This window comes from Lynx canadensis, chromosome C2, assembly GCF_007474595.2.
Source record: "Lynx canadensis isolate LIC74 chromosome C2, mLynCan4.pri.v2, whole genome shotgun sequence".
Taxonomy (NCBI): domain Eukaryota; kingdom Metazoa; phylum Chordata; class Mammalia; order Carnivora; family Felidae; genus Lynx; species Lynx canadensis.
In genome coordinates, this window is record NC_044311.2 from 132,425,596 (window position 1) to 132,569,774 (window position 144,179).

The window sequence follows — 144,179 nt, forward strand, 5'->3', positions numbered from 1 at the left end:
CTGGAAGAATTTACACAAAAGGTTTAATATTATTAGATTTGCAGACTAGCCTGCATCACAGAAAACTAGGTAAATGAGAGAGATAAGATCCATGTTGGATGGAATTAAAATGCATGAGATGATACCCAACTTTAAATTGAGATATAAACTGGAGGCTGTGTGTGTGGTGATTTACTTTGCATTGAGTATATAATGCCTTTACAATAATAACTTTAAAAAATATCTAATAAAACATAAGATCATTTTCCAAACCAAGTGGGAATAACTGCAGAAGTAAAGTATAAAGTAAATATATGAATCTTGGAGTTGACTAAATTTCACTGGGTTCGTAGTAAACACTAAAATCCCTACAATAATCACCAACTGAATATAATTTGGACTCAATTTACACTTGGATTTAATGTTAAACTAAGATAGCGTATGAGCAAAATGCAACCATTTTTCTAAAATATGAGTAAGTATATTGAACCTTGAAAGTTGTGAAAGATGCTTTGTGGAGATGTGGCTACATATCCTTCCAACCCATATAAAATAGCAAACCAAATGTCTGATCAAAATATAGGACTTTTGAAGTTTCATCATGCAAAGAAAGAGCCTCTATTCCTTTGGTCTACATATTTCCTTTCTCTTTGTACATAGCTACATAAATTGCTAGTGTGACCCTGACATCACTTCTCAAACTCCTATTGCAAGTCTGAATTCCCCTGTTGTGCCCTTTGTGTTATACTACTAATAGGCCTAACTACAAGAATGAAAGTGGGTTAGGTTTCTTTACAATTGGTACTCATCTACAGATTCCATCATTGTCCCAGCTGTAGAGCCAAGTGAAGGACTAGGCCAACCCTATCTAAAGGCATAGAAATTTTATCAAAAGTAGCATGGCAGCTGAGGTCAGTGAAGAATAAAGTTGTAGTGGAAACTGTGTGGGCTTTGAAGTACAACTGCAAATTAGGCAATGAAAAATGTTTTGTTGATTCCTTAGAAGGCAAAAGAAGGAGAAAAGAAGGAAAAGGAAGGGGAAGGGGAAGGGGAAGGGGAAGGGGAGGGGGAAGGGGAAGGGGAAGGGGAGGGGAGGGGAGGGGAAGGGAAGGGAAGGGAAGGGAAGGGAAGGGAAGGGAAGGGAAGGGAAGACACTTCAGCTGTTATCATTGAGATATAAAAATTCTACACTAGGATTTCTACATAAGATAATGATTTGCTTGGAATTCAAAAACATTCAGAAAAACCTAGACTCTAGGTTACATTTGGCCACGTTAGCTTTGTGACCTCTTTGATTGTTATTTTCGGAGGGAAGATGATACACTTTATGGAGATTTTGTGTAACTTAAATAAGTAAAATTTGAATAATGAATCCTGCTTATAGTAGGCACTCCATGAGCACTAGTTCTGTTGCCTGTTATAAAAGACTGGTTGGATGCATTTTATTTATGTCCACTTCTTTAGATCACTGGATAATGAAAGGAAATTTATAACGCCTAGCTGGGAATCCATACAAATTTTAAACAGAAAATGGATTTAGGTAGTGTGATAAAGATCTTATGTTTAAAAATGAATAGAGTACTAATGCACATATATTAAATTTATGCTATTAAAACCTAAACTTCTCTCTTATTTTCTAACAACAATGTTTGTATCTGACATTATAAAATCTTCATCCTATGTACAAAGAAACGAGGAGTTTTCATTTAAGCACAGGCATTTATTTCCTACGTAAAATAAAGTGAACATTTACAGGAGAGGAGGAAAAAGGTGTTATTTTTCTAAGGAAAACATGTCAGTCTAAGAAAAAATTATTATCAGGACCATCCTTAGAACATATAAAAGTAAAGAGATTAGTGCTGGCTCCATTCTTCAGCGGTCCTTTGCTAGTGCTAGGCGGTAACTCAGAGGATAAAAGTGGAGAAGGAAAGAGTAGCTTCACCAAATGTGCAAAAAGAATGAAGAAGCTCTCATAGACATCCGCATAGGCCATAGTCTCCTAGAACATTTTTTAAAAATCTCTCAGAAAAGCACCAATAAGAAACAATTGAAAACTAGTAAGTGACAGTACAGCAGGAAACAAATTAGATAAGAAATTGTTATTATAATTGAAATTTCTAAATTTTATGGAGAAGAATAAAATAGTGGGAGTCTCCATCCGTGAGTCATATATACTCAGTGAGTCTCTAAGCTACTCTGACATTCCTTCCTCATATATAGGAGATACAGATATCTATTGTTTTACTAGGTGACAATTCTATGAGTTTCAAAGGAGATAATAGGTGCGAGTACTTGATAAATCATGATATTGTTTGTTTTCACATTGTTTCTGTACCTTCACCTCCTCCTCTGTTTTCTGTAAAGTAGAACACTGAGATTCTCTGGTCTTACCTTCTTTTCATATTTGACTTAGAAAAATTTTACATTAATCAAGAAGCCAGGGCTCCCTATTCACTTACTCTGTGCTAAGAATTTTTCTGCTACTTACATGAAGCATTTAGTTTCAGACATTCTAAAGGTCTTCAGGGAGGTCATAGAGCTCAACCTTTCCATGGCTCTAAGTCTGAGACTATTCACAAATGTCAACATCAGTTTGAGGGGCATTTCAGACAGGTCAGCTATGAGCATAATTTGACATTATTTGGCACTGTGGGATCAATTGCAATTAGATCCTACAAGACTGTAATTCTACCCACTGCTACGTGCTGCCAGTGACAGGCACCAGATATTCATATCAGATAACAAAACCTGGAGTAGCCATAAGGAAAGGAAATGGAATAAAAAGCTCAAAATTCCTGAGAGCATTCTTTGGAATAGTCTCTAGGAGAAGTCTTTAAGCTAAGTACCTCATCTTTTTTTTTTAAATTTTTTTTAACGTTTATTTATTTTTGAGACAGAGAGAGACAGAGCATGAACGGGGGGAGGGGCAGAGAGAGAGGGAGACACAGAATCAGAAACAGGCTCCAGGCTCTGAGCCATCAGCCCAGAGCCTGACGCGGGGCTCGAACTCACGGACCGCGAGATCGTGACCTGGCTGAAGTCGGACGCTTAACCGACTGCGCCACCCAGGCGCCCCCTAAGTACCTCATCTTACAACCATTGCATGAAGTACACATTCTAATCTCTCCCTATTACTAAAGGTAAAATCATGACTAAAAAAGGTAAAATAATTTGCCCAAAGTTGGCAAAGATAGTGAACAGGAAAGGGAGAATTTGAACCTATGTATAAAGCTGTCTTAATTAAATTTATCTAGATTGAAAAATGTAAATATATATAAAACTGAATTTTATAAATTGCATGATATTTCCCATTAAAAATAGAGATTTAGATATACCTCAACTGAGAAAAGATTTTTTATCATATATTTACACTTAGGAAAAACTGGTAACTTTTAAAATCACATATGAAAAGGTTCTAATAGCTAATTAGCAATATTTAACTGAATAACATGTTATGAAGAAAATACCTACTATAAATACTAGAAATTATGGTGATTATTTGCAACATTCAGGAAGAAAGAAGACATTAAATCAAGACATTTTACCTGGGTTTCATAAGCTTTGTCACATGTATAAAAATATTAAAATTTTCTAAAAAACTTTGTGTTTACATAACTTTGGTTCTAGAGGAAGAGTTTGTAGCTTTAGTCTTATAATGTCCATTATCCAAGGAGGGGCAATAATCATTTCTACAAAGGCAAAAGATAAAATTGCCTTTTTTAAATGTTTATTTCTATTTTGAGACAGAGAGAGAGAGAGAGAGAGTGCAAAGGAGGGGCAGAAAGAGAGGGAGACACAGAATCTGAAGCAGCCTCCAGGCTCTGAGCTGTTAGCACAGAGCCCACACTGGGCTTGAACCCATGACCCATGAGATCATGACCTGAGCTGAAGTTGGACACCCAACTGAATGAGCCACCCAGGTGTCCCCAAAATAAAACTGCTTTAAACAAAACACTCAGCAATCCCTTTTTCCTTTTCTGATTTCCTCCTAAGTAATTTAAGGTAAGCAATCATGTCATAGGGATAATATGATTTGTATGCTTTTTAATAAAATAATTAAGTATGTAGGCCACTGAGGATTAGGCCTGATTTTCGCCCATGGGGTGGAAAGCATACTTAACAACAGAATCCAATGGAAACTCATTCAACAATGCAAAAAATGTGTTTTGATGGTTTCAAATATGGGCCTGATACGAAAATTCAGAAACTCATTCAACAATGCAAAAAAGTCTGTTTTGGTGGTTTCAAATATGGGCCTGATACGAAAATTCAGACATGATTATATCCAGGGAGTAAAATAAAATCTTGATTTCCTGTCTGACATATAAGGAACTTAGAGTTTGTCATTTCATCCTAATGAAAACTAAAATGCTAAATAAAATAAAAAATGAACAACTCTTCTTAGATCCATCAGAGTGAGGTCACAGGGCTAACTGCTATCCACAAAATTGGATAGACAGACAGATACAATCACAATTTATCTGAGCAGAAACCTACCAGCAGAAACATCTATGGGAACCAGAACTAATGTAGGAAACCTGAACTGCCATAAAATTGCTGGAGGCCCAGTGTATACAAGTCTGAAAGTTAAGAACTCCAGGGGACTCAGTCTTGGGGTGGGGGGGTGGAAGGATATCACACTTTTATGAGTTTTACCTCCAGAAGATCTACCAGATCCTTACAGTGAATATCTGAGAAAATCTCCTCATATTTCAGGCAGGGGAGGGGAAAAGTAATCATTTTAATAAGCCAGAGCATTCTGGTTTTTATAACAAGCCCTATTCTCAGGAGAAACTATTTCACCACAGCCTAACCCACTGGAGTTTTATCAGAGCTTTACCAACCTGGCAGAAGGGAAACATCCAACTCTAGCCCCTTCTAGCCATCCTGTCCCACCAGAGGGGTGGAGGATGGGGAGAAACCAAGAAGCACTTGTGAAGTTCACAGCCCATAAACACATGCTCAGCATACGATTGAGACCTACTCACAGTACAATAGAACACTTCCCCTCCTTCCCCCCCTTACCACCTTACTGAAGGCTTTTTTACCAGAGTTCTTTTTACCAAATATACCATGTCTGGCTTTCAACGAAAAATTGTAAGGCATACTAAAAAGAAAAAAAAAGTTAGAAGAGATTGAGCAAGTATTAGAAACAGACTCAGATATAGATATAACAGAGATGTTGAATTATTGAGCCAGAATTTAAAATAATTATGATTATTATGTTAATGGCGCTAACAGAGAGTAGACAACATGCCAGAACAGATGAGTAATGTAAGAAAAGAGATAAACATTCTAAAACAGAATCAAAAATGGGGTGCCTGGGTGGCTCAGTTGGTTGAACATCCGACTTCAGCTCAGGTCATGATCTCACGGTCCATGAGTTCGAGCCCCATGTCGGGGCTGTGTGCTGACAGCTCAGAGCCTGGAGCCTGCTTTGGATTCTGTGTCTCCTTCTCTCTCTGCACCTCCCCCACTCACACTCTGTCTCTCTGTCTCTCTCAAAAATAAACATTAAAACAAAATTTTAAAACAGAATCAAAAAGAAATGCTATAGATCAAAAACACTGTAACAGAAATGAAGAATCCCTTTGAAAGTGTTCATTAATAGTCTAGGATACAGCTTTGGAAAAAAATCTCTGATCTTGAGAATAGGTCAATAGAGAATTCAAACACAAAACACGAAGAGGAAAAAGACTAAACAAATGGAACAGAATCTAGAACTATGGAACAAGTACAAAAGGTATAACATATGGATAATGGGAATACCAGAGGGAGAAGAGAGAAAGGAAAAGAAAAAAATTTTGAGGCAAAGATTACTGAGAATTTCCCCAAAGTTAATGTCACATACCAAACCACAGATCCAGGAAGCTCAGAGAACACAAAGCAAGAAAAATGCTGAAAAACTCCATGTAGGCATATCATAATCAAATGCCAGAAAATCAAAGGTAAAGAAAAAAACTTGGAAGATACCAGAGGGCAGAAAAAAACCTCACCTACAGAGGAGGAGAGATAAGAATTATATCTAATTTCTCCTCTGAAACCATACAAGCAAGAACAGAGTGAAGTGAAATATTTAAAGTGCTGAGACAAAAATTTCACCAGCCTAGAAAGCTGCATCCTATGAAATTATCTTTCAGAAATGAAGGAGAAATTAAGACTTTCTTAGACACACAAAAATTGAGGGAATTTTTTGCCTGTACACCGGCCTTGTAAGAACTGTTAAAAAAAAAAAAAAAGTTCTTTAGAGAGAAGGAAAATGATACAAGTTGCAAACACAGATCTACATAAAGAAAGGAGGAGCATTAGAGCAGGAATTGATGGAAGTAAATAAAAACTTTTATTTTTCTTATTCTTAATTGATCTAAGAGATAACAGTTTGTTCAAAATAATAACGGTAATAATAGTAACAACGCATTTGCTGACTATAAACTATGTATAAGTGACATGAATAACCACAATAACATAAGCAGGGAGACTTTAGAAATATTTTGTTATTCTAAGGCACATGCCCTACCCAGTAAGTGGCATGGTTTATTTACAAGTAGACTTGGAATAGTTGTGTTTATTATAAACTCTAGGGCTACTACTAAAAAATTTAAAAAAAAATTGTTGTGCTAAGAAAGGGGAAAAATAAAATTAAATAATCAATTAAAATCACAAAAGGAAGAAAATAGAAATAAAAAACAAGGCAAATGAATTGATCCAACTATATCTTTAATCACTTTAAATGTCAATGATCTAGATGTACAAATTAGAAGGCAGAGATTATCAGGGTGAATCAAAAATCAGCCGCAACTATGTTATCTACAGACCCACTTAAAATATAAAGACACATAGATTAAAAGTAAAGAGACGGAGAAAGAAATACTATGAATAACTCTGTGCACACAAATTTGATAACCTACATGAAATGGACCAATTTCTTGAAAAACACAATCTGTCAAAACTCACACGAAAAGAAATAGATAATTTGAATAGGAATATATCTATTAAAGAAATTGAACCAATAATTAACAACCTGACCAAACAAAAAGCATCAGGCCCAAATAAGTGATTCTGAGTTTTGTGAATTCTACCAAACATCTAAGGAAGAAATTACATCAATTCCCTACAATCTCTTCCGGAAAATAGAAGCAGAGAAAACACTCCTGGGCCACCTGAGTGGCTCAATAGGTTAAGCGCCGATTTTGGCTCACGTTGTGATCTCAGTTCATGAGTTCAAGCCCCACGTCAGGCTCTGGGCTGACAGCTCAGCGCCTGGAGCCTGCTTCCGATCCTGTGTCTCCTCTCTTTGCCCCCTCCCAACTCATGCTCTGTCTCTCTAAAAAATAAAAAAAATAAACATTAAAAACAAAATTCTCCCTAACTCATTCTATGAAGCCAGCACTACCTTAATACTAAAACTGATAAAAATTACAAGAAAAGAAAACTAAAAAAAAGAAAAAAAAAGGAAAACTATTGATCAATACCTGTCATAAACATAAATGCAAAAATTCTCAACAAAATATTAACAAATCAAAACCAAAAAATGTATAAAAAGAATTACATACTATGACTAAGCAGTATTTATCCCGGGAATTCAAGTCTGGTTCAACATGTGAAAATCAGTTAATGTCATCCATCACAGCAAGAGACTAAAGGGGAAAAATCATATATCCTCAAAAGATACACAAAAAGCATTTAACAAAATTCAACACTTATTCCGGATAAAAATTCTCAGCAAACTAGGAATTTAAGGAAATATTCTTAACTTGACAAGGAACATGTTTAAAAAATTCACAGCTCACATCCTACTTATTGGTGAGAAACTAGAAGCTTTCCTGCTAAGGTTAGAAACAAGGCAAGGATATCCCATTTCACTACTTCTTTTCAACATTATACTGGAAGTCCTAATTCATGAAATAGGACAAGAAAAGAAAATAAAAGGTATACAGATTTGAAAGGAAGAAATAAAATTGTCTTTGTTTGCAAATGACATAATTGCACAGGTAGAAAAAAAAATCAGACAAATCAAAACAAAAAACTCTTGAAACTAATAAGGAATTAGAGCAAAGTTGCAGGATATAAGGTTGATATACAGGTCAACCACTTTCCTATATACCAGCAATGAAAAGGCTAAATTTGCAATACCATTTGCATTAATACTGCCAAAAATGGAATACTTAGGTACAAATCTAACAAACTATATACAAGATTCACATGAAGAAAACGAAAAAACTCTGATAAAAGAAATTAAAGAACTAAATAAATGGAGGGATATTCCATAGTCATGGAGAAAAAGACTCAATATTGCCAAATGTCAGTTCTTCCCAACTTGATCTTTAGATTCAACAAAATCCCAACCAAAATCTCAGCAAGTTATTTTGTGGATATTGAGAAACTGATTATAAAATTTGTAAGATGAGGCACCTGGGTCAGTCAGTCCATTAAGCATCTGACTTCGGCTCAGATCATGATCTCACAGTTTGTGAGTTGGAGCCCCTGCTGCCAGCAGAGCCCACTTCAGATCCTGTCTCTCTATCTCTCTACCCCTTCCCCTCCCTCTCTCTCAAAAATAAACATTTTCATAAATAAATAAATGATAAAATTTGTAAGGAGAGTCAAAAGACCCAGAATAGTCAGTGCAATACTACAGAAGAACAAAGTTGGAAAATAGACACTATCTGACTTCAGAACTTACTATTAAGCTATAGTAATCAATACAGTATGGTATTGGTGAAAGAAAAGAGATATAGATCAATAGAAGAGAACAGAAATTCACACAAACATGGAAAACTAATCTTTGATAATAAATAATATAGTAGAGCAAAGATGGTCTTTCCCACAAATGGGGCTTGAATAACTAGACATACACATGCAAAAAAAAAAAAAATCCAGATACAGACCTTGCAACCTTCACAAAAATTAGCTCAAAATGGATCACAGACCCCAATATAAAATTCAAAACTGTAAAACTCCTGGAAGATAACCTAAGAGAAAATCTAGATGATCTTGGGTTTTGTGATGACTCTTTAGATACAACACCAAAGGCACAATTCATGAAGGAGGTCATTGATAAGCTGCATTGTATTAAAATCAAAAATTTCTTTCCTGCAAAATACACTTTCATGAGAATTAGAAGGCAAACCACAGTCTAGGAGAAAATATTTGCAAATATTTTCAAATATCTGATAAAGGACTGTTCTTAAAACACACAAAGAACATGGGGCACCGAGGTGGCTCAGTCAGTTAAGCGTCTGACTTTGGCTTAGGTCATGATCTCACAATTCGTGAGTTTGAGCCCTACATCAGGCTCTGTGTGGACAACTCAGAGCATGGAGCCTGCTTCAGATTCTGTATCTCCGTCTTGCTTTCAGCCTCTCCCCCACTCATGCTCTGCCTCTCTCTCTCTCTCTCTCCCAAAAATAAAAAAATAAAAATTATAAAAGTTTAAAAATAAATAAATAAAATATCAAAGAACTATACACAACAAAAAGAAAATGAGCAACCTGATTAAAAGATGAGGAAAAGACTTCAACAGAGACCTCATTATAGAATACAGATGACACATAAGCATATGAAAAAATGTTCAACATCGTATTTCATTAGGAATTGCAATTAAACTAACAATGATATGCCACTACACCTCTATTAGAATGGCAAAAATCCAGAACACTGACAACACCAAATGTCCCTGAATATCTAAATGGATAAATAATAAACTGTGTAATTCCAGACATGCGGTGCTAAAAAGAAATGAGCTAACATATTGATCCATGAAAAGACAGGAAAGAACCTTAAACACATATTACATACTAAGTGAAACAAGCGGTCTAAAAGGCTATGTACTGTATGATTCAAACTATATGATATTCCAAAAAAGGCAAAGCTATAGAGACGGTAAAAGATAAGTAGTTACCAGGGGTAAGTGGGGAGGGAGAAATAAATAGAGCACAGAAAAAATTTAGGGCAGTGAAACTATTCTATATGATACTGTAATGACGCATCTTTAATCATTTGTCAAAACCCATAGAATCTACAAACACCATGAGTAAACCCTAATGTAAACTATGGACTTTGGGTGACAGTAATGTGTCATTGTAGGTTAACTGATTGTCACAAACCAACCATTCTGTGAAAGGTGTAGGTAGTGGTGGAGGTGATGCAGGTTTGGGGGCAGTATGTATACGGTAATTCTCTGTACCTTTCAGTCTTGTCGTAAATCCAAAACTGTTCTAAAAAATAAAGTCTAGGGGCGTCTGGGTGACTCAGTCAGTTAAGTGTCCAACTTCATTCAGATCATGAGCTCACAGTTCAAGAGCTCAAGTCCTGCATCAGGCTCTGTGCTGACAGCTCAGAACCTGGAGCCTGCTTCAGGTTCCGTGTCTCTGTCTCTCTCTGCTCCTCCCCCACTTGTGCTCTCTCTCTCTCTCTCTCTCTCTCTCGCTCACTCGCTCTCTCTCTCAAAAATAAATAAGCATTAAAAATATTTAAAAAATAAAGTCTATTTTTTAAATAAGTCTATTTTTTAAATAATCTGTATAAAACGAGTCTGCTAAATAAGGGAAATTTTGAGTCTAGGGATACATTATGGGGAGATAGTGAAAGCGGAACCTCAGCAGCAGGGTAGCCTTGGGAAGCTGCAAAAAAAGACTCAACTTGATGTGCAGCAAACACAGTAGGAGGGGTTATTCTTGTAAAAACACATGAATATGACAAGACAACCAAGCTCTGTGAATAATTGTAATAGTTACAAACTAAAGGATGGCTTTCCACAGTCTTAGTAAAGAAAAAACAAATCAGTCTTTTAAATTAAAAACATGGAAATTCTAGCAAATTCATAAATGGCATAATGACTACACAGAAAAGCTATCCAGCTACGTATAACACAGAAATCTACATGTGCATGAACATCCCAGGGTTTGGCTTTTATTCATCCTCTGTATGTAATTGTTTCCCTGTTCCTCTGACATCTCTGGCTTTGTTGTCCCTTCCATTCTTAATGATATTTTGGATAAGACTTCATATGGTGGAGATATTTTGAAAATAAGGAAGGATTCTATCATCAAATGATCCCTTTTAAAAATATTTATTTTTTAACTTTATCATATAAAAAAATAAAAATAAAAAATTACTTGTTTTTCAAATAAGTTCTGATACTGCAATAGCATGAAAAGCTATTCAAATATTGAAGATTTAAAATATGGAAGTATTCTCATTATGTTACTTTTTCAATAAGAAGGTAACTATTTATTTATAAGGTGATCTACTCCTATATGGCCCACAGAAGATATATAAAAAGGAAAAAATTTAGTTTAAGTCAAGAAAAGAGAAAAATGTAAATAGGCTTTGTGAAGTTGTAATAAATCATATACAAAAATAACCTTTTTGTATTTCTCTACACACTGTGTTTGTGTGTGCACGTGTGTGTGTATGTGTGTGTGTGTGTGTGTGTGTGTGTGTGTGTTGCATGCATGCATGTTTTGACATCGGTGTTATCCAGATAACTTATCAGAGGATCTATTTCTATCTTATCACCACACCTCCTATAACAGAGCTCCAAGACAAAGGAAAGGCTCAATGAATGTTGCTGAGCCACTGACTGTTGTAACAATGACCTTAATTATTAGAATAAAAACATAATTAGCATTAGTAGATGACATTAGGGCTTAACAAAAGCTTTCAGATACATCAGCTCATACGCCTATTAGTTTATAATATGTAGTTTGCTGTAGTTTATCTATTGATAATTGAAGTGTATTAGTCACAATTTGTATTTAACTTTGAAGTGTGAGGTTTCTTTTACGTTTATGTACGAACTTATTCCGGGAATTCATAACATTTCAAACTGATAATTTATCATTTGGAAGGTTGCTCAGCTCTTCCATTATTCTTCTCTGCTTAAAATATGCCTACTATGTATACCACCTACTCCCATTCTGTTTTCTAGTTTGAGTCTTTTTTGTCTTCCATCCTTGGGTAACTATAATTAAAGATTTCAATTTTTAAAAGCCCAAACTGGAACTATGCTATAAATCCTCACACTCCTTCTCTTTTACTCCTACTAGGCTTCAGATGGTAAGTAGAAGAGTCAGTGGAGAAGGTAGGAAAATCACATTTGTGTAGGACTCAACAGTGTTCACCTAAATGCAACACTAATGATAGGATTACCTAATGGCAAGAGTTGGCATTTGATGAAGAAAAAAAAAGAACAGATTGGTACAGTTGGAGAAAATATTTTCTAAAATTAACCTAAATGTATTCTGTAATTACTAATCAATGTTACGGAATCCAGAACTAGAAGTAATATAACAGGAACATTTTTTAAATGGCCCTCTGTTAAATGGGATAGAAAATTCTTAAAATGCAATTATTTGGCCCACATTTGGAATGATAATTTTTAAAACTCTTCTTTAAAAATACTAAGAGAGATAAAAGGAGTAATGTTTATACACAGTTTAATACATCACCTTAATAAATGTTTTACTGAGGTTCAAAGTTAGATCCAAAGGCTACTCTGTAATATAGATTTAGAGTTGAATGCCTTATTGTAAAAAAGTAACAGAAGTGGTGTGTCATGCCACATTTTTTAACCCCAGACCACTCAGACAGTAAAGACTGCATATTTGGAAGAGAAAGGAGGACGGAGCAGGAAGTTGGGTCTCAGAAGAAGAAAGTTTCAACTATTTTAAAGAATAGCAATATCTAGGGGCGCCTGGGTGGCTCAGTAGGTTAAGCGTCCGACTTCAGCTCAGGTCACAATCTCACGGTCCGTGAGTTCGAGCCCCGCGTCGGGTTCTGGGCTGATGGCCCAGAGCCTGGAGCCTGCTTCCGATTCTGTGTCTCCCTCTCTCTCTGCTCCTCCCCCGTTCATGCTCTGTCTCTCTCTGTCTCAAAAATAAATAAACGTTAAAACATTTTTTTAATTAAAAAAAATTTTTAAAAAAAGAATAGTAATATCTAATATTTATATTAATCTTAAATTTTTGTTTTACTGTTTGTATAGTTATTCACATTTCAAAATTCAAAAGATATTACTTACTTTTGTTTTTTTACATGAATTATAGAATACGATCTCTAAACTATTAGGTAATAACAAATGTTGGAGTTCTTCATGTATCACTATTACAGAGAAAAAAATTTCCCGTTTTTTTTTAAGTAGCTTTTTCAATATGTGTAATGTTTTTAGTCCATTCTCTATGAATGGACTTTAAATTGTTTTAAGTCTTTGACCTTTGGAAAAAAGTTATTCACTGAATAGCTTGGTACATATATAATTTTGCCTATAAACACACTTATGCATAGCAGAAAGCCCTAGGGGTGGAATTGCTGGGGCAAAAAATATATATATACATGTTTAACTTTGCTAGATATTGACAAGCTAGGCTTCTAAGGAGTTATACCAACTTCAACCTTCACAAATAATGCATGAAAATGCTTGGTTGTTTGTTTGTTTTTTTGTTTTGTTTGTTTTTTTTACATTTTTGCCAGCATAATAGATGATTAAGATTTTGGGTATTTGCCAAACTTCTACATGCAAATAGCACAACAGAACAGTTCTAATTTGTGATTATCCTATGACAAGTGTTATTGAGAATGTTTTTATGCTTAAAAATCATTTGTAATTTCTTTTCTGCTCACATTTTTTGCCCATTTTTTTCTTGTGTATTGGATTTTTTTTTTTTTTGATTTGCAAGAACACATCAATGAGTCAAAATATCCTTAATCAGTTTTTAATGTCTTTTGACTTTCTTTTGGGTGGTTATTGCTAAGCAAAACTTTTTATAGGAAATGAAATTCATTTATTTATTTTTTGCTTTGAAAACTATATTCCATCAGTATTTTTCCCTTTTTTCCCTAGAATTCTTATGATTCCCTTTAGTAAACTTAAATATTTCAATTTGGAGTTCATTTGGTGCAAGATCGAAGGCTTAGCACCAACTTTTTGTTTTTTAAGGATTGCCACCTCATTATCCAACATCAATTTTTGATAATCCAATCTCTACTAATAGAAATGATAGCTTATCATATATTAATTTCTCAAATGTATATAGATCTATTTTTAAACTTTATATCCTTTCCATTGGTATATATCTATTTCAACACCCTGACTCCATTTTCAATAACAGTAGCTTTATAGTAAATTAAAAATGTATAACAGGAGTGTTCACACCTCATTGGTCTTTTTCTCTCAATTTTCCAATCTACTTTTTCTAAACTTTATAATAAAAGTTTTAAGTTTCTAATATTTCTATTGAGATTGCTTTAGATATATAGATTAATTTAGGGGCATTTAGCCCATTTTATGACTCCATGTTGAGGCTTCCTCTCAAGGACATGGTCCACCATTGCCATTTATTTGTGACACATTTTGCATCCCAGAGGACCATTTTAAGTTTTTTATATACATCTTGCATATTTCTTGCTATTGCCACTTTTAAAAAAATTATTTAGTGGTTAATTTCAGTATGGAATTTTTTGTTATAGCTTCTAATTAGTGTATTATATGTATTATTGCTATTTATTTCTATATACTAATTTTATATTCAGATACATTTCTGAATTCTTTAAATTTGTACTTGTTTAGTTGTTTCTTCAAGATTCTCCAAGTATAAAATATTAAAGTCAACAAATAATATAATAATTTTACATTCTCTTCAAAAATGTTATATTTGTATTATCGTCATGTTTTCTATTTCAATTAACTAGTACTTCTGAGGTGTGGATGCCCTTTCAAAGCAAAAACAAAAATTTTTTAAAAGTAAACAGAAAACACCCAGAAGTCATTAAAAATATAATTGATAAATTTCAATACCAAAATAAGTTAGGATGCCAAAACTACCACAAAGTCATGGGACAGATTTAAAACTGATAAACTTATCTTAAGTTCATTAAAGAGCTCTTACAAATCAAGAAGTTCAACAACTGAGTAGAAAAATAGGCAAAAGTTGTGAGGATATAGTTCACAGAAAAGAAAATTACTCTAAATATGAAAAATCTCAGTATCACTTTCCGCATGATAATTACAAATTAAAACTACCCTACAATTCTCAACCTAACAGTTTTGTATTCTTTTAATAAGGATGTAGAAAAACAAGTACTTTCACATATTGCCAGTGAAGGTTAAGGAACAGCCATAATATTGAATCCTTCTTTTCCTTAACTTATTTGGGAATAATTTTGTATTTTAGGTTGAGGAAGATACATTTTACCATTTTAAATGGAGGAGTATAATATTCATCTATTATATTTTACAAGTGTTTCTCCTTAAATGGGTGTTAAATTTTATCAAATACTTTGTCAGCACCCTCACTGATGATCTATTATTCATTACTGCCATCACAGTAGTGAAGATATCATATATCAAAGTCTTAAGGTTAGAGCTAAAGCAGTGCTCTGAAGAAAAGTTCTAATAATAAATAATTATATTAATAAACTCAAATGGCAATAAAACAGCTACAGCCAATGCATGGACAATCCCTACTCAACAGGCCTAATACTGAACAATAAATAAAAGGGTACCACTGTGTCAAATAATTTTTTTTCACAGTTGTATTATGCACCTGTTACTCAAATCCTCCAAACTAAACTATTCACTTTTTTATGCTCTAATACTCTGCCTGAAATTCCTTTTCTGTAGTTTTTTCATGATTGCATTACAGTAGGTTCCAGATTAATATAAGAATAGTATATTAACATGAAATCATTATATCATCTACCAATTCAAGGTTCAAGTCTATAGAGTTTACTCCCTCCTTATCCAGACCCACAAAATCAGAAGACTCATTTTTCCTTTGGCCTACCTCACTGAAGTGGTCCTTTGCATTTCAAGACTTTTTAGGCTACTTGCCAGCCTACACCCCACTTTCATGTAACTAGTACATTTTTAGCACAACCATCTGCCACCACAATTGCTTCTGTCCTGATGCAGCCCAAAAGACCAGGTAATGAAACTCTTGACACAGAAATCCCTGAATGAAAAGTACCTGGTAAGTAGGGTGCAGTTTCTCAGTATACATCAATGTTGATAAACCCATATAATGTAATATATCCATGTGGAGTATAATAATCTGTGTTTTACTGTCCTTAAAGTTTTAACACCCTTATATTCAGAGGTTTATTTTCTTTGTTGGCTTTTGTTGTGTGTTTGTTTGTTTGTTTGCTTTTAGCATATAGAATTTCCCTATTCCTCTGGTGTGGAAAGGCAAATATGAGACTATCAGCTACAGAACTTTCTGTTATATAATAATCACTCTGATGATTTGTAGCAGAGCTTACTAAAGAAGAGTAAAAACATTCCCGGTGGCAGATTATAAGTAATAAAGGGCTAAACTTAGATTAGGCCTAATATTATTGTCTTGCCATGAATATACTGTTTATGTGCAACATAACTCATCAAGGCTACATTTATTCCTGAACAATTTCTAACTGGCATAACAAATAACAAAAGGGTTGGCTCACTGTCTTTTAACAAGATGCTACTGAACAACCTTTAGATAAAGCTTTAGATAAATACATTTATATTTTTGTTTTGCAAATGATGCAACCAGTTCAAGTGGTAGAACTAGATATTAATATAAAAGTCATTATAATACATCATTTACTGATTTGTTAAGAGGTCCAAGCTTTCTTAAACTGGAAGAAAGTAATTCCTTGTGGTTTGTCTTGCTTACGGTCTGCTATTGTCTGGAGTTAAGTCATCCATCACCATGTCTATTTTAAAAGTTGGGGCTTTTAAAGGGTCTCATGATAAATGCCTAATACTGATATTTAGAATAAAACTGGAAATGTAATCTCATTTATCTAGCTCATTGTTTTATGACCCCACAGTGCATGGCATTCAAGAAAAACCTAATTATAACTTCTGTTCTAATTTCCAAAACCTTTTCTAATATGAGATATAACCTGTGTATCCAAACTAGGTGATCAAACACATTGACTAGACCAGAATCCCCTTCAAGTGCAGCACACCCTGTTTTCACACTAATTTCAAAGGTATGTTGTTGTGCTTATAAAGTCCTAGTATTTGAGGACAGAACTAATTACGTTGTCTGTGATTAAGAACTCCAGAATTATAAGCAAACTCTTTAAATATGCAGAACCTTAAAAACAAAAACAAAAACAAAAACAACTCCCTTATGGGAATTTTCAGTACACATTTGTTAGATTTTACATAATTATGTGATCCAGAATATTTCCACTTGTAACAAAAAGTAGCCATATTTTATATGAACTAGATGGATTAAATAATTCCCTACCTTTTTTTAATGTTTATATTTATTTTTGAGACAGAGACAGAGCATGAGCAGGGGAGGGGCAGAGAGAGACACAGAATCTGAAGCAGGGTCCAGTCTCTGAGCTGTCAGCACAGAGCCCCACGCAGGGCTCAAACCCACAAACTGTGAGATCATGACCTGAGTTGAAGTCAGACGCTCTACTGACTGAGCCACCCAGAAGCCCCTAAATAATTCCCTACTTAACAATGGTAGAATTTTAAAAAGATTTGTATGGCTTTAGATGGTGATGCTTCAAAATGAGACTCTGATTCACAAAATATGGCAAAGACACAACTAGTTCTAATGCCATCCAAGACTCATTAGTGAGTGAAGTAAGGGAAGGTATATAGCACAAGAACAGAGTTAAGGGCTACAATAATATCTCACTCTCCCAGGCAGGGAAATGCAAAACTTTAATGAAAGAGAAGCCTGGTGGCCATTGTCTCCAAAGTCATAGCTTCAGAAAGCAAAATCATTTTACACACAGACCTAGAAGAGATCATACTTCATCATATGCCAACAGAGAGGTCTTTAGAACAAGGATACAGAAATAAGTACCTGAGTAAAAATAACACTCAATCCAGAAAAATGATCTTTATTTCAAGTATAGAATAAACAAAGCTGTATTTACCAGTGTCAACATTAATATGTATAATTTGATTTAATTGAGGAGACTCCCTCACCAGCTGTTTAATTTCCAAATTCAGAAGAAAAAAAAGTAAACCCTTACTGCCCAGATAAAGCCCTCAGCAATATATGAAGATGAGTTATGGCAAAGGAATTGCCTGTAAAGGGTAAAGAATAGAAAAATCATATGCTCCCCAAACATTATTCTTTGATTTGCCTCATCATTTTTGCTACAGTTTGCTACAAATTTAAAATCTGTATCTTAAATACATAATTGTTTTTATAATGAAACAAGCATATCAAGATCTCCTGAAATAAAATTACAAAATTCTCACTCGTTTACATAGTGCGTGGACACATGCTTAGCTGCCTTTTATCCTACAGATGACCATGTTGTGTGCAGAAGTTATGTTTACTATGACTGTCCCAAACTAGCTGTCAAGTTATTCTGAAACATCTGTAAGTATATCTGTAATAAGTGCATTTTTTCATGTTCACATGCTTACATGCTTAATTGTATATACCAAATAATTTATAGTAGTTGTCCTAAAGTGACCTGGAAATATATAGCATCTTGATCCATGTTCTTTTCATTGAACATTTATTTTTGCTAGTGGCATGTCAAGGACACAAAAGTTACTTCTCACAGAAATGAAAACCACATCCAGATGGCCAAAGTCTCTTCCAGGAGAGTATGGTTAACAGAAACACAGAACAACCAAAAAGAGAAAAAAAAAAAAAAAAGTATCCATGCTTTGTCAAAAGAAACCCTCTAGCAAATAATCAAAAGAGGTCTGGGGACTCAACACAACCTACCTGATATGTCTTTCCCGTCTTCCTGGTGTTTGGCCAGTTTTTTGGCTGTTGGAAATACCAGGTCTCTTGTTTCCAAAGAGCCGCCTGTGTTGGCCTCTCTTTCAGACTCTCATGTTGCAAAATCTAAAATTCTGTTGCAATAAACACCAGATTTCAAAGGAAAAGCAATGGAAATTGTGCAGAGATTAAACTTCACTTTTATATCGACAGTCAGTAGTAGCATGATTATGTGTCCAAACAGTGCCTCCAGTTCCAATATAATATTAGACTGAGAAAGACCTGTAGTTTACTTGTGTAGAAACAGGCACTGATTTTGAGGTGCATTTAGAAAAACATATTTGGACTTGGGGGAAACAGACAGTTGTCTTCTCTATAAACACAATAAACGTATCCTTTGAATCCCTCCTGAAGGAACCATATGCAAACATATAACTTTAGAACTGTGTTATTCTACAGTAATGTTCAGCCAAATGCAGTTGAAAAGTAATTGGGCATAATAAGGGCAACCCTGACACAAACATAAGCAATATGCTTCACATGCTAAAAATTTTTGAAATATAAGTCAAATGAGACACAGTATTTCAAGAATGAATTTTTTCTCTTGATGCTCATTTAGTTTGAAATTAGGAATGATGGCCTCAAATAATGGTACCTCATGAACTAGTTTTCTTGGTCTTTTCTCAAGGACATCTTCATTAACATTCTAGTATTTGTAACCTTCAATGTTTAAAGAAGACTAAGGAGTTAAAATATCAAATACTCAGAGAGATGCTCATAAACAGTTGACAAAACCAGTAAGAATATGCCCAGGACACCAAGGAAATTAACACTTTGCTTAAGGTTCAACACCCTTTACATATCAACTCACTAACTTTTCTAGATCTCTGTTCATTCCTTGTAGGCTTTACAAGGTTAGGGCTTCCATGACCTAATTGCTATAGAAGGGAAAGCTCTACCCATCACCACAGAAGGGTAGAGCTTAAAGAGTAATTGTTTCAGTCCACCTATTTTACAGATGAGGAAGTTGAAGTTTGAAAAGGTTAAATGCTTTGCTCCAAAGTGATGGCTGGCCCATGTCAATATGGGGAATAAAATCCAGGTTTCTTAATTATCAGGTAGGAGTGCCTTTTCTAGCATACTATGATTAAACTTTCTAAAGGAAAGATTTCTTAAAAGGTCTATAATTAGATAGACTGGAGTAGGAGATGGGAAAAATTTAAACTTTGTAACAAGCAATGCAGAAAAATCAGAGACCTGACTGAATCAAAGTTGAATTATATATATAATTGCGTATATAGTCCAGGTAATGAATATATACATATGAGTGAATATATATGTATATATATGAATGAATGAATATACATACATATATATTTTTGAATTATAGAACAGTAAATGTTTATCCTGGGTGGCTGGCTGACCTTGGCATCCAGCACAGGTGAATTGATTGTGAAATATGATGTCTATAAAAAATGATTGTGGGTCACCTCATAATAGTTGCTCTGAGATGACTGATTCTCAGACAGTGGTCATACATATGCCATGTGATTTGATATATTTTTCCTCAGAATTCACTCTCCCAATTTTTCTTTTTATTCTACCTGCCATGAATTAACCATTATTGACCTTTGGGAATGCTGATGTTACTTTTATTTTGTCTGTTTTCCTAATCCTCAAGAAACTGGCAAAATTATTTGATATATCTACTGTTAGTAGGCTATCATCCCAGGGATTCTCCACTGAGTGTCCATGCCTTCCCTTTCCCAAGTATGAAACAAGCTGCACAGAAATCAGTGAAATTGTACTGGGGTGTTTTGTTGAGTATGGAGATCATCCATAGGATACATCGAGGACACTCAGTAAAAAAAGAGTCCAAAGAGTCAAGTCAACTGTCACAGCACATAGCAAGATGAAGTTCCTATTTCTGGTTTTTAAAGTTAAAAGTAGGGACGCCGGGGTGGCTCAGTTGGTTAAGCATCCAGCTTCAGCTCAGGTCATGATCTCATGGTTCGAGAGTTCAAGGCCTATGTCGGGCTTTGTGCTGACAACTCAGAGCCTGGAGCCTGCTTTAGATTCTGTGTCTCCCGCTCTCTCTGACCCTTTCCTTTTTGTGCTCTTTCTCTCTCTCTCTCTCTCTCTCAAAGTAAATAAACGTAAAAAAAAGTGTTTTTACACTTGATCTTAGCCAAAAGGCCGAGAAGCGATTAAAAAAAAAGTGTTTTTAATAAAGCAAAGATTGGTTTTGGTTCTTTTCCACTAGAGGAAAAAATAATATTAGAATGATTGGATGGTTATAACTTATAAACTATTAACACTTATTTGGGGGAAGGGAATGCAAATATTAAAAGATAGTGGTGGATCATAACCTGTTGCATCAAAATTAGGACCAAAAAATGCAGGTCACTGGAGTATAAACCTTTAATCTTGAATTTCCCATTGGAGTTAAAAAAAAAATCCATGGTCTATTTTTATATACTTGATAAATACCAATTTTGTAGTATTTATTAACTGCTAATTTAAAATTATAAAAAATCTATTTGTATACTGTCATTTTGTTCATGAAATGAATCCCTGTTATAAAGGGTCACAAAACAGATTAATATTCTAATCAGAGCAAATCCAACCCAATGATCAAACTGTCTCACTGTCATGTATAGCATCCACTCTGAGATGAGAACCTCTTGGTGTGACCCTGGTAAGTGACTGTCATTACAAGCCATAGCCTCTTCTCCCCCTTACCCATCACTCAGATAATGTAGTAGGAAATTACGTTTTCATTGTCAGTCAGGAAAAATTATAAAGTCATATATAACTCCAAATTAAAATTTTCTAAAATCCAGGGACATCACAAGGCAGAGGCTGACATTTTAGCCCATCACAGTGTGATATAACTACTATTGTTCTGAAATATTCACCAAGTGATTTCCCTGATAAATAGAATAATAAATCAGTAAGTAGAATAATACTACCTGTAGATAGATGCAGAAAGAATATGCATTAGTTTTACCTTAAATAAGGTGCAAATTGTTCTCTTTCATCTTTGTACCAAAATGAAGACCCTTTTTTAAGATTTCATAGTTGTTTGCCATGTGTGCTCTTCCAGTGCAGAATGTGCATCCTGGAGCCTTCAAAGAGGCAGTGCAATCTGGAGGTTATTAAGGGTCTTGAACCCAGCTTTAATAAAAATAGCTGCAAATCTACTTTCCTCTCTGAACTTGATTTCCTCATCACTAAAGTGGGAATTATAATAGTACCTGTCACATTAGCCCGTTCCAAGTATTACAGGTTGTAATACATGTACCACAATTGGCAGAGGGCTCAGTTCCTAGTGAGCACCCAATAAATGTTAAGATTTTATTTTGTGTTTAGTATATTTATTATCACAAAAGCGATACAAGTCTACTTAACATCCATCACAATACATAGTTACAACTTTTTTCTTTTTTAAGAGACAAAGCGTGTTGTGCTCACATAAGTATGCGAGCAAGCGGGGTAGGGGCAGAAAGAGAGGGAGAGAGAGAATCCCAACACAGGTTTTGATCTCACGAACTGTAAGATCATGGACTGAACCGAAATCAAGAGTCAGACACTTAACTGACTGAGCTACCCAGGTGCCCCATAACCACTTCTTACGTAAAGATATGAAAATCCAGAGGTGGATCCAAGAGACTCAGAGAATAGTGGACAAGAAAATCACGCTCAGGCAGCACACGTGGACTCTAATCACAGAACGTTCCCAGAACCAGAGTAGGAGAAACTTTTAATGTGTGTCTGGATGGATTTCAGAATTGGTACAAACCAGTGACTGCTCTGTGCCTCTCATTCCTCTCATTTTTTAGTAAAAGCAACTATTGTGGTTCTTTCGTTCCCATCTCACTCTTTTATGTTTGGTCGATTGGCAGCAGACAGTTTATGTTTTTAATTCACAGTTGTCTGGGTGCAGAGCACATGCATCCAATGAGCCATATCCATATCTAGGCTAGAAGCAGATCATGAGAACCTAGACTTCAAGCCAGATGCCATAAATGGGAGTGACTTTTGGCATTTGGGAAGGGTGAGCATATTTTACACGTAGGAAGGATAATTTGTGGTTAGAAGGCAGTCTGTGGAGGATTACAACAATTGCTACAAATATTTCATCTGTTTAACATATCCCTACAATTAATTTTATTGTTCCTCTCATCAAGGGGTAGAGTTTATTTCTTGAATCCAGTCCTTGAATATGGGCTTGGTAATGTGACTTGCTTTGGCCAATGAGACATTAACAAATATGACACTAGCAGAAGGTCTAAAGGACTTGCACATTGGTACTTGCTCCTATTTCTGTGTAGTTGAAACTTTGCAATTACCACCATGTATGCAACCCCAGCTAGCCTGCTGGTTGGTGACAGCAAAATCACCTCCATCACTCCAGGTAACATTGTTAAGCTAACTGGCTGAAGCCACCCTACACCATCCTCCTTCAGCTGACAGGCCAGAGAAACAAAAGCTACTCAGCTAATCCATTATTTCACAAGAAATAATAAAATTATTGTTGTTTGAAACCACTAACTATTGAGGTAGTTTGCAATCCATTAATAGCTGATAGACTATATTCCTCACTCTGACAAGATTAAAAACATACACAGTTCCTTTAAGCCAAAATCAACAAGCCAATAGAATTCATAGAAAGATTTACCTTGAATAAAAGAAATATTACACAAATGAGGATACTTACAACTCTCCCATATTTATTTAGCAAATATTAAATATTTCAAAGAAGCTTTCACTGGCCTATTTAATGAGTATTAGTTATTGGTTTAATGTTAATATAAAAGTAATATTTCATGTCTAGAAATCAACCTGTAGCATCACAGTTTGACTTCTCTTGAACATGCAGAGAAGGATTCTTTTTCTTTAAGGGACAGCGTATTTAAAACATATATATTCAGTTTTTAATTTATCTCCTTTAAATTTCAGAAATCATATAATATAATTTATTAATCCCCTCCTGAGGAAGGCAAAGGTATACCAATTTGTTTTCTCAGGAAATATTTAACATTCATACAATGAAAGAATCTTATCAAACTTTTGATCAAGCTAGGGAAATTTTATGTTGCCTATTCCCTCCAGAATATGTCATTTTTCTTGGCATTAAACCTTGGATATTGAGACTGGATTGGATTGTATAAGCCAGTGAACTGTGGGGTATGGAGTTTATGGTTAAAGAATATTTCTACCTATTTTTTCCATATAAAAGAGAGAAAATTAAAGACTTTTACAGATATCTTGAGTAGTAATTAACAGTAGTACTCAACAGAAGATCATGAAACTTCATACAAGCCAGCAGATCATTTCTATTCCATCTACCTTCTTCTGTCACACACTTTTCAGGCTGCTTCAACTAAATGTTAAAATGAAAACAAGACCCATTGCTCTCTAAGCCATGCCAAGTCTGCTTCTATTTCTTTATTTATAAACCTTTCCATTCTTTTGACAATAGAACATTTTTTTTAAAGATTTTATTTTTAAATAATCTCTACACCTAACGTGGGGCTTGAACTCACCACCCCGAGATCAAGCCACATGCTCTTCCAACTGAGGCAATTGGGCACCTCAACAACAGAACTTCTTTTAAATTTTTTTAAATGTTTATTCATTTTTTTGAGACACTGAGACAGAGTGAAAACAGGGGAGAGGTAGAGGGAGTGGGAGACACAGAATCTGAAGCAGGCTCCAGGCTCTGAGCTGTCAGCCCAGAGCCGGACTGGCTCCAACCTACAAACCATGAGATCATGATCCGAGTCAAAGTTGGAAGCTTAACCGACTGAGCTTCCCAGGCACCCCAAAACTGTTTTAACTAGATATTCCTGCATTACATAAAAATGAGATTCTTATCATCTATAAACTTTTAAGAATACTTCCAAAATAAAATGAGATTTGGTAAATGAGGTACAATTACAGATCTTGGATTGTGTGAAGCTAAAGTCCTTTCTCCTATAAAGATGAGAGAGAGGATTTTCTTAGTAATAAGCAACAACAAACAGAAATAATAGCATTTGACAACCCACAATAGATGGTCATAGTAGGCAGAGAAAGGTAAGAACCAAAAATGATTCCCATATTCTTGACTTTGGCAACTTAGAAGAAAATGTTGCTGTTATTTATGGGAAGGGAAAATGAAGGAGGAAAAAGATTTAAGGGAAGAGGAAAATGAAGAATCAGTTACATTTTAAATGCTTGTGATACATCCAAATAGAGATATCAAGTAGGGAGATGGATATATGAGTCTGGATCTCAGGAGAAAGTTCAGGGCTGGCTATATAAATTTGGGAGAGTTAATAGATAACAGAATACATGAGATCACTCAAGGACAGAGTTTAAGGAGAGACCACAATGAGGCTTAAAACTGAGCCCTAAGAAATAATTTGACATAAACTCACAGAAGGCCAAGTATTTATATGCTTTTATATTTTTATTTAAGACACTGACATACTCAAAGGAATTATATGCGCGCTGAGAAACATCTACTAGGATCAGTCAACATTGGCATGTTTTTCTCAATAGTAAAAAAAAAAGGGGGGGGTGATTTACCTAAATTTTTCTGAAAAAAATTGAGTAAATTATGAACATCCTTGTGATATATTTCAATTAAGAGTATAAAAATCCCATTACAGTAGAATTATTTAGCATGAAAAATTGTTGATAACATATTAATAAGAAGGAGAAGCAGACTATAAAATAGGTGTAATAAATACTATTTAAAATTAAATGTAAACATAAAATAAAAGAGTACAAGTATACATCAAAATACTGTATGTTTATTCCTTGACAGTGTGAATATAGATGTTTCTGTGCTTTTTTTTTCTTTGTTTTGTGGTAAAGGTTTACTACATTGAATATAATCATGGTTGAAAAAAAGTTAACTGAAGCACTGAAATGGAAAATAATAATAATACACTAAACAATAGCAACAAAGAATAGGTAGGGGGAAAATTTTGTGACAATAGCATTGTAATTGTTGAGTGCTATGTTATGCTAAGTGTTTTATGTGGATTCTCTCATGTAATTCTTATAAAAATCATATAAAATGGGACTATTACTATCTCTTTGAGTTAAAAAAGATGTACTAAGACTTTATTTTTTAGAGTACTTTTAGGCTCACTGCAAAATTGAGAGGAAGATCCAGAGATTTTCCATATTCCTCCTACCTCCACCCTGCGTAGCCTCCCCTTTGATCAACATCCTCTACCAGAGCAGTACATTTGTTACAACTGATGAGTCTCATTGACACACCATAATCACTCAAAGTCCATTGTTTACATTATGGTTCACTCTTCCTGTTGTACACTCTGTGGGTTTGGATAAATGTATAATGACATGTATCCATCGTCATAGTACCATACAGAATATTTCCACTGCCCAAAAAATTCTCTGCGCTTCCCCTATTTATCCCTCACTGTTCCCAACCTCCAGCAACCTCTGATCTTTCTATGGTCTCCATAGCTTTGCCTTTTCCAGAATGTGATATAAGTGGAACTACAGTATGTCACCTTTTTCTTCTATCACTTAGTAATATGCATTTATTGTCGTTCCCTGTCTTTTCATGGCTTGTGCAGTAATATCTCATTGCCTAGATGTACTACAGTTTGTTTATCCATTCACCTACTGAAGGCCATGTTGGTTGCTTTAAGTTCTGACGATTATGAATACAGCTGATATAAACATCCATGTGCAGATTTTTGTGTGGACACGTTTTCAACTACCAAGGAGTGTGATTGCTGGATCATATAGTAAGGGAATATTTAGTTTTGTTAAGACATCTCCAACTATCTTTCAAAGTGGCTATACTATTTTGCATTCCCACCAGCTATTATATCAGCTTTTAACAATTGGCAATCATGAAGCTTAGAGAAGTTATGTTCCTTGACCAATATCACACAACTACTAAATAGGAGAGCTGGGATTTGTGTGCAAACATATTTAATTCCAGAGAGGGCTCTCATATTCAGGACACAAGTATGGGGAGAGTGAGAATCATCTACTTCCTGAGGATTACCTCAGTGGCTAAATGAGGTAGAGATCTGCCATTTGTTTTCACTTCTTCAATTAAACAAGCTGCATCTATAGCAGAATCCAAATAAGCACCCACATAGAAATAATGACTAGTATTTAACAGATCAGTATTTACTTATAAGCTTCTTTTTTTCACCTTAATCAAAACTATAATCTCACATACAAAAAATATATTTGTGGATATGGATTAACATGATGATGAAAACAATTTTTTGAGGATGATGGGAGTATAGAAGTGACCTGAGAGGTAATCTGATCTAACAGCTTCATTTTGCAGATAAGAACATTCAGCCCAAAGAGAAAATTCTGGCCGATGATAGAACCAGAAATAGAAACACCCCATTCTGGAGCTTTTTTCTTCAGCTGATCTCAAAGTGTTATCTAAGGATCCATGAGGCCTTTGCCAGAATCCACAAGGTCAAAACTCATTGCATAGTAATATCAACATGTTCTTTGTCTTTTTCACCCTCTGTCACAAGTTTGCAGTAGTTTTCCAGAGGCTACATTGTGTATGACTTCAGAACAGATTAAAGGCAAAAGCAGGTATGCAAATACAGCCAGACAATTAAGCTAGACAATAAAGATATTTACAAAATGTAAAGCAATATCACTCTCCTCGATAACATGTACTTTTGTAAAAAAAAACACACACACACACACTTTTCCCCAAAATTGTATTCATGTCAACATGCAATGTTCATTATTTTTATTTTAATAAATCAGCAAACATTTCAAAATTTTCTCAGTTTTAATTTCTAATATAGTAAATATTAACGGGTTTGCCCACGTAAATGTACTTCGGGGTCCTCAATAGTTTTTAATAGTTTTTAACAACTTAAAATGGGTCTTAAGGTCGTAAGTTTGAAAACTGCTTTATTAAAGAATGTTTACCTTGTATGTTTTTAAGCTCTGTTCCTATTAGGAAAATAGTATTAGCTAAATAAATATAAAAATATTTAATATAATATTCATTTTAATAAAATTAATAAATAACAGTAAATAAATATTAATAAATTTACTAAATATTTAACAAGTATTTAGTGTTTCAAATATTTATATATTCTGTTTTTCCTTAATTTTTTATTTGTGACAAAGAGACTGTCATATTGTAGTGAAATTTATCGTTTACCTCAAATCCCATATTTCAATGTTTAATCATGTTTTTCAATGATTAAATTAAATCTTACATAAATGTATTTTTTTCTTATTTTCCTACAGAATATTTCATCACAGAAAGCAATTTCATAACCTAAGTTAGATTACTTCTCATCTTTATTACTAATTTAAATCATATTTCTCGAAGTTAAAGAAGCATATTGTTTCAGGAAAATTAGATGCTTTCCCTTGGTATTATGGCACGCTTAAAATATATGCTAATATTGCAGTAAGAATCATTACTGGGTTTCTCTATATAGCACTGAAAGGAAAAACAATTAAAACTGCTTTAGAGTATCAATAATTCATGAGGGAAAAGTCTATCCCTACTAGACTATGTCTTAAAAAATCCTAGTGAGACAAGAGGGAGCCTCCTGAATTTCTCCCAGGAGAGAAGCCCTTCCCTCCACTTTATGAGGGAGTTCATTTCAAGTTCCCTTTGGGCTTCTAAAATTGCTATATTTCTTGCTATTCTTAATCTGCCTTCTCCAGCATCTTAAAAGTAGAAACCTTCACAAGAAGCCACTTTTAAAAGTAAATACATACATATACACATACATGCATGCTAGGGAATAACTTCTGTATTTTTTTGATTACCAGCATAGCACCTAGCATGATGCTCTCCATGTTGCAAGAGACAGTAGATAGCCATTTAGACATTCCATCCCCATCTACGTTTTAGATATTCCATCCCTCCGGCTCTTCTTGAATCTCCCACTTGCTTGAAACCTGGGGTTTTCTAAATGATTTCCAGGCCGGCTGCCATATCTGATTTTTAATAGGAATCTCTAAAGTGAACTATAATTTGAAAATACGTAATCAAGGACACTGTGGGATTCTCAGCTTTAGGCAATATGTTCTGTCGGGTAAAAGAAAGCTCTGGCAAACAGCAGACCCAGATCTTTTCACCAGCTGTGCCCCCGACTTGTTCTATAATTTCAATCAAGTCTCTCTAGCAGCCATTGTCTGTCTGTTTCACTAGTGGAATCTACAGAAGTCCTTGCCTGCCTGACTCCCTAACAATGATCATGTGAGGATTAATGAGATAAAGGCTATAGAACTATTTTGTTCCCTTGGGGAAAGATACTCAGAAAATAAAGGTATTTGAGAAAATATCTGGATATGGCTTTCAGGAACTCAGATTCCCAAGTCTCATGTTGTATGCATGTTTTCTGGCAATTAGATCATTATTGCTTTTTCTTCTGCAAGGAAAACAATAGCAAAAACCAATCTCCTTTTGAAATAGAACAAAGAAAGCACACTTTTCTTTTGTTTCTTTCATGTAAGATGAATTTTCTGAGGATAAGCATATTGTGTTATAGCACGAGTTGGCAGCTTTACCCTCAAATACACTCACATCTGTTGACTGGACCTGAGTTTTTACACACCCAATTGCACATTGTTTAATTGCCCATCTCTGCCAGTAGCATAAATATATTATATATTTATATTTTACGCTCCTGAATATGTTTGTACATACATATAAACATGTACTGACTCTGCTTTTACTGAGTTGTTGTGCTGCAAATTTAAAACAAAAAAAACAAAAAAAACATGGTCCTGTCTATGCATTTTAACAGAAATAAACCCCCTCAAGGCTTCTGTTTAAAATCATGCCCACAGGCACAGACTGTGGGGCATGCCTGCTATGATTTCACCTTCACATACTTCAAAAGAATGTGTGCATGTTTGTATTTGGGGAGTGGATGATATAAGGAAAGGGGGGGTTAAGAAGAAGATCCTTTGTAAATGTAAAATATTCCCTGTGTGTTGTTCAGCATCTAAATATCTGAATTTAATACTTTCATATGGTTCTTCAATTTCAAATGCTGGGCTTTGACTGTATCTTATCATGGCCTAATTTGATATTATCCCATCACCAAATACCCTAGGCACACTTTCTCTCGTACATCAATCTCTCAAAGAATGGATAAATTGCTCTTAACTCCACATTAAGGCAAATGAAAGCTTTTGAAGAAGTTGCAAAGTATTGAAAAATGGGATTTAGCATAAAAATGCCTTCCAAATAAACCATAAAAAATGCCTTCTGTATTGGTCTGTGGTGAGGGAATCTGCTGGCTGCGTGGTACTGACATGAGGAATTCCAACGGCTCCTTCTGAGTTAGGGAGATAATTGCTTCAATAGAGTTCATAAACTGGCAAGCTCAGTTCACCCAGTGAAAAATCCCAAGTAAATGTCGCTGGAAAATAAAATCTCTGCGTGTGGAGATCGCTGCTTTGCAACATGGAGGATTACCAGTCTGAAGACAGTCAGTTTTGAAATCTAAAGCAATGCATTACCCTGCAGGGCCCCGTCCATGCCAGTTAAAACAGATGTAGCATATTTGTTTCTGGAGCATACTCTGCTACGGAAAAATACCTCTTTTTTTCCGCCTTTCTCATTCAGAGGTTGAAGGTTAAGAAAAATAAAACTTGCTTTTGGGTTTAGATGTATGCTACATTTCAGTAGTGAATACATGTGCATGACTTCTTTATTGGTGCCTGAAAATAAGGTAGGGTATTAACACAAGAACATCATCACAATTCATACTGAGGAATCAGCACTTTCTACTATTGAAAAGTGACACTATTTTAATGAGACGATATACTGAAAATATAAGAGTTAGGAAAGAATTAACTATATAGGACAAACATTCAACTCACCACTAATATCCTAGCCAGAAAATAAGCCCTAAACATCTAAGTAACTGTGAAATTCACATTTGTTTATTCACTGTGAAATGAAATCAACTGCTAATATTCTAAAACTTTTAGAGTTTTAAACACACTTCAAAACTGAATAATATGGGAATGCAAGCTGGTGCAGCCACTCTGGAAAACAGTATGGAGGTTCCTGAAAAAACTAAAAATAGAACTACCCTATGACCCAGCAATTATACTACTAGGCATTTATCCAAGGGATACAGGTATGCTGTTTCAAAGGAACACATGCACCGCCATGTTCATAGCAGCACTATCAACAATAGCCAAAGTATGGAAAGAGCCCCAATGTCCATCGATGGATGAATGGATAAAGAAGATACACACACACACACAATGGAGTATTACTCGGCAATCAAAAAGAATGAAACTTTGCCATTTGCAACTATGTGGATGGAACTGGAGGGTATTATGCTAAGTGAAATTAGTCATTCACAGAAAGACAAAAATCATATGACTTCATTCATATGAGGACTTTAAGAGACAAAACAGATTAACATAAGGGAAGGGAAACAAAAATAATATAAAAACAGGGAAGGAGACAAAACAGAAGAGCCTCCTAAATATGGAGAACAAACTGAGGGTTACGGGAGGGGTTGTGGGAGGGGGGATTGGCTAAATGGGTAAGGGGCATTAAGGAATCTACTCCTGAAATCATTGTTGCACTATATGCTAACTGATTTGGATGTATTTTAAAAAATGAAAAATAAAATTAAAAAACAACTGAATAATAGTTGCATCTTTTAAGTAAAGTCATGCCTCCCAAAAAGCAAACAAAACAAAAAAAGAAGGAAAGAAAAACCCACACAAGTCAAAGTCTACATCAATTATAATTAAGTTAAGTCTATCCCCCAAACCAAATCAGGACTGAATTATATACATTTTGACAGAATTTAAATTATTTAAAAACTTTAACTTCATTAATAGAGCATATTAAATTTAAAAAATGATGTAAGTTTCAAACAAATTTCCCCTTCTTGTTAGGAAAACTTTCAGTAACTCATTTTACATGTAAAACTTTCTTAACCTTTGTGATCTACTTTTTCTTGCCACGTTGATGGGAATAAATCAGTGCTGGGACTGAAGCATTCTAGTGGAAACAATGCAAGAGTATCAAAAATAATGTGATTTATCTAAAAGGAAATGAAAACCAGAGAAACTCTATTCTAGAAACCTAAAAGGAGAATGAGTATTATTCTCCCAGGGTTTACACTGGGCCATGGTGGTTACAGAGCAACCTTGGAACTTAGCAGCCACCAGAATGCCACATAACCGCTTACTAGACAATGCATCACAGTAAAATGAATGGTGATCTTGGAATCAAAAAAGCTTTTTTTGCCCACCCCTGACTCCTAGCCTCTGGTAACCACCAACGTATTCTCTGTATCTCTGAGTTGTTGTTTTTTAATGCCCTCAAATTTAAGTTTACTTTTATTGTTTTAGTTTTAGGTGTACAGCATAGTGATTTGACAATTCTATATGTTATTCAGTGCTCACCATGATAAGTGTAGTCACCTTCTGTCACCATACAATGTTATTACAATATTATTGATTATATTCCCTATGCTTTACTTTTTATCTTAGTGATTTATTTTATAACTGGAAGTTTGTACCTCTTAATCTCTATCATCTATTTTGCCCACTCCCCACCTACTTCCCTTTTGGCAACCCTTTTGTCCTTTGTATTAAGTGTCTGTTTGGGTTTGGGGTGTGTGTGTGGGGGGGGGGGGTTGTTCCACACATATAAGTGAAATAGTATGGTCTCTTTCTCTGTCTGACTTATTTCACTTAGCATAATAACCTCAAAGTTCATCCATATTATTGCAAATGGCAAGAGTTTATTCTTTTTTATGGCTGTAATATTCCATCATGGACATTTTCTTAATCCATTCATCTATCTGTGGGCATTTGGGTTGCTTTCATATTTTGGCTATTGAAAATAATGCTGCAATAAACATAGAGGTGCAAAAATCTTTTTGAATGGGTGAAGGAGTCAAAAGGTATAATCTTCCAGTTATAAAATAATTAAGTCATGTAATGTACATGATGTAAAGTACAACACGGCAACTATAGTTAGTAATACTGTATTGCACATTTGAAAGTTGCAAAGAAAGTAAATCTTCTCATCATAAGAATAAAATTCTGAGGGCACCTGGCCAGCTCAGTTTTATTTAGACTTACATCCAAATCATTAGATAAAGATTTGTTATGATAAAAAATAGAAGACTGTTAATTCAAAATTGGTCTTGAAGGATTTAAGCTTTTCTTTAAAAGATAATAAATTTTTCTCCGTATTCTATCCAGGTAGCAGCTTCCTTAACTCAACAGAATTCTCTCACCTGAGATCTTGTTTTCTCATCATACTTTAAAAAAATTTGATAATAAACAATAAAAGTTTCTCACTTCTGAAAGAACTAAAGCTACTTATTAAGTTATCTTCTGCTATGTTATTTTAATATATTGTCACTCTGATTAATAGTAATCAAGACTGTAATAATTTTTATGCTCATATTTTCATATAATGGTCAAAGTCCTCTCATTAATCTTTTTGATATTGCCTTTGCCAAGCTGAAAATTATAAAACTGTTTGGATGTCTTTTAAGCCCCCACTCTCTTGTGGAATAACATTTTTTTTCACTTTCTAAAAGAGAAGTGGCTAGAAATAATTAGGTAGGTTTGGTATTCTCTATATGTTAATTAGCTCAACACCATTGTGTGAGAGAGAGCCACTCTATTTGTCAAACTAACAGTACAGGAAGAGCTGTCAAAGCAAAAGAGAAGCTGAGCCGTGTCTGGGTCAATTATGTACAAGTAAGATATTATTAATATGAACATGTTTCCACAATCATATATGCTTTCAGGATGAATTGAAGCATTCTCATGTTCTTCTGCAAAGCCTGGCACAGGTTACTAGAACAAATTGATTCTTTAAATATTTTGTTTCTACATTTATAATACCCCTTCTCAGCTGGTGGCACATATAACACACATTTTGCTAGATGGCTCAGAGGCTCTGAAGATTTTTCAATGCTGTCAGTGTTCATAATATGCTTGCATACTCAGAGTAATCATTCTCTTGATTCTAAGGAATTGTGAGTGATGCCCAAACAGGCAATTCCAATGTTCTCAGTTCTCACAGTTTTGTGACTGTTACAAAATTAATCAATACTATTCAGTCTTATCATCATCAAGTGGTCCATGCTACCCACCTCCATACACATGCTTGCCTAAAGGACATTCTATACAAACTGTAGAAAAGAAACTCTGGTTGTCGTTGTTGCTGGGTTTTTTTTGTTTTGTTTTTTTTTTTTAGAAAAAGCTTCAAAAGGATGATTGTCTCAGTAAAAGATTACATTAGTTTTCATTAACACTTGCTACTGAAATGAATAGATTTATGTTTACAGTATTCCCAGTGTACAAGCAGATAGCTGCCAGAGAGTGTCAGAGAACTCCATCAGGATTTCCGAAACACCTTTGGACCAGGAGCTGATGACTTCCTACAAGTAGACTGCCAACTCAAGTTCTGATGTGATAAACATTAATTAGGCAAGACTAAATAAAACTGGTAAGGGAAGTCTAATTGGTATTTTTTCATTAAAAATTGGATGGCATTGTTTATATGTTCCAAATTCTGGTGGTTATACAGAAAAAAACCCTTTGTTTTTCTTTTCACTTATATCTAACCTTCATTTTAGAAATAAATTTGTACAAACTGGAATGAACATTTTTATCATTGTAACTTCTAACTGACCACTAAGAATTCAAGAAAGATAGTCTACAAAAAGTCTTAATATAGATTATAACCCTATATAGGGTATGTGTAGGATAATAACACAAATGTATTGTATAATAATAGTACCTACAGTTTTGTCTAGAAGATTGTTCAGTACAATGTCCAAAGGCGTTCAAAATGCCTTTACTGAGTTTATTTGCTCATTGTATGATACGGCTATTTGTATAACTGCATAACTAAATACTTACTTCTCACCAGGTTAGAATTTAGTAAACAAAATATGTAAGAAATATCACATTTAAAGGCAAATTTTATTTAATTAGTTGTAGCAGCAAGTCCACAATTAAATAAGAAGGACAGTGTGGAAGTAATGCATTAAAAAAATCCTTTCAAGATGTTTACCTTATAGATGGGATTAAGGTTGCTAATCAGCTGACCTTGAGATGAGGAGATTCTCCTGCGTTATCTGAGTGGGCCCAGTGTAATCACATGTGGGAGAAAGAAGAGTCAGAGTCAGAGAGATATTTGAAGGTGCTACCCTACTGACCTTGAAGGTGGAAGAAGCAGCTATAGGCAAGAAATACAGGTGGCCTCTGGAAGCTGGAAAAGTCAAGGAAACAGATTCTCCCAAAGAGACTCCAGAACGGATCACAGCCTTCCCCAGATATTTTGATTTTACCCCAGTGAAGCTCCTTTCAGACTTCAGATCTCAAGAACTGTTAAGATAATGAATGTGTACTCTTTTAAGAATTCATTTGTGATAATTTATTATAGCAGCTATAGAACCTTAATACACTCCCTTTATTTCTAATAGCCTTTAGAATAAAAGCCAGACTCTTTCTCAAGCCCTAAAAGAAATTACATAAACAAGCCTCTCCTTCCTCTCTCATGTCACCTTGACACTCTTCTCTTTGGTTACTCTAGTCAGGCAACATTGACATTCTCTCAATTCTTTGAACTTGACAGGGTCTTCTACCTGAAAGCCTTTACACTTACCACTCCTTTACCCAGAATGCTCATTTTCCTACTCTTTGTCAGACTGGTTCTTTCCTCATTTTTCAAATCATGAGTTGAGTCACCTTCCCAAAAGACCTCTGTGTCTACCCTATTAAAATAAGTAACTCACACACACACACACACGTGTGCACACACAGTTCTCCCTGTATCCTTGTTATTCCTTTATTACATTCACTATTCTTTGATGTAATCTTATTTGTTAGTTTACCATTATCTCTCACCCCCAGTTGTATATAAGCTCCACAAAATTGGAAACAAACTTGCTCTCTGTTGAGTCCCTAAAACCTAAAATAGAGTCCTACACACATGGAAAGCTCTGTAATTATTGAAGGGAATAAGTAGAGTACTTCACCAACACCAAATGACTTGCAGTTCTCAAAATATCGTGTTCACTCTTGTGTGCGTGCCTTTGGAACATACTATTCACTCTATTTGTTCTCTTTGCTTGCCCAAACAATTCCAACCCAGTCTTTACACTTAATTTAAATATGATCTTCTTTGGGAAACTTTTGCTAACTAGTAGTCTTCAGTCCTGCGTTGGTTACCTATTGCTGCACCTCAGTGGCTTAAAACAACTAAAATTCATTACTTCTCAAGTGTCTTGATTTTATTAGGCTCAGCTGGGTGGTTCTTTGCTGAATGTGCAGTCATTCACTCAGCAGCAATCAGCTTGGAGGCCTGATGGCTGGCCTGGGGCTAACCGGACAAATAAAGCCTTACTCAAATGTCTAGTGATTTGGCCCCGTTTCAGATGGCCATTCAGTGTGATTAGCAAGGGCCTTCTCACAGCAGAAGGTTTCAGGCTAGTTCTATGCTATGGGGCAGCTGTTTCAAGAGAGAACATGAAACATACCGAGTCTCTTAAAATCTAGACCCAGAATGGATTGGCATCATGACACTTTCTGTTGGCCAAAGCAAGTAACAAATTTAAAGGGAGGTGTGATGGTTAATTTTATGTGTCAACTTGAATGGGCCACAGGATACCTAGAAATTTGATCAAACATTATTCCGGGTGTTTTTGTGAATGTATTTTCAGATGAGATTAACACTTAACTGAGTAAAGCAGATTACCCTTCCTAATGTGAATGGGCCTCATCCAATCAGTTAAAAGTCCTCAGAATAGAACAAAAAGTCTGACTCTCTCATGAGTAAGAACAGATTCTCCCTGCCTGACTGCCTTTCAAATGGGACATCAACTTTTTTTTTTTTCCTGCTTTCAGACTCAAACTGAAACATCAGCTCTCCTTGGGTCTTGAACCTACTGATCTTCATACTGAAACTAAACTATTAGCTCTCCTGAGTCTCTAGCTTGCTGATTCACCATGCAGATCTTGAGACTTGCAGACACCCTGTTCACATAAGCCAATTCCCTATAATAAATCTCTTTAGTGAGACTGGTTACTCTGCTCAAGCAACACAGACATTTTCCCATTGTTTTTGCCAAGTTTTTCCACCTGAGGACCTTTGCATTTGCCATTCCTTTGTCTGAAGTACTCATTTCAGTCTCTGTCAAACTGGATCTTTCTCATTCTTCAGGCTTCCTCTAAGTGGCATTCTTCAAGTGTCCTTTAAAATAAATAAATCTTTTAGTGACATATGTAACCAAAAGACTTATTTTATATCTATCTATATCTATATCTATATCTATATCTATATCTATATATCTATCTGTCTATATACATATATATAGATAGATATGTGTATAATATATATATCTATCTATATATATACATGTCTCCTATTCATTATGTTTCTCTGGAAAACCCTGACTATAGATATAGATACAGATATAGATATAGATATAGATATATGTCTCCTATTCATTATGTTTCTCTGGAAAATCCTGACTAGTTCAAGCCTCCAAACTGATTGCTGCTGAGTAAATGACTGCAGGAGGGGAAAAGATACTCCACCTCTTGAAGGATGGAACACCAAGTATATATATGCAAGGAAGGAAGAAAATGATAGTAGCCATCTTTGGAGATCATGTAAAAGGATTTGCTCTTTCCTTTGAAGAGCTACAGGCACCCTGTGCCCTTGTTATGGCTTTCACTGCATGCCCCTACAATTTGATTATCTTTTCTGCTAGACTTTTAGTACTTTATTTTTTTAATTTTTTTTAAATTATTATTTATTTTTGAGAGGGAGAGAGAGAGAGACAAAGTGCAAGCAGGGGAGAGGCAGAGAGAGAAAAAGAAACACAGAATCTGAAGCAGGCTCCAGGCTCTGAGCTGTCAGGATAGAGCCCAATGTGGGGGCTCAAACCCATGAACCATAAGATCATGACCTGAGCTGAAGTTAGCCATTTAACCTACCGAGTCACCCAGGCACCCCATAGACTTTTAATACTTTTAAGGTAATAACTCTCTCATTTTATCGCTATATTCCTAGCACCGTACCTCAATAAGTATTTAATAATACTTGATGGACGAATGAAGGGTTGAATGAAAAATATACCCTATACTCATGAACTTTTTACTGAGTTTTTTATAAACTTTATTAATTCCTTCCTCTTAACTCCTACTTAGTTACTTTATATTCTCCCTGAGAAATATACTACGCTATTTCTCTAAGACAGTATCACCACCTTCAAGATCTCCAAATAATCCAGAACAATATGGAACCAATGACACACAATCATTGCTGTGTAGCACCTGCCCTTCATTGGAGCAAAAAATCCCAGTTCTAACTAACATTATCCCAAAGAATGGATGAGATAAATTTTAAATCATAAAATTGTTTTTATACTTAGAAATTCTAAAAATCACATTCTCTAAGCAGATATAATTTAAAAACCTAGTTTAATAACATACTCTTTCACACTGATTTTGTTTTGAATGTGATCTTTTTCCATACCTGGAAACAATAAATATTCCGGAGCTCAGAACTCTTCTGTGGTATAAAGAATATCTGGGTGCATACTTCTTTGAAAGATTGTGGCTGGGTTAACATCCCTCATTCCTACTTCACTGTCTCCCCTTATCACTCTTCGAGAGCTCTGCATTTCTAACAAAGAAGAGACAATTTCAGAGCTTTGGAGAGGCCTAAACTTTGCTTTATCAAGGACAATACTGGCAACTTTCCAGAAACCTGGAGGCCATGGCTCATCTGCAAATCATGTACATATATTTGCATGAATTTTATTTTGATTAGTAGCCTCAACCCATGATGGTACTTAGGATGAATGAAGCATTTTACATATATGAATAAATGAACATGATTTAGTAGTCTGACTGCTCATAGCTGTGTTTTCCCTATTCCTCTAACTCTGACTCTCCTCATCCATCCCCTTCTTGTTATTCCTTCTCTTTAAATCTAGAATGGGTGTTGCTTTTCTATTTTTAACATACTGATTCTACATTGGTGCTAAGAAAGAAGTTTCTCTGCTTTCATGTTTTATTGATCCATTTAATCTAGACCTACTCGACCCCAAATCATTCTGACTTAGCGATTTTTGAAAAATTCTTTATCTTCACTGGCGTAAACTTGTATTTTGGGGGGCTGAGTCGGTGGAGTATACAAAGCTTGACAACTGTGCGATTTTATTTTGAAGAGCTTGTCCCTAAAGTCCTCCACAAACTGATAGTCAACTTTAGGGACAAATATATTAAAAGTTATTAATATATAAAGGTGTCAGAAGTAGAGACAAAGGAGTATTACCACTCTATTAATAACTTTTTATTTTCTCTAAACTTTAAAATCCCCCTGAATGTAATTGTGTGTATATGTGTGTTTGATCTGAGGTAGAGTTAAGTTGGTGAAGGATAATACAAAGGGTCATGAGTTGATCAGGATAAAGAATAGAGATGATGGCATAAGATGACTGAGGGGAGACATGAGGGGAGGAAGACCAATGCAGAATTCTAATCTCATTAGATCTAATTCCAGATTTGGGGACAATTTCTTTTCATCTTTATCTTGCTGTTTCATTTTGTTTTCTTTTTTTCTTTCCAGTTCTTTGGTTTCTTATTTTATTCTCTGACACTCTAATACACTCAAGCCCTGTCTAGTGTTTCACTGTAGCCTGGTCTTTTATAAGGAATAATATATTCATTTCCATATTAGTTATTATTGAGTAGGGCCTAGTTTACTTATGAAAATTAATAATTATTTATTCTTCCTATGTTTAGAACAATGGAAAACATATGAAATTATTTCAAAGTATAATTAATATCTTCTATTTATAACTTACAGGGATAACAAGATAGTCCTAACTATTTAAGATTAAAAACCTACAAGTAATACAGAGAAGTAAATTAATGGTACAAGATAATAGAAATACTATTAGAAATAGTACTTAAGGAATTCAGCTTAAAATGAATTTGAAACTTGAATCAGCGAGGGTTTGATCAGAGAAATAGAACCACATGGAATAAGGAATTTATTATAAGGATTAGATTTTACACAATGATGAGAGTTTGTGAGGAAGGCCATGGAAAAGCCTGTCCCCTGGGTCAGATGTTGTGCCTGAAGTCACTGCTGGTTATCAAGGCCAGTGGTTAGAAAGGAAAGCTGCACTGGACAGAGTGGGAGAGAGTAAGGATAAACAAGTGGAACCCACAAAGATAAAGGAGAACTTAAATCTAGTTTTCACAGCCTCTAACCTGGCATAAAGGACCTGCAGAAGAACCTGGTGCCGTATGTCACAGAGTTGCTAATGTACTTGGCTCCAGAGTTTGGAAATACTGAAGCGGAAGATCCAGTAAGATCTGGGGGGTGGGGGGAAGGGACAGGATTGTCAGCCTGGTGCTGCTACTGATCAACAAGATGAGCTAGAAGATTCACAACATGAGGATGCTGCAGTACCATCTGGTGCCCTACACTGACTCAAAAAGGAGAGTCTGCCGATTCGCTTCCACCTTCAAAATCTCTGCGCAAATTTCTCTTGGGCCCACTGTAACCTGGGAACATACCCGAAGGGCGTTTAGAGAAATGCCCTTCCAGCTTCCACCTAAGGTGACACAGAAAAAAAGGCACCACAATCAACCTCCTAAGCACTTTTGTGAGTGATCCATGATACTGTGTATAAATAATTTAGAATTTGCCTGGCACTTAGCAAGGGCTCAGTAAGTGTTAACAGTCAATTTCAAATCATCATCATGATTTTTTTGCTATCTTATATAGTTTTAAATTGTGGTTATTTAACTTTTTATTCATGTATTTGTTTTTCCCCTTGATTGTTAAGTTTTTAATTATAAAGATCATGCTTTATACTTTTGTAACATGTAGAGTAGTAAGCACAGAATTCTATAATTACTGAGTAATCTTAAGTTGCTGCATTTAATACATTTGGCCAGAGATATTAGGAATATTAGGAGAATCTTTAGATAGGTAAAGAAAAAATGATGCCTGTATTAGTGATATCACACTAAAATATATACTCCATACAGGCTTCTATTTTGTTTACAGTGATATCTCTAGTATCCACAGCAGTGCTTGGTCCAAAGTAAGGACTAAATAAATGTCTGTTGAATCAATGGTTATGTGTGGGGTTCTGGAAAGTTTGAGGCATAAACTGGAAACCCACATCATGAATAACTGAATCATTTTTAGGGGGATTACAAATTCCTGCCCTGTTCCTCTTCCATACCAGGTTCCAATATTAGGGGGTTTTACACATAGGTGGGAATTGTAGTTGCTTCCCCTGCAAGTTTACCACCTTTTTAGGTATACAGACACATACACACATACGTGGACACAAAAGCAAAATGCTCAGTTACACATCAATGTGTGAATAAAATTGATGAAAATTATAATATAAAATTTTACCAACAATTCTAACAAAGGAGTGGCATGTAGTATCTGATTTAGAGTAGAGATTCCTGAGCCTAGAGATTTAAAAATAAGATTCAAGATGTTATTAGAAGCCAAGAAGAGGCCAAAAATTCTTGGAGGTAAGAAAATAATTACATAAACAAAAGAAATGGAGGTAGACATTGTCATAGTTCCAGAATAACAGGTTAGCTGAAGCAGAAGTTTTGCACTAAAAACATAGTCATTATTCTTCATGTTTAAATATGTTCAATGCCATGTGAGCAAAGAGTTGATTGCAGTCCTTTTTGAGGCATATCATGTGCTCTGCCTGCTGCTTCTCTGCTGGTAAGTCTGCACTCAGGTGGCATGTGCACCCAAAGGGTCAAATACACACACATACATGCGAAAATTAACAACTCAGCAGACAACAGATGTTGGTGAGGATGTGGGAAAAGGGGAACCCTCTTACACTGTTGGTGGGAATGCAAAGTGGTGCAGCCACTCTGGAAAACAATATAGGAGTTCCTCAGAAAGTAAAAGATAGAATTATCCCAAGACTCAGCAAATGCACTACAAGGTATTTATCCAAAGGATATAAAAATAACGATTCAAAGGGGCACATGCACGCCAATGTTTATAGCAGCACGATTGACAACAGCCAAATTACAGAAAGAGCCCAAATGTCTATCGACTCATGAATGGACAAAGAACGTTTAGTGCAAAAGTATGTGTATATATATATACACATATATATATGTGTATATATATATATATGTGTGTGTGTGTGTGTGTGTGTATATATATATACACATACACACACACGCATGCACACACACACACACACATACAAACACAATAGAATATTACTCAGCCATCAAAAATAATGAAGTCTTGCCATTTGCAATGACACAGATGGAACTAGAGTGTATTACGCTAAGCAAAATAAGTCAGTCAGAGAAAGCCAAATATATGATTTCACTCATCTGTGGAATTTAAGAAACAAAATAGATGAAAATATGGGAAGGAAAGGAAAAATAAAATAAGGTAAAAGTGAAAATGGAGGCAATCCATAAGAGACTATTACTATAGAGAACAAACTGAGGGTTGATGGAGAGGAGATGGTTGGGAGATGGGCTAAATGAGTGATGGGCATTAAGGAGGCACTTGGGATGAGCACTGGGTGTTACATGTGAGTGACGAATTACTAGATCCTACACCTGAAACCAATACTACACTATATGTTAACTAACTTGAATTTACATAAAACCTTGGAAAGAAAAAAATTTTTTTAATTAAAAAAAATAACATTCTGGAATGATACATATCATGTCTACCCACACAGCCAAATTTATTAACATCCCAGAATGCAGATAACATAAAGGTCCAGCAAACCTCCTTCTCAGAATAAAAGCAGTACATTCTCAAGACTAGAACAAATTAAAGAACTGTGTTTGTGATCCATAGGATGTTTATGGAAAATAGATGAGTGTATTACAAAAACTTGAAGCTTTTGGTTAATTTCTGTTATTTTACACTTACTCAAGTTCAATTCATTTCAAAACAATAGAACACAAAAAGGGAAAAGAATTGTTTATCCTTTCCTATCTTCTTTTTCGATATGTATTACGAATTTCTCATTTTGAACTCTTTTTTGATCATCATGAACAGTGAGGAAACCTTCTAATATAGTGTTTCTGTACACTGTGTCCTGCCTATAACATAGAACACTTAATAATAGTGATCTCTTATGATATAAATTATTGTCTGAAATTTCAGTACCCATAGCCTGAATCTGTGAAAATACAATTAGATTGCCTTAGGGACATAGCAAAATTAAATTAGACCTGATTTGAACCTAGACATCTATTTGAAGTTAGGCCAGCAAACAATCAACATGGGAATGAAATACAGGGATATACATAAAACAGCATCAGACTAAATTATCAAAGAAAGCTCCTGAGCTATTTCTGGATCCTCAAGTAGATGGGTATTTGCTGTGTAATCTGCCTCAATTCTATGGCTTTCCCTAAAGATAGCTTTTTAAATTAAAGTATGAAACATGCATAAATGTCATTTATTTTGGATATTGGTTGATTTACATTTGGTTAATGACCTTAAACTAAAGTGAAAATGTGTGTTGAGGTAGTCATATTTTAGGGTTTCTCTCTTATCTAGAATCCAAGGGCATGCAGAAGACATAATCTCAAATTGTTTCAGTACAACCAACATTTGTTTATGCAGTGGATATAATTATCCCCCTTAGGACTTACATCCCCTTAAAAGTGAGAAGCCAGAATCAGGAAATATCAAATCTGAAAGAAAAGTTAGTGGTCCTCTAGACTTCATTTTATTTTTTTAATTTTTATTCAAATTTCGGTTAGCTAATATACAGGTAACAATAATCCCATGTATACAATAAATATGGTGATTCAACATTTCCATACAACACCAGTGCTCATCACAAACGGATTCCTTAACCCCCATCACCTATTTAACCCATCTACTCACGCACCTCTCTCTGGTAACCATCAGTTTGCTCTCTATAGAAGTCTGTTTCTTGGTTTACCTCTCTCTCTTTTATTCCCTTTGCTCATTTGTTTTGTTTTTTCAATTCCACAAAAGAATGACATCATATGGTATTTGTCTTTCTCTGATTTCACTTAGCATAATACTCTCAAGCTCCATCCATGCCACTACAAATGACAAGAGTTCATTATTTTTGATGGCTGAGTAATATTCCATTATATATATATATATATATATATATATATATATATATATACCACACCTTCTTCATACATTCATCAGTCAGCAGGAACTTGTGCTGTTTCCCTAATTTGGCTATTGTAGATAATGCTGCTATAAACACAGGGGTGCAGGTATTCCTTTGAATTAGTGTTTTTGTATTCTTTGGGTAAATGTCTAGTAGTGCAGTTGCTGGATCATAGAGTATTTCCATTTTTATACTCTTTGAGGAACTTCTATACTGTTTTCCAGAGTGCCTGCAACAGTTTGCATTCCCACCAACAGTGCAAGAGGGCTACTCTTTCTCCACATCCTTGCTGACACCTGTTACTGTATTATGTGATTTTAGTCATTCTGACAGGTGTGAGGTGATGTATCAATGTAATTTTGATTTGTATTTCCCTGGTAACAAGTGATGTCAAGCATCTTTTCATGTGTCTGTTGGTCATCTGTATGTCTTCTCTTCTCTATTCATGTCTTCTGCCCATTTTTAAATAGGATTATTCAGTTTTTTGAGTGTTGAGTTTTACAAATTCTTTGTATATTTTGGATACTGTTTATTATACATGTAATTTGCAAATATTATCTCCCATTCCACAGGTGGCCTTTTAGTTTTGTTGATTACTTCCTTCACTATGCAGAAGCTTTTTATTTTGATGAAGTCCTAATAGTTTATTTTTGCTTTTGTTTTCCTTGCTTCAAGAGACATATCTGGAAAGAAGCTGCTATGGCCAATGTCAAATAGGTTACTGCCTGTGTTCTCCTCTAGGATTTTTATGTCTCACATTTAGGTCTTTAATCCATTTTGAATTTATTTTTGTGTATGGTGTAAGAAAGTGGTCCAGTTTCATTATTTTGCATGTTGCTGTCCAGTTTTCCCAACACCACTTGTTGAAGAAACTATCTTTTTCCCATGGATATTCTTTCCTGCTTTGTCAAAGATTAATTGACCATACAGTTATGTTTTAGAAATGAGCAAACTATGAACCTAAAAAGTTTAGAGAGCTGCTCTATATCACACAGGTAATAAGGGGCAAAGAAGGAACAAGATTCCTTAGGAATTCCAGGAGAGTGATTTTCAACTAGACCTCAGGTACTGAGAATAAGGAGCCACCAGGTTTGGAATAGGCCCTCTTGGTGGGAGTGACTGGGAGTTGAACAGTTGTGAAGACTGAACCAATGACAAAAGTGAGTTTCTTTTAAAAAGTAGCATTTCTTTATTTTCTCTTTTTTAAAAATTTAATATCACATTTTATTTAATCTAAAATATCCAAAACATTTCAATAAGCAATCAATAAAAATTATTAATACAGTATACAATATCCTTTTTTTCATACTAAATCTTTGAGATCCAATAATAATTTTATATTAACAGCTTCAGACTGGCCACATTTCAATTGCTTGATAGCCAAATATGGTGAATAATTACTTTTTTGGGTGGTGCAAACTTAGCCTTAGATTTTTCAGATCTTTTTTTTTAAACTTAATTTAAATTCAAGTTAGTTAACATACACTGTGGTACTGGTTTCAAGAGTAGAACCCAGTGATTCATCATTTACATCTAACACCCAGTGCTCATCCCAACACGTGCCCTCCTTAATGCCCATCACCCATTTAGCCCATCCCCTTACCCGCCTCCCTTCTAGCAACCCTCAGTTTGTTCCCTGCATTTAAGAGTCTCTTACAGTTTGCCTCCCTCTGTTTTTAACTCATTTTTCCTTCCCTTTCCCCCATGTTCATCTGTTGTTGTTTCTTAAGTTCCAGATGAGTTGAATCATATATTTGTCTTTCTCTGACTGACTTATTTCACTTAGCATAGCACACTCTAGTTCCATCCACGTTTTTGCAAATAACAAGATTTCATTCTTTTTGATTACCAAGTAGCATTCCATTGTATGTATGTATATACACCTTCTTTATCCATTCACCAGTTGATGTACATTTGGACTCCTTCCATAATTTGGCTATTGTTGATAGTGTTGCTATAAACATTGAGGTGCATGTACCCCTTTGAATCAGTATTGTTGTATCCATTAGATAAATACATAGTAATGCAATTGCTGGGTTGTAGGGTAATTCTATCTTTAACTTTCTGAGGAAACTCCACACTGTTTTCCAGAGTGGCTGCACCACTTTGCATTCCCACCAGCAGTGCAAAACAGTTCCTCTTTCTCTGCATCCTTGCCAACATTTATTGTTTCCTGAGTTGTTCATTTTAGCCATTTGTGAAGTGGTATCTCATTGTGGTTTTGATTTGTATTTCCCTGATGATGAGTGATGTTGGGCATATTTTCATGTGTCTGTTAGCCATCTGGATGTCTTCTTTGGAAAAGTGTTTATTTATGTCTTCTGTCCATTTCTTCACTGGATTATTTGTTTTGTGGATATTGAGTTTGGTAAGTTCTTTATAGATTTTATATACTTTCCCTTTATCCAATATGTCGTTGGCAAATATCTTCTCCCATTCCATGGGTTGACTTCAATTTTGTTGATTGTTTCCTTCACTGTGCAGAAGCTTTTAATCTTGATGAGGTCCTAATAGTTCATTTTTGTTTTTATTTTCTGTACCTCCAGAGACATGTCTAGTAAGAAGCTGCTGCAGCTGAGGTCAAAGAGGTTACTACCTGTTTTCTCCCCTATGATTTTAATGGTGTCCTGTCTCACATTTAGGTCTTTCATTCATGTTGAATTTATTTTTGTGTATGGTTTAAGAAAGTGGTCCAGTTTCATTCTTCTGCATGTCACTGTCCAAGTTTTCCAGCACCATTTGCTGAAGAGACTGTCTTTTTTACATTGGATACACTTTCCTGCTTTGTCAAAGATTTGTTGGCCATAAATTTGAGGGCCCATTTCTGTGTTCTCTATTCTGTTCCATTAGATTGCCCTAATGTCCTTAGTATAGACATTTTAACAATATTTGTTCTTCCAATCCATGATCATGGAATGTTTTCCATTTCTTTGTGTATTCTTCAATTTCTTTCGTAAGTTTTCTATAGTTTTCAGTGTGCAGTTCTTTTACCTCTTTTGTTAGGTTTCTTCATAGGAATCTTATGGTTTTTGGTGCAATTATAAATGGGTAGATTCCTTGATTTCTCTTTCTGCTGCTTCATTAGTGGTGTATAGAAATGAAATTGATTTCTGTACATTGATTTTATATCCTATGAATAAATATTGCTGAATTCATGTATCAGTTCTAGCAGTTTTTTTGGTGGAGTCTTTCGGGTTTTCCATGTAGAGTATCATGTCATCTGTGAAGAGTGAAAGTTTGACTTCTTCTTTGCCAATTTGTATGCCTTTTATTTCTTTTTGTTGCCTAATTACTGAAACTTCCAGTACTATGTTGAACAACAGTGGTCAGAGTAGACTTCTCATTGTGTTCCTTAGGGGGAAAGCTCTCAGTTTTTCCCCACTGATGATGATATTAGCTGTGGGCCTTTCATATATGTCTTTTATAATGTTGAGGTATGTTCCTTCTATCACTACTTTCTTCCGGATTTTTATCAAGAAAGGATGCTGTATTTTGTCAAATGCTTTTTCTGTATCTATTGAAAGGATAATATCCTTTTTATCCTTCTTTTATTAATGTGGTGTATCACATTAATTGATTTATGAATATTGAACCAGCCCTGCAGCCCTGGAGTAAATCCCACTTGGTCCTGGTGAATAATTCTTTTAATGTAATACTGAATTCGATTTGCTATCATCTTGTTGAGAATTTTTGCATCCAGGTTCATCAGAGATATTGGCCCATAATTCTTTTTTTAGTGGGGTCTTTGTCTGGTTTTGGTAACGCTGGCTTCATAGAATGAATTTGGAAGCTTTCATTCCATTTCTATTTTCTGGAACAGTTTGAGAAGAACTCTTCTTTAGATGTCTGGTAGAATTCCTCTGAGAAGCCATCTGGCTCAGAACTCTTCTTTGTTGGGAGATTTTTGATAACTGATTCAATATCTTTGTTGGTTATGGACATGTCCTCTCTATATATCACATCCAATATGACTACAAGTCTTCCAATGGAAAGACTTTCCAATTCTCTGGGTGGGAATAAAGCCAGAAGTACATACCTCCAAACTGGCTAGGTAGATACGTTTGGAAGCTAATGGATTTTAAGAAATAGGAAAGTATAAATCAATTTCTCCTTCATTCCAATCCAAATTTTTTTTCTTTTACACTGTTGACTTTTTGTTCTGCTAAACTCTCATCATAAAAGCTTTCACTAAGTAAAAGTTGCTAACTAGAAAGTTGTGTTGTCTTCTTTAGCTTCTCCTTCCCTTGTTCTACCATTTGGTCTATAAATATAGTCTAAAAACCATTGAAAATGATTTTACTCTTTTGTCTTACCAATTATGCTACAATCAGTAACTATTTATAAACCTCCTTGTGTAAGTTTTTCTCTAAGATGTGTTCTAAAGAGGGAAGTTTTGGGTAAAAAGTTACGATCATGTTAATTATAGTCAAAACATCTATGAAAGTTTCACCTATTTATATTTCCAGCAACAATATATGAGAGTACTTGTTAACGCACCAAACATTCACAAATTCACAGTAACCCAGTATATTTTCTCTCATCATGAGTGGCTGACCTATTTTCCTTTATTTCATGACATCTGATTATTTTTCATATCCTTTGCCCATTCTTCTAAATGTCCATCATAAAGGACTAATTAAATATATTATTTTGTAGCCATTTAATAAAATAATAGGCAGCTATTACTAAAAGTCATGGAATGCTACATGACCTAATATGAGAAAACCTCCAATACATACAGGTAATTTTTTTTAAAGTTTATTTATTTATTTTGAGAAAGAGAGAAAGAGAATGGGGGAGGGAGAGAGAAAGAATCCCAAGCAGGCGCTGCACTGTCAATGAATAGCCCGACGCAGGACTCAAACCCACAAACCGTGAGATCATGACCTGAGCCAAAGTCAAGAGTCAGACACCTCACTGGCTGAGCCACCCAGGCACCCTTATACAGTTAAATTTTTAAGAATATGTCAAATTGGCAAGAAGGGTGAAGAGGCGTGGGAGATACAGGCTCCCAGTTATGGAATGAACAAGTAACAGGGATAAAAGGTACAGCAGTGGTATCATAATCATATTGTATAGTGGCTGATGGTAGCTACACTTATGGTAAGCATAGCACAGTCCAGACTTGTCAAATCACTATGCTGTACACCTGAAACTGATGTAACATTGTGTATCAACTATATGTCAATTTTTAAAAATGGGGAAAAAGTGTCCAATAGTGCGCATAACATGGTAACATTAATTTTCTCAGAAAATTATATCTAACAAAGATATATACACCCATTCTTATATGTGCAGAGAACATCTCTGGAATGATGTATAGAAAACTAGAAAGCAAGGTTACCTCTGCGAAGATGTATGATGGACTTAGATACAGGTTAAGGACAACGTTCTTGTACACAATATGTCATTTGGTAGGTTTTTATTTCTTTTCGTTTTTACTATACATATGTGTTAGCAATTTAAATTAAAAAATAGTGGGGTGCCTGGGTGGCTCGGTTGGTTAAGCATCCGACTTCAGCGCAGGTCATCATCTCGCAGTTTGTGAGTTTGAACCCTGTGTCGGGCTCTGTGCTGACAGCTAAGAGCCTGGAGCCTGCTTCGGATTCTGTGTCTCCCTCTCTCTCTGCCCCTCCCTCACTCGCATTCTGTATCTCTCTCTCTCTCTCTCTCAAAAATAAAGATTAAAAATTTTTTTTTAAATAGTAATATCTGGAAACTGAAAAAAAAAATAACATATTAAATGGAGACAGTAAGAAGCAAGGGAGTGTGAAATAAAAAAGCTGTCAGTGAATTCTTCCTCAAACAGCCATCGGAAGCTGAAAATACCATTGCTGGTTTCAACTGTCAATGAACAGCCAGAGGGCAACATGATCAGGACCTGCTGTGTTGGCATCTACTTCCAACACTGGTAATTCCACCTTTCCCTGGTAGACTTTCCCTCTCCCTTGAAGGAACCCTGAGGCACAGAAGTAGCACAAAGAGTTTTTGGAAGGTCGGTTAGCAATAACTCTTCCTCAGAGAGGCAAAATACAAAACAAGAACAAACAAAACCTAACTTGTGGGTAATAATTTTTATCACTTGTGAGTTCCTAGAAATCATGTAACACTATGGATTATACTCTTCCATAAGACAGACATCATAATTTGAATCTGAATTATGTATTTTTATAACAACAGAAATAAATAAGAATTAAAAAGAATTTCAAGTGTGAATGAAAAATGAAATCACCTACAATCCCACTTTACAGATAAATCACAGTGTTAGTATTTTGATTTTTCTTACAATTAAATGCATACATTACATATTTTATTGCTTTGTATACCTTTTTAAATCTTTACATATATAATTTACATATATTTGCTGCATTTATTTTTACATACTTGGGATAATGCTTTTTAAAAATACTTCTCTAAATAGATACAACCGCTTATCTCAAGGAATGCTTTTGGAGGAAGTGAAATTCAGGTTGCATTCCAAAGTATTTAGGATTATTCTATTCTCTGTAAGTGTGATTATAGAGTTCTCTTGTTTTGAACAGCAAGTTTTGATATTAGGTTATACTAGCTTTGTAAAAACAATGTGGAAACCTCTCTATTGGGATGTGTGTGTGTCTGTGTGTCTATATAAAGCAATTAAAAGGGCACTGCAATTAAAGTTTGAGTATAATTTTCTACAACACTGTTTGAGTCCACAACCTTTTGTGGAGGTAATTGACAAATTTTTAAAACTTTTCCCAAGGTTATTGTTATATTTAGTTATCTACTCCTCCTTGGCTTAATTTTAATAATACATCTTTATCCATAACCTATCCAATTCAAGGAAATTATCAAATGTGTATTTTTAATCTCCTCTTCAGTTTCCATATGTGCTGTCTGATTTTCAAATTTTGCAGAGGGTGGTGATGAGTTGCCTTCATTATTTTTTTTTACCTGATTGCAATAGTATATTTAACTGACTTTTTTTTAGAACTGACTGTTGAATTTGCTTACTTAACAATTCACAATTTACTTAGATTTAGAATTCTCCTCTTCGATGTTTTCTGATGCTATTGTTACCTTTATTACTCACTTCCTTCTAAGTATTAATTTTCCAAATTCCTAAGGTGAATACTTATTTATTTTCCTCCTTTTATTTTTGAATAATAAAAGCTGTTAGAGATAGAGTGCATTATTGATGCATATTGAACATTATTTCATAAAGCAAGGATATATTATATAAATCTCTAAAACCTTTAAAACACTTAAAACTTAAAAATTAACACTTGAAGCCACATAAAAATGTACTAGCCATATTGATGATAGAAAAATCTCCAAAGTACTATAAACATATAGAAAATATAAATCATAACACTAATACATTTGACCATATAACATGCATATAGCAATGATACATAATAAGATAACGAATTATTAGAAAGTGTACCTTCTAAGACTTTAGAAGAACATTTGGAGATAAACTATATTGTAGCAAACAAAGTTCTTCATTATATCCATGAATGATGGATATAGATCATCTCTTCAAAAATAAAGAAGTATCTTCAGTGAATCTGAATATTAAAATGCCTTGCCAAGGAAATTTTTTCATAATATTTTAGAAGAATTCTCAACATAATATCTTATTTTCATTTTCTCATTATTTTTACTTTTCTACCTCCCATCTCCACACTTCTTATTGTACAATATAAGTTCACCTTGAAAGTAAAAATAAATGATATAAAGGTGACTTGAGAATTGTGACTGAATGAATAAATCACCAAAGAGCCCCTTTGTTGAAATATAACTATGAAGGTTTGAATAAAACTATTGGCTATAAACTGTCAACTCATCATGCAAATCTGGAGCCAAGAGCAGCAATATGAAATGCTATGTTTATTTGTTGGAAAGCATTCAACATAATCCACTCGGGTTTTAATGAGCAAATAAAGTGAGCAAAAATTTAACTACAGGATTTTATTTGGTAATATTAAATAATCAGATTAACCAAATAGGTCATTGCAAGAACTAATTTGTACTGCTGCCATTTATATACATTTTGTATCTACTTTCTTAACTGGATTGAGGTCATATAAAGAACTGAGTTTCTTCTCTATGAGCAGCCATTTTCAAAACATACGTTAAAGGAATAATTTTTTCTTCTGAGTACGAAATGGACAGGAAGCAAAATTTAACAGAAAATAAGAGAACTGCTGATAAAAATATATAGGTTAAGTTGGATTCTTTTACCTTTTTCCTTCTTTTAAATAAGCATGGATTCTTGTATGTTGATAGAAAAATTTGAAGAACAACCTATTTGTAGTCAAATAATCACTATTATATCTTATAATATTGCTGGAATTAGGAAATGTGTGTTGCTATAATACTTAATGAGACAGAAAAAATATAAACATTAATAGCCTTTTCTTAGCTTTTTTCTGTTATTAACGCTCAGGAATTAAAAGGAATTTATTTGAAAGATGTTTACATTAATTCTTATGACCTGGACACTTTTGTAAAAATGCATATAATGGACAATTCATCATTAAATGCCAAAGCAGTTGTTTCCCATTTTTATTCAGAATTTTTAAAATGTCTAAATCTTTCAATGTGAAACAAGAATGTTATTTAAATCAGGAGAGAGTGTCATTTCTTTCTAATGCCCTTGTCAAACAACTACTCTAAAATAGTACAACATGTCATTCTGAAATGCCATAGATTAATAAGAGACGTTCAAATCCTGCAGTGCAATTCGTTTTTTGCCTCCAGTCATGACTTCCTTTTCTATGGACTTTGGTTTAGTTTCTGAACTCATATATGCACAAATTGACAAATTTTCTTATGTAATAAAAATTTTAAGAGAGAACACAGAAATGTACAGTATAATAAAGGAAGTGTGAAAGAACTATTCACATACAGTTACCCATGTACATCTAGTTTATATACAAACCATCTGAATTATATTTTTTTTACTAAATTTCAGAGAAGTTTGGAATCCACAGAATAGAAACTAAGCCCTGTCCAAGAATTTATTTCATAACAAGTAAAAGATATGGCAAGTAGGGTAGAGGATAAATGGTTGTTCAGCACAGCATCAAGTGTAATGTTGACATATACATGCTAACTCCAGCTAGATGAGGTTTGATAGCTAGTGAAATAAATTCAAGAAAAAAGTTACCTTTAATCATTCAGCAAATCTTCAAAATCATAAGGAACTGACATTTAAACTCTATTATCTTCATTTTGTTTAAAAATAATGTTTTTGTGTGTATTTTAAAACAAATTTTTACAGTAACATCTATTCCTAATTTTTCGAATTTCTAGTAACGCCCAAAGAAGATTAAATTTCTGACCTAACCACTACCATAAAGGAAACTGACTTAAAGTAGAATCTTTGATGTCTTCCTCTTCTTGATATCCTTTAGTGAATTCCACTGCAAAAAGAATAAAATCTAAATTGCTAATCTCAGTTTTAAAGCCCTCACCTCAACATTTCCAAACATATCACTCCAAATATGTCTGCTTAACACTAACCCTTGCTCTCAACCCAAGCCATCTGGTATTCCCATCCTCCATGGCATGGTTTCCTCTCTGATGCCAGCCCCATCACTACCTATCATAGAAAGTGACTGGATGGGTAGGAGCCAAAGCTGTTGGACTTTTCAGCTCTAGGTGACTGGGAGGTTAGTGATACCTTTAACAGATATAAAGTTCACAACAAATAAAAGTATGTTGGGGAGCATAATATAGTCAATTTTAGAAGTACCACTTTGGTACAACTTTGGGGTTCTTTGGGGTTCATGTGATATCCAACAAGAGGTGCTTGACAGACAACTGTAAATACTCAAGCTCAGGATATACCTTTGGGTGTCATCCCCTTACAGATATTAGTTGAAGTTAATGAGAGTATAAAAACAAAGAGCCAAGGAGACAAATTTGGTAGAATGTGTATATGATCTACTAAGAGTAAGAGTTAATAGAAAAAAATAATAATGAAATAGAAGAGCATGATGAAATGAGATTTTCAAGAATGCAGAGGTAATCAAGGTACATTTGCTTATAAACAGAGAGGTTGAAGAAATAAAATACACAGACATGCCATTGGATTTGGCAATGAGGATATTACTGGGAGTACTACCTTTAGATCTAGGCAGACAGGGCCTCTCACACCACTATACAACCCTTTGTACCACAAGCACATTCACATAACACTATAATAAAGAACACACGGACAACTCCTTCTCTTAGGATTTGGCTCTCAGTTCTATAAAGATAAGATCAGTACCCCCCCAACATTGGTTTTAATAACCCCAAAACATTTCGATTATGGCTGTATGCACTCTAAATATAGGCAAGTGAACCCCAATGTCGTCAAAGTCAATGAGTTGTGCTACTACCAAAGATGGGATGTGATGCAGGGAGGAGCTGAATGACAGAAGAGTTTAGGAAAGGAAAAATCACATTGAATTAATTAACTTTTCAAATCATTCTTCTCAGATCTCATGAATGCAATAAATTCTTCCATTACAAAATGTGGTTTCCTAGTGATGCTAAATATCCATTTCCTTCTTTATATTACAGTTTGTATGCGGTACTTATAAATTAATGTATCTGCAGCAGTTGTAACAGTAATTAAGGAACATTTGACAATATTTCACAATTTATACTGCTCTTAAACTTACATATAAGTAGGTATAAAACTAATATGCTTCAACAGTAATACTGATTTTCATATTTCCAGCTAGACACTGAATTCTAAAATGGTTAATAGCTGCATTTTTACGAAATGTTTTTATTAAAAAAAATTATAATTTAATTAAATTTTCCAAAATATGAAAACAAAATTATTAGATTTAAATATTTTTCCTTGGGGCGCCTGGGTGGCGCAGTCGGTTAAGCGTCCGACTTCAGCCAGGTCACGATCTCGAGGTCCGTGAGTTCGAGCCCCGCGTCAGGCTCTGGGCTGATGGCTCAGAGCCTGGAGCCTGTTTCCGATTCTGTGTCTCCCTCTCTCTTTGCCCCTCCCCCGTTCATGCTCTGTCTCTCTCTGTCCCAAAAATAAATAAAAACGTTGAAAAAAAAATTAAAAAAAAAAATAATAAATATTTTTCCTTAAAATGTTCATACATATTAACTTATAACTTTCTTTTCACACTCAATCAGTTTTTTACTTTAGAATAAAAAGACATTTAATATACATGAAAAATAATTTTAATATTTTATTCTTATGTGTGTTTAATACTTTTATTAAGATATATTCAAATTTTATAAATTTTTAACATAATTAATTTAATTTTTTTGTCTCCTTCATACTGAGAATCAGTACAAGTTGATACTTTGACAGAAATATAAAACAGAAAAGCAGAGCTTAAAAAAGATAAAAATACAAAAAGATAAAAAGAAATAGAAAAATCTTCTAAGAGGAGGATTGCTCAGATTTTTAAAAACAGGAAATAACAAGAAGGAGCTGACTTCTGCAGAGCATGGTTTACATAAAACTTATAAACAGAACATTACAAAATTTTTATTTTAAAAAATTATCATTAAAAAGCTATCATTACTGCTCCAAACAATGGGAACTAGCAATATCATTATTTTTATCAGATTCCCTGGAACAGGTTAAACAAAATTTTCTATTTAATAAAGACTTTATTGCTGATCAAAACAATGAGACTGAGAAAGAATTTTCATATCAGATGTGCAACAAATACAACTCTGGCCTGCTATTTAGAAGATAACAGATTAAATTCACAAAAACAAGGAATTGAGAAAAGAAAAACAAAACCCCTAGTTTTTATGCTTATTTGATTATGATTCTGGAAAATGCCTACCTCATCACTCTCATGGTATGAGAACAGCTCTCTCTGAACATGATCTGATTCAAAGTCTGATGAACAGACTTTTGGATGAACACAGTAGAAAATTTAATATCTTATTAGATACCAAAATTATTTCAAATGAAGTAAGGAAATATGGAGTTCAATGTCCCATTTCAGGTTGTTTTCACATGTTTTGCAACCAATTTTTTTTTTAATTTTTTTTTTCAACGTTTATTTATTTTTGGGACAGAGAGAGAGCATGAACGGGGGAGGGGCAGAGAGAGAGGGAGACACAGAATCAGAAACAGGCTCCAGGCTCTGAGTCATCAGCCCAGAGCCTGACGCGGGGCTCGAACTCACGGACCGCGAGATCGTGACCTGGCTGAAGTCGGACGTTTAACCGACTGCGCCACCCAGGTGCCCCAGCAACCAATTTTTAAGACTCATTTTGGCTGAACTTCTTACTGGAAACACTTTGGTTTTCAATTAGAATATGAAACTTCACTTAACACAGGAAAAAAAAAAAAAAAGCATACATTCATTATGAGAACTAAAATAAAAGGGGCTAAAAATTAGCAAATGATCAACAGTATTAAGCAAATATAAATAAACACTAAAGTATAATATAATGTACTTAAGGAATATGTTATTTGGGGGCGCCTGGGTGGCTCAGTCAGTTAAGCATCCGATTTCAGCTCAGGTCATGATCTCCCGGTTTGTGAATTCAAGCCCACGTCGGGCTCTGTGTTGACAGCTCAGAGCCTGGAGCCTGCTTCAGATCCTGTGTCTCCCCTTCTCTCTGCCCCTCCCATTCTCATGCTCTGTCTCTCTCTGTCTCTCAGTAATAAATTAACGGTTAAAAAAAATAAAAATACAATATGTTATTTGGCCAATAATTAGCTAATCATAATGATGCTTTTCAAAGCTCAATGATTACAGAAAATCATAGAAATCTTGTGATTTAGTACAATTCATTTCAAAATTGATGTTAAAATGGCCAAACACAGGGTTCCTTGGTGGCTCAGTCAGTTAAGCATCCAACTCTTGATTTCAGCTCAGGTCACATTCAAGCATGGGATGGAGCCCCATGTTGGGCTCTGCAATGAGGGTGGAGCCTGCCTGGGACTCTCTCACTCTCTCTCTCTCTCTCTCCCATCAGCCCCTTCCCTGCTCGCACTCTCTCTCAAAAAAAAAAAAAAAAAAAAGGCCAAACATATACAATATATATTTTTAAATATCATTATTACTTACACTAGAGAAATCAAGATCAGATTATTAACTTAACAGATAATAAAGTGAGAAGAAATTTTACACAAAATTTAAAAATTAAGTATTATTTATCAGTTCAACCAGATTGCACAGGAAAATGAAAACCCAAGCTGAAAATGAAGACAATGTAGGAAATAACAAGAATGCAGCACCTTAAGGCAGAGGCTCTTACCACGCCTAGATTCAAGGAGCTGCCTTGAAAAGAAGAGTTTTTGGTAGAGAGAAACAGCCCAAAGGAACACAGAGGAATAAATCCAGGGAATTAAATAAATTTAACTCCTTCTCTTCCCTCATGTTTTTGTGAGACTCCCATTGAATAAAAGCAATCACAAACCAGAGGACAAGAGAGCTCACTGATGTAGTCCACATGAATTATCCTCTCAGGACATAGATTAGGGTAGAGAGGATAGAGAGTAAATCTAGTGGAGAAAAAAGATACATCCTTTCTCCACTTAGAATCCACTCTGATCCTTCCTGTTTGAAGTTTTATTCCACGCAAGGAGACATACAGATACCATCAAGTACCATTTCATTGTGGTGATATTAATTTGGCCATATATCCAACCTGAAACCTAAAATATTAACTAAAACTCATATTCTTCATTTTAAAAATTGAAGGAGGTAAATGGAGGGGTAATTTAACATTGAGATGGCTGCAACGTTCTGCTCCTATAGCTCATTAAAAGCCCTGAGTTACTATACATAATAGTTTGCCTCACAACCTATTCCATATTTCCCTTCACTCTGTCAGCAACTCAGCTCAGGTCACTCTTGACACATATTGTCACAGATTGAATATCTTGAAAACAAGCTCTGAGATCATGATTTATACGCAGGAAGTTTACTTGGACATGCTCAATGTCAATACCTATGAAGTGAAGAAAGAGAAATGGGCAGAGGAAGAATTTATATAGTGGTGTAGTCATACAAAGACCTCAGCTGATTCTATAGCTAACTTTGGAGCTGAGATAGTGCTTTAGAGATGTTCTATATTGTGGCATGGGAGCCGCACTTAATGCCTCTGTATAATCAATTATTGAATTGAGGTGTCTCTAGAAAGGGGACACGACTTTACCTGGGTAGAATCTCTTTAGCTAAGACAAAGTCTTGGACAAGACCTCAGCTGAGAGTAGTTGGTTGCCAAGACTGCTAAGAGCAGAGGAAATGAAAACTTCAGTCTTAGAGGACAGTCATTGGACCATGACATCTACGATAGCCACTGTCTTTCAGGGCCATCTTGAGAGCTACTGTCTACTTCTAGTTAGTGCTGATATAACAATCTGATCTACCAGTAAACCAGATTCATTCTTTTTCCTTCTCCATGGTGGCAAAGAAGTAAAGCAGGTACCATGTAAACTGATTCATCCATGTTGCTGTTTACTGTGTCTACCAGAGTAGCCTGGCTTGGGTTTAGTCTATTATATACCACCTCTTGTATAAGGTAATGCTTCTGTGCATATCCAATTTTATAGCTGGGCTGATTTGATAACATACAGTTCATCTTGGACAATTTGATTCACATAATTACAGGATTTTAGAAAGCCAAGCACCTACTTTCTACCAGAGTCCAGTAACAAGCTAGAAATAGTTGACAGAAGAATATGGAGAGCATTGCATCAGTCCTAAACTGTAGCAGCCTGATCTGTGATTTCTCTTATTTGAATTTAGAAACATCTCATACAACAGTGTCTGTCACAAATACTTGAAAAAGTCATTGGGACATGTTAGGTTATTAGACCCAAATCATAAGATCTCTTAAGCCAAAACCACTCTTGTTTCAGAGCTCTTTGTTATTCAAGATATGAATCAATACTAGCATCTTTACTGGTCTGGAGAAGTAAATGGGTTGAAGAAAGAAGATGATGTAGAATATATTGCCTCCAAAATCCAAAGAGGCCCACCCAAGCCATGTTTCCTTCACTAGGTTAGGGGGAATAATTTGTCTCGCTGTTTAGAAAGCTTATCTTACCATGAACCCCTAAGAATCTCACTGGTATGGCACACCACTGAACTTTTCAAGCATTTATTCCCCGTTCTCTAGCTCTGGTTGAGCTTACTCAAACATTTATAGTGCTTGTTACTTCTTGTTCACCATTTTCAATTAGCACAATGTGTTTGATGTAAAGAATTGAGATTATTTTCAGGCAGCACCCAGCTCACGCCCCCAGAATCTAAATTTTAAAAGGATTCCCAGGTGATTCACATGTACAATAAAATCTGAGAATCACTGCCCCAGAGTAGATCACGTAAGAGTGGATTTACACAGCCTTGAGGCAAAACAGGATAAGTACACTTTTGTCCTACTATGTAAATATCCCTATTCCACACATAGAAGTCTTACCCTTTCCTCCTTATGGTCCTTATCTTAGTGTGAAATAATTAGCAAGGCTGAGTATTTAATTGATGTTTACAATCAAACGCTGTTGGTCTTCAATCTTACATCCCCTATGAATTCATGAGATGAAGGATTCCTTCAAAACTGCCAACAGGCCTTCTAGATCTCCACAGGTGTTCATAATTGTCTGTTCATAGATGATATTTTTGTTTTTCCTATACATACATCTCTAAGGTTATAAACCAAATCCAAGAAACCCAACAATCATATAATCACTATCGTTGCCATAACTACTAAGTGCCACAGCCACTTGATCTCCCTCCATCTGTGTTTCATCTGACGATTTGATTTGATTTGATTAACTATAGTACCACGCTATGCCATGGATCACCCAGGCCCCAACCCACTTAGCAAAGAGTTATTATCCCTGTGTTTTTTTGTTTGTTTGTTTTGTTTTTTGTTTTTGCATACATGAATGATTCCATTCTAGAATTCCATTTTGAAAATCTGTTTCCTGGAGCTATTTCCTTAAACAATTACTGCATTAGTCAAGACCAAATATGGCTAATATAATCTTCACTATGGTCCCAGTAAGGCATACTCTATCTAGGATATTTTGCAAAAAGCTGGATAAAGTGAAACTATAAGGAAACACTGCATTACCCCAGGCCTAGTAACAGTGGGACTGTTAACACATCAGGACAGGAAAAAGGAGGGCAGGTAGAGTTATTATCAGAATCCAGAAGTGGAGAGTGTTACAGACAAGACCACCTTGAAAGAATTAATAACTTTCAGCTAAGTGTCACAGAAAGTCATAAGCATAGGTAGGAATAAGTACTCTGACCCCTTAACCGTCACACCCTCTTACCTACATTTAGGGGTCTCCCATTGGCTGAACACAGCAATAAACTAATGGACAAAAGAACTCAATGATGTTTATTATTTAAATCAGTCACTTGAGACAAAGAATCAAGTGGAGAATATATCTAGAAGGGAAAACATAACTATGCAGTACATCACAATTCAATATCTAGGATACAATGAAAAATATAAGTGCCAAGAGTAGGAGAGGCTTAAGTCCTTGGAAGAGTATTTTCTATTGGAAGACAAATTACCACAGGAAGGGAAGAGAAATTATAATCAGAAATGTGTTTAATGAAAAAGGAAGTAAGAACAAGTATGTCCATTAGATGAATTCAATGGTTATTAACACCAAAGTTATAATGACCTGATGTACCTCATCTTCACTAGTGACATTCTTCTTCCTTTTTTTTTTTTTAAAATAAGGTTTTAAATTCTGCCCATGTCTTCAAGGAGCTCCTATTCCAGTGAAAAAAAAGTAGTCACAGAGAATATAATTCACCAGAAGTGCTATGTCAGAGGTAAACACAAAGTGCATGAGACACCAAGCAAAGGCACTTACATAGACTAATGGATCAAAGAAATTTCTCAGTAGGAATTATGTGTGCTGAGTGTTAAGGATTAGTAGGTGTTAACTAGGAAAAAAGGATGATAAATATATTTAGCAGAAACAACTTTATATGTAAAAGTAGTACGGACTACACAGAAAATTTCAAGTTGCTCTATTATGTCTGGGATGTATGTGTTATGGGTGTGACAAGGGATGAGAACAGCCATATAGCCAGGAACAAAATCAAGGCAAGGCTTTTACATACTAAGAAATTTATACTTTAGCCTGGAGTTAACTGGGGAGCTAAGGAAAACATATAAAGCTTGGGAACAGCCTGAATCCTGGAAGAAATCCACCCATTAAGTAGCTACTCTTTCTCCTAGATAGTGCTAGAGACATCCTGGCAAATCCTTGTGCTGCTTCAGGCTCTACCTTTCGAAAACTAAAGCTAATGACTGCCCTTCTGTTTATATGTTCTTCTTTTTGACAGCGGTTAACTAACTTGGTTAAATTTAATTTTCTGTTACAATTTCCAAATTTTCTGAAAAAACTTTGACTGAAAATGGATATCCAGGATCTCTCTCCTCAGCCACCTATTTATGTATTTTTTCCATGGAATCAGTTACTTACATGACAGCTTACCTTTGTCAGTTAATACGAGAACACATTGCGTAGATTTTATTCTTAGCTAATATCTTTTGGGTTTGGGATTTAATTGCTGCTATTCCGAGGGGTTAAAATTAAATGAGGAAGAGTTCAAAACATTAGATCAGGTCTTTAGGAAGCTTATATCTGAATGAAAGAAAATATTTTTTTAATGTTTTTTTTATTTATTTTTGAGAGAGACAGAGACAGAATGCGAGTGGGTTAGGGGCAGAGAGAGAGGGAGACACAGAATCTGAAGCAGGCTCCAGGTTCCGAGCTATCAGCACAGAGCCCAATGCGGGGCTTGAACCCATGAGCTGTGAGATCATGACCTGAGCTTAAGTCGGAAGCTCAACCGACTGAGCCACCCAGGCACCCCATGAAAGAAAATATTTTTATATTCTTATTAGATCATACTATAAGAAATATCAGAATCATGAATATGTACATTACAGATAGACATTAGATGGATGGAGAGATAAGAGATATAAAGAGATTGAGCCTGACTGCTTCCAAATGGGAAGGAACTTGTAGAAGGCTGAGATTGGCCACTATATGCAAGAAAACGAATATATGAAGGAATAAGTTCCCAAAAGAAAAAATTAATTTTGTATATAAATGAGAGAAAAACCAGGGTGAGAAAAAATACTCCACGTATCTTTCTCTAAGAAATTAAAAACAAAAGTAAGGATATAAAACACTTCTACGATACAATGTAGAACAGAGAAGTTTTTCACAACAGCTTTTATTATCTCAATAAAATGGGAAAATAAGGTTGTGCTACTAGATAACCTTATTGTCTGAATAATGAAGGTAACATAGCAGAATAGAAGTACTTAGAGATACCAGAAACACATTACATAGGGAATGTAAGAATCTAGTGATAACTAAAGCATTATTGACCAAGAATAAAAAGGTTGACTAATATTAAATAGAATAACTTACATTCAACCTGTGGTTAATTTTCTCTACCAACCTGCAATAGCAAGAAGCTAAACCAAAAAAAGGAGAGAAATAAATTAGCCTAGTGTGTAAGGTTAGGAAAGAAAATTTTAAAGACATTAAAAAATAAATTTTATTCTCTGTTAATTATAATATAGCAATAAGCAACCTAGCTTTCAGATAATCTGAAGTCTTATATTGGAGAAATAAAATTCACAATGTGTAGAATAATACAGAAAAAATGTTAGTTAAGGAATTAAAGTACTATCTATATCATTGTCTTTTATGCTCAAAGATACTTCTTTATACAGTCATTATCCGAAAATAGGGGTAAAAATGAAAACTATACCTGATGGAGCCACAGGTGGCTTTTTCTCCCTTTTCAACAACAAAAGTGAAATACTGTGAGGGTCAATGCTTTTATAGAGTAATACCAGATTGCTTCAACAACTGTGTTCTTCAAAATGAGTGTTTTCATTGAATGTCAATATTCCTTTTTATGAGCTGAATTGTATCCTCATAAAATTCATATTGTGAAGCTCTAAAATGTCCCATATTTCAGAATGTGATTGTATGTGGGGATAGGGCCTTGAAAGAGGTGATTAAGTTAAAATGAAGTCAGTAGGGTGGGCCTTACTCCAGTCTGACTGGTGTCCTTATAAGAGAGAAAATTGGAGCACACAAAGACATATTAGTGATGATGCACATAGAAGAAACACCATGTAAGGACACAGCAAAAAGGTAGCCATTTGCAAGCCAAGAAGAGAGGCCTCAGGAGAAGCTAAATTTGTTAACACCTTGATTTTCAACTTCTATTCATAACAGAAAGAAAATAAATTTCTGTTGTTTAAGCCACCTTATTGGTGGTATTGTGTTATGGCAACCCGAGCCAGTTAATACAGATTTTGTTCCTGAGAAGTTGGGTGCTGCTGTAAAAAATGTTTTAAAATGTAGAAGTGGCTTTAAAACAGAGTAATGGGTCAGTGGAAGAGTTTTGAGTTGCACATTAGAAAAAGCCACAACTGGGGCCCTAGGTGCCTAAGCATCAACTTAGGCTCAGGTCATGATCTCATGGCTTGTGGGTTCGAGCCCCACATTGGGCTCTGTGCTGATAGCTCAAAGCCTGGAGCCTGCTTCAGATCCTGTTTCCCCCCTCTCTCTGCCCTCCCTTGCTCATGCTCTCCACCCCCCTCTTTCTCTCAAAATAAATAAACATTATTTTAAAAAATTAAAAAAGAAAAGAAAAAGCCAAAATTGCTTTAAAAAAGAGATGGTTGATAAAAATATAAAAGATGTATCTGGTCAAGTCATTCAATGGAAATGAGGAACATGTTACTGGACACTGATGGACGGGCAGTTCTTATTATAAAGAACTTTTCTGAACTGTGTTCTAGTTTTTGTGGAAGGTAGAATTTGTGAGAAATGAAATTTAATGTTTAACTGAGGCACTATCTAAGCAAAATGTTAAAGGTATGGTCTTATTTCTCCTTACAGTTTATAGTAAAATGCAAGAAAGAAATGAACTGAAGGAAATATTAAACAAAAAGGAAGCAGAACTTGAAGCTTTGAAAAATTCTCAGCCTATCCATACTTTAAAAACTGAAAAAGTATATTCTGAGAACACCAAGGGTGTGGCTGAACAATAGTTTGATAAAGAGATTATGCGTATGACCTACAGGAGTCTTATGTGTGAGTCATATATGACTCCTATATGGCAGTATCCAATAGGACATCTCAGCAGAAGAAAGGAATGGTGATACCAATAGAAACACTGCCAGCTTAAACTAAAGAACAAAGAGGTAATGAAAGAAAGGAAAACTGTCAGAATAGAAAGGACAGGACAACAGAGTTATCTGCCTGTGCATATACATTATCCTTAAAGAAAAGGGAAGAATGACCAAGAAGGTGATGCAGAAATCAGTAGGGTGCCACTGCCACCATGGGGGCAGAGGATACAGGCCTATGGACAACATGGTCTCTTCCTTGGTTTCAGCAGGGCAGGACAGTTGCCTGGAGCTGAGGGGGCAACACTGCCATCCCTGTGGGTTCAGTGGATGAGACCACCACCCTTGTGGGCCTCAGGACAGAGCGCTGAACCAAAGAGGATTATCTTAAGGCTTAAAAACTAAAGAAATTTTCCCTGCTAGGTTTTGGACTTGCTTGGAAACTGTGACTAGATTCTTTTTTTAATTTTATTTTTAATTTTTTTTATTTTAATTAATTTATTTATTTTTGAGACAGAGAGAGACAGAGCATGAACAGGGGAGGGGCAGAGAGAGAGGGAGACACAGAATCTGAAGCAGGCTCCAGGCTCTGAGCTGGCGGGGCTCGAACTCACAGACCATGAGATCATGACCTGAGCTGAAGTCAGACGCTTAACCAACTGAGCCACCCAGGCACCCCTGTGACTAGATTCTTTGCTCTAATTAACCCCTTTTGGAATGGGAATGTCTATCCTATGCCTGTCACAGCTTGTGTTTTGTAAGGACATAATACAATATGTGGATTATGGTTTCACTGGTTATAGGTTCACAGCTGGAGATGAATTTTACCTCCGGATGAATCATCCATACTTGATTCAGTCACAGCTGAGAAACTGATTTTAGGAATCTCAAATTCTTTACAATGGGGTACAAGAAATCCTGCTCCACCTTTCCCCTTTGGAGAGATGCATTATCTTTATTATACTTGGCAACAAAGAAAACTGTCCTCTGCTCTATAGAAAAGACTCTTCCTCTACCTTGAAGGCTGTTTTGCTATCCATACCTCCTGAAAAAGACAGTCTTAAAAAAACTGAACCCCTCTGCTTGCAAGTACACAAATGAGACACCCATGGAGAATTATCTCCCAACAATAATTAATAGATATTTATAACTTAGAGCACTCAGGTATTTAATAAATATGAATAAACAAAAAGTTATTAGAAGTTATATTGTTTAGAAGTTATATTGTTAGTAAGATAATGTAAGAAGTTATATTGTTAGTAAAATAATGTAATTTTGATGTAAAAGATGGAGACCCTTTTCCTGGGTAAGAAAATCAGTTTAGTTTTAGGCAAGGTAAATATGAAGTGGCTACAGGGCATGTAACAGAATATATAGTGAGAAAATGGAAATGGATCCAGATGTCTGAGAAAGATTAAAACTGGTTACACCAATACTGGAATCATTCTCATGAGAAAGTCAACTGAAGCTCTCTTTTCCTCTTTAGGGAGGTCTTCTAGTCCTGGGGGTCAGGAAAGTAAGCCCGTAGATCAAATTCTGCCCATCACCTGCTTTTGTATAAACATAAATAAAGTTTTGTTGAAACACAGTCATACCCATTGATTTATATATATTGTCTATGACTGCTTTTACACTACAATGGTAGAATTTAGTAGTTATAGCAGAGCTATATTATATGAGCTGCAAAGGCAAAAATGTTACTATCTGACTCTTTAGTGGAGAAGTTTTCTGACCCTTGTTCTAGACTCTTGAATTTGTGCTTATCATATTTGTTTCTTTAGGTCCTTTCTGGAATATTCCTCTTCATCAAAGCCATTTATGAAAGTACACAAAAATCAGTCTTCCTTGTCAAAGTCTAATGTCACGAAATCATACCTGGTTTCTCTCTGAAACTTTGGAATTTGTCCCCCCATAGTTGTATTTATCCAAGTAATTATAATCCATGAGTGGTACAAATTCTGATAAAAGAACCACAAAAGGGAAAAAATAATAATAATTTACATGGAAAGGATCTGGAATGTCCTCTCAGAAAATAGAATTTAAAGAGAGTCTTAACAGTTGAAGCACTGACAATCAAAATTTCAGAGTTAGTGCGGGAATTACATGAACAAAGAAGGTAGGTTTTAGGAAGCAAGGTGGATACTTGGAACAGCAGGAACAAATCTTCAAGGTTAGGTCAAAGCAGCAGGATAGGAACACACTTTTTCATATTGTTTTGTGATTCAAATTCTGTAACTGCTAAAGTGTCTGGGACATATTGTGTGTACATTATGCAGAACAAGAAGGAAAAGGCAGAGTCAGCAAAAAGAAGTCCAAGATAGCCTGCTGTGACAAGCAAAGCAAATGAGAAGCTTGTTTGACAAAAATAGATTCTACAGTCCAGTGCCTGTTCCTGATGTTGACAGAGGCAGAGGAGATGTGCATAATATAGAGCATTTATCAAGGTGATGTCAAAGGATAGCAGTTCCCACCTGGGAACTCAGTCTAGGATTATGATTTACAAAGGGTAAAGAAAGACTTCTGAATGTGTAGGTCATTACAAAAAAGAAAATCTATCATTTAAATTTTTCATAATGGAATTTCTTAAATTTTTCACAAAACTTGACAAGCTATCCTAAAATGTGGATGCTTTAAAATTATATATAAAAAAAATTTTTTTAAGGAAGTTGAGGTAAAAAATATCTTCCAGTTTCACCAGGTTATGCCAAGTATGTAATAATTTCATTAACTCCATAGTTCACCATAGAAAATCTAGTCATATTATTTTTAAGAGTATTGCAAGTTACATATTATTATTTAACTCCTTATGTTATATTTGTGTGGTTATCTTATGTCATTTCCATATGCAGTAGCTATAAATCTCAACCCTAAACTTGAGTGCTCAAGAAATAGTGCTTTATTTTCTGTAACTCAATGTTATTTCTGATTCTAAGTCCCTTTTCCTACAGATGCTCAGCTTTTCTCCCATACTCAAGGCCATTCTATGGTTGTAATATCTTGATTTAGCACAAGGCATTAAAGGAGGGGTTACTCCTTATTCACCAATCATTTCTCTTCATAGACATCTCTTAATCCTAACCACATGGCCACTTCAGGACCATCAATTCTCTTCAACTACCATGCCTTGATTGGGACCCAGTCACTTTGAAAGGCTGTCTTTGGTTCTTTTTACTAGAATTACCATACAGCCAGCTTTCTACTTCTCACTTCATTAATGTCATAATTGTATAAGTCTGTGAGAAAAATCCCTCTTCAAAATGCTCTAGCTAGCTCCTTCCCTTCTCTTTTCCTGTGGAAACCCAGCTGCTCTACAGCATGAGTCACTGGCTTTTGAGTTTCCCAAGGCTGACTGACACTAAGGAAATGGCCCAGAGAATTGAGGGATTAGCTAAAGACCAGAGAATTGAACACATAAGTAAATCTGTTCAGAATCATAGGTGTTAGGGTTCTATGGTTGGATAAAGAAGGTACAAATATGAAAGGGGAGAAAGACTAGAGCAAATTTGAGCTGTCCGTGTAAACACATGGTTTTTACATACAAAGAAATACAGGTACATGTATAGTGACTTTGAGTGTCACCCTGGAAGTCATGAACACACATCTGGTTCCCAGACTAGGATTTCTAAATCCATTCTCCAATTAAAAAAACAACAACAAAAACAAAGTTGCCAGGCTTCAGTTGGGAAAATATAAGATTAACCTAAACCATTCTGTCATGAAAGAAACTAAAAGAGCTTAGTCAAAGATTGATAGGGCCATTTCAAAAAAATACAGCAGTTGACCTTAAGGTTGCCTCACTGGTTAAACCTGGGAAAAATTTAATATCAAAATAAATAATAATAATAATCTATTGTAGCCCACTGAAAATTAAAAATGGGAGAAAAATCTCTACCTTATAGTAGAATACCTTCTAACAAATATAGAAGGAATAGTGAAATTAGGAAATCACCATTTTGCAATCATCATAATAATCGATTCAGGAAAGAACTGCCAATGGATGCTAAAATTAATAGATCAATGTTTGATGTGAAACAGGATCTACATAGTCTCAAAGTACCTCCCCACAAACTATTTTTTATTTGCTTATAATTACAAGAAACTTATTGATTAACACTAGGAGGGGAAAATCTGGCAGACACAACTTTAAACAACTGGTAAAAGTTAACCTCACCAACTGTAGGACAGTTGTCCTCTAATAAGATACTAAGAAAAACACTACACTACTTGTGTGGTATTCCTACTCTAAAATGCACAGCTGGAAACAAATTATAAGAAAACATAATAAAATACATACACCTTAAAATAAAAAAAAAAGTTAAGGACATGAAAGATAAAGAAAGACTGAAAGAGTCTAAAGACACATGGCCTCCAAATGCAATGTGTAATCTGGATTGGTTTATGGACCAGAAAAGAAATAAATAAAAGGGGGAGTAGTTATTTTACTCTATAAAGGGCATTATCAGAAAAACTGGTAAAATTTGTATGCCTGGGGATCAGACGATAGTATTTTAGTCATGTTAATTTCCTTACTTTATTGGGTATACCAGAGTTATGAAGGACAGCATCCCTTCCTTTTAGAAAACACTGAAAGTTTTAGGAATTCAGGTCATTGTATCTACAACTTACTCACAAATGGCTCAAGACAGAAAGAGACAGAAGGAAATGTAAAGTGCTAAAAATTGTGGAATACAGGTGAAGTGAATTAGTGTACTAGTCAGGATTCTTTAGAGAAATAGAACCAATAGGATATAAAGAGATATAAAAGAGGAGCTTTATTATGGAAATTGGCCCACATGATTACAGAGGCTGAGATATGTCACAATATGCCATCTGCAAACTGGAGCACCAAGAAAGTCAGTGGTATAATTCAGTACAAGTTTCAAGGCCCAAGACTAAATTCTACTCCTGAAACTAATCTTATGCTATATGTTAACTAACTGGAATTTAAATAAAATCTTGAATTAAAAAAAAAAAAAAAATGAAGGTCCGAAAACCAGAGGAGCCAATGGTGTAGCTTCCAGTCCTGGTTCAAAGGCCCAAGAACCAGGAGCTCTCATGTCCAGAGCAAGAGTAAGTGGATGTCCCAGCTTAAGACAGAGTGAATTTACCCTTCTTCTTCTTTTTTGTTCTTTTTAGGCAGTCACCAGCTTGGATGATGTCTACCACTAAAGTGGTGAAGGCAGATCTCTTTACTCAGTCCATTGATTCAAATGCTAATCTCTTCCAGAAATAGTCTCACAGACAAACCCAGAAATAATGGTTACCAGCTATCTGGGCATCTCTTAGCCCAGTCAACTTGACACAAAGTTGACCTTCATAAGGTTGTACTGAAGTTCTTTGTACTGTTCTTATGAACAGTTTAAATTACTTTAAAATTAAAAGTTAATGCCAAATACTGCTATTGCTTTATCTTGAAACCCTATCTCTCTTTAACCTCCTGAACCGTTCCTCTTCGTTATCCTTAGGGCTTATGGGTTTGTAAAACACATGCCAGGAAACCTTGCAGACAACCTTTCCTTTCTACCTTTACACATAGCTCTTTTTGAAGTAAGGAAGTAAAATAAAAAACTCAGACACAGAGTTCTCACAAGATGTACATTGTCACATGAGAACACTTGCCATTGTCTTAGCGATTATATGAAACAAGTATATAAATCTGTAAAATCCAAAAAAACACCAACTACCTGGTTATGACATTTTGCAGCTACTCTTAGAAAGTTGAGGTATGATGAAAAATAACTTGGCAAAATGCTTAACGACCAAGTATTAAAGTCAATATTGGATTGAAGATAAAGCCAAAGGCAATTAATAACAACATAGGATAAACTCCGAGTAAAAAAAAATCAGAAATTTATTACAGTCAGTTGTTATTATCATTTATTATTCAACTTTTACTAGTTAGAGTTCTGAATTTTGATTTGACCATGCAAGAATGGTGATTTTTCAGCATACTGAACAGTTAGATCGCTTCTGTAGGCACAGTAATGTGCATTATGAAGCTAAGCATATGCTCACTTTCAACTGAGTCACCGGAAAAACAAGACAGTTTTTGGCTCACTCTGTTACTATATATGTTACTGCTGATGATGAGGTCGCCCCAGGTTATTCAGCATTACTTTCTTTCCATATGAAATAATGAATCTTATTTTTCATTTCTGGACTCAAACATTTGGTTGATGATAGTGATGAAACATCACCAACACAATCCCTCCAATTAAAGCTTTCTGCAATATCGAGGATGCCTTCTGATTATTTTCGGAAGTAGATTTAAAATAACAGCTCTCAAAGACAACCAATTCTAGAATGGCAGAGGAAAGAACTTCAAAAATTGATTCCTTTATATAAGCAAGAAAAACACTGGATGAATTGTCAAAATCAACTTTTTCAGGAATCTAGAAATTTACCAAATGCTTACAATAATCCAAGGAGCATTTATCAAGAAAAAAAAAAAAGGCTGAATCTTAGTAAGAACAATGATGAGGTCTGTGGCACCTTCACTTACCCAATCCCAGTCTCCTTTCCCCAATTCCATGCTTGGAAATCAGCAAGCCTCTCCAACACGCGAGCTGTGAAAAACAACAGATTAACACTCAATGGGGTCAGTGCAGAAGGGGTTTGGAATCTTCCCCAAGGCTGCACCATCAGAGAACTTTCAGTGTTTGACCTATCAGGTAACTCCCTGAAAAATCCCATTTATAGGGCTTCTCTTCCTTTGACTTGACTGACAAGAGCCCCCTCGCTGTGAAAGACCCCCCTCAGTGTGAAAAGCACTTTCTCCAGGGCATCTCTTTAAAAACCAAACCAAACCAAAAAAAAAAAAAAAAAAAAAAAAAAAAAAAAAACTTGGGCAATTTTATAACATCACAGCTGCCTGAAACAGCAGTACTAATTGGGGCAAACCAAAAACTGACCAAAAGCCATGAAAGAAAAATGTAGGCAATTAGGTAATTAAAAGTAATAAGAAGACATTCAAGTTGAAAGGAAAGAACTAAAACTATCTCTATTCACTGATAATATGATCTTGTATGAAAGAAAAGAAAATCCTAAGGAATTTACAAACACATGCACACACACACAAATGCTGTTAGAACTAATAAATGAGTTCAGGTAAGTTGCAGGATCAATATACAAACATCAACTGCATTCCTCTACACTAGCAGATGTGAAATTAAGGCAGATGTGAAATTAAGAAGCAATGCCATTTACAATAGCATCAAAAAGAACAAAGTACTTACAAATAATTTTAACAAAAGAAGCATGAGACAGGTACACCAAAAACCACAAAATACTGTTGAAGTAAAAGATCTCAATAAATGGGAAGACATCATGTTCATAAATTGGAAGAGGTAGTGTGAAGATGACAATACTCCTCAAATTCATCTATAGTTTCAACACAATACCTATCAAAATCCCAACTGTGTTTTTTTGCAGAAACTGAAAAGCTAATCCTTAAATTCAGATAGAAATGCAAAAGCCCTAGAATAGGCAAAACAATCTTGGAAAAAAAAAAAAGTTGAAGCACTCATTCCTCCTGGTTTAAAACTTACTACAAAATTATAATAAGCAAGAGGGTGTGGTCCAGGCATGAATATATAAAACATATATAATGTGTCTATATATCAAATATATAAAAGGAATAGGATTGACAGTCCAGAAATAAACCCATTTTGTTAGGTTTAACAATTTACATTTATTTTCAATTGATTTTTGACATGGGTACCACGACAATTTAATGAGGAGAATATTTTCAATTACTGATGCCGGGATAACTGGATATCCACATGGAAAAGTAGAATACCTCACACCACACACAAAAATACATTCAAAATGGATTATACACATTAATATAAGAGCTAAAACTATAAAACTCAGAAAAGAACAGAAATAAATCTTTGTTACCGTGTATTAAGCAACAGTTTCTTAGATATGACTTCAGAAGTATAAGTGATGAGGGAATGTGGGGTAGGCTGAGGGCAAAATACAGGCTGGCATACACACACTCCCCTCCCCCGTCCCCCCCACAGTGGAATATGTGTGATATTCCTCTGACATTCCTGGCTACCCAAGAACAAAGGAAAAAGGTTTAAATGCTTGCCATGATGATGTGGGAAACTAAGGCAAATGAAAAATTAAGTTCCCTTGCTGCCTACAGCCCATTGACAAGTCCTTGAAACCAGCAGAGTGACCTCCCTCCAGGAGCTCAGCTGACTGGAAGATGACACTTTACTAGGGGCAAAAGAGAATCTTAGCTTAAGGTTATCCCAACCTCAAGGATCCTGTAAGTCTACTTCCTTTATCTCAACTGCCCCAAGATATATGCTGGCAGTCATACTCCAGGCTTATGCCCCCACCCCCACCCACTGCCATATACATCTGAAGGGTCTCAGGACTGAGGTTTTACTAAAGGGTAATAATGGTGTTTCCCTAGCAATAGCTAGCCTCTCAAGGTCCTGGAAACCTTGCTTCCAAAATTCCTTAGAGACTTCCTCCATCCCTGACCCCCTCCCAATCTGAGGGTATATATTGAGTTACCAGTCACCACCCCATGCAGCATTTCCTGCCCACAGGTCCTGTCCCCATGCTTTAATAAAGTCACCTTTTTGTGCCAAAGACATCTTCAAGAGTTCTTTCTTGGCCGTTGGCTCTGGACCACCCCACCATCATCCCAAAACCTTTGATGTTGTATAAGCAACATCAAAATTAAAAATTCATGTACCTCAAAAAACATCTTTTAATTTTCTTAAATTTGTTATTTATTATTTACTGAAATATATTTGACTTAGAACATTTAGGTGTACACGTTTAATAACATAATTACTTTGCTATCCTCCATCAGCATTTTAATTTGTTAAATTTTGGAGTGGGATGATTGCTGTTTTTCTGAAGATTTCTTAAAAAACAGTATCTTACCCAATATAGCTGTATTCAAATAAATACTACAAGTAAAGATCATAGTTGTGTGTAAGTGAATATACTACATTATTCTTCAAAAAAACTCTATTCACATAAAATTAAATGCATATGTGCTTCTGCAAAAAAAAAAATTAAAGTGTACAACACGTGAATTTGTTGCATTTATATTTTAATAGGATTGCCATTGCAGTGATAATTAGCACCTCTATCACATGACATAATTATCATCTCTTTTTAGTGGTTGGGATAATTAAAATCTAGTCTCTTAGCAAGTTTGATAATTACAATACAATATTATTGATGTCAAAGAATATCATCAATAAAGTAAAACACTCCACAAAATGTGAGAAAATATTTGCAAATTATATGTATGATAAAGAACGTGCATCCAGAATATACAAAAAATCACTTACAATTCAATACAGAGACAAATGAACCAATTAGAATAATGGATGAAGGATTTGGATAGACAATTCTCCCAAGAATGTATACAAATACTCAATAAACACATCAAAAGATGCTCAACATCAATTGTCATTGTTGAAATGCAAACAAAAACCACGAGCTTCCACTTTCCACCAACAAAGATGGCTAAAATAAAAAAGACAAACAGACAATGAGTTTTGGTGAGGATGTAAAGAAATCAGAACTCCCCTAGTTGCTGGTGGAAACAAAATTGTAGCCACTTCAGAAAACATTTTGGCAGCTTCTCAATATATTAATGTAGAATTACCTATGACCAACAGCTCTGCTTCTAGGTAGGCACCCAAGAAAAATGAAAATATATCCACACAAAAGCTTGTAATCAAATGTTCATAGCATCATTATGCATAATGGCCCAAGAGTGGAAACAACCAAATAATGAATAAACAAAACATGCTATACCTATACAATGGAATATTATTTGCTGTTTTTTAAAAATGAAGAATTGATTCATGCTATAACACAAATAAACCCTGAAAACATTATGCTAAGTAAAAGAAATCCATTATAAAAGGCCACTTATTATATGATCCCATTCAGAGGAAATGTTCAGAATAGGCAAATCTATATACAAAGACTAGATTAGAAGTTACCTGGGTCTGGGGGTGGGGGGAAGGTTGGGAGGTTGGAGAATGACAGCTAAGGGTGCAGGGTTTCTTGCTGGGATAATGAAAATGTTCTAAAATTGTACTGAAAGCCACTGAAGCATACACTTGAAGCGGGTGAATGACATGATATGTGAATTATATCTCAATAAGGCTGTTAAAAAAGAAAATTTCAAAAAAATTATAGCCCTCACTTATATTTTTATTTCTAATACTTTTTAAATGAACATGTGGCCTCATAATTATCCCTTGAGGAAATTCTGCTCTTAAATCTTAGATCTGGAAATGTGGCCTGAAACAAAATCATCAGAATTTCTTTCTCTAGCTTAGTTTTCCTTACCTACACACCAATTTTAGCATCCATCCTAGAAAGAACTAGTAAGGTGATCCTCACTGCAGGTACCATGTAAGAATCATTGACACTCTTGTTACTTCACAAGCAAGTTCCAGCCATGGTACTCTGTGGGCAACTATTGGTTGGTTATGTGTTGCTATATTGATAATGTTAACTACAATGTATAATGTAATATTTTCTTGGTTCAAGCTGGATTAAAAAAAAATTACCAAGGTATAATTCATATATAACAATGTATTCTTTTCAGGTTTACAATGTAATTGATATTTGTATATATTGTTAAATGATCACCCAATAAGTCTAGCCAACATCTATCACCATACGTAACTACAGAATTTTCTTTTTCTTGTGATGGGAACTTTTAAGATCTGCTCTCTTAGCAACTTTCAAGTATCAATACAGTTTATTAACTATAGTCAGAATACTATACATTACATCCCCATGACTTATTTATTTTAAACAGAAAACTTGTGCCTTCTAACTCCCTTCACTCATTTCACCCACTCCCCATCTCCCACCTCGGGCAACCACCAATCTGCTTTCAGTACCTGTGAGCTTGCTGTCTTGTTTTGTTTTTTGTTTTGTTTTGTTTTGTTTTTCACATGTAAGTGATATCATGTGGTATTTGTCTTTGACCTATTTCATTCAGTATAATGCCCTCAGTATCCACTCATGTTGCTGCAAATGGCAAGATTTCATTCTTTTTTGTGGCTGAATAATATTCTATCCTACATATATGTACCACCTTTCCCAATCCATTCATTCATCAATGACACTTAGGTTGTTTCCATATCTTGGCTATTATAAATAATGCTGCAATAAACATGGGGATGCATATATCCTTTTCAAGTTAGTGTTTTCACTTTCCTCAGATAAATACCCAGAAGTGGAATTCCTGGATCATATGATAATTGTATTTTTAATTTTTTGAGGAACTTCTATACTTTTTTCCACAGTGGCTGCACCAATTTCCATTCCCTCCAACAGTTCATAAGGGCTCCCTTTTCTCTACATCCTCACGATCATTTGTTATCTCTTACCTTTGTGATAATAGCCATTCTAACAGGTATAAGGTGATCGTTCATTGTAGCTTAGATTTGCATTTCCCTGATGTTTAGAGATGTAAAGTATCTTTTCATGCACCTGTTGCCTATCTGTATATCTTCTTTGCAAAAATGTCTATTCAGATCCTCTGCCCATTTTTTAATCAGATTTTTTTTTTGCAATTGAGTTGTAGGAGTACTTTGTATATTTTAGATATTAGTCCTTTATCAGATACATAATTTACAAATATTCTCTCCCATTTGTAGGTTACCTACTCATTTTGTTGCTGGTTTTCCTTACTATGCAGAAGCTTTATAGTTTAGTTTGATGTGGTTCCACTTGTTGGTTTTTGCTTTTGTTGCCTTTGCTTTTTGAGTCAGATCCAAAAACTCAAAAACGAGGCAGATGTTGAGGATCTTATCACCTATGTTTTCTTCCAGTAGTTTTATAATTTCAGGTCTTACATTCAAGTCTGTCCAGTTTCATTGTTTTGCATGTGGCTAACCAGTTTTCCCCACATCATTTATTGAAGAGACTGTCCTTTCTGCATTGTATATTCTTGCCTACTTTGTTATAAATTAATTTAATTGTTATAAATTAATAAACCAATTTAGTGTAGGTTTACTTCTGGGACCTCTATTCTGTTCCATTGATCTATGTATCTGTTTTTATGTCAGTGCCAGACTGTTTTGATTACTACAGCTTTGTAATAGGGTATGAAATCAAGGAGTGTCATGCCTCCAGTTTTTTTTTTTTTCTTTTCTTCCCAAGATTGCTTTGGCTACTTGGGGTCTTTTGTGGTTCCATAGAAATTTTTGGATTGTTTGTTCTACCTCTTAAAAAAAAAAAACAAAACTACCATTGGCATTTTGATAGGCATTACACTGAATCCGTAGATTGCTTTGGGTAGAAGAGAGATTTTAACAACAGTAATTCTTCCAATCCATGAGTGCAAAATATCTTTCCATTTATTTGTGTCTTATTTAATTTCTTTCATCAATGTCTTACAGTAATCAGTACATAGGTCTTTCACTTCCTTGGTTAAATTTATTCCTAGATATTTTTTAATGCAATTGTAAATGGGATTAATTTCTTAATTTATGATAGTTCATTATTAGTGCATAAAGATCCAACATATCTCTGTATACTAATTTTATATCGTGCAACTTTACTGAATTTTTTATTGGTTGTAACAAATTTTGGGTGGTCTTCAGGGTTTTCTATAATATCATGTCATCTCAAATAGTCACAAATTTACTTCTTCTTTTCCAATTTAGATACTTTTTCATTCTTTTTCTTTCCTAATTTCTATAACTAGAATTTCCAATTCTATGTTAAATAAAAGTGGTGAGAGTGGACATCCCTGCCTTCTAATTTTAGAAGAAAAGCTTATAGCTTTTCACCATTGAGTATAATGTTAGCTGCAGGCTTGCCATAAATGGCCTTTGTTACGTTGAGGTACATTTCCTCCATGCCCACTTTGCTGATAATTTTTATCATAAATGGATGTTGATTTTTGTCAGCTACTTTTTATGCGTCTATTGATCATGTAATTTTTATCCTTCATTTTGTTAATGTGGTGTATCACACTGATTAATATGCAGATCTTTAATCATCCTTGCATCCCTGGAATAAAAACCACTTGATTATGGTGTATGATCCTTTTAATGTATTTTTAAAATGTTTTTTAATGTTTATTTATTTTTGGGAGAGACAGAGCATGAACGGGGGAGGCGCAGAGAGAGAGGGAGACACAGAATCTGAAGTAGGATCCAGGCTCCAAACTGTCAGCACAAAGCCCGACGCAGGGCTCGAACTCACAGACCATGAGATCATGACCTGAGCTGAAGTTGGACGTTTAACCAACTGAGCCACCCAGCTGCCCCTAATGTATTTTTAAGTTCAGTTGGCTAATCTTTTGTTGAAGACTTTTGCATCTATGTTCATCAGGGATATTGGCCGGCAATTTTCTTGTGTCCTTGTCTGGTTTTGGAATCAAGGGACTCTGGCCTTGTAAAATAACTTTGGAAGTGTTGTCTCCTCTTCTACTTTTTGGAAGAGTTTGAGGATTAGTTTTAATTCTTTCGAATGCTTGGTAGAATTCATCATCAAAGCTCTCTGGTCCTGGACTTTTATTTGTTGGGAGGTTTTTGATTACTGATTCAATCTTCCCACTACTGTTCAGATTTTCTCCTTCTTCATGATTCAGTCTTAGAAAATTATATGTTTCCAGGAATTTATCCATTTCTTCTAGGTTATACAATTTGTTGGCATGCATTTATAATACATAAAGAATATCTTAAAAGTCATTGAAAAAGATCTTCCTAAACTTACAATGGGGTTATGTCCTGATATATCTGTCATAAGTTGAAAATACTGTAAGTTGAAATGCATTTAATAAACCTTATCAACTGAACATCATAGCTTAGCCTAGCCTACTTAATGTGTTCAGAACACCTGCAGCCAAGCAAAATCATCTAACACAAAGCCTATTTTATAATAAACCATTTAATATCTCATGAATTTTATTGAATATTACACTGAAAATGAAAAATAGAACAGTTGTATGGGTACAGACTAGTTGTTTCCCCTCATGATCATGTGACTGGCTGGGAGCTCAGCTTGCTGCCACTGCCCAGATTCATAAAAGATTATCATATTGCATATTACTACCTTGGGAAAATAACAAAATTTAAAATTCAAAGTATGATTTCTATTGAATGCATATTGCTTTTGCACCACTATAAAGTCAAAAAATCAAAAGTTGAACCATAGTAACTTGGAGACCATCTGCACCTCCAGTATTTCACAGAGCTTGTCTTTGGCTTATTGTCAGTTATCTGATTATTTTATGATAGGTAACAATCACTCTGTGAACATGTAATTAATGAATGTGAACACACACATAAACTCTCATGCTTGCTACACTGTCAGTGACAAATTCCTGACACTTTCTATAACGGTTTTCCATTCTGGAAATATATTTTCAGTCATAGTACAGTGCAATGTAACCTCTGTAAGATTCAGAAATCCCTAATCAATGAGTAAACTAGAAGCATAGAATTCATCATTACTTAATTCTGCTGTTGAGTTCTTTTTTAAAAAAAGGCCAAAAAAGCTAGTCACTTTTCCTTGTCCCATACATAAGGTATAAACAACAATTTTAATAATATTCCTAATGATTTTGTGCAGAGCAGAATATAATTCTGGAAGACCTTTTCCCTTAATTTTCTTGTGGAACTTTGTAGCTAAGATCCACAGCTTAGACAAATCTCAGAATTTCTTTATCTTCACTGCCGAAAATGGTGAGCACTTTACAGCAATAATTTTGACAAACTCTTGATTAAATGTTTAGCCTCTATATATTCAGATCTAGAAGGAATTATCTTCTTAAACCATTTGTTTAGAGTCTATTGTTTCGAGGTTTAATTAATGAGAACCAACTAGTTATGGTTGGACCTACTTATAATTCATTTTCACAAGATGTAAAAAATTAACAAGAACTTTTTCTTGAAAAACTCGTGTCCTAATTAATGTCCTAATTGTAAGTAGTTTAAAATCAAAAATATTATTAAAGTAGTTTAATGATGTAAATGCTATTTCCTTACTTTAATTACTTGAAGTTCTCAATCACTTTATGAATATAAAACTTTATATGTACTTTAATTCCAAAATAATATCTATACATTTCAATGATTAATGGATTTTCAACATAGAAAACATTTAAGGGTATTTGCCACTCCAACTGACCTCTAGAATGTTTTAGCCATCTAAATATGCATATTAAGATGTCAAAAATAAATTTAAATGATATACCTGCTTGTGCTCCTGAAATTAACTGAAAGTGATGATAACCTCTGTGAGCAAATGATAATTGATAACATATTAATTGGAGATGGAAAAAATGACATGGAATTAAGCATACACTATTTGGTTTCACAAATACTGAAGCAAACCCAAGGCTGATGAAATATTTGTGGCCAATCACTGAGACCGAAATTGAACTCTGGCACACATGAAGAAGGCACATACAAAGCCAAGGTAAAAGCATGTTACCCAGCATTCTTTGAAAACTTGCCAGGCACTAGGTAGGCCTCCAGACATTCCAGAGAATGTGTGAACTTTATAGTTTGCCTGAAACAAATACACATACACAGAGAAAGGTATTCTTAATGTTCTTTACTTGAGGTAGCGAACATCATTAATATTTATTTTCTTTCAAAGCCACAAAAATTTGCAAATAACATCTGCTTTCTCTTACAAATCCAGTTTAAAGAGACAATATATTCAAACTACAACAGTAACTTTTCAAACTAATCTGTTCCACTTTTCCATTAACTTCCTTTTTTACTGTACTTAATCAGTTAATAAAATTGACTGGTTCACATCAACTGAGCTATTGAAATAGATATCTGCAGAATCCAAATCGGATGTGGTACTCGTTATATTCACAATGCGCGTGTACCGTTAGGTTTCCAAAGAGAAGGTGGAATATGTGAATCTTTATGATTTACATGGTTTTGAATATATTTTGGAGAATGTATTTATTCTATGTCATTTGTACCTTAAAACTTTTTAATTTTATTTTATTTTTTTAATTTACATCCAAGTTAGTTAGCATATAGAGCAACACTGATTTCAGGGGTAGATTCCTTAGTGCCCCTTACCCAGTTAGCCCATCCCCCCTCCCACAAGCCCTCCAGTAACCCTCTGTTTGTTCCCCATGTTTAAGAGTCTCTTATTCTTGTCCCCCTCCGTTTTTATATTATTTTTGCTTCCCTTCCCTTGTGGCCATCTGTTCTGTGTCTTAATGTCCTCATATGAGTGAAGTCATATGATATTTGCCTTTCTCTGATTGACTAATTTCACTTAGCATAATACCTTCTAGTTTCATCCACGTAGTTGCAAATGGCAAGATTTCATTCTTTTTTGATTGCCGAGTAATACTCCATGGTGTGTGTGTGTGTGTGTGTGTGTGTGACACACACACACCAATACAACTTTTTTTACATTTTATTTTTTATATTTGAAAGAGAGAGAGACAGAGCGCAAGCAGGGGAGGGGCAGAGAGTTGGAGACAGAATCTGAAGCAGGTTCCAGGCTATCAGGACAGAGCCAGGCTAACAGGACAGAGCCCTTTGGGCAGGGCTCGAAGTCAGGAGCAGTGAGATCACGCCCTGAGCTGAAGTCGGAGGCTTAACCAACTGAGCCACCTGAGCGCCCCTGTACCTTAAAATTTTTGAAGCTAAATAACCATCCTTGGCACCAACACTTTCTTTTCCCAACCACATTCACTCTATGCCCACATCTCTCTCTGCAGAATATGGCATTTCTACTGACATCAAAACAAGCTCTAAACCCTGATGCATTCTTCAGTCTGGGGATAGAGAGGCAGCCTTCAATAGAACTCTTTTCTCACAGGTTTCATCATAAACATATTTTATTTCAAACTCAGTCAATATTTAAGGCAAGGAGAGAAAAATTCCCAGAGTAAACCACATCTTAAAACTATCTAAACCATGAAAGTGAACACACACAGAATAGATCTATTTAAGTGTTTTGTCAATATCAGCTTTAGTATTACCACTGGGCTTTATAAAAATTTTAGGACTTAGTAGTTGGTTGTGTTTGTTTTTTTTTTTTTTTTTTTTAACAGAAGCTATGGAGCTAAATTTAAGTTACTGCTATCATTTTGAGGGCAAAGATATTTTTTAAAGTCTTTGTTATCATTTGACAAGAATTTAAGAGTTATAATTTGCTCCACCAAGGATATCCATGCAGATTTTCCCATTCTCCCTTTTGAATCTGCCACAACATATATCCATTGTGTCCTATTGCCGACCAAAACTCTTCCCGAGCTGCCTTAATCATATTTCCTTTGGCATGGAGCGACTCTGAAAAGGATATGGGATGAATAAAAAAACATTCATGAGTTTTTACAAAGTAAACCCATGGGTTTGTTTTAAAAACAAACACTGAATGTTGTTTCAAGAAAGTCTTGCCATTTCAATAGAAGTTGTAAAGGAAAAAATTTTGACATCACTATCATATATTGAGTTTATAGCGCCCTCTCCAAACATAGTCTTTCTTGTTTTCTCTTTTTAAGGAAAATGATGTGTATATATGGGGAGCAAGGTATAAATGTATACAAATGTATGAGTGTATGTTTAAAATAATGTTCACTTAACAAAAATAAGCATGAAACACAAACACTGAGCAAATATATATGGATTAAACCAGAGTTTAGAAAAATAGTTCCCAGGGTTTTCAAGGCTCTAAAAAACAGTTTTCTAAACCTTATGGAAAACAAGATTAGCTCCACACTGTCCCATTGAGTTTCTTAGCAAAGCATAGTGAAATAAGTAACTTAAGGAAAAGTTTTGTGGAAATGGGTCAGTTTGGGAAGCCTAGTAGGCAATTTATCACACAGTTAAATATTTCAGGAACTACAAGTTAATTTACTAGAGAGCAAAATCTTATAATGGAAGACCTACTAAAATATACAGTTACCAGTTCTAAACCCTAGAATGGCCATGAACTAGAGTTTAGAGATTTTTCTTCACGCAAAAGTCTTCTTCTGGAATTTTGCTTCCTTACTGTCTCTCACTAAATCTACATGACAGACCTCAAGTTATCTTCTCTTCCAAGAAACGTTATCTGATTCGGAGTCCCTTTCTGTCTGTTCTTCTACCACCCAGCAAATGCCTTCATCATTGTATTTCTCAGCCTATAATATAATTTTTGGTTTAACTCTGGTTTCTTTCACTAGACTACAAGTATTTTGAAAGCACAGGTATGTCTCCTCCATTTTTGTATATTCCAGTGCATAAACCACAGTAGTGTCTCAGTCAACGTTTGTTGAACGAATGCAGAAGTAGCAACATCTGGGAAAAATGAAGCACACAGGAATTACCACCGATAGTGTGTTTTACCTTGAACCTAGCCCTGTAGGGCTACTTCATACTTTATGTATGAAGATGCTCAAATTTTTAAAGATTGGGTACCATGTTCTGGTCTTCACAATAAGTGACAGAGTTTGGAATTTAAATCAAACAATTCTTGATTCCAAAGATCTTTGTTCTCTTCCTGAACCCGGATGCTTCCAATGGGTAGAGTTAAACTCAGAAAGTAGATTATTTAAAAAAAAAAAAAAAAAGTAAGGTTTTTGTGGAGACTGCCCAGATATAGCCTTATATTTTAATCTCCATTCTGCGATTTCTTATTTATCCCTATGACATCTAAAACTACCTTTTTAAATATTACCCACTTTTTTGGTGTAGGATAATTTCTTTGACTCAAGCTTAGATTCCCTCCTCTTTGAAAGTTCATCAGAAGTCCATTCTTCAACTAATTTTGAAAGCACTTCTGGTGCAGAGTGTTGACTAACCATAGCACTCATTTCATGGTACATTATCAGCACTGGCCCACACAAACCCACACTTGCTTTATTTATCATTCCATTATATTCCCATAACCCAGGCCCTTCCCCCTCCTACCAAAGGCAAACATTCTAATGGGTTTAACACGGTTTTGTTGGTATGAATTCTTTCAAAATGCTTCTTTCTTGTGCACACATATTTTTAATTTATATAAATTATGTTCTGTTTTATATCATATTCTTTTTAATTTTTTGTGAACACTACATTTAAAAAAATACATCTTTATTGATGTGTATACATTTAACACATTGTTCCATAGTGTGCATAAAATTTTCTCCCAGAACCACCTGGAAATACTCACCATTACCTCCTTCTCTTATTTGTCAAAGTATATGGGAAAACAAATAAAAGGCAAATCAATTCAGGGTCATCTAATCTCTCACTAATTGAGATTAAAGTAAGGTATATATGGTATGTTACATTAATGAAGTACTTTAAGTGTGCTTATAGTACAGTACACATGCTTAGCACATTCACATGTTCACATTTAGGAATTTTGTAGGAATGTTGCTTGACCTGTAACATACAGTGTGAGATATAGAAATTAAAATCAAAAGGAATCTGGGATAACAAAATAATAAAAACTAAAGAGGGGTTATTGGAGTGGCTACAAGAACTCAAATAAAAGTATATTTTTTTGTCTTTTTTTAAATCACTGGTAAATAGTAATATTTAATTTGGAGATAAGGAAGAATCATCATTTAAACAAGTTTTATAGATTCTTCTTTAGAGTCTCCTTAATTTCATGCTCCTTCAAAACGTAAGTTTATGGAACATTATGATACAGTCATTTTAATTTAAACAATCCAGCATATTCGAAGTTATGACCCTAATTTATTGATAAAGAAACTAAGATATTGAGTAATATGCAAAATGCAAAAAGATGTAGAGTCAAGGCAAGGCAGGAAGGAACTGATTCAAACCTATAGTTAGTTGGATGAGCATAGGCTTTGGTTAGAAATACTTGGCTCAAATCTCAACTCTGCTATTTCATTCTCTGACATTTGGCAAGTTACCTGAACTCTATATGCCTTAGTTCCTGAATTTGTACAATGAAGCTATTGCTGTATATCTAGAGAATTGCTGTGGATGTTAGAGATGAAACATGTAGAGTATCCAGTACAGTGTCTGCACACAGTTGGCATGTACATACATGTGTACGCATTGCCACACTCTAACGAAACTCACACATTTCGTGGAAAGTGGCTTTAGAACCCATGTTTTGGGTGCACAAATTCAGAACTTGTTCCAGGAGACTAGTTATACCTTTAATTAATCAACATCTATTTTCTGTATGTTTCAAAAGCATCTCGTATCTAGTCCATTTTATGTCTTTACTTTTTCTCTGTTTCCAATACTTACTTACTAGAGTAATCTTTCTCCACTACCAGGGAAATCTTCCTTCTGATCTTTTGCCTGGATCATGCAACTATTTTTTCAAGAAAGCACCATATTTAAACCCTCGCAACTTGGACTCCACTCCAAATTCATCTGCTTCTATTGCCTGGGCTACAACTTGGAAAAGGTCTGGTCTGAATGCCTTCATTTTTAAATTGTCATGCCCCTACATGGCAATCTCCTTGCTTCTTCACTCCAAACTTCATCTATCCTTCAAGGCTCCTGAAGCCTTTACTTTGCTTTAACAAGATGTGTGTAGGACAAAGCTCCTCTGAACCTCTGAACTAGATATAGTATTTTTTTTCCTCTTTTCATATGGCATTTACATAGAACATCAAATTGTAGGCATTTAGTTTCTTAACTCATTCTCCATGGCTAATTAAAGCTTGTTGAAAACAGGAACTGTGTTACTCACTTCTTGTCATCCACTCTACCTGGTATGGAAGACTTAGTAAATACTAGTGGAACATAATTAAATTAAGAGCTTGAAGGTTTTCATTCCTGGGCTGCTGGAACTGTGTTTCTGAAACTACTTTAATCTTCCAGGTAACTTCTATAAAAGCAAAATTAACTTTCAAGAAGATAAAGAACAACTGATGAATAAACGAGTTAAACTTTTGGGAAGCAGTGACAGTATTCATTTTCTTCACCAGCCAAGACAGACTGAACAATGCAATTAAGAGCTATTGAAGTGAGCTGCGATCCTTGGTGAAACAACATTGCATAATATCTCACAGTGCCTCTAAGTCACCACAGTGCAGCGGGTTAAAGCATTTTCCACTTGGAAGCCAAGGCAACTTAAAAGGGTTATTGATTTTTTCCTCTACTTATAAATGAGACTCACATATTAGGACTGAGAACTGCAGACACAACATAATGACCTTTCTACTTGGCTTCTTTTTCCTAACATAAACAGAATCACTTTCAGTGGTTAAGAGGATATTAAGCAGTAAATCTTGTAATTATGTGTGTGACTGTTTGTACCTTGAGAGCAAAAATTAGCAGCCACATTTTTAATTTTAAAACTATCAGTTCTGTTCATTTAGCATTAGAAATCTCAACATCTAATCGTGTGTTTCTCTTCCTGCCCTGGTGTTGAAAAATCCTATGTTTGTTCACGCCTCAGCATGAATACACAAGTTCAGCTTGAAACAATCACTTTATTGAAGACATAAGACCTTGCCTGACCTTGTTTTAGATGTAAGATTTAAAATAAACTTATTGATTCCTGCCATGTTATCTTAAGAGAAAGATTCTAAAATATGAGACAGTGGGGGTGCCCTTATTAAAGTTCTCCCAAAACAAAAGCTAAGAGGTTGATAGCTATTAAAATCAGATTTATTTTGTACCTGCTGGATTTCACCTTCATGATTTAATTAGGGACTTTGTGAAAACAAGTTGAGGCTTGATGTGTTTCTAGTTTTTTGTTTTTGTGGGGTTTTCTTTGTCTAGTTCCTCTCTCAGAGACTTAAAATCTATTTTTCACTCTTTGGGAATGACATCTTTAAATCATTTCTGTGTTTGTTTCAGGAGGTTTGTTTTTTCTTTGGGGTTTGTTGTTGTTATTTTCTTTCCTGGCTATTCAGGGAGATGTATTATACCCTGTAACACTAGAATGGCAACATGCTCCTATGTGACCATCCACACCTAATTCACTACAGGTAATCACAGACATTTTTATGATGTTTAAAAGTACTAGGTAAATACTTACTCTACCTAAACATACAACCCCCCACAGGGGCCTACACTACCAGTGATTATGTCTGTAGCTCTCCCATTGAAAATCTGTTCAGTTCAGCTCAGTTTGTTCAGCAACAAATACATGCTTCACAGATTATTAAGAGCCATTCTGTTAGATACTGGAGTGACAAAGATAATAATACTCTGCAATTTAACCAGGACTTATTGTGTGCCGTGTACAGAGCTAAGGGTTTTATATCTATATATTTTCTCATTTCATCCTTACATCACTATGTGGTAAGTATTATAACCTTCAATTTCCATATAAATAAAGTGAGGTTCACAGAGTTAAGTAACTTCGCCAAAGTCACAAAGCCTGTAAGTGCCAAAATGAATGAGTTTTTCTGATTCCAAAGGTTAGGCTCTACCTGAAATTCTATGAATAAGAAAGTCCTCTAGGTGGTTGACAGGGAGAAAATGGAAGTAACTTTTAGGAATTTGAAAAAAGCTTTCAATTTTGGCAAGGATTCCATTTTTAAGATGAGAAAACAGGTTTAGAGAATGTTTTTAACTTTCTGAGCCTATAACCCTAATGTGTCAGTTATCAATTTGTAATGTTTCTGCTTCAAATCCACTCTTCAGTGCCCACTATTCAGTAACAGAAACAGACGCTGTGTATTAGTTTGCTGGGGCTGCCACAATAAAGTACCACAGGGCTGCTTAATCAACAGAAATTTCTTTCCTCATAGTTCTGAAGGAGAGAAGTCTGAGATAAAGCGTCAGCAGAGGTGGCTTCATTCTGAGGCCTCTCTCCTTGGCTTGCAATCGGTCATCTTCACCTTTTGCCTTCACATGTCTTCTTCTGTACGTGTCTGTATCCTAACCTCTTCTTATAAGATCACCAGAAATATTGGATTAGGGCCCATCCTAATGACCTTATTTAACCTTTGTTACCCATTTAAAGACTCTGGCTTCAAATACAATCAATTCTAAGGTACTAAGGGTTAGGACTTAGTTCAACAGATGAACTTGGGAAAGCACAATTCTACCCGTATCACCCTGTAAATATTTCTTCTGTGCAGCCTGTAAGGTACTAAGCCTTTTCAGTGAAAAGCGCTGATGGCATACTGGAGGGGAGGGGTTTCTCCTCCTGGTTCTGACGTGCTACTCTAAACAGGCTTTGGTGGTACCAGACTCGTGGAGCACATGTGGCTTCTACAGCACCTGGTTCCACCAGCACCCACGAGGCAGCAGCACATGGCAATTCCCTATGGACAGCTTCTTCTTTGGGGGCTTTCTAGTGAAGAGTCACCAGTATGACAGCTGCTGTGAGCAGCTTCTCTAGGCATCCTCTCAGGGGGGTTCAGAATGCTTCTAACCCAGGGCTTCTGTTGGGGAAGGTCGCTAAAAAAAAGGGACCGCCAGTTGGCCCTTGAGCTGGACCTCGACAGTGAGGGCTCCTCACCCCCTTCCCCGTCATTGGAATGTGAGTTCCACTTACCTTTCCTGTTTCCAGAGGCTACTCCACGGACACATAACTATGTGGCACGGAGAACATCTGCATGATATACATGACTGAACCCAGTTAAGGCCTCTCTGTAAACTTTTAAGATTTGGCAGGCGAGTTTGCAGAGCTATTTGTCCTGTTGCCACCCAAGACAAGTCTCAGATGTAAGTTCCTTCTGCTTATTAAAATTGTCACCTACCAACATGGAGTGACCTGCCTCTTTCTTCAGTCTCTCTCTGCCCAGCTATAGAGGGGCCAGTTTCTTACACCAGGGAAGTCCCCAAGAGGGTTGTGAGCCAACAGCTTCCTGGTAAAGCGCTTTGCCAGGCGTACCCAAGGAGCACCTTCACACAGAGTTCTAAGCTGTAGCTTATCTCCGGGGCAGCTTCCCCTGGCATGCTACGGAATGGTTTCCCAGCAAACACTGCCAACTCCCTGTGATGGCTTCCCCTGGAATCCAACCAGAACACTCCTGGATAGCCCTGAAGCCTCAGCAAACATCTCTGCCATCCAGTAAGCCATGGCTGCACTCCCTCCAGTGAGGTTTGGATCTTTCCCAGGGTATAGGGGTCTTCTAGATTTATTCCTTCCTTGGATGTTCTTTCTTATGCTGATGGATGGTGGCTGTTTCTTACACTTGCTATCCCTTACTCTTTAAAGTATTTTACTCCTCAGTAGTCGATCTCCTGTTATTCCAATCCCTTGTTAATAATTCTTTATATCAATTGTTTCTTCTTCAAATTATTTTGTCGTTTCTAACTCCTGGTTATACCTGAAGTGAGAAAACTGATAAATGGAAGACCCAATACTCAGATAATCCTGTAAGAAAGAAAAATGCATAGGTGCTCTAAAGATTGGCAAGAATCTGTAAAACTGTCATTTTCACAGGATAAGATCATCTATCTAGAACACTCCCTTGTGTTCCCAACTAACATAGAAAATATATAGGAAAAAATAGCAATCTATTCTTACAACAATGAATTCATAAACAAACAAACAAACAAAAATCTAAGAAGTAACCAATCAAAGAATGCATAAGCATTACAGAAGAATTTATTTTTTTTAATTTTTTTGTTTATTTTTTGAGAGAGAGAGAGGAGGAGGTGGGGCAAGGGAGGCAGAAAGAGAATCTTAAGCAGGTTCCATGCTCAGCACAGAACCCAAATGGAGCTCAATCTCATGACCTGACCTGAGGCAAAATCAAGAGTCAGACCCTAACCAAATGAGCCACCCAGGTGCCCCCAGAAGAAGTTTAAATAAAAGATAGAAAATATAACATCAGTAAATAGAGAAATATGTATGTTTACAAATGATATTAATAAACATTCTCCATAAATTAAATTAAATATATTCCACTCAAAATCTCAAAAGAACTTTAGGGGAATTTGGAAAAACTGTATTGCCATAAAAATAATTACTGGTAAAGTGTTTAATCATCTTTGAAAAACTAACGCAAAGAATCGGGACAGATATTAACAAATTGATAAAACTAAAATCCAAAATAATTAAAATAATATGACATTGTAGAACAGACAAGCAGACCACTAAAATATAATACAGAGGTCAGAAATAAAACCATGTATGTACAAGGAATTGACACATGGTAAAAGTAAACCACAGAGCAAGAAAAGAATAAAGTTTTATACAGATAACTTTAGGAGAGCTGGCATACTCTAAGGAGAAAATAAAACTCAACTTATGCCTTATATACTATGTACAAAGAAAAATTCAAAAAGAATTATCTGAGATACATGTAAAAGGCAAATTTATAGAACCAATAGATGAAAATATAGGAGAACACCTTTGTGATCTATGGCTGAACAAAGACCTCAAGAAGCACAAATGATAAAGAAAGCCTAATTTGACCATATTGAAATTTAAATTTTGTACTCAAAATAAGGTCATCACAGATGAAATTAAATACACAGATTATAGACTGGGGATAATGTATGCAATATCTATAACTGACAATGGGTTAACAGCTGAAATATACCAAGAACTCCTGAAAAAAAAATCAAAAATGGTAGAAAACCCAATAGAAATTATAGACAAGGGATATAAATAGGCCATTCATAAGAGATGTCCAAGCATATTAAAAGATGCTCAAAATCACTAATAATCATAAAAATAAAAATTAAAAAGAACATTAATTAACATGTCACTTCACATCTACCAAAATGGCAACAAATAAACCCTAATTAATACCTTGGTAATAATACCAAGTACCATCAAGGATATGAGGAGATGGGAACTTTTATGCACAACCAGTGAGATTATAAAATGACAATCAATGTCAAAAGCATCTGGAATTTGTTTAATTAATTATGTTTTTGACCTATAATACAATGATCCCATTCTTAGGTAAATACATACTAAAAATTATTGTACATGTCTATGAGAGGACATATACAACAATTTTCACCAAGAAATTACGTTAACAGAAAGAGATAAACTAGCTGTTTTTTCCTAAATAAATCATGAATTAACTTACATCAGATATATACTTGAGAATATCATGCAGTAGGCAGAAGTAACAAGGAGAGATCTTAAAATTATAGTAAAAACAGAATGAGATTATAGAATAGGACCATTTATGAAAATTTATAAACTAAGACATTTTTACAATAAAAACATTGTCAGAATATGTATGAAACTTGTGAAAATGAATGACTTTAAAATATAGTAATCAAACAATATGGTACTGGCATAAAGACAAGTAAACCAATGGAATCAGATAGAGCCCAGAAATAAACACTTGTGTATGTAATCAAATGATCTTCAACAAAGATTCCAAGACCACTCAATAGAGAAAGGACAGTCAACAAATGGTATTGGGAAAACTGAATATCCACATGCAGAAAAATGAAGTTGGTTTACCTTGCACCATATACAAAAGTAACTCAAAATGGATTAAAGACCTAAATGTAAGACCTAAAACTATAAAACCCCTAAAAGAAAAAAAGTGGGTGGGCATCTGGGTGGCTCAGTTGGTTGAGCACTTGACTTTTGATTTCAGCCCAGGTAATGATCTCACGGCTCCTGCGATTGAGCCCCAACATAAAACTCTGTGCTGACAGTGCAGAGCCTGCTTGGGATTCTCTCTCTCCTTCTCTCTCTGCCCCACCCCAACTATCACATGCATATATGTGCTCTCTTAAAATAAATAAATAAACTTTGAAAATAAAAAATAAAAATTAGGTGAAAAAATTCATGACATTGGATTTGGCAATGGTTTATTGGATATACCACTGAAAGTACAGGCAACAAATGCAAAAATAGACAAATGAGACTGTATGCAACTTAGAAATGTATACATCAGAGGACACTACCAATAGAGTAAAAAAGCAACCTATGGAATGGGAGAAAATATTTGAAAGTCATATATGTGATAAGGAGTTAATATCCAGAACATAAAAAAAGTCCTACAACTCAACAACAAAAATCAAATAACCCAGTTTAAAATGGGAAAAGTACATTTCTCCAAAGATGACATACATGGTGAGCAAGCATATGAAAAGAAGTTCAATGTCACTAATCATTAGAGAAATGCAAATCAAAACCATGATAATACCTCACACCCATGAGGGTGACAATAGATAGATAGATAGATAGATAGATAGATAGATGACAGACAGAAGGAAAGAAAAAAGAAAGAAAATAAGTGTTGATGAAGACACAGAGAAGTTGGAACACTTTGCACTATTGATTAGATTGTAAAATAGTGCAATTGCTATAGAAAATAGTATGGAGATTTGACAAAAAGGAAAAACAAAACTACCATATGACCTAGCAATCCACTTACAGCTGCACATTCAAAAATATTTAAATCAGGGTATCAAATAACACATAAACCTGGATAGTCCTATATAGTAAATAAAGTGAAATCTTATTTAACACTCTTCCCCCAAAGAAAAACCTAGTTCCAGATGTCTTCACTGGTGAATTCTATCCTACAATTAAAGAGGAATTAACACCAATTCTCATGAACTCTTCTAGAAAACTGAAGATAAAATATTCCTAAGCTTATCCTGTAAAACCAAGATTACTCTGATGCCAAAACTAAACAAAGGCATCACAAGATAGGATAGACATTAAGGAGGGCACTTATTGGGATGAGCACTGGGTGTTGTAGGTAGGTGGTGAATCACTGGGTTCTATTCCTGAAACCAATACTACACTGTATGTTAACTAACTTGAATTTAAATAAATAAATTTTAAAAACACATGCAAAATAATATATCCTCCATAAGCATGGACACAAATATTCTAAACAAAATTTTAGCAAATCAAATCCAACAGTATATGAAGGTGATAATGTATCATGACCACGTTGTGCTTAACCCTGGAATGCGAGGCTGGCTTTATATTTAAAAAATATCAACCCATGTAATTCACATTAAGAATCTTAAAAAAATAACATATGACCATCTTTATAGATGCAGAGAAAGCATTTGATAAATTTCAACATCCATTCCTGACAAAAAGCTATTAATACTAGTGATGGAAGGGAATTTCCTCAAACTGGTAACAAGCATCTATGAAAAATCTACAGGGGTGGCTGGGTGGCTCAGTCGGTTAAGCCTCCAACTCTGACTCTTGGTTTCAGCTCAGGTCATGATCTAAGGTACATGATGTTCAAGCCCCATGTCATACTCTGTGCTGAAAGGGCAGAGCCTGCTTGGGATTGCTCTCTCCCTATTTGCTTTCCCCAGCCCACACTCACTCTCACTCTTGCGCTCTCTCTCTCTCTCTCTCTCTCTCTCAAATAAATAAATATAAAATTTATTTTAAAAAAGAAAAACCTACAGCTAGGGTGGAGGATAGACAAAACAGGTAAAGGGGATTGAGAGATACAGGCTTCCAATAATGAAATGAATAATTCATAGGAATAAAAGGCACAACACTGTCAATGATATTGTAATGACAGTTTAAGTTGACAGTTAGTAGCTACACCTGCAGTGAGCACAGCATAATGTATAGAGTTGTCAAATTACTATGTTGTACACCTGAAACTAATAACTGTGTGTCAAATATCCTTCAGTAAAAAATAAATAAAAGTTATAGTATATCAGAAAAAAATCTACAGCTAACATTGTTCTTAATGGTACAGTCAGATTAGGAGTAGAATGTAAATTGTGTTGATGTTAAAAAACTAAGATTTTATCCAGTAGACCAGAGAGATGGTAAATTGATATCAGCTCTAATGCCAATTCTGATAAACTATACTAACTAAGATTGTCTGAGACCAAATTCAGACTTCGTAAGAAAGGGAGTTTTGATAAAAGAGCAACATGATATAGTATGTACATATTATTTTTGCTACAAACAATGGGAAGTCACTGACTGTTAGTGAATATGGGAGTTGCATCAATAGAGAATAAAACAATCTAAAACTAGAAGGGAAATAAATTTTAAATTTGTGTTTGGAAAGAACATACTCATGAGAAAATGCAGAATAATTCATATAAGAGACCAAGTAAGAAGCTGTGTATTATAATAAATGCAATAATGAGGTGCCTTCCCAAGAATTTTAAAAGAGAGATATAAGATTGCTTATACTTACAAAGATCAGAGAAGAGATATGTCAAATCATACAAATGATTTCTGAAAACTTCACAGGAATTCAATGGAAAGTTTTATCATAGTAAACAAATAATTATTATTATTCCAAAGGGGGGTGGCTATTATAGTTATAGAAGGTGGAATGCCAACAAAAAGGGAATTGCCAATATATAGGACAGCACTCTTCAAGGAAAAGAATGTCCTGGACCATGAAAGGATTTGTCTGATACTAGTGACCACTCCATACTTCCTTAACACTAGCCATTAAAATCATCTGACCAATTCGCCTTCTTCTGATTTTATTCCCACCATCAATTTTCTAATTATCTTTTGGTTTGCATGTGATTTGCTTTTAGGGACAGTATACTAACTAGTGAATCCTGATCTCTGTTCAGATATTCATTATAAATTTTAAAATTAGCATTGTTTTATATATTTGGTTATTATGACGTTAGCCAGTTAAGCCCCAAAGCCCTCTAATTGCTACATGTATTAACTCTCATATTTCTAAGACTACAGAGCTGAGACCCTCATCCTGAATTGCAATGGCTAGATGAAGATTCCACCGCTTTAGAAACATAACAGCTGTCTCACTGCTTACCTTCAAACACACAGCATAGCACATATAGAGGCAGAAGATATATCTAAGCAGAGTAAATATCTTAAGATTAATTTTGTTGCCATGTACTCTGAATACAGGAAAAACTGCACTGCACAACACAGAAGAACAATGCAGCTATTATGTTTGTAAAAATCTATCATATGCATTTGTATTTTATAATTAAATTAGATATTATATAAGACTAGAAATCTGATGATTTAATGAGATATTTCACTTTTTTGTGTCTTCTAGTATTGAAAAATGACAAAAGCAACATATTTCCAAAAAGATAACTGTTTTTGCTTGAATATATTGTACATATTGCATTAATGTTTAAATAACTTTAACAGGCAAACGTTACCATATACCTCTACAAAACAGCAAACATTTAAATTACTGTTTCCTTTCACCTATTTTATTAAAAAAAGAAAAATTATTTTTGCAATTCCATCCTCTATTGGTTCTTTTCCTTCCTGATCTCCATAATATCTTTAAGGGCATGTTTTCCTTAATGCCTTTCACACGTTAGCTTCATTTTAATTTTTATGAAATTAAAAAAAATAGATAAATAATATCAGGCATGCTTTTGCTATTTCTGTATTTTGAAGCTTACAAATGTGGTTCAAGATAACAAACTGCCACAGACTGCGGGGAAAACAGATAACACATATTGAGTGGTTTGTCATCAGTCATATTGACGTGATGTGCATACTCTGAGAGCGCCATAACAGAATCCTGCTAAAATCTAGGAAAAAGGGATAAAAGCTTAATAAAATAATTAACGAGAATATTTTTCACCTATTTAAATACTGATTGTAAACTGACTATTTGTTGCCCCCAGAGCTGTTAGTATAATACCTGAAGAAAAAAATATGAACATTTTGTTCAGTGAGTGGTGATAACCACACCTGTGTTGTGTTTTTCTTATGTGACCTATGACAAAATCTGAAACAACACAAAGACAACAAATTAATAACTGTTACACTTTCATATGGAAAAATATAATTTTTACCCTCAGGAAATTTTGGAATAAAAATACAATTAAAAAATCATAATTTAAGCAAATCCACGCACTTTCTCCTTCTCCTCTTTGCCAATAAATCTACAAATATCAGCTAACTTAAAGGAGTCCAGAGAAATAGCAAAAAGAAAGCTATACAAAGAAAACAACTGTCATATATCCAATTTTGAGGAACACATATTCACCTCAAAGACCAAGTATGGTGGTAGGAGACAGTATTATCTTAGAATTCGCCTGATGTGCTGGAGAAGGGCACTGACATTATAAGACCAATAAAACACATGTTCTCAGATTCAATAAGCCCTGAAAATTTGAAGTACAAACTGAGGGTGAACAAAAATACATACACAAAAGCTATGCCATACCATGCTAAAGTAAAATTGAATCAAAGATTTTGTTACATGGCTGGAATTTCTTCCATTTAGTTTTCAAACGAATTATTCAAATTCTCAAATAACCAGTTTAAAATGATAGCTAAATATTCCATCTAGACGTGTCATGAACTGCAAATACATCATGCTGAAAGCTGGATTCACTACACATTCATTTAAAAATTATTTTGAGGGGTGCCTGTGTGGCTCAGTCAGTTAAGCATCTGACTTCAGCTCAGGTCATGATCTCACGGTTGGTGATTTCGAGGCTGGCTCTGTCCTGACAGTGTGGAACCTGGAGCCTGCTTGGGATTCTGTGTCTCCCTATCTCTCTGCCCCTCCGCTGCTCGTCCTCTCTCATTTTCTCTCTCTCTCTCTCTCTCTCACTCTTGCTCAAAGATAAATAAAACATTTTAAAAATTTTTCAACAATTAAAAAATAAAAAAAAATTTTAAGAAGATATTATGTTCTAGGTGATAATGTCTTTTCCTCTTCCCATTCTCTATTCTCTCTGCCAGAAAACATGAATCACAGGATAGTAGACAGGCTAAATATTTCTGGTTACTATATACACCCCCCAAGTTAGCTACTTTATCACATATTATATATATTCTTTATAATTATGGGCATTATTCAGCAAATAATTGCACAAAATAACCTGTTAACATGGCCTGGTGCCTTCAGTTCTTTCTATGACTTCTTGTCTAAAAGCTTCCCGTATCAATGTGATACAATCCCACAGACTGCAGAATCTTAACAGTGGGTCTCCATGAGCACCAGGGTTTTAATTAATAATAGAACCAACAGGACATAACTATCACTCATGGGAAGTGTAGACTTTTTTCCCTCATAATAATTCTTGTATGATAGATGATACACTGGAAAATTGTTGTTTTATAAGGGTATATACCTCTATGGATATTTTAAAAACTTTGGTTTATACCCAAACAGTAATAGAATAAAAGATGTACTAGCTAATGAATTCAAAGCATAATTTCTAAATAGGGATCTCTCGTTCCTTCTTTACTACTACAACTCACCTGTTATAATGTCCTGACTCTGAACAAGCACATACACACTCAGCTTTTCACACTCCCAAATAAGCATACACATTTCCAATTTTCATGTTTGAGTAATTCTAAAATGCTTTAATGAATATTAAAACTAAGGTTTGTGTTGTGAGAATTTAACTGTTTTATCTACAGTAAAATTTATTCTGTTAAGTGAAAATTGCAAATTTGTGTTTACCTGTATATTTCGGAAATGCAAAATTTAACAAGTAATGTCATAAGTGAAGTAGAGGTTTGGTAAAGGGACAGGGAGAAGTAAAGGTCATCTGCAGCCTTTTGTTGAATACCTAGCACTTGTGTAATTGGTGGAGAGCCAGCATGAAGGGTCTGGCTATTTGGAAACACAAACAAGCCACTGCTGTTTTTACAATCATCTACTGAACTTATCAAAAGCAGTGAACATAAAACAAAGACAACAGTGATTCATTCTCCCACTATTCCTTCTCAGTGCTACCTTTGCAATGCAGATGTGATCATGTTTGCCTTCTTGTTTGCCAGTTAGGACAGTCCAGAATGTTGATCATAGAGAGAATTCCACAATATATATAGTGTGTGTGTGAGCATGGGTATATAAGTAAAACTTACATCTTCTAGAACAAAATATCCTTAAAACTCCTATCAGGATAAAATATCCATAGCATGAAAATAGTTGTATTTGCAAGTATACAAACATCATGTTAATAATTGCTGATTTTTTTTGCATATTTATTGAAATGTTTAATGAAATACATGCTTGTCTTTCTTATCTCTTTAAGCTTTGAAGCTTTTATCAGGAAAGCCTGTTAGTGGCTTACACATGAAATCATGAAAGCAGTTTTCCTCCTAAGACTTGTTTTCTTGCATTCCCTCTCAGACTAAACACAAAAAAAGGAAGGCAAAGTTAGTCTTTCTTCATAAACAATACCAATCAAAAATGTAGAAGGCAAAATACCTCATCAGTTTCCCCTAGCAGAATTTTCCCTCTCCTGCATTGACTACTAGACTGTGTTTATATTTTCTAATCAAGATACCATATCCAACAAAAGAACTGAGAGTTGAGTATCATTTGTTTAACTGTATTTATTGCATCATAATCTGTCACAATCAATTTGTGTTTACAGTGGCCACAGAGGCAAATTAAACAGGAATATGATTACAAGTTCTCTCTCCTTGTAAATCTTTAAATCTCTCAGTCCTTTAAATCTTTCATGGTGGCACTAAGCTGGACACTTTATCTGGGGTTGGACTTTGCTTCTGAATTTCAGTTTTTGCTAGGAATGAGGGAGCAAATCAAGAAGCATCCCATGAGCCTTCCTACAATGATAGCCCCTTATTACACAGTCAGGAAAATAATTTTAGAGTCCCGCCAGTCACAAAATATCCACTCAGTGGGAAATACCCTCAGAGTAGATACATGGACCATAGAATTCATCAAGAAACTGACTTGAGGGGCGCCTGGGTGGCTCAGTCGGTTAAGCGTCCATCTTCAGCTCAGGTCATGCTCCCACAGTTCATGAGTTTGAGCCCCACATCAGGCTCTATGCTGACAGCACAGAGTGTGCTTCAGATCCTGTCTCCCTCCTTCTCTGCCCCTCTCCAGCTTGCTCTCTCTCTCTCTCTCAAAAATAAGCATTAAAAAATATATATCCTTGAAAGGAAGGAAGGAAGGAAGGAAGGAAGGAAGGAAGGAAGGAAGGAAGGAAGGAAGGAAAAAAAGAAAGAAAGAAAGAAAGAAAGAAAGAAAGAAAGAAAGAAAGAAAGAAAAGAAAAGAAACGAAAAGAAACGAAACTGACTTGGGCCAGAGTTCCGTTTAAATCCTGGACTCTTTTATTTTTTTTTTATTTTTTTTTTTTTTATAAAAAAATAAATAAATAAATAAATAAATCCTGGACTCCATAAGCCCCTACTTTATCCAGAAGACCATAATGGTATTTTATGTCCTTTGGTATCTGTGTAATCTCAAATATTTATCCAAACAATGCTCATAGTCTAGTTTTTCTTTTCCCCAGAATAGTTACCTTTGTAAATAACACAGCTACCTGGGAAATTCTGAATTTCCCTCATAAATGTATGTGTTGGTATTGCAAAGATCTTTGTCAGTGGAATCTGGCCTTTTTTCAAGCAATGGGTGGTGGTGTGTGAACTTATATCTGAAAACTGAGTGAAGCAATAGAATTTTTCCAATGCAGAGTCTAACTTCAGACTTTTGCTCAATTGATGTTGTATTTCTGTTTTTGTTATTGTTGTTGTTAATACAAATAAGATACTACTATATTTGGTTGATCATCTATCATATACTGTGGGACACCATATCTATTAGTTATGCCCAGAAATTATGGAACAAAACACCCTGATTGCTTTCCTCTAGCATGCTGACTCTTTGCCAGCACAGACAATTTAGGAAAATCTGGGTATTCAATATTCTTAATTCTGCTGCATATTTTGAGTAATTATATCTAATTTGTCTCTGCAAGTTATGTGTTTCAAGATGGTATCTAGCCTTGTTTATTCCCATTATTCTCATTGATTCTAAGGAACCCAGTTTGATGGCATCTTCTTGTACCCTTTCATACCAATGTACAGATGGTAACTACCACTGAGATTCTCTAAGATGCTAGTATATTTTTCAGTGTGCATTTCTTATTGTAAAGGAATGTCCTCTGGGACCTCCTGGGAAACAGTTAATGGATAGGTTCTTTGGTCTTACATAATAAAACCATTCAGACTTTATCACTGCCCCTTCCTTACTACAATGTCAAAGCAGTACCAATATCTCTATTATTGTGGTTCATTGTTATATCCAATCTATGAGGAGCCAACCCAGAGGCATCCTTGAAGAGGTTAGACTCACCAAAAGATTAAAACTTGATCCCTATGTCAAAAGGTTTTTTCCTACCCAGGCTTAAAATTTATCCCTTGAATTCTAACATCCTCAAGATCCTACACACTTTCCTCTGGTTCATGATGGCACATGTTAGCCAAATCTTATGATAGAAAGAATTTGACCTTCTAGCTCAGGCTGTGTTGAGCCCTTATCATAATGTGGAGTGGAAGAAATGGAGAATGGAAAGAGCAGAAGTGGTGGACTACAAAGCATCATGTTTTAAGTCACTGGTCTTGATTGGGGTTTTCATAGGCTCTCCAAGCAAGAATAGTCTTTTTTCCTCTAATATGCAGATTCTTTGCTGGCACAGAGAATTTGGGGAAATCTGGCTCTTCAAGAGTGCCAAGTTTGCCAGTCTTAATATCTCCATCCTAAGTCTCAGTCTTATAGTCTCTTATGAAGATCTTGTCTCTGACATAGGGAACTGTTAAGGCTATACATCCTTTATTGGTCTGCTACACTTACAATTAGATGTTGGGTCTCATTCCAGAATAATGTGCTTTGCAAACACAGGTGAAAATTTCCTTAGAAGCTGCCACATAACACCTTTGGTTTTGACAGTATGCCTTGAATTGATCATTACCAAAACTGAGCTAGTAATTTTCTTTTTTCAGTGTATCCAAAGCAGTTTACAATAGCCAGACAACTCCACAATCCTTAAAATTTTCATTGTCTCTTCCCATTCAAGTGTAACAGTTTTGGCATAACTCAACACCTTTTCTTCCCCCATACCTTCATTTACCTTCTTCATAGGTGTATGATGGTTAGTCTTATGTATCAACTTAATGGGTCATGATGCACAGATATGTGGTCAAACATTCTTCTAGATGTTTCTATGAAGGTGTTTTTGGGTGAGATTAACATTTAAATTGATGACCTTGAGTAAAAAGGGTTGCCCTGCATAATGTGAGTGAGTTTCATCCAATCAGAGCAAATGACTGACCTCCTTCAAGCAAAAATGATTCTATCAACAGGCAGCCTTTGGACTTGAACTGCAACCCTAGATATTCCTATGTCTCTATCATGACAACTTTTGGACTTAAACGGCAGCATTAGTTCTTCCTGGGTCTCCAGTATGCTAGCCCACCCTGTATATTTTGAACTGGACCACTTTAGGATGTCAGAAAGAGAAAAATAGGAGGTCCCCATCTCTAGTCTCCCACTACCTCCACCAACAGAACCACTGATTAAGCAACTACCTGTGAATGAGAGTATCTTTGTGAAAATTTTAAAACTCAGGGCAACATTACAGCAAAATAAACGAGAAAACCACACTAAAATGGGTAAGAGGAATACTTTATCCATATCACCTATCCCTCAGGACACCATGGCACAGAATCAAGAAGGATCCCCTAGGCCCACAATTTCTTATATAAGGGAAAAAGAGACCAAGATGAACATCCAATTTCCTCATCATTTGACACTGTCTTAGTGGACCCATTTCTGCCTCAACTTATGAAGAACATTGGGGGGATTATGGCTGACCAACTAGGAGCAGCTAGGAGTGAATAAAAGGAACAGAACTTCTAGATGCCAGCAAGTGCATATCTTGGCACTGGCTCTTTGACCTCTTGACCTCCACCAGTGGCTTTACAGGGACTATGTAACTGCTGCCCCCCAGGTTTTTACCAGCTTTTCCCAACCATGGAGCCTCCCCTGGCTCTGCAAACGTCATAAGATCAAGAGCTCCACAAGACACTATCCAAAGATGGAGGCTGTCAGAAGTCTCTGTCCCACTGGGGAGCCCTGCCAGATGCCTTGCAACTGAAGAGCCCTCTCTACTAACCTTGCCCAATCACAAAGCCCTGTCGGGCTCTTCCAACCGTGTAGTCCCATAAAGAGCCTGGCCCCATTATAAAACCTTCACCTGACCCAGGAACCTTCCTACCAGCCCTACCAAGGAGCCCCATCAGTAGCTTTGTCCCACCTTGGAACCCTACCAGTATGACTGTGGAGCCCTACTGCTGGTCCTGCCCAACTAACAAAACCCATCAATAGACTCACTACACTGTGAATCCCTGCCAATGGCCTTGCCTAACTGAAAAGCCTCTCTAGCCAGCCTCTCCTGACTGTGGGGCCCCAGCAGCAGGCCTGCCCAACCATGGAACACTGATAATCCATCTGACCGCAGATGCTGACAAAAGATCCTGCACAAACTTGGACTCCATCAGCAGGCCCTATTTATCTGTTCATGGCCTCCAGTAAAAGGTTCCATGTGATTATGGACACCACAACTGGCTCATCTAGAATCCTAAGCCAGGTGACTGGTGAACTCCTTTCTCTGCTAAAGCCAGCCTGTAAAGACAAGAAACAGTGACCATATCTTCAAATGTACAAATACCAGTGCAAGGATACAAGGATCATGAAGAATCAGGAAAGCATGACACCACCAAAGGAAACTAATAAAGCTTCAGTAATTAACCCTATATATATGAAGATATATAAACTAACTGATATCAAAAAGAAGTTGCATGGGGGCGCCTGGGTGGCGCAGTCGGTTAAGCGTCCTACTTCAGCCAGGTCACGATCTCGCGGTCCATGAGTTCGAGCCCCGCGTCAGGCTCTGGGCTGATGGCTCGGAGCCTGGAGCCTGTTTCCGATTCTGTGTCTCCCTCTCTCTCTGCCCCTCCCCCGTTCATGCTCTGTCTCTCTCTGTCCCAAAAATAAATAAAAAACGTTGAAAAAAACAAAAAACAAAAAACAAAAAGAAGTTGCATGAACTACAAGAGAACACAGATAAACAACTAACTGAAATAAGGAAAACAATATATGAACAAAATGAGAAGTTCAACAAATAAACAAAAGCCAAAAGAACAAACAAACAAACAGAAATCCTAGAGCTGAAGAATGCAGTGACAGAACTTAGAAATTCAATATAGAGCTTCAACATCAAACTCAGTCAATTAGAAGAAAGAATTCATGAACCCAAAAATAATTCATTTGAAATTATCTGGTCAGAGAAGCAAGAGAAAAAAAGGAAGAAAAATAAAAATAGGAGCCTACAAAATGTATAGAACATCATTAAAAGAAGCAATATACCTATTCTGGGAGTCCTAGAAGAAAGAAGAGGTAAAGAATGAAGAAAGTCTTTTCAAAGAAATAATGACTAAAAACTTCCCAAATCTCCAGAGGGCAATGAACAACCAGATTCACAAAGCCTGAAAGTTTTCAAATAGGGTGAACCTGAAGAGGTCTATGCCAAAACACATTATAATTAAATTATCAAAAATCAAAGATAAAGAGAAAATTCTGAAAAGAGCAAGGGAAAAGTGATTCATTACATTCACGAGAATCCTCATAAGACTATTAGCAGATTTCTCAAGAGAAATGCTACAGACAAGGAAAGAGTGGGATGATACATTTAAAGAACTGAAAGAAAAAAATGCCAACCAAGAATACTATACACAATGAAACTGTCCTTCAAAAATGAAGGAGAGATAATATCTTACCACATAAACAAAAACCCAGGGAATTTTCCACCACTAGAACTAGCTTATAAGAATTAGCCTTGCCAGCCCCCATAACCATATAAGCCAATTCTTCAAAATAAATATCTTTCTATAAGCATACATACATCCTATTTGTTGTTTCTCTGGAGAATCCTGACTAACATAGATGAGACTCTACTTTTATACCACTAAAGGGCAGAAGATATATCCATCCTCTTAATACCAGGAACAGGATTATTACTTTTTTAACAGCATATGATACCACTCCAAAATCCCATCCAGAATGTGTTCTTTAAAAAGATACTCCCAGAACCAGTTGTTTTAGCATGGGTTCTCCACAAATCACAGTCTAGGACAGAGGTGTGTGCAAGGAATTTATTTGTGAAGTAAGCCCAGGAAGTAGGAGTTCAGTATAGGGTTTGTGAAAGAGGGGAGTAAATAAAGTTAATACAAAAAATGAACAATGGATTTGGCTTCTCCTTCAAGCAAGTTATTGTCATTTCTTGCCAGAAGATCTGACAAGTCTTATGAAATGAGTCATTAGGCACTGACTCCCAACCAGTGTTGGCCAAAGAGTGGTCCTATGGGCTTGGAGTACCCACACATCCATGTTCCACACATGTCCATGTTGGATGGGTTCTCTGTTAGCATCAGTAAGCTTTGGCACAGGAAGGGACAATTAAACAGAGGGCTGAAGTGAAATGCTCTCAGGTTATATCTGCATAAGGTTGTTAGAAACCTGCACAGAATGGATTGCCAGAGCAGTGGCTGGGGCTGAGATGTTTTAAAGTATTATACAAAAGAAGTCTGTATAACCTTCAAGAAACCTAAAAGGGAATCAACTAAAAGTGTTTTTAAATGGGAATATAGACTAAGATGTAGGATAGCAATAAGGAGGAAGAGATTTAATTTTCATTTTATATCCTTTTGAATGATAGATATGGTTATTCTTTTTTTTTTTTTTAAGTAGATTTCATGCTCAGCACAGAGCCCAACATGGGGCTTGAACTCATGACAATTCTTCACTCCTGTGCAGGTAAAATAAAAAACCAGTGCTTCCTCCTTCAGTGTGTTTCTTCTGTGTGCCTATTTTACTTTCACACTACTTCCAACACTCACAACACTTCTGACACCACATGTGTAGAGATTTTTCCCCATAACAAGCAGTTCTTTGCAATACTAGCTTGGTGTCCCACAATTTAACTCAATTCTGACACTATCTGGAGACAACTGTCAGATCCCACAGGTTAAGGGCACATTCCCACAAAACTGCTCCCTCTCCTTCCTTCAGACGCCAATCACAAGTCTAGTTTGTCACCTGTGCTTCTGACACATTGGCTATAAAGCTGAAGTTCCCACAACCCCCTCCCAGGGTTCAATTAATTTGCTAGAGTGGTTCAGAGAACTCAGGAAAACTGTTTACTTACTGTTTACCAGTTTATTATAAAAGGATACAGATGAATATCCAGATGGAAGAGATGCATAGAATAAGGTATATGGAAAAGAACACAGAGCTTCCATACCCTTTCCAGGAGTGTCAGTGTCCCTGTACTCCCTCCTGTTCACAAACCCAGAAGCTCTTCAAAGCCCTTCCTTTTGGGTTTTTATGGAGGCTTCATTACTTATGCATGATTGACTAAATCATTGATCATTGGTGATTGAATTCAATCTCCAGCCCCCTTCTCCCTGGAGGTGGGGAAGGGATGGGACTAAAAGTACCAACCCTCTAATCACATTGTTGGTTCCTCTGGCAACCAGCCCCCATCCTCAAGTGAGGTCTAACTGTCACCTCATTAACATAATAAAAGACATCTGTGTTTCCTTCCTCATTCATTACAACCTGAGCTGAGATCAAGAGTCCAACACTTAACCCACTTAACCCACTTAACTGACTGAGCCACCCAGTTGCCCCAGATATGGCTATTCTTAATCACGTGAATATGTTATTTTTTTAATGTTTATTTTATTTTTGAGAGAGACAGAGAGAGAGAGAGAGAGAGACAGAGCATTAGTTGGGGAGGGGCAGAGAGGAAGGAGACACAGAATCGGAAGCAGGATCCAGGCTCCAAGCTGTCAACTCAGAGCCTGACGCAGTGCTTGAAATCACAAACCTCAAGATCATGACCTGAGCCAAAGTCAGGTGCTTAACTGACTGAGCCTCCCAGGTGCCCCAATATGTTATTTTTTTAATTAAATACTAGGCAAATAAAATATGATTCCCTTCATATCATTTCTTCAATGTTTCTTACATGATTTGGGTATAAAATCTAACCTCTGCCTTCAGAATACAAATTGATGTTTCTCTCCAACCTCATCTTTTGCCCCTGCCTTCTTCATACCCTACCCGCCATACAGAATAGTTTATGTATTTCAACTGTGCCATGACGTCTCCTATTTGTCATACTTTATACATGTGACTTACCCTCAGTAGACTGTCCTTGTTCTCATTTCATTTAGTTGATAATAATAATAACAATACTAAAATTAAGAATATGATTTATTTTTAATATGCCAGGTGAGGCACATTTTTTGTTGTAATTCCTGCATGTTTTTCGAGATACATTTCATATCAAGACTCTCCAAAGATCTCTCATCTCCAAACTAATCTAGATTTGATGATTTCTTCTGAGACCCATATAATTCTTTACATACTTCTCTCAGAAAAAAATGTTTTTATTCTACTTTATTGTAATTATCTTCTTGCCCATTTTCTCACTAGGTTGTGAATGTTGATCTCCTTTAGGATAGAGATGTGTGATCCTAATGTGCGTAGCACATAGTACAATGTTAACACTGAAAGTTGGATACTTTATTCTTGTTGTAGTTGAATAGTATTCCATTGTGCATATACACATCAATCGATGGACACTGGGCTGTTTACACAATTTGACTATTGCAGATAATGCTGCTATAAACATAGGGATATATGTATCCCTTTGAATTAGTTTTTTTTTTATTATTCTTTGGGTAAATACCTAGTACACAATTGCTGGATCGTAGGGTAGTTCTATTTTTAACTTTTTGAAAACCTCCATACTGTTTTCCAGAGTGGCTGCACCAGTTTGCATTCCCACCAACAGGGCAAGAGGTTCCCCCCTTCTCCACATCCTCGCCAGCACCTGTTATTTCTTGTGTTTTTCATTTTAGCCATTCTGACAGGTGTGAAGTGATATCTTGTTGTAGTTTTGATTTGTATTTCCCTGATGCTCAGTGGTGGAGCCAGAGAGTACTATGTTCAGTGAAATAAGTCAGAGAAAGACAAATGCCATATGATTTCACTCACATATGGAATTTAAGAAATATATGAGCAAAGAGGGGAGAAAAAGACCGGGGGCAAACCAAGAAATGGACTCTTAAGTGTAGAGAACAAACTGATAGTTATCACAGTGGAGGTGGTGCACTTTAAGGAGTACACTTGTGATGAGCACCGGATGTTGTTTGAAGGTGATGAATTACCATATTGTCCACCTGAAACTAATATTACACTGTATGTTTACTAACTGGAATTTAAATTAAAACTTAAAAACAAATTTAAAAATTGTTGAAAGTCAGATACTTTATGAATGTCAAGTTTCTAATTGTAATGACTAGTTTATATAATCATCTTAATACTAAACTATGTTACTTTTCAGGATAATTGGAGTTTAAATTATTTTCTTTTCCTTCTTATATTTGTTTTTTTTTTTTTTATTTTTTTTTATTTATTTTTGGGACAGAGAGAGACAGAGCATGAACGGGGGAGGGGCAGAGAGGGAGACACAGAATCGGAAGCAGGCTCCAGGCTCTGAGCTGTCAGCCCAGAGCCTGAGGCGGGGCTCGAACTCACGGACCGCGAGATCGTGACCTGGCTGAAGTCGGACGCTTAACCGACTGAGCCACCCAGGTGCCCCTCCTTCTTATATTTGTGCAGATGGGTGTTTTAATTCCAAAACTACATAATTACAGTTTCCTTAATACCTATGTAAACATATTTTAATTAATATTTTTACTCCACTTCTTTAATATTCATTTTCATAGAAGTCTTCTTTGTAACTGCTATTATATTGACTCAGAATTCCCTTCTCTGACAATCCTCATCATTTTTGGTGGCAACATATTATAACTTTGATCTTATCCAGATAATATCTAAAAGGCACTTGCTTTAGAATTTTATTTTATAAACATTTTCAATACTCAAAAGAACAGCACTGAAATCTCAACAAAGATTCCACTATCCCAGTGGGAATAAATCTCTACTTTACAAGCTGGAGCTATCTAAATCAAAGTAATTTTCTATATATGTCCCTTCATAAGTAAATACATTATTTTTACACTGTTCTACCAATATTAGAGAAAATACTTGAACTCTGTTGCTTTAATATTACTCTAGGCATGAAACAAGAGAAAATGTAATCATAATATCAGCAGCTCTGTTTAAATCTCCTTCAAAGAAGTTTGGATCAGATCTCACGCTGTGTCTGAAAGTAGATATTTATAAATTGCTTTGAATTATATGACACCTTTCTTCTCCCAAGGAGCTTATTCTGATAGTATTTATTCTGTGGCATTTCAAATAATTGATTTGTTTCGGTGTGCATGTCCAGAGGCCCCAAGGACATGGCCATGTTTTTCACAGACCTAATAAGTAAAATTAACTTGGGGCAAAAACCAATGAAGGTAAGCTAATGCAATTTAGTGGGAGGAACAAAGACTCAGCATGTTGTATGTCATTCGTCTTAGGGACTATTTTTCTGTGTGCTGCAAAAATATTGAAGATATATAAGTTATTGAATTTTCTATTTCTATTCCTGGCCCTATGCTGACTCAGTAACTGACCATGGGCAAAAAGTCCCTAAACTTTTTGCAGCTGCAATATATTTATTTAGCAGAAATTATGTTATTGGTCAGTTATGTTTTAACAGCATTACCTGCCAGACATTACAGTGATGGATGAGATCATATTGCATATAACTTCAAATTCCTTAGATGGGGAGAAGTAGCAAATCATAGCTCATATCTCTTACTGGACAAAAGAGACCTCCTGCTGCTGTTCCACTCTGGGCCCACCTTAATGTTACTTGATCCATGAAAATTCCTTGGATTCTGTAATAAACCTTTGCCTCAAGAGAACTTTACAATATTGTCCGAGTTGAGGCACCAATGATCAAAGATCTTATCCAATATGATAGAAATTGGAACAGAAAATGGTGCTAAAACTTCCCGTTTTTAGTAAGTATACGTCATAAGATATTAACACTGTTCCTTGAATTTGCAATATTCATTCTCTTCCCTAATATAACTCAGATGTATAGTTGTATTGGTTAAATTAGGCTTGTATGAAACACTGTAACCTAAAAAAAAAGCAAGCACTTTTCAAAAATCACCGTTTATGGACTCTAAATCTAGAGTCCATTTTTACCCTCAATAACATATTTGTTTTGTTTCATTTTAAACAGATGTCAAAAGTTCATACACTTCCTAGAAGTGCATTTCTTAGCATTATTTTACACTCAGCTGTCAATGTCAGAATTAGAGAATAAGAAAAAAGGAGTATAATGTGCATGTTCACATTTATTTTGTACAAGTTAATGTACAATCCCACTTGAAATGAAATGCAGTTAATATATTAACATAAAATGCTGTCTACTATTCTTGGTAAAATCTTAACATAAAAAAAAGCTTAATAAAGGCCTTTTTTTTGTAACACAGTCCATTTTCTTTTCTTTTTTCCCCTTTTAGCAGGTAATAGTTCTATGAGATTTTGCCCAATAGCTAGGTTTTGATCTCACACTTCTAACAAATTCTGCCAGTGGCAGCAATAGATTTAATGCTGCCCACCAGTTCAGTTCAATCCTTCCCTCTAGTCAGAATCCCATATGTCAGAGTAAGTTCTATCTGTCTGTCCCACAGCTCCATGTGCCTGAATCAGGTTCTACAACTAAGGAAATACCTCCTACATGAAGGCTCCTTTGCAAATGCACAGGTTTGAAAGGAACTATATACTAGATTCACTTCTGAAAAGTTTACTACATACAGTTACAAAGATAAAGATTATATAAGACCCTTCAAATTATTATGTTAACTGTTTTATTTTCTTTAACAACCTTAGTATTAGTATTCTACCTGAATAGATACTTGGCAATGATTATGGATTTTAAGGGGAAATAGTTGTTCCATTTGTGGTTTTCCCCAGTAATGTTTAACTGCACAGGTGAAGATACTAAGTAGCCAGCAAGTTGGTTTTAACCTGGGTTACTGTCTTCTAAAATAGGTAAAATAGAAAAAAAAAAAAAAAGAACTTCAAACTGAGTTGAAGGTATACACATAGTATTAAAAATAATTGGTCACTTGACATTTTCAAAATCTGAACCCACCTGAAACAGATGTCTCAATTTGTCTAGGGTGGAAATAGCATTTAAAAAGTGATCTGCTTACTTTTGCCTCCATCTTTACTCCACTGTTACAGAACAATGACCTCTGAGACCAAGGGAAAAAACAAAGTTAAGTCCTACAATTTACCCATTCTGCTGTCTAAGAAGTTTCCAGAATATAGCACAGGGAAAAGAGACCCAAAGAGAGCCTGCAGGCGTTCTTGAGTTGAAAGACAAGTTCAGAGTTCAGAGAGGCCAAGATACCTTGAAGCTGCAAGGCACAAAGACAGCTACACAAGACAGGATACCAGAAGTCTGCAATGGGCTCCCTTTGAGCCTTCATCATGAGCACTGGGTAGAGTCCTTAGAAGGGTATTGCTGTAAGCCATACCTAGAAAGGATCAATTTGTTTTGAAGCAACTTAATGCTTTCCAGAATAAAGTCCAAAAATACTAAAAGGAATGTAAATACTCTAGCATACCACATATAAAACTCACAATGTAATATCCAATCAAAAATAATAATATCAGGCATGCAAAGAAGTGCAGGAAAACATCAATCAGTACAAACAGACTCAAAAATAACACACATCCACGAAAAAGTTAGTAGATCAGAATGTTAGAAAAGTCGTCATAAAGATGTTCCATATGTTCAGGAAAGTAGATAAAAGTGGGAATAAGAAAAGACTTGGAAAAAAATTTTTTAAGACTAATAAAATATCTAAAGATAAAAAATACAACAAAATACACACTTTTTTGAACATCTCCCAAAATATTTTGTGCCATAAAACAAGTCTCAATGAATACAAAAGTTTTTAAAATATCAAAACTCTGATGTTTGAGGACAATAAAACTGGATAAGAAACCAATAACAGAAAAATATATAGAAAATCTAGAAAATTTTTAAACAAAACAACATGTGGGATGCCTTGGTGTCTCTGTCGGTTAAGCTTCTGACTTTGGCTCAGATCATGATCTCACAGTTGGTCACTTCAAGCCCCGCGTCAGGCTCTGTGCTGATAGCTCAGAACCTGGAGCCTGCTTCAGATTCTGTGTCTCCTTCTCTCTCTGCCCCTCCCCCACTTGCACTCTGTGTGTGTCTCTCTCCCAAAAATAAATAAACATTTAAAAAAATTTTTTTAAAAAAGTGCTTGTAAATCATTGATGAGTCAAAGAAGAAATCAAAAAGCAAATTAGGATATATATGAACTAAATAAAAATGAAAACATAATATGTCAAAATTTGTGAAAACCAAGTAAAATAGTTCATAGATGACAGAGCTTTAAATGCTTATGTAAGAAAAACAGAAGAGTCTTAAATCAATATACTAAGCTTCCACAATGAGAAATTAGAAAAAGAAGAGCAAATAATACTCAAAGTAAGCAGAAGAAAGTAAATAAAGAGCATAAGTCAGTAAAAGAATAAAGTTACATATACATACGTGTATATATAGAGACAGTGAGACAGGGAAAGAGGATAAAATACAGAGAAAAAGAGAAACAGAGAGGAAATCAATGAAAGTAAAAGCAGGTTATTTGAGAAGATAAATAAAATTGATAAACTTTTGGTCAGATACATATTACCAATATCATAAATAGGAAAAGGATGCTCGCTACAGATGCTATAGACAATAAAAGAATAAAGGAATATTATGAAAAGTTACATTACGATTACTTCAATAACTTAGATGAAAAACTACCAAAGCTCACTCAAGAAGAAATAGACAAATGAATAGCCCTATATCTATTTTAAACTGAATCTGTACTTAATAATTTTCCTGACAAACAAACCCCAGGCAAAGTAAGACCAAAACCAAAGAGATTACCAAACAAACAAAACTACATACTAATGACCCCCATGAACACAGATAAAAAATTCTCAATCTCATTTTAGAAAATGAAATTCAACTATATATAAAAAGGATCATACATCATAGCTAAATGTGATTTATCTCAGAAATGAAAGTTGTATTTAACATTTGAAAATCAAACAATATAATTCACCATAATACAGAATCAAATAGAAGCACCATTTGTTATTCTCAACAGTTGCAAAAAAAAAGTTTGACAAAATTTAATATCCATTTATGATTGTAAAACTCAGTAAACTAGAAATAGAAGTTGTGATAGATTGAATAATTGCTTCCAAATCACTGGAACCTGTCAATGTCATTTCATATGGCAAGAGTACTTTGCAGGCAGGATCAGGTCAATGATCTTGAAATGAGATTATCTCGGATTACCTGGGTGAGCCCCAAATGCAATCACAAATGCTAATATAAGAGGGAAGCAGTTTGAAAATTCTACTACAGAAGAAAGAAGGTTTTGTGATGACCTCAGAGAATTAAAGATTCTATGTCTCAGGTTTTACAAATGAAGGAAACAAGGAATGGAATTTTAGAAGCTGGAAAAGGCAAGAAAATTGATTCTCGCCTAGAGCCTCTGGACACTGATGATACCTTGGTTTGGGCCCAGTGTAACTGATTTCAGACTTCTGGCCTGAATAACTGTAAGAGAATAAACATGTGTTATGTAAGCCACCAAGTTTATAATAGTATGTTAGAGCAGCCTTAAGAAATTAATACAGAAATGAACTTCTTCAACTTAATAAAGGGCATCTAAGAAAAACCAACAACTAACATCACACCTAATGATGAAAGACTGAATACTTTTCCCTTAAGACTGGGAACAAGACAAGGTTGTTCACTCTTACCATTTCAATGCAACATTATACTACGGACACTATTCAGTTCAATAAAGGAAGAAAAAAGGTAAAAACTATAATAATAGAAAAAGAAGTATTGACAGAAGTAGGTTTAGATAGAAAATCCTAGAGAATCTTTAAAACAGCTACTATTATAAGTTTAGCAAAAGCACATGACTCAACCTCAATATTTAAAAATTAAAATATATAGCAAAAAAACCCAGAAAACGAAATGAAAAAAATACCATATACAAGAACATCAAACATATTAAATTCTTAGAAATAAACCTAACAAAGATGGAGACTATTTGTATGCTAAAATCTGTAGCATATTCACAAAATTAAAGAAGACTTACAGGGGCATCTGGGTAGCTCAGTCAGTTAAGTGTCCAACTTTTAAGTTTCAGCTCAGGTCATGATCTCATGGTTCGTGGGTTGGAGCCCCAAGTTGTACTCAGCATGGAGCCTGCTTGGGATTCTCTCCATCCCTCTCTCTCTCTCTCTCTGCCCCTCGCCCCAATAAATACATAAACCTTAAAGAAGATTTATAAAAGTGGAGAGATAGAGCATGCTCAGAAATCAGAAAATTAAACATAAAGTAAAAATTCTTCCCAGACTGACGTGTCAAAAAAAAAAAATTCTTAGGTTGAAGGCAGCACAAAAACAGACTGTGAGCTGGATCTGCACATGGGCTATAGTTCCCAAACTCTTGGTACAGATTCAATGAATCCCAACAAAAATCCCAGCAGGCTTTATTATGGAAATTTATTTGGAAATACAAAAGTCCTAATGTAGCTAAAGTCTGAGAAAGAAGAATAAAGTTGAAAGACTTACACTACCTGATTTGAAGACTTATTTTCAATGTCCAATAATCAAGTTAGTACAGGATTAGTGTAAAGCTAGATATATACATGATTGGAACTATAAAGGAGGACCTCAAAAACACCCATACATACATGGTTAGTTGAGTTCCACAAAGATGCCAAGGCAATTCCACACAGATAGGATAATCTTTTAACAAATAGTGTTGGAACAATGTAGGTATCCATTTGGACTAAGAAAAAAAAGCAACAGTCCCTAGCTTGGCAAAAACATTTAGGAGTAAATCTTGGGTTACATAAAGATTCCTAAATAAAACACAAAAATCATGAACTATAAAAATATCATAAACTACTAGATTTCATCAAAATGTAAAGTCTTTGCTTTTTATAAGACAATGTTAAGGTAATACAAGGACAAGATACAACCAGAGAAAACATATTTGCAAAGCTTATATCTGAAAAAGAGCTCTCATCTAGAACAAGAATCAGCAAAACAAGACCCACTGGCCAACTCTGACCAGTCATTTGTTTTTGTAAATAAAGTTTTACTGACACACAGCCATATTCATCCACTTAGGTCTTATATGTTGTTTTCATGATACAAGGCCAGAGTTGAAATTGTTGTAACAAAAATCACATGGCCCATAAAGCCTAAAATATTCATTCTCTGACCCTTTAAAGAAAATATTTGCCAATCCCTGATCTAAGGAACTTGTGCAGCATACCAAGATAAACTTCCAATTTTCAAAAATGGGAGAAGATTTGAACTTGACTAATGAAGATATATGAATGTAAATAAACATGAAAACCTTAACATCATTAGTGATTAGAAAAATGCAAATTAAAACCACAATGATAAGCCACTATTGAACCACAGAATGGCTAAAATTAAAGATCGTTCATGCCAACTAAGCAAGTGGGGAGGGAGCAAATAGAATCCTCAGACATTGCTGGTGGGAATGTCTATCTACTATCACTTTTGATACATTTCTTTAAAAAGCTAAACATACACATGCTATACAACTCAGTCATTCTTCTCCTAAAGAAATAAAGTATGTCCATTCAAAGATATGTTTATGAACATCCATAAGAGTCCAATGCTACAGCCCCAAACCAGAAATGACGCAGATGTCTATCAGCAGCTGGATGGATAAAAACATTGTGGTACATGTATTCAATGACCTACTACTCAAGAATAAACAGAGTACATGCAACTCAATAATGAGACAAAAAATCCAATTTTCAAAAATGGGAAAATGGATGAGTCTCATAATATTTATGTTGAGTGAAGGAAATGAAAACTAAATAAAAAAGTACATATATTGTATAATATTTTTATGTAAAATTCTAGAAAATGGAAAATAATCTAAAATGATAGAAGGCAGATTAGTGGGTACATGGGATGTAGAGACAGAAAATAAAGGAACAATTACAAAGGGGCATGAAGAACTTCTGAGTGAGAGAAATGTTCATTATCTTGACTGCTGTAATGATTTCATGGTTATATACCATCTGACAAAACTCATCAGATTTTACACTTAAAAATGCCACTTTGTTGTACATCAATTTCACCTCATTAAAGCCATACAAAAAACGGAAACTTTTCTGGAACAATATTTCCATAGCCACAATTTCTCCATAGATATATTTTTGGAGTGTTACTTGTAAGGGAAAAATAATTATAGTGACATTCAGCCTGACTACTCATATTGTTGTCTGAGAAGCAGCAGTTTTGGCATTTACCAGGAGCTTGTCAGAAACACTGAATTCTTCCAATAGCCCAGCCACCACCCCAGAGCTTTTGATCAGAATAAGGTCTCCAGGTGACTTACATGCACATTAATGTTTAAGAAACATGGTTCAAGAGAAAACAGCTTTGGTTCAATTGAAAAGTAAAAGTCAATACAAATAGTCCTCATCAGAAATGTAATTTAAAGGATTTCCTTTATCATGCCCTGGGTATTACTAGATAATTCTAAAATACCCTTGGATTCTGGTTCCACAGTCCATGTCATTGCATATTTTCTACTGGAGCTGCTACCATTTTTCATACATGTATTTTCCTCCAGTATTCCCCTCCTTTGTATTCTCCCGACACTTAGGCATATATGTTCATATTCTCATAGAAAATGTTAAGTGTATGTAATCTCTTTAAAGTTATATTGGGCTCCCTTGCCTCCATTTCTATCCAGGACTCTTGTGCATTGTGGTCAAGTGGGACAAAAGGTGGTTTCAGAGAATTAGTATCCTGACTTGAGTCAAAATCTCTGAAATGAACTCAGGAAACTGACAAAAATATATGAAGACAAAAAAAAACTTAACCATGTAAACAACTGCCCATTTAATTCTTTATACAGTAATATAAGTATGACTCAAAGAGATGAGATGGAAATAAAGATTTGAAGAGAAACTCCTAATACAAAGCAAGTGCACTGATAAAAGAACACACTCTAAGGAAAAGAGTGCTTTACTTTATAGAAGTTTTTGTAGATCTTAGTGTGTTTTCACATTCATTATTTCATGTAATCTTTTCTATAAATCTATGATATAAGAATTCAAGTATGATTATCACCATTTTCCAAACAGTTTTATAATTTATCCAGCATTACTCAGCGGGGGGATTCAAATCCTGTTCTTTCAACTTTCAGCTTACCAACCCATATTGCATGTATAAAATGTCCTTGCAAGAGACACTAAAGATCTCTTTCAAGTTTCACATATAAGTGGTTCAGTTAAAGGCTAAAACAAACACTCTGGGGCATTTGCTCTCATGAGGAGCCAAAATCTGAAAGAGTTTGATATTAAAGTCAAAATTGCCTTTGAGTTACAAAAGTGCATAAACACATCTTTATCTCCAAAACTTCTACGGTCTTTTCACCTAAATGAAATGGCAAGCAGTTTTGTTTTTAAAAAAGAAAAAAAAAAAAAACTTCTGGGTAGGAGGATTTTTTTTTTTTAATCTGGAGGGATTTTTTTTCCCCAGCAAGTAGTTAATTCTAGTGAGTTCCAGATGTCATATTTTAAAAGGCATTGCTCTCAGACTTCTTTCTACTAACTAAAGAAATCCCTCTTTTTTAGGTAAATTTACTATATCTCTACTACTTTTCATTCTGGAATCAGCCATCTATTGTACCCTTTTTTCTTTTTTTTTTTTCTTTTTCTTAAATGACGGTTCTCCTTGATTTCTTATTAAAGGGCTTTGACAGAAATAGATAAAAATGACACCTAGAAAAGAACACTGCTGCTCCTGGGAGTCATCAACTTTCAAATTTAAACTTGGAAAAGTATCTGAAGCAAGCCAAAATGAGCACAGAGCAAGCACAAAGACAAATGTTCCTTTTTCTTCTTCTCTTTTAGTTTGAAGGAAGGAGATTATTTTGTTTTGTATTGTTTTGTTTCGTTTTATATTTGGTCAGCTGGCACACTGCACAGTTAATTTGAGTTCCACCCCCCCCCTTCTCATTTCAGTTACTTCAGATGTGTCCTACATTAGCTTGTCTTGAAATCTTAAAGGGAGTTGGCCTCCATTCCCCAATTGGAACAATAGTTTCTCTCAGTTGACAGTGCCAGCTACATATATTATCTGTCCTGTTCCCAGCAGGAACATTCCAGTGGCTGTTTAGAAAAATTAGTCACATGGATTTTTAGATTGGGGAGTGGGTGGCTAGCTGCAGTTGTCATCTTTAATTTGTGAGAAAATTGAATTGTTTCTCTCTTTTCATGTCTCCCATTTACCTATTTTAGACTTTTGTAGATGCTTCACCTTTCCCTCATGACAGCTGAGAATGAGCCCATCTTTGGAATCCTCTAAGAACTGGGGGCATGTTTAGCCTGTTAATGCTTCTTTCTTGGCCCAATTCCACTTGGGCTAATTACATTCTGTTCAAAAAAAAAAAAAAACTCTGCATTTTCATTTGTAGATGAAAAAGATTGTTTTTCAACCTCCTCTTCTGAGCTTTAAAACTCTACCCTCAAAAGCCCAGCATGGATCCATCCAAAGTTGCCTAAGGACAATTCCCAGAGTGTGGGAGAATCCAAAAGAACACAGCCAGTCTCAGAGGATAAAGTGGCCATCCTTGCACCTACCCCAAAATCAGTATGCAAAGAAAAATATATGATTATCTGGCTGCAGAAGTTTGCCCTTTGCTTTAAAAGACATACTTCTTTACCAAGGGATAGTGATGACATATTTGAGAATTCACACCAAATACCATCCAAGAGAGACAAGAATTCCCTGGAAACACATTGTCTGTTTCTTTTTTGAAAATGAAAAGCACTGCAAAGTAATCCAAAAAGTCAAATTCCTATAGTTCCTAACCTCATCTTTGATGCTACATGTTGCATGCTCCAAATATGTCTAGCAGGCTACAGACATTCATTGAAATATATACATCTTGCCATGATGTCTCTTTTTTTGCTACAATCTATAAAAAGAGTTCTTCACTTTTATTTCAATTGAATGAAACAATGTGACATTTGCCCTTGTTATTTTAGCTTTATTTCAGAAATTTCTAAAACACTTGTCTCTGCAAGATTTCCTTGATGTTAAGGCACAGGAAATTGCTCTAGGCTCTGCTGACTCAACATTTACACATTTTTCTTCTGATGAAATATTTGTTTGCTTTAAAACCGAATGATGTAATGCAACTAAAACAATATAGAATTATACTAATTATGGTCTAAGTTGACAGATTTAGATGGAATCCTACTTTATGTCTGCTCTTGTAGTATATATAGTCATTATCTATCAAGTATTCACATGTAGATTGGGAATTTTCACACCAACTGTCAAAACTCCAAACCAGCAACTTAAAAAAAAAAAAAAAAAAAAGGAAATCTCAAAAGACTTACAGGTTTATTTCATACAGCACCACCAAGAAGGGATCATGAACACATTTATTTTGCTAGTCTTTATGACTACAAAGTTCCCACGATTGTGCACTCGGGAAGGGGAAGAGGATACATCTTTTTTTTTTTTTTTATTACTAAGTTTTTTTAATTGAATTCCAGTATATTTAACATACAGTGTTATATTAGTTTCAGGTGTACAATGTAGTGATTCAACAATTCTATACATTACTCAGTGCTCATCATGAACCAGGGGGTACGTCTTAATTTTAAGATTCATGGGTGGGCTAAAAATAGGTTCGTGGAAGATTTATTGTTGGTTTCACACTTTTACATTTTCTATTACAAGTTTTGTATAAATATAAAATCATGTTTGTTTCTGTCTCATAAATGGCCTTGAGAGATAGCAATGAATCACAACAGAAGTAGATTTTTTTCCACAGATATCAATGATGATAAGGCCTTAGGGAATATAGTTGTAAGTGACAAGGAGGGGAGACTCTGAGAAACCTCCCAATTTTCACTTAACAATAAGCTTTTCTTACACACAAAAAAATCACAAGTTGCACACACACAAAAATCTTACTAAGCTCAGTGAGAGGGTAGAAAAGTGGTAGATGAGCTTCCATTTAGAAGAATGAAAAATACTCTATTTGTGATTATCATGAATCATGGATCATACAGACTGCTCCTGGAAGACAGTCTAATAAGGAAGGGTATTTTTTGCTTGTGTAACAACATAAGCACTTGACTTTGGCAGTTCTGGAATCTATACCTCAGGAAAAAAAGGAGCCAAGTTAGGTGTGTTCATAGAAAGGCATTCACAATGAATAAGTGACGAATTTCTATTTAAGGATGGAAAATTTAGATAACGTTATCTGAAAATGTAAATACATTTTTAAAAGGTAGCTAGAATAAAAAAGAATGCAGAAAGTCTTAAAATATTGGACTTAGATGTCACTTGATATTTGAAGGGAGCAGGATTAATAAGAGTCAATAAAAAGAAAAAAATATTTTTTCAAAGTGTATAGTACATCTGTGATATTCATGACTCCAAGAAGTAGAAAATAGTCTATGCCCTGGATGGATATAGATTATTACCTTAAGATAATTACAAGCGGGGCGCCTGGGTGGCTCAGTCGGTTGAGCGTCCGACTTCGGCTCAGGTCATGATCTTGCGGTTCGTGGGTTCGAGCCCCGCGTCAGGCTCTGTGCTGACAGCTCAGAGCTTGGAGCCTGTTTCAGATTCTGTGTCTCCCTCTCTCTCTGACCCTCCCCTGTTCGTGCTCTGTCTCTCTCTGTCTCAAAAATAAATAAACGTTAAAAAAATGAAAAAAAAGGGGCGCCTGGGTGGCGCAGTCGGTTAAGCGTCTGACTTCAGCCAGGTCACGATCTCGCGGTCCGGGAGTTCGAGCCCCGCGTCGGGCTCTGGGCTGATGGCTCAGAGCCTGGAGCCTGTTTCCGATTCTGTGTCTCCCTCTCTCTCTGCCCCTCCCCCGTTCATGCTCTGTCTCTCTCTGTCCCAAAAATAAATAAAAACGTTGAAAAAAAAATAAAAAAAAAAATTAAAAAAAAAAGATAATTACAAGCAACAGAGGTTAGTAAAATAGGTTTGTAAATTTTAGTTGTACTCCTGAGACTTTTATACGTGTATTATAAAGCTCAGTTACCAGGCTCAACATAAATGCCTTAGTTTTATTCTCAAAAAAATATATGGAAAAAAAAAAAAAAAAGACTTGACCTAGGATAGCTTAAATTTTTGTAGAATTCTAGTGCCTTCATCTCTAGGACAAAATTCTGACAATAATGGAAGCACTGAAAAACAACAGTTGAAGGAATACAGAGAAATGGAGCATGCTGAAGAACAGAAATTCCAGAATGCTATGGACCACTGAATCTGTATTGCTCTCTCGTCACCACTGGTCCTTAAGGCATTTATTGAACATGGAAGAACTCCAGATACTTCACAGATATACTTCCTCTTCTATCCAAATTCTAGAATGTCAAGATATTTCAGTAGTCCTGTCCTACATTTTTTAAGTTTCTAAGAATACATAAAGTGATAGCCAGACTTCTCTTCCTAATATAAAGTGCCAACCTCCCTCTGAGGGACCACAGTTTATATAAATCGGCTGTAACATTTTGTCACTTTCTGAATCCTACGAAAGGTAACAAAACGAATGCCTAGTAAGACTAAAGCTATATAGGCTCCTTAGTGATTCTTTTAGTTATTTTGACAAAAGGTAATTTTTTTCTTCTTCTCATACCAGAAAATTTGACACAAAGAACTGATTTTCACTCCAACATGTGATAACTGTGGAAGAAGCTGCAGGTTATTTGTTGATCTCCTCAGCTACTTAGTTAGCACTCTTTAAAAGGATGTAATTTTGATAGCAGCAACAACCCAAGAGGACAAAAGAAAATGTTATAATGCCAGTGATCTCTGCTGCTAGGGGAACACAAAAATTTAGGATTTAAAGTGCCAAAATGCTTTAACAATGTTATGGTCACCCTATTCTTAATTTTGCTTACTTGCTCAATTTTAACTACATTATTTAGCTGATTCTACACAATAGCAAATGGAAATTTAAACAGTGCCATTTGGGACATACTAAACTATCTTTCATGAGTGATGTAATTATTCCAAATTCTAACTGTACAGCAAAGGATACACTTGCATAAATGTTGGCTTGAATATTTTGGCTTCAATTTCAACTTTTGTAATAGCTGCAGCAAAATTTTCCTATCTAAATGTTTTTAAAGGCAGAATGTCTTCGTAAATGAGCAAAGAGTTGGATATTTAGACACTCCCTGGAAGCACAACATAGACAAGTGTCCAAATGCAAGTTTTCTCATTTATATGTACTAGAGTTTGAATATAACACACCTGCTTAGCTTTGAAAGATGTGGGTATAACTACTCGTTAGGGCTAGAGCCTTAGGGCTCTGTGACTCTACCTGCTTGACATATAACATCTTGGGCAATTGTGGGAGAATCTATAAAGGAAAGTTGATAAAGCAACCCCTGCTTTTCATATGGGTTGATGTGATTCAGCTGTTTCTGGTTTATAAAACCCAAGAGGGATGGGGCGCCTGGGTGGCTCAGTCCATTGAGTGTCCGACTTCGGCTCAGGTCATGATCTCACAGCCTGTGAGTTCGAGCCCCGCATCGGGCTCTGTGCTGATAGCCTGGAGCCTGGAGCCTGCTTCAGATTCTATGTCTCCCTCACTCTCTGCCCCTCCCCCGTTCATGCTCTGTCTCTATCTCAAAAATAAATAAACATTAAAAAAATTAAAAAAAAAACAAACCTAAGAGAGACTGCATTAAGATGAGGATAGAAGATTCATTCTTCTGCATGATAGGGGGGTGAGGGAGAAGGGAAAGTGGGTGACAGGCCTCGAGGACAGCACTTGTTGGGATGAGTACTAGGTGTTGTATGGAAACCAATTTGACAAATTATATTAAAAAAAAAGATGAGGACAGAAGAATCATGGAGAACTCATATATATACAAGGACTATGGACTGGCAAATCACAAAATTGACGTTTCAGGCAAAGTTGCATCTTGGAAGACTATATAAATGAGAGAGTAAAAGGCAAAGTCAAATGACAACTTCAAACAGAAAAAAACATGAAGAAGAGAAAAAAGTGAATAAAAAATGCATGTAAGGGAAGGTGCTAGCAGTAAGCTTCCCAAAAAGCAGAGGTAGCAAAAACCTAAATCAGAGCAGTCAGAAGCACATGAAAAAGTGGTAAGAAAGCTAAATTAAATTATGATATAAATGAGTTCATGGAATTAGTCACTAATAGTTTTCTTTACACGGAATTGGTGACAGCCTCTGTTCTCCTTCCCACTTTGGCATAACTCCCTGAAGGAAAAAGGATAAAGGGAAAACTAATACTTCCCAATAACATACCACAAGCCTGGCAAAATGCCATACAGACAACATGCTGTGTTGTTCAACCCTCATAATGATGAAAGATGATGGGGTTTTGGGGTGACAGCGGGGTTTGGAAGCTACTGCCGAGAAAGAATTCTTGAAAACATCTTTGGTGCAAATAGGTGTTTTTATTAAAGCACAGGGACAGGACCCATGGGCAGAAACAGCTGCACTGGGGTTGTGACAGGTAACTGATTATATACCCTCAGGTTGGGAGAGGGTTAGGGACAGCATAAGTCTCTAAGATATTTTGGAAGCAAGGTTTCCAAGACCTTGAAGGGGTAGCTGTTGTTCAGAAAACACCACTTATTACCATTTAGTCATGAGACCCTTCAGATGTATGAGACCCTTCAGGGGGCCATAAGCTTGGAGTATAATTGCCAGCATACATCTTGGGGGAGCTAAGATAAAGGAAGTTTCCAAAGGAATTTTTATATATTAAAGTAGACTTATCGGGTGCCTGGGTGGCTCAGTCGGTTGAGTGTCAGACTTCAGCTCAGGTCATGATCTCACAGTCTGTGAGTTCAAGCCCCGTGTCGGGCTCCGTGCTGACAGCTCAGAGCCTGGAGCCTGCTTCAGATTCTGTGTCTCCCTCTCTCTCTGCCTCCTGCCTTGCTCACACTGTCTCTGTCTCTCAAAAAGTGAATAAACATTTTTAAAAAATTTTTAATAAAATAAAGTAGACTTATAAGATCCTGAGGGGTCAGGATAATGTTAAGCCAAGATTCCCTTTTGCCCCTAGCAAAGTGTCATCATCGAGGCAGCTGAGTTCCTAGAAGGAGGCAACTCTGCCTGTTTCAAGGACTTATCGCTGGACTGTAGGCAGTAAGGAAATTTAATTTTTCATTTTCCCTAGTTTCCCACACCACCATGGCAAGCACTTAAACCCCTTTCCTTTGTTCTTGGGTAGCCAGGAGTGTCCAAGAAATATCACACATATTCCACCCAGAGGGGTGGGAAGGACGGTGCTAGCTTGTACTTTGCCCTCAGTTTGCGTTATGCTCCCTCATCAAAAGGTAAGGATGCTTTGGAGTGGTCTGTCGAGGTGGAAGATACAATGTACAGAGATTATCAAGAATGTCTATTCCCCATTAGAAGTAAGAAGTAACCGATAATTTACCTGTATACTTCTAATACGATGGGTTTGAAAATCTGTTTCATTCCTGGAGTAGAATTAAGGAAGGGAGTGCAATCTGATGAATCCTACCTTTAGAAATGAAAGCTGAAAACAGAAGTCTAATATGGACTTCAAGATAGCAGGAAAGGAAATGAGTTGGTATCTCTAGAAGAGGCACAAAAACTATGACAAAATAATATTTTTTAAGCTTTCCAACGTTCCTACGGCCTTTTTTATTTGTAATTTCTCGTCTACTTTTATGAAGTGACTAGCTTTAAACCAAAAAAAAAAAAAAGCTTTGTCATTTTAGGTCTAAAATGTCTAAAAATAGATTAATAGCTCAAGAACCTGTGTCTAATTCAATGCAAGTTGGGGAAAGACATCTCCAAAAGCAACCCACAATACCACCAATGGATATTTTGGGTTTTATTTGCTACAATGTGGGAGGAGGGGCAGAAAGAGAGGTAGGGAGGGATGGAGAGAAAGAAGAAGAAAGGGAAGGAGAGAAAGAAAAGCAGACTCCAGGACCAGAAGCAAAAAGAATGGACATGGGGTTTAAGACTTTGTCCAAGATCTGAACAGAACAATCTGTGAACTGTAACCCATGAAGCTGACATCATACCATATTTCTGTTGAGAAAATTTAGGCTCACAGAAGTTTTGTGATCTGCCCAAGGTCACACACCTAGTAAATGATGGAGATGGAATTCAAGAATAGCTGTGATTCACTCCAAAGCCCATAAGCATGCTCCTTCATCACAATGACTGGCAGCTAAGAATTTTAAGCCAAGAATGAGAAAATGGAGCCATAAGAAACAAAGAACAATTGGAATATGCAACAAAAATAGTTACTTAACATACATTAGTTTAATCACTTTAATTGAAAAAGGAAAAGAAAATATTACCGAATTTAATAAAATATTATTGCATATTTATTAGTCTAATGAAGTACAATTTGTGTAAGAGTAAGATGTTGGTGAAATACCTTAATTTACCATGAGAAAAAATTTATATGCATGAAATAAATAATCAAATACTCTTGAGGAATAGGTTGGGAAGAACTAAATTTTGTTGTCACTGAGTGGGGTCTGTATATAGCCCATTTTTATTATATTTGAGCTTTACTGGACATATTCACTGTAGTTTGGGGAATACAAAAGAACACTGGAATAGGGTTCTGAGCTTTAGCTTGTTATAAGATCTATAATAAATCACTTCAAGGAATGTCTGGCCCTGAGTTTTCTAACTTACAAAAATAAGGCACTTGGCTAGATTAGTGGTTATCATATTTTGTTTTTTTATAGAACTCCTTTTTTCCAAATAAATTCTTCAGTTGATCTCAAATAAGTAATGCTGATAAAATTGCAGCATGACAAACACCAAAAAAATAAAGACTTTTTTTCCTTGAGCTCTCAGATTTATGTTTTAGAAAAGGCCTAGCCTTAAAACATGTGGAAAAATGATACCAAAATGAAATACACTTCAGCATTTCACATATTGTATTCCAAAACATCCTAGTTCTTGGAAGTAGTGTTTTAAAAAGAATTCTCTGGCTAATAATATCATTGAACGATGAACACTGCATCTCCCTTTTGGAGAGTTACAATATGTGTATCATGTCAAGAAATCAGTAAAATTCTGCAGCAAATAAGCTTTCTTATTCACATGCATCACAAGTGACCTCAGGTCACCTTCGGTTTTTTTCCACCTGAAGTGACTATTCCAAGGAGCATGCTTTTTAATATGGATTACAAGTTCATGAACTCCAAGAACCCCAGTTTAAATACCTTGGCCTACTTAAGGTTCTGAAATGGTACCTACTATACATAACCATCCAATGGATATCATTTCCATGAACTTAAAGTTGAATTCTATAAGCATAGAGTTGACTGAGTACAAACCATGACATATGTAAGGTATCTTTTACAGGAGGAGAGGAGCTGTTGATGATACAAAGGATATTCAAAGCTCTTCAAGGAAAACAAATCTTAAGATCAGAAGAGAAAAAAATCTAAAAAAAGAAGTGCTAAAGTCTCAGAAGCTGCCACACCTCCACTCTGCTCCTCTCCTAGACCTGGTCATTCGCACTGCACTGTCTTTCTCAGCTTTTATTCTAGAGTCCATAATAAAAGCTTCTCTCATCCCATAGCCAGTGCTTTGGTGAAGTTCCAGCATGGCCTACCACCGAAACATGGATTGATGTTCTTTAAGCCCTTTTTGCACCAAGATTATCTTCCACCTCTAAAATCACTAAGTGAAAGGAGCCGGGTGATGTCACATAGAAAAGATTGCTATTGCCTTATTTCTACAAATGGCAAATAAATAATGAGAAGAACATTAGTGTGTTTTAGAAACGGACAACAAAGGAAAAAAACACTATTTTTCTTCTAGATGAACAGAAACTACTTCTAAGCCATGGATGGATCTGTGAAAGAAAGTATGTGAAAAATGAAATATATCTCTATATATCTATATGTATATATATATAGAGATACAGATAGATATATATAGATATATATAGACAGAGAGAGAGAGAGAGAGGAAGGAAGGGAGGGAGGAGACAAGGGAAGGGAAGGGAAGGGAAGGGAAGGGAAGAAATTAAAGTCAGAATCCAGTGCCAAAGAGTGAGTTTTCTCCCCAACATTTCAGCTGCTTAAATTACTAAACTGGCTCTGGTGGTACACATAACAATTAATTCAGAAAGATTTCCCCTTCTTCTTGCTAAAAGATAGGAGTGTTTTGGGGAGACTTCTGTAATTCCATCACAGTAAAAGAAGATGCACTATTGCCATCCCAAATTGAAAATGTATGTTTTTGCATAGGGATATTTTAGTATGCAGTGTTAAATTTCACAGCAATATTGACACAATACTTTTGGTATACACTGTGATTGGTGAGCTAGCCTTGGGACTGAAACTCCAGCCGTGATGATTCCTACTCTTTTGGAACATTACCTGTTGATGAAGTGGAGATTGCACTTATTTTCAGGAAAGAAAAGTACTGAGATTTCTCTAATCCCAAATAGTTTAAATATAGGAAATGTTCCAAAGGATAGCAATCAAAATGATGAATGAGTTAGATTGTTTTACTCATGTGGAAATACAAATGAAGTATAAATTATCCGAGACAAATTTGCTAAGAAAAATAATGGGGGAAATTGTGTGATGGTCTGCAGAATATGAAAGGCACAGACCTCAAGGCTAGAGAAATAACTTGGTATGATTCAAGGGTCAGTAGTATGGATAATGAGAATGTTCAGAGTAAAACAGAAGCTCCCTCCCCTATTGAAAAAGTAGCAGAGAAACAACACTAATTGGAATGCGGTCTAGGGATCCAAAGCAGGCAAAGACTTAAGAATAAACTCTAATACAATATTAATACTCAGGTATAAATAAAACCAGATAAAACCACATAATTAGGGATCCAACAATAATTCCCCCAGATTATCTAGATATGTCATTTGACCCATCAGGGTCATCTTCTTTCATAAATATTGGACTCAACCAATTTGTTACCAGCTTCCCACCACTGGAAAAGCCATCGGAAACATCAACGTTTAGGTGGCAAGTTGCTTGTGCTTTTCTCTGGGCATCTAAAAAATCAGTAGATGCATGATACACAATTTAAAAATCACAATTAGTTTCTTCCCAGTGACAAATAAATAGCAACCCCACATATCCTTAGCAATCTCCAACACTGCCCAATAGAAATATAATGTAAACAACACACGTAATTTTCAATCTCCAAGTAGATATGTTAAACAAAAGAAATAGGTACAATTCATTTATTAATACATTTTATTTAACCCAATATATAAAAAATATAGTTTTATCTTGTGGTGCTAACCACATTTCAATGCTAAGTAAGAACATGTGGTCAGTATACCATATCATATAGCACAAAAACTAAGAGAAAAGTAGAGGTTTAAGACAAGAAAAATGTGTGCATGGGTCAATGAAGAGATATTCCTTCTGACACATGGTAATGAACATTATCATCGTATTGAACACTCTATAGGTAACTTCCCTGCAAAGGGGAAGGACAGACAGTAGGCACTGTGTGTAGTGAAGTGAGAATATCAACAAAATAAGAATTAACTTGTTTATGTGATTTGGAGATGGGTTAATTTTAAAATGAATTTTTTTTCTTTATATCCTCCTAAGCAATCAATCAAAAATATATCAAAACATAATTTAAAAATTTTTCACAACTGGCAACTGCAATGATGTTAAGATGCTGTGACAAGAAAATAAAATGTTACTATGAATATTATAAATAAAATTGTCAAGGATAGCACTCATATTAAGCACTTAAAAACATTTATAGGACAGTTGAAGATACCTAGACTTAGAATGCCAGTTGCAGATCATCATTCAGAATTATACCAACAATTTCTTTATTTAATAAAAATTTATTTAGTATTTATTCTATTCCAGAAGTCTCTCTAGGCTTTGTGGATACCACAAAAGCAAAAACAGGTAAAATCCATGATCTTCAGGAGCAAATATTCTAGGATAGATACATAAATTCATTTCTCTACCAAAGTTTTCTTAAACTGTTTTTAAAGAACTTCCTGTTTCTATTACCAACTAATTCAACCTAGAATTTGTTCTCTTAAGGGAACGTATTCATTGATTGTCAGACCCAAGAGCTGGAACCTGTTTTATTTATCATCCACTGCAGTACAGCTGAGTGCCTTACATATTACTTAATAACGGTACTGAATTGAATTAATTGAATCAAATTGAAATAAATCAAATTTAATTTAATTGGAAGGAATAAAATAGGTGTTACTGTACTGCTACAAATCCTAACTCAAAAACCAGGAATATCTTCATTAAAAATCAATACCTAAACTGGGGTGCCTGGGTGGCTCAGTCAGCTAGGTGTCTGACTTTGGCTCAGGTCATGATCTCATGGTTCATGGTTTCAAGCCCCACATCTGGCTCTGTGCTGACAGCTCAGAGCCTGGAGCCTGCTTCAGATTCTGTATCTCCCTCTTTCTCTGCCCCTCCCCTCCTTGCACTCTGTCTCTTCTCTGTCTCTCTCTCTCAAAAATAAAATAAACATTAAAAAAATTTTTTAATTAATACCAAAACCAAATGAAAACATTAATTACAAGAAAGGAAAACTACAGACCAGTATTTCTCATGAACATAGATGGAAAAATCCTCAACAGAGTATTATCAAATCCAACAATATATAAAAAGAATTATATACCATGACTAAGTGGGATTTATTCCAGGTATATAAGACTGGTTCAACAAATATTAATCAATTATTGTAATCAATCATATAAACAGACTAATGAAGAAAATTTACATGATCATATCAGTTGATGTTAAAAATATATATTTGACACATCCTAACATCTAACACTAATCCATGATAAAAACTCTCAGGAAACTAAGAATGAAGAGGAACTTCCTCAACTTGATAAAGAACGTATATAAGGGGGGGTGCCTGGGTGGCTCAGTTGGTTAAGTGTCCGACTTTGGCTCAGGCCATTATCTCATGGTCTGTGAGTTTGAGCCCCACATCGGGCTCTGTGCTGACAGCTCAGAGCCTGGAGCCTGCTTTGGATTCCATGTCTCCCCCCTCTCTCTGCCCCTTCCATGCTCATTCTCTGTCTCTGGCTCTCAATAATAAATAAGTGTTAAAAAATTTTTAATAAAAAAACTTCCATAAAGAACCCACATTTAAAATCACACTCAATGGTGGGAAACTAGGGGCTTACCACTAAGACTGAAAACAAGGAAAGGATATTCCCTCTCATAACTCCTATTCAACATTACACTATAAGTGCTAACACATTAAGACAAAAAAAAATAATAAAATGCATACAGTCTTTGAAGTAAGAAATAAAATTGTCCTTGTCTAGAGATGGCACGATTGTCTATGTAGAAAATCACAAAGAATCAACAAAAAATTCCTGGAATAAATAAGTGATCATCGCAGAAGTGCAGAATAGAAGGTTAAGATACAGAAACAACTGCTTTCCTCTATACTGATGATGAAAAAAATGAAATTTGAACTTTAAAACACAATATTATTTACATTGGCACCAAAAACAACGTAATAGTGCTCACTTCAATGGCACACATACAAAAGTTGGAATAATACAGAGATTAGCATGGCCCCTGTGCAAGGATGACACACAAATTTTCAAAGTATTCCATATAAAAAAGGAAAAAGAAAATAATGTAATATTCAGATATAAATCTAACAAAATATGTACAGCATTTATATGAGAAAAACAGAATATTATTCAAGGATACAAAGAGATGATCTATTAAGCCATAAAGGATGTGAAGGAACCTTAAATGCATATTGTAAGTGAATGAAGTTAGCCTACATGATGCTACATAGTACATGATTCCAATTACATACATTCTGGAAAAGATAAAACTAGAGTGACAGACAAATAATCGATGGTTTCCAGGGCTCAGGGGTGAAAGGAATGAATGGTAAAGCACAGAGGTCAAATTTTTTAAATTTAATTAAAAAAATAGCTGATAAAGGTCAAAGTGACATAGGAGCCAACTAAAAGATCCCCAAAGGTCAAAGCTGGAACAATTGGGGCAATAAAATAAAGTAGTATTGGATTGCAACTCGAAGGTTAAAAGTAAGTATCCATGAGTCCATACTGATATAAACAAATGATTAAATAAATTAACAAATGAGACAGAAGAGACAAATCTCAGAAGAATTCCACATAAATTATTTAGATACTCCATCCTAAAGGCGGAGAAGAACAACTCCCCATCCTTAAGTGCAGGTTGTACATGGTGACTTCCTTCCAAGTATGAAAATAGGAGGGAGAAGGCTGCCTGTGTAGCTCAGTTAGTTAAGCATCTGACTCTTGGTTTTGAATCAGGTCATAATCTCATGGTTCATGGGTTTGAGTCCCACATTGGGCTCTGCACTTAGAGTGTAGAGCTTGCTTGGGATTCTCTCTCTCTCTCTCTCTCTCTCTCTCTCTCTCTCTCTCTCTCTGTCTCTCACCTACCCATGTGCTCTCTCTCTCACACAAAATAAACATTTTTTTTTAAAAAAAGAAAGAAAATAGGGAGAAAGTAACAGTAACGAAACCTGAAAAACATTACTTCTGCCTATTGACCAAGGTCAACATCAATGGTCACAAATCATGTAGATTGTATGTGCCCTTGATAAGATATGATAAAAATGACACACTTTACTTTTATGATCTTCCTTCCTTAAACCCATAACTCCAGTCTAATTCATGAGAAAAACATCCGATTCCAGTAGATGTTCATCCTACATTTGCTGAGTACTCCCCAAAATTTCAAGGTCATCAAAAACAAGGAAAATCTCAGAAATTATCAAAACCTAGAGGAGATTAAGGAGACAGGATCCTAGAACAGAAAGGAGGAATGAGGTGAAGACTAAGGAAGTCTGAATAAATTATCGACTTCAGTTAATAATAATGTACCAATGTTGGTTCATTAATTTTAACAAATAGATTATCTGATGTAAGATATTAACCATAGGGGAAACTGTGTGTGGGGTTGGGTGTGGGAGAAGGATGTATGGGAACCCTCTGTATTATCCATTAAATCTTTCTGTAAATCTAAAACTTTTCTAAAAATAATCTATTAATTAAAAATTAATATTCTGACTAACCCATTGGCACATACTTTAATATAAGTAAGATTAATTTTGGAACGTAACTGATAACCAGACCATGGACCTTGGCAATGCCCACTACAATGTAGTGCTAAGAAGATTCAGTCTGAAGAAACTTGTCATCCTTACTCATTTATTATAAAAATTAAAATGCTGTAATTATCTATGAAACCATTTCTTATCAGAATATAAACAATAGTTACCCTTGAACAACACAAGTTTGAAATGCATTGATCCACCTATGTGGATTTTTTCTTTGATAAATACAATACCATAAATATATTTTCTCTTACAATTTTCTTAATAACATTTTCTTTTCTCTAGCTTACTTTATTGAAAAAAATACAGTATATAATATATGTAACATGCAAAATATGTGTTAATAGACTTTATGTTATCAATAAGGCTTCCAGTCAACAGTAGGCTATTAATAGTTAAGTTTGGGGGGCAAAGTTATATGCAGATTTTAAACTGTGTGGGGCTTGACACCTCTAACCCTCGTGTTGTTCAAGGGTCAACTATACTCAAGTTTCCTCCATAGTCTTGCAACCTAATCTAGCCACTTTCCTAACTCTTTATTCCCATTCACAGCTAATCTTAATCCACAGTTATATTCACTGTTTCTACCTCCTTATTTTCCACTTCTCATTCATAGTAATTTGGTTCTGCCCCAATTACTCCTCCAAAGTCAATAATGGTCTACCTAAACCAGTAGGCATGCACCTATTATTTTACTTCATTTCTTGCAAGTATCTGACACATTATTTATTCCTCCCTTTTTAAAACACTTTCGTCCTTTTCATTCATCACATTTCATTTTCCTGGTTTTCTTCCCGCCTTTCTTGCATCTTCTTGTGTGTGTGTGTGTGTGTGTGTGTGTGTGTGAGAGAGAGAGAGAGAGAGAGAGAGAGAGAGAGAGAGAGAGATTCTTATCCTGTCCTTAAATGTTATTGTCCTTAAAGTTCAGTTAAGCAAATTCTTTTCATTGTATGTTACTCTCACTGTGTGATTACCTTAACTTCTATAGGCTTTAGTAGCTACTATCTGTTGTCTAGGGCTCTCTCCTGAGCTTGGAGATACTATCCTACTTAACTGGTATTTCCACTTTGCAGCGCCACTCACATATACAAGTCAAAAAGTCCCAGAATTATCTACCATGTCCTCTTCCCCTAACTCCTTATACTCTATATTCTCTCAGTACATGGTATCACCATTCTCTACTCAAGACAACAGTCATTAGAATCAATTTAACCCTCACCTCCAATATTAAGGCATTCCTTAACTCTCAGCATACCTCCTAAAAAAACTTTACAAATTCATCATCTTCTATCCATCCACAGAACTACCATCCTACTTCAAACCATCATTATCTCTTACCTAGATTTCTAAAATAGCCCCTTCCAGGTCCCCACATCTCCATGCCTTCTCCCTCCAGTTGTTCTCTATTCTATCTCATCATTACTAATTCAAGACACTTTAATGATTCCCTTTTGTTATTAGTTTGAGATCCAAATGATTTAATTTTGTCTATAGGGTCTTTCCTAATTAGGGTCCCACTTAATATTCCAGTCTACTTTCCTGCTTCTTTCCCTACTTCCCTAGTTCCACCTCACACCATGCAAACTGCGTTCAGTTCCTCAAATGTCTATGCAGCTTTCACTGAATGCAACATTACCCTAGCCCACTCTCACTGTCACCTACTCTAACCTCAGAGTTCACTTTAAATAGTCCTTTCAAGAAGCTTTCTCTGAATCCTCAGAGATAGTTGCCTCTCCTACATATTGCCAAAGAATCTTTTTCTTCTGCTCTCAAAACCCTTGACACACACACACACACACACACACACACACACACAGATAATTTTAAATATCCTCAATATTTATCCATATTGCTAATTAAACTCCAAGCTCTCCAAAGGTAATAAGAATATCAATATTATTTATTAACTCTTCCCCAAAATATCTAAGACAATGACTGATGGTCAGACAATATTTGATACATTGACTGAGTGATGAAAATATAAATGGATGGTTGCAATAACTCAAAAAAAAAAACCTGAAAAGTAGATAATCTATTTAAACTTAGAATTTAAAAAAAAGAAAAGAAAAAGAAAAACACTTCTCTGGAATGAGTTACAGCTTGCCTGGAGCTTTTGATTCTAATACATTTTCTTAGAAATAGACTTGGTTTCTATGTGTATGAAAAATTCATAAAGAATACCCACTGTATCCCAGGTTTAAAGTAAGGATTTCCAAGAGAGTATTATTGCATTAGGTTGCAATAGTCACGTTAATCACCTAATACCATGTTTGAACTACACATGAATGGACAGGACCAAAATTCCAAGACATCAAAGGACTCAAGTTTGATAATAATAGTTTGGAAGCAGTCAGAGAAGAGTTAAGGAAGGAACTGTCAGCAACTGAAGGATAACAGTGGGTATTAACAAGTACATATCACAGGGCCATGACTGCAAATTCAATATCGGATGTATAAATAGCAATACAAGCCAGAATGAACCCCTGGCTCAAGCAGCCTTTAGACTTGACAACTGGGCAGTTTAGGAAGATTTCAAAGCTTCACAGAAGAGACACAGAATAGATGACAACATTTTGAGTATTAGTAGCAGCAAAGTATATAGAATAATAAGGATGAGATAAAGATATTCTGCCATGTCTATGTACAAGAGAGGATAGAAAAACAAAAATAGGTAGTGAAAAATTTATAGAGTCAAAGATACATATAATATTTTCTCCAAATTAGCTATTTTCATTTAAAAGCAACAATGACCAAATAGTTTCAAAATGTTTTAATTTTTCTTTTAATTATACTTAAATTAAAATCCTACAGGGGCGCCTGGGTGGCTCAGTTGGTTAAGCATCTGGCTTTGGCTCAGGTTATGATCTTGCGGTTTGTGGGTTCACGCCCTGCAATGGGCTCTGTGCTGACAGCTCAGAGCCTGAAGATTGCTTCAATTTCTGTGACTCCTCTCTCTGTCCCTCCCCCACTCACGTTCTGTCTCTGTCTCTCAAAAAATAAACATTAAAAATAATTTTTTTAATCCTACATAAAAAATTAATAAATATTTTTCTTTTAAAATCTCTAATTGCCATGTCTTATGTTACAAAGAAACAGGCATCAAATGACATTAATGATAAAGTCAATGTTAACAGAATTAAAGTAACAGAGTTTCTCTTGACTTCTCTAAAGTTTGTATTACTTATTATTGACTTTTTGTAAATGAAGATACTCTCAAAGAAGGAATGGTTGTTTTTATATCATCAATTCTGAAAATTCTACTATTACATCTTCCTTCACTGATGTCATCTCCACTCAGGTTATTCACAAAGTAGTTGGGTTAGGAAACAACAACACTTAGATTTTGTCTCAAATGTTTTAGAGAAACTAGCTCTAAGGATCCAAATCACCAGGCTGTTGCAAATCCCCTACTCTTCTATTTTGACCTACCACATGTTCAACATCATCAAAAACCTTCTGAGCCCAGAAGTATGATCCAGGTTTCCTTTTTTATCTCCCATGTGTTGCATACTAATAAGAAAGGAAATTCTCATAATAAGTGCTCAAAGAATACTTGTTTGGTAAATGAGTGAACAAGGAGTAAGAGAAATAAGTCCCTAATCTTTTGCTCACCTTGTGCCAGGTATTATGCCTAGATGAAAAGAGTGGATTAGAATGTACTTGACCATCTATCTTTATACATAGTATCAAGCTATTGAACCTCTAATTTATGAAAGGTGTGAGATAACTTGGCATATCGCTTTTTTTTAATTCTTTTGTTAATTTACTTCTAGGAGTTCCACATTTTCTCATTATCTTTCTTTTCCTGCAACCATTTGTGCATATAATTGCTTTTAAACCATGAAGTTGCTGTAACAAATAGTGCTGTCTTTAATAAAGAAGACAGTAGTTGACAGATTAATGACATTAAATTATTTAATAACCCCCTATCTTTAAATAAATTATAAGAGGCACAGTTCATTTGTTTATTTTTGGTCCTCAGACTTTGTATAGGCAGTTAATACATAGGAAGGAATTACAGCAAACTCATTTCTGCCTCAGGAACTAGAGGTGAGCTCTTCTCCTACCGATGAATATCTATTTGAATTTTTATATGGAGTCAAGTGCCAATTACAATAAAACAATCTAAGCGTCTTTAAAATCTAAAGGCCCATTCACTGGATAAGTTGGACTCCAAAATTTATGGAAATGGTGATTTCATAGAAGCTTGCACTAACTTGTCCCCTTGCCTAATGTGCCCATTGAACTAAACTACACAAATGCAAGATTTTATGGGAAAAATTATATTAGCTAGCCATAGGTGGAAACATCTACGTTTTCAGCTGGTTCCTCTTCAATAAAGAACAGTCATGAAATAAAACCTATAATTATGTTTATTCCTCCAAAGACTAACCGTTCTTAACTTTAGAAAACAGGCCTACCTGTTCATTTAAATTTATAAAAAAAATGAGAATTCACTCCTTTAATTCTCAAATTCAATTAAATTTAAATCTTTGAACTTTTTTTGAGTCTTGGGCTTTTTTTCTGTAGTTTATTTAACTTAATATTTTCTGGAGGTGGGGTTTTTCTGTTTACTTGTTTGATTTTGTTACTCAATACAAATACACTCCATCTAATTTCCTTTCCATATTTCCATTGGCTTTGTAAAATAACCTGAAGTGTGTGCATAGACTTGAATGGAACACATTATAGAAATATATAAGTTTTGGGGCGCCTGGGTGGCGCAGTCGGTTAAGCGTCCGACTTCAGCCAGGTCACGATCTCGCGGTCTGTGAGTTCGAGCCCCGCGTCAGGCTCTGGGCTGATGGCTCGGAGCCTGGAGCCTGTTTCCGATTCTGTGTCTCCCTCTCTCTCTGCCCCTCACCCGTTCATGCTCTGTCTCTCTCTGTCCCAAAAATAAATAAAAAACGTTGAAAAAAAATTTAAAAAATAAAATAAAAAAAAGAAATATATAAGTTTTTAGTGAGAAATTTTCACTTGCTTTTTATTAAGTATGTATTTTTTAAAATTTGTAGATAAGTTTTATAAATTACTTATTCTTGGTTTATGGATATAATACCTAGTTTCCTAAAATATATTTAGCTATCCAGTTATGCTCTGTTTATATCAGTTGTGACATTCACTGTCATTTTAAAACATAATTTTTTCAAATTTCAGCACATAAAGATGTGCCCCACTAAGTATATCTATTCAAATTTGGATACTATGACAATAAGTACTATGATTGCTACAACCATAGGAAAAACGTCGAGTCCCACACTTGTTTTCCTTACGTTTCTACATGGTGGTAGCTAAGTGTTCCTCGTTCAACTATGAGTGTTCAACACTGCAGACTTGAATAAAAATTTAAAAGTATTATTTTTAAAAATGTATTTTTCTAATTTGGAGGGAGAAAAAATAAAAAGAAGAAAGAAAAATATGTATTTTCTGAGCATGCTTTAAAGAAACGAATCCCGGGGCGCCTGGGTGGCGCAGTCGGTTAAGCGTCCGACTTCAACCAGGTCACGATCTCGCGGTCCGGGAGTTCGAGCCCCGCGTCAGGCTCTGGGCTGATGGCTCAGAGCCTGGAGCCTGTTTCCGATTCTGTGTCTCCCTCTCTCTCTCTGCCCCTCCCCCATTCATGCTCTGTCTCTCCAAAAATAAATAAACATTGAAAAAAAAAATTTAAAAAAAAAAAAATAAAAAAAAAATAAAGAAACGAATCCCTTGGATAAACTTTATTACTGACTCACAACATTTATTTTTTAATACACTTTGTGTGGATTGCATTCCACATTTTACACAATCAGCTCAGGCCTGAAGTCAAAGTTCCCATGGCTGTTTATGTCTGAGTGGGCACTGAGTGGTCATTGATTTTCTTTCTCTATATATAGTACCCCCCTACACCCCCGTCTAATCTCCTCTTCTTACAGGACACAAATTGTACTGGATTAGGGCCCACCCTCATGGCTTCAGTTTAATTTAATTACCTTTGTAAAGGTCCTATCTCCAAATAGCGTCATAATGTGAAGTACTGGGGGGACTTCAATGCGAATTTTTGGAGAACACAATCAAACCCATAACTACCACAAAATTCTAATCACCCAAAACTCAAAGTCCTTCTGACTCCTTTCTTTCTTTTCCTCTTTCCATTCAAGTACATTTTCTGTAAATGCTACTGTGACACTTTTCCCTACTCTCTATATCAACTCTAATGGAGATTTCTTATCTATACTATCACTATATCATGCTAACAAACTCACCAATACTGTCTACACATTTGCCGCGGTAACTGGCTTTCTAAAACTAAGCAGTAATAATGCTACATCAACTCAAAAACCTATGGTGACTCCTAAGTTACTGCCTAACAATTGCCTATAACTTAGACTGCTTTTTAAAGGTGTCCTCTGACTGCCTTTGAAGGCCTGTCTTGATCTCCTTCCAAAGAGGTCTCCACTATTATGCCCCATGATTTCTCTGTGGAATCTTCAATTTCTAGAACAGTGTATTTTATATTGTGAGGGAAAAAAAAAACACTCTTAGTGAATTATAAAGCTAATTTTAACAATAATTTTAGAAACCAAAGAATAGGATGGAATGGAATGTATCAGAATATATCAGAATAATATTTTAGAAAGTATCTAAACGTTCATACATGTTATGAAGTTCAGACTTTTTTTCTTCCCCACCAAGTTATTCCTTAAGATTCTCCTGAGTTCTTTATTTTATGCCTCTCTTTGAATATTTTCAAGATACTATTACTTAATACATAAATTATAAATTATACTTATTTCCCCAAGCAGTAATTGAATTCCATGCACATAAGTCCCTGTTTTCTGAAAGTTTTCCTCTGCCTCCTGACTGACACGTAGGTTCAGAACCTACAAGTGTGCCACATGGCCCTTGTGCACAGCAGCATGACAGCAGTAAAAGCATTAAAGCACACCATATTTCTCAGCATTTATTAGATTTCAAAACCTCCTAAACAGCCACCACTGAGCAATTTTTAATTTAACACTGAATGGACTTCAGCTATTAGTCATGTAAAGTGTTGCTATAGGTGCTTAAAAAGATTTGTGTCGGTTAATCATCAACAGAGCCAGAGCACTACAAACCAACACAAAATGAAGACCTAAGAGTGAAAGCAAAAGTGAAATCTGACTGTTACAGCAACAGAGTTAGGGGGATGGGAGGCCCTTCTTTGGTAGGATAATGTAAGGACATAATAAAATATCAGGTTCCAGAGAGAGGAGCATCATGAAAATCAGCAAGTTATTCCTGATATGTTTTATTTTTTAAAGGAAATACAAAGATAAAGCACCTCCATATAATTAAAAACAATTATAAATACTTGTATCTATTCACTGATGTTGCAAAGAAGCCTTTATTCTGAGTTTGGTCATCTCTCTCCTGGGAGTCCTTGCTCTATATTTGTGCTTGAAAGAAAACATACAGACCACAAAGAAATGAAGAGGGTATACCTCAAATTACAGAAAAATATATATTTTAAATTGTGTTCCTCACTGTCAACATAATTACAAGACTAATGCCTTGTTTGTTATTTCTATTTACTTTAAACATGTCTCTAAGATCTTGTTTCCATTTCCACTGTGGATCAGTGGTTCTCAAATGCATAAGAATCACCTACAGAGTTTGTCATGCAGGCAATCCAAGACTTTGCCCTAGCCTTGGACTAAGGGAGTTCTATGTTTTAGAGTGCCATCCTTGAAATTTCCCAAGTCTCCCTCCTGTGCATGGGATTGTAGTGCTTTTTAAGAGGGCACCTGAGCCTGAAATCCTCTTGGGAGTACTTTCCAAGCTTCTAAACAGTGGGGTAGAGCAGATGTCATAACGAGTTCTAGGGTTTGTTGCCTATAGACTTGGCACTAGGCCCCATCCAGGCGATAGTTCCAGAAGTGCAGCATGGAAAGTGGATCACCAGAGTGGTAAGGTTGTGTTATTTTTGTTGTTGTTATTGTTGTTTGCATAATTGTATGAAATTGGACAGACATAATAATGCTGGCACACGGAGTTTGAGTGACCATCACTCACTGGAAGATAAGTTGATCCATGATTACACAATTAAATTCCAAATGGCACATATAACATGAGCAGAAAACAACTAACCATTTACAGTTTGCTGAATTCTCTGGGAAAGATTTGCATTTGTGGTCATCATCAACAAAGCACAGTAAAATTTTCAACAGAGGCAGCAGAGGCTAGCATTTATGAGCAGCGTGACGCATGATGCAGCACCATAAGTGGTATTACTCCACAGTAAATAAGGGGCATGAGGACATTGATTCAATACAAACATATTCCAAAGAGCCATGATACTTTTGAGTAATAACAGCATTGCTATTCTTTTCTCATGGTGGGAGAAATAAAATTAACCAAGAATGATGCATATGACCACCAGGAACATAAAGAGATGGTTCCTAGATCTGAATTTAAAAAGATGATGCGTGGACCCTATAATGAATCTTCTCATGTACCAATTAAACAATAAACAAATACTTAAGTACTTCTTCCCAACTCTATTATTTTAAACCATCATTCATAATCACTGTTCTTTACATGGAACCATGAATTTTGTAATACATGTGTAATAAAATCAATTATACAGATACCTACAGAAATATTTACCTGAGGAACCCAAACCCCAGAAGCAACCTTGATTCCCAATTCCCTCCTGGTTCATCTCTCTTTCTCTCTGCCTTCCGTTGCCCACCTCCCAACTCTACTCCAACTTGCATCTCCTAACCAGCACTGAGGCCAAAGCAGAAGACTCCATCTATTTTCCTATCTGGTGATTTTACAAAACCTTGATAAGCATTTGTGGTGCATAATACATGAGACTCAGAAAATTATGTCCTGATTTTTAAAAAACAATCATTTAAGTTTGGAAGCTTACCATAAGGCAGAATAACAGAAAGCTCTCCCTGATGAAGAGTTTATGTCTCTTCTTTCAGATAAAGCTAGCTGATTAACAAGCTTGTTATCCTATATCCAAAGGTTGGAGTCAGCTGGTTGGAATGGTGTTAGCTGAGAAACGAATTTTGACATCATTTCAAGCCATTCTTTTGTTCAAAACAGTACTGAGGTTGCTTAGAGTCATACATGTGTGTCAAAAAAGCGGTGGGGGGCAGTGCCTGGGAAGCTTGGTCAGTTAAGCATCCAACTCTTGATTTCGGCTCAGGTCATGATCTCATGGTCGTGGGACTGAAATCTGCATAGGGCTCTGAGCTAGATGGGGAGCCTGCTTAAGATACTCTCTCTCCCTGTCCCTCTGTGCTCCCCACTCACACTCTCTCTCCCTCAAAAAAAAAAAAGAGTATATATGCTCATGAAGGCTTCTGATTGTAAGAAGCTGAAGGCTTCTAAACATCAAATTGGGAGCAGTTTGAAGCCATCATAATTAAGCTTTGAAAGTAAACTTTGTGGAGAAGAAATTGATCTTAAATTAAAACACTGAGATAAAACATAGAAAAAGACATTAATCCATGCCCATATACTGCATTTCTTGAAATCTTGCTTATGATGGTATTTTCTTCCAAGATATAGATCTGTATAGAGATATTTTGAGGTTAACAAGTACTCCATTATAATTTTAACAAATGATTTTTCTATGTATTTTGTCAAAAATATATCATTGTTGGATAGTTTTTGCTTAGCTTTATCACAATAGACAAATGGTACTTAGCAAAGACCCAAATAACCAGAAAGTCAAGGCCAGTGGTCCCAAAGAAAGCCCCTTTATGTTTCTCCTTAAAAGAAAAAGACAGCTAAAAAAAAAAAAAAAAAAGGTAGATTTCATGAAATGGGAAATGGAAAACATATTGTATGCATTTAAAATGGATGATCTGAATATAAAGAAAATCCCTTTCTCCCTCAGTTCGCTCTTCCTCCACAACGAGGGCATGAAACTTTAGAATGAGTCAAGAGGGCTGTAAGACGTGAGAAAGTTTCAACTATTCCAAATCATTATCCATATGTGGATTTTAAAAATCATTACTCCTATGAGATTGTTTTTAATTTCTAAGGCTCCATAGGGCATTCTTTGGTCTTATATCCTACATTCCTCCTTTGTTTGGATGTTATAAAGCAGTACTGAAACTCTATAGTTCATTCTGATGAATACCTTTATTTACTTGGGAATATGATCTTCATCTCAGAAGGACTAGATGTAACATTTGATACAAAGGTCACCACTGCTATATTGCTTACAAATTACAATTTTTAACAGCCCTTCTGCCTTACTCTTTACCCCCATCACCTATATACACCTAGCATGAAAAGAAGACCTGTTCTTCTGGCAGGTTGAATATAAAACACTAAAGTTTTTGTTTAAATGAAAATTATTTTCAGTGAGGCCTCTTGTTAGTTCAATTAATGTGTACGGAAACTTGATGGAAGCTATAGCCTATTTTGCTATTATGTTGCTTATCTGTGAATACGGTATTTTTTAAATAGAGTTTTAATTTATCATATCCTATGCTAAAATATTTTAGACTAAAATTTTCCGTCCATCAAAAACTATGGCCAATTTTCAAATATTTACTAAGAATCTAATGTACATCAACAAGACAGGACAGCAATACAGAAAAAGACCATGACACCTTCTCTGCCATATCTGGTTGAGCTCAGTGAGAGGTTATGCTCTCTCACACACAAAAATAATGATAACCGGTAAATCATTATGAAGGAATTATCTAGACTTGCCCCTAGTTTTGTAAATTCAAAGGCCTGTAGAAACTGGGTTGACTGTGAGGCAATAAGTAGACTCGAGAACACACGCTCCACCTTACTGAGTATCCACTACTCTAGACATTTGTAGAAATGTGACCCTTGATTTGCCAATTTTGGCTTTTTAAAAATGTAACATCAGGGGCGCCTAGGTGGCTCAGTCGGTTGAGCATCGTCCAACTTCGGCTCAGGTCATGATCTCACAGCTTGTGGCTTCAAGCCCCGCATTGGGCTCTGTGCTGACTGGCTCAGAGCTTGGAGCTGCTTTGGATACTGGGTCTTCCCTTCTCTCTGCCCCTCCCCTGCTTACACTCTGTCTCTCTCAAAAATAAATAATAAAACCCTAAAAATAAATTAAAAAATAAAAATGTAACATCAAATTTTTTAATGTAAAATCTATCAATTTATAAATGTTGGCCATAATTCAATTCGGACAAAAAGAACCAAAAAACAAAAAAACAGCTCTATGACCTAAACCAAAAAACATCTGCAGGCCAGATGTGCTAACAGCCATCAGTTGGCAAGTCCTAGTCTAGACTAGTGACTTCGAACCTTGTTTATCACCAGCATCATTCAATCATTTATGATTTCTACACTGAACATGCATCCTTCTATACGTCTGCCTCCTCCTTCTATTTATTTACTGGGGTGTGGTGGGCTCCTCATTACTTCATTCCCCAGAAAACACTCCTGAATCTATGAAAATACACTTCTCTAAGCATATGATCATGATGCAAAGTTACAAAGAAATAAGCTCTGATATAAAAACATAATTACAGTAGGATATGATTTTGTGAGGATGAGAAAAGACATATAAATGGACACAGAGATAGCTGATTGAAAGGAAATATACTCAAATATCTCCAGTGTATTCTTCTGAATAGTGAGAGGATAGGTAAAATTTTAAAAATACAGTTCTGTCTTCGGGCAGTAATTACATATTTTTGTATATACCCACTAAAAGAGTGTTCAGAGTATACTCCGCCTAGAGGTGTAAGAGTGGGAATATGTGGGAAGGAAGGAAGTAGTGGGAACCATATTTTTTCTGAAAGCGAGTACAAGATTGGTTGCGTACTATTTAAATCTCCTTAGAGTCTTTTCAAGTACTACTTAAATCTCTTAGAGTTATAAATGCTCTGAGAATAAAAACTAATTGTCACTAACAAATGCACAATTCAGTTGTATTTTTCTTTTAAGAGGTAGGTACACATTGGTCAGCAGGCCTGTCCCATCCTGGCACCAGGGAAGGAAGAGACAGTTCTGAGACACTGTATAGCACATCCCACAGGGCACATGGCTCCGTATTTCATGCTGGTATCATCTGAGTTCTTAAGGCCCCTCATTTCACCATGTTCACTTCAAGAACGATTTTTCTTTTACATACACGATTCCCTTTAACAAACTGGAGAAACACTTGATTTGGCTGAGAATGCTCAAGAGAGCCTCTTCCACTGAGTGGGCAGACTCATCCTGTGGAAACATGCATTCCCCCAGTCATCAGATGTGACTTCACTCCTCTGAACCTCATCACTTTCTTCCTGAAACAAATACCTGTATCTTTGTAAAACAATGTGTCATTTAAAAACTTTTTTAATAAAATAAGGTACACAGAAACTAATGCAAATAATTATATTACATTTTCAAGTTTGCTGTGGTATTTTTAATTTGTTTCTTTTTAAAATTTACCCCTTATTTTTCTTTCATGATAACCTCTCCTATCATTCTTTCCCACAAGCTCTTCTTTTCTATCTTTTTTCTCTCTTTTTTGCCATTTCTTTCTCTCATTTTTCCCTTAATGGAAAGGTAGATGAACATTATCTATTTAAATAAACCTCATATTCATATAAAATGGAAGGGCAAACTAATATATATATATATGTATATATATATATACATATATATATATGTTCATGTACACAATCACACACTTCTTAACATTTAACGTATCATGAGTGGATTTGACGACATGACAAATCACCTAAGAATGACTTAAACAAATAAAATGTATTTTTCTTACATAATAAGAAATCCAAAGATAGGCATTTTCTAGGATTAGTTTAGCTATTCTGAGATACCATCAGGGACCCAGGCTTTTTCCATTCTCCTCATCATGTACCATTTTAATGGTTTTGACTTTATCTTCTTGCTTGTCACCTCTTGGTTACAAGATCCAGCCAATGGCTGGAACCCCAGAAATCACATCAACACTATAAAAGAAAAGAAAATATGGACAGCAGTACAAGCTTGCTTTGCCCTTTCACCAAGAAACATAAAAGCTTTCCCAGAAACCCTTGTAGACCTTCACTTGGATCTCATTGGCTACATTTTAACCTTCTAAGTCATTAGAACTATGTTATGTGGCCAAATCTAGCTGCAAAGGAAATTGGGAAAGAGAGTATATGCCTAGAGTTATTGCTGCATCAAATAAAACTCTTGTTTTGTTAACAGTAAGAAGAGAAAAACAGATACCAAGTGAGCAAATAACAGCATTTGCCATAGTAACCTATTTAAAGGGTAGCAAAAGTATTCCCTACTGCCATATACACAACTCAACTAGACTAACAGGATGCAGTAAGACCTTTAGAAACCTACATGAAGAATAAATATAAGTTATCTCTAACTAGCATAATGCTTGTTCTTAGTGGAGTGGCTACCTGTGAAGTGCTTTGGTGCTTCTGGAGAAAATTATCTTAGCATGTAAAAATCTTCCTTACCAAAGTTTTTGCCCCGTTGAATTAGTAATACTTACAAAGAAATGACTTGCTTTGCAAAGGTAAACTTGAGCCGAGATTATTCATGTGTTACCAATTCAAAGTCAACAGAGTGTGAACGTTCTGTTACTATATTGCTTTAAAACAAAGCATGATAATTAATTCTGAGTGTTTAAATTCAGATAATGAGGTTAACACACAAACAGTATTAAACTCCTATTGAAGTGACAAATTATTTCATTTCAAATCCCTTACAGTTTACAATGTCCTAATAATGCAGTTTTCACTAAATGGAAGTAGCCAAAACCTGTGATGTTGAAAACAGTATTTATACACCATTAAACAGTATTTATACACCAAGTCATAGTAGGGTCTCACATTGCCAGTAAAATAATAACGGTGACTTCAAAGTAAGCCTAATTTCCTGATTTTAAGATTGGCAAATTCTCTCTAGGAAGAAATTGCTTAACTCATAGACTCTCACTGTTGCTTTCTTTTCTAAATTTTCTGGAATGTACAGATGTCAAGGACCCAAAAGCATATGAATCACTTTTCCTTTTTCTCAATTATGCCACAACTTCTCAATTTTTCTCTCTCTCTCCTCTCAGATCTTCTCTGTACTATGCAAATTTTCCCTTACCCCCCAACCTTCCATAACCTCCCATCCTTCCTTTTCCCTCCTCATCTTACCAACCCCACCAACTGTTGCCCTTGTAAATTTCCTTGAAGTTTGCTCCAGGTCTCTCAGAAAGTCAGCAGCAGAACCAAAGGGAAGAGATGTGGCTCCGTAACCCTGAGGCAGGGTGCTGTCCAAGCGCACCTTGTAATTTGGAGTTGGCTACGCATGAGTAACAACCTAAATTACTAACATACTATCTAAAGAGCTTTATGGGTCCAGTTGGTTTTTGT

General features: G+C 35.4%; 1 non-coding gene across 1 annotated transcript; it reads left to right on the plus strand.

Annotated features, from left to right (window-relative positions):
• Positions 1-128,229: 128,229 nt before the first annotated feature.
• LOC115524313 lies at positions 128,230-128,333 on the plus strand. Its single transcript, XR_003972026.1, has one exon. It is a non-coding gene; the product is annotated as a U6 spliceosomal RNA (small nuclear RNA).
• The last annotated feature ends 15,846 nt before the right edge of the window (positions 128,334-144,179 follow it).